At 44.9% G+C, this 119,927-nt stretch overlaps 4 protein-coding genes, 1 long non-coding RNA gene and 1 pseudogene across 6 annotated transcripts; 1 reads left to right on the forward strand and 5 right to left on the reverse strand.

Moving 5' to 3' along the window:
• Positions 1-687: 687 nt before the first annotated feature.
• LOC309335245 (vomeronasal type-2 receptor 26-like) lies at positions 688-23,625 on the reverse strand (the record flags this gene model as incomplete). Its single annotated transcript, XM_081850119.1, has 6 exons — positions 688-1,586; positions 2,111-2,237; positions 3,121-3,351; positions 15,906-16,688; positions 20,394-20,685; positions 23,459-23,625. The coding sequence occupies 6 exons, from the start codon at positions 23,623-23,625 to the stop codon at positions 688-690; spliced, it is 2,499 nt and encodes an 832-aa protein (XP_081706245.1).
• Positions 23,626-58,242: 34,617 nt separating this feature from the next.
• LOC309336358 (vomeronasal type-2 receptor 26-like) lies at positions 58,243-68,217 on the reverse strand (annotated as a pseudogene). The gene is made up of 6 exons: positions 68,009-68,217; positions 66,204-66,495; positions 62,944-63,720; positions 60,490-60,720; positions 59,317-59,443; positions 58,243-59,139 (listed from the first exon to the last, which is right to left on the reverse strand). The product of its transcript is annotated as a vomeronasal type-2 receptor 26-like (transcript).
• Positions 68,218-71,179: 2,962 nt separating this feature from the next.
• LOC309334736 (vomeronasal type-2 receptor 26-like) lies at positions 71,180-73,078 on the reverse strand. Its single transcript, XM_081849349.1, has 2 exons — positions 72,995-73,078; positions 71,180-72,088 (listed from the first exon to the last, which is right to left on the reverse strand). Exon 2 carries the CDS (start codon positions 72,015-72,017, stop codon positions 71,190-71,192), a length of 828 nt encoding a protein of 275 aa, XP_081705475.1. The 5' UTR covers positions 72,018-72,088; positions 72,995-73,078; the 3' UTR covers positions 71,180-71,189.
• A 3,638-nt stretch (positions 73,079-76,716) lies between these two features.
• LOC309334657 (vomeronasal type-2 receptor 26-like) lies at positions 76,717-83,073 on the reverse strand. Its single transcript, XM_081849159.1, has 5 exons — positions 82,662-83,073; positions 81,563-82,378; positions 79,372-79,599; positions 78,532-78,658; positions 76,717-77,625 (listed from the first exon to the last, which is right to left on the reverse strand). The coding sequence occupies exons 1-5, from the start codon at positions 83,004-83,006 to the stop codon at positions 76,727-76,729; spliced, it is 2,415 nt and encodes an 804-aa protein (XP_081705285.1). The 5' UTR covers positions 83,007-83,073; the 3' UTR covers positions 76,717-76,726.
• Positions 83,074-88,025: 4,952 nt separating this feature from the next.
• Positions 88,026-100,139, reverse strand: LOC309335512 (uncharacterized protein). Its single transcript, XM_081850573.1, has 6 exons — positions 100,026-100,139; positions 96,863-97,339; positions 95,860-95,983; positions 93,967-94,052; positions 93,684-93,810; positions 88,026-91,538 (listed from the first exon to the last, which is right to left on the reverse strand). The coding sequence occupies exons 2-6, from the start codon at positions 97,301-97,303 to the stop codon at positions 89,203-89,205; spliced, it is 3,114 nt and encodes a 1,037-aa protein (XP_081706699.1). The 5' UTR covers positions 97,304-97,339; positions 100,026-100,139; the 3' UTR covers positions 88,026-89,202.
• Positions 100,140-113,249: 13,110 nt separating this feature from the next.
• On the forward strand, positions 113,250-119,618 carry LOC309334762. The gene is made up of 2 exons (XR_014153256.1): positions 113,250-113,286; positions 119,031-119,618. It is a non-coding gene; the product is annotated as an uncharacterized lncRNA (long non-coding RNA).
• The last annotated feature ends 309 nt before the right edge of the window (positions 119,619-119,927 follow it).

Below are 119,927 nucleotides of genomic sequence, written 5' to 3' on the forward strand. Positions count from 1 at the left end.
ATGTCCGTTTATTCTTTGGCGTAAGGTTTGGCCTGTTTGTCCAATATAGAGAGCTGTTTGTCCAATATAGAGAGCTGAAGGACACTGTTGGCATTTGATAGCATAATGGCATAATTTGATGGTTTGAACAAAGACATTGGATTCTTATCTCATTATACATGACAAAGCCATTTTTCACCTTCTCACCCCTTGCTTTTTCCTGTTAGACCTATTGCAGTCGTTAAGAGTCGTCAACAGGCTCATCACAGCTATCTGCCAATCACCCATTCCCACCACCCTTCTGAGTAATACCCCTCCCCACCTTCTCACTATATAGAAAGGTCCGGTGACTTCTATTTCAGTGTATCTGAAGAAGTGTGCATGCACACGAAAGCTCATACCTAGAACTAACTCAGTTGGTCTTTAAGGTGCTACTGGAAAGAAAAAATGAAAGTCAGTTAGTCCTTAAACAAGATCCAAATCCAAAATTCTGTTTAGCAGCCTCAGCTTTTTTTGCCAGGACCCCTCTAGGTCAGGTGGGGAAAGGCCTGTAAGGCAGGGAGCAGGTCTTCCAGGACTCAGAGCCATGAGACAGTTGAGGAATAGAAAGGGCAGAGTGACTAAAGTTAGAAGGGAGCAATGTTGAAAGGTAAAATGCTTTTAATACAGATAAAAGGAAAAATGGACAATCTCTCTCACTCTCTCCATTTATTTTTTTGCCGTCAGGTACTCCTTCGTGTTCAGTTCAGGCTTCAGTATAATAATGTAGCACTTGGGTATGAAGATGCAGCCCAGAAGTCCAGCACTGGACGCCAAGATAGAGAAGACCTGCACGGCTACCATGTATTTCCCCTTGGTGCTCAGGTAGGTGGGCACAAAGGACACCCAAACACTGCAGAAGACCAGCATGCTGAAGGTGATCAGCTTGGCTTCATTGAAGGCCCCAGGCAGATTCCTAGCTAGGAAAGCCACCGTGAAGCAGATAGCCGCCAAGAAGCCCATGTAGCCGAGGGCAGCGTAAAACATGGCAACAGACCCTTCGTTGCATTGCAGGATGATCTCTCCAGGTAAGGAGCTCATGTCAGAGTCTGGGAATGGAGGAGAAAGTCCCAGCCAGGTGATGCAGATGACAACTTGGACAGTGGAGCAGGAAATGACAATGGAGTTGGCCAGACTCTTCCCCAGCCATCTCCTCAGCCTGTTCCCTGGCTTGGTGGCCAAGAAGGCCAACACCACAGTGGTGGTTTTTGCCAACACAGAAGAGACAGCAGATGAGAAGATGATGCTGAAGACCATTTGTCGGAGAAGACAGGTGACTTTCCTTGGCCGGCCGATGAAAAGGAAAGAGGACAAAAAGCAGAGCAGGAGGGAGAAGAGGAGGATGTAGGAGAGGTCTCTGTTATTGGCTTTGACTAGGGGAGTTTCATTGTATTTCATGAATATTCCCAAAACAAAGCCTGTGGTTGAGGAGAAGAGTAGGGCAAAGGAAGCCAGGAGGATCCCCAAATAATCTTCATAGGACAAGAAGGTGATTGCTTTGGGGACACATTGATCTCGCTCCTTGTTTGGGTGCTGATCTTCTGGACATTTGGTGCATTCATTGGCATCTGCACAGAGTAAAAGAGACATCATTATCCTAACATTAGTCATACACCTAGAGCAGTCTTATAATTGTGGGGAATGGTTGGCATATGGGAGAGATCAAGAAATTATTATTAATAATAATAATAATAATAATAATAATAATAATAATAATAATAAATTTATTATTTATACCCCACCCATCCGGCTGGGTTCCAACAAAACACTAAAATACAATAACCTATTAAACATTAAAAGCTTCCGTAAACAGGGCTGCCTTCAGATGTCTTCTAAAAGTTTGGTAGTTATTTTTCTCTTTGACATCTGGTGGGAGGGCGTTCCACAGGGTGGGTGCCACTACCGAGAAGGCCCCCTGCCTGGTTCCCTGTAACTTGGCTTCTTGCAGCGAGGGAACCTCCAGAAGGTGCTCGGTGCTGGATCTCAGTGTACGGGCAGAACGATGGAGTTGGAGACGGTCCTTCAGGTATACTGTGTTCTCTAGTAGAGAACCTTCGATGCATAGCTTCTTTCCACTGGCGTTGTGTCATACCTTCCTGAGTGGAGACTGTCCCTTCTGAGCAGGGAGCACAGTCATAGCAGCATGGAGGTTTCCCTTCCTGAATCTTCTTGGCAAATCCAGGGCAACAGCTCTTGGTGCATCTTGCATGAGGCGTGGTCTGGAAATAAACAGAAGAAAGAACATTGAGGAAATGGATTGTTCAGTATTGGAAGGATCCCTGGAATAACACTAACACTAACACTAACACTAACACTAACACTAACACTAACACTAACACTAACACTAACACTAACACTAACACTAACACTAACACTAACACTAAAATAATATCTATACCCTACCCATCTGGCTGGGTTACCCCAGCCACACTGGGCAGCTTCCCACAAAGATAAAAATATAATAAAGCATGAATCATTAAATGCATCTTTACTTCCAATTGCCCAAAGTGAGCCCAGGACCAATTAGGAGTGATTTCTTTTTTGCTTTCTGTAGAGCAGCATGGCTGTGAAATCTCTGTAGTGTTTCTGCTTCTTCCCTTTAACATTGATATACTGCACTTTTCTACACTGAACCAGCCATTCCTACAAAATGGGGCACTAAAACAACTCCTGACACTGTTGCCATCACACCTGCTATGTGTTGGTACGGTTGTGAAATAAGGCTGGACTGACTGATTTCTGCTTTGCTTCAAAGGCTAAATGGTGTTGTTAAGGTTGGCATGAAAGGTGCAGAACTTGACACCTAGTTTTCTTGTGAGGCATATCTGCACTTTCCATTTTCATTTTAGGAAGCTTTCCCAGCTGGGTGAATAAATATTTATTACAGCTGTTCATTTTGTAATTCATTTTGTAAGCCTCTTATTTATTGTCAGATTATATACATGCTTATACAACAGTGAGATCCATTAAGCTCAATGGGATTTAGCTCCAGGGAAGTGTCCATGACTGCAATAAAAGCCTCATATGTAATGTTCAACAAGTTGTTAGAATGTAGCAGATATCATAGATACGTATTAAAAAGGCATGTAACATTTCTCCTACCTTCTTACACAGTGTGGGCCATACTATTGTTTCTGGGCTAATGGTGAACTTTAGATTTGAGGACTTCTGTCTCTCTATGCTTCCAATTTTCACACCAGCATGAGAATTATTAGGGAACAGCACCCAATTCACAATATCAAAGTCAATGACCAGTGCCCCATTCTCATCCAAGTACTGTGCATCAGCCGAAGTATTAGAAGACACTTGGACTTCTTTCAAGAATGAATGAAGCTAGAACAACAGAGAAAACCACGTTGGATGGCATATATTGATTATAAAGACATTTGGAGGTGGAAATCATTGGTTGGATATTCCTTCACTTGTCATATGGGGACATGGCTGCTGTGCACACATGAGAAGAAAATGAGCTGTCCCAGTTTTTCCAAGACACCTGTAGAGTATGTTCCTATTATGATTATTCCAGAGTTGGAAAATAAATGACAATCTTCAAAAGCGAGAGGCCATTTCTGTAACCTACCCCCCACTCTTTAACCCATATCTAATTCTACCCTTCCTTCCCCACCCATCACACTTTATGTCAGCACAACTTAATAGGTTTGATAGAAAACACAAGGTGAGAGACACAGGTCAACTCAGATGGGTTGGCATGGAGTCATCCTATGAAGTAGATAAGCAATATGACTAGCTTAGAAGCAATTACATTAAATGTGAGGGGGTTGGGAAACCCTATCAAAAGAAAACGCATCACCTCGTATGTGAACACCATGAAACCACACATTCCTTTCCTACAGGAAATACACAATCCACCGAAAGGAAGCAAACTCCTGGGTGATCCCTGCTTCAGTCAACAATGGATTGCACCTGGTTCAGGAAAGGTCCTCAGAGTAGCCATAATACTCAGTAGAGACCTGAACTTCAAAGCCACGACAGTGCTAAAAGACAAAAAGACAATTGGCTCCTTATATGCCCCAAACTAAAAACAACTTGAGTTCATCCAGAAAACTCTAAACAAGCTCCTCTCCTTCTCCAAAGGGGAAGCAATCCTGGGAGTGTGACCTCAACCTAAATATGAGAAGCATCTTCCTGAAAGACACCCACCCTACAAAACCATGGACAACCTTCCTCTGAAGGCAGCCCCTTCAGGGACTCTTACAAATTAGGGACTCTTACAAATTGCTAAAAAAACACAGGGGTCTCTATGACATATGGTGTCTATGACATATGGGGCAAAGAACACCTGGGATACACCAGCTACACATTCCATTCCAGGCACCACAGCACAGTCCAGACTTGATAGCATTCTGCTCACACAAGCATCGATCCCCTTGGATGAATCAACAAACAAGTAGAAGTTAGGAGAAGAAATACAAACCACCCCATCATGGTCCTTCAGTCCCATCCCAACCACAAATAAGGTAATTAGACGGAGTCTCACAAAAACTCTCCAAAACTACTTGAAAGAAAATGACATGGACAATATAACAACCCCTCTCCTTTGGGATGCAATGAAAGCAGTCGCAAGAGGAGCCTCCATAAAAGAGAAAGCATCCCTTGAAAAACAAACCTCCTCAAAAATGAGCAAAATAGAACAAGACATCACGGCCCTCTCATCACGCTACAAACAGAAAGGAGCTAGAAAACTCCTTAAACATATAGAACAAAAAAGGAGGGTACTAGATTCACTAGAAATCAACAAGAAAATAATCAACATGTTATACACAAAACAATGCTTCTATGAGTATGGAGGGAAATACTCCAAATTATTAGCAAGCAGGTATAGGAAAAAAATCACTCAAAACAAGAATACACTGCATCACCAAAAAAAGAGGGCAACATAAGGTCTGCTCTGGTCAGACCTCACCTGGAGTACTGTGTCCAGTTCTGGGCACCACAGTTCAAGAAGGACACTGACAAACTGGAACGTGTCCAGAGGAGGGCAACCAAAATGGTCAAAGGCCTGGAAACGATGCCTTATGAAGAACGGCTAAGGGAGCTGGGCATGTTTAGCCTGGAGAAGAGGAGGTTAAGGGGTGATATGATAGCCATGTTCAAATATATAAAAGGATGTCACATAGAGGAGGGAGAAAGGTTGTTTTCTGCTGCTCCAGAGAAGCGGACACGGAGCAATGGATCCAAACTGCAGGAAAGAAGATTCCACCTAAACATTAGGAAGAACTTCCTGACAGTAAGAGCTGTTCGACAGTGGAATTTGCTGACTTCCGGAGGCGGCGCGAACGGCAATGGCTGCCCTTTCCTAGTCGGGAGAGGGAAGCTCCGCTGAAAACGGGTCATCCGCTGCAGCGAAGCGGAGACCCATTTTGGAAAACCACAGGCAGCAGAAGCCTGTGGTCTCGGGACCCGGCGGGCGCCAGGAGCAGCCCCCGAAACGTTGAAGGGACCCCGTAAGGGGCTCCGGATCGCGGAGGGGGTAGCGGCGCTGTGGGTCGTCTCGCAATCAACGGAGCGAAGCCGCATTGCTGCTGCTGGTGAGCGCTGACCTTTCTTCCTGCAACTTTTGATTCGGAAAGCAACAACCCGTGAGTAATAAGGACTTTACAAAATTTTAAGATCTAAAATTATTGAATTTGGCTGAAAGCGGAGTGACGAAAAACAGGAAGTCCGTCTTCCGCTGCTGCTGAACTTCAAAGTAAAGAGCTGGAGGAGTGGAGGCAAAGAGCGAACTTTTAATCTAACTGATCTGAGCACCCACTGAAATTACTTTTAAGCAGATTAAGGATTCTAAGTAATTGATTTTATGACTTCTATTGGGACTGTGATACCTTTCTTCTATTTGGATTACAATTTAAGCAAGAAACCCAGGTGCTGGAATTGCCTGAGCAACTGAGCTGTCAGCTTGCAGGTTTGGATACTTTGAACTTAAACTTTGTAACAATCTGAGGGAATTTGGACTTGCTACTTTAAGCACCCTTTGGAATTCCAGTAAGCACTGCCTGAAACATTGTGGCTTTTTAAATACTAATTCTGCTAAAACCTGCTTTATTGAAGGTTCCTGGACATTGAATTAGACTTTATTAATTTTATTGGAATTGATATCTTCCCTAAAGACATTTTAAGCTCCCCCTAGAGGGTTTGGGACTTACAGCAGTGACATTGTTTTACTTTCCGTTTCCCGGCCTCCTGTTTGACTGTTACCATCTGGGCTGCTGTTTTTCTCATGGGAACAACTCAGCTTGACCTTGACTTTTAGATAACTTTGGAATTAGTGGCGCAAAAAGAAAGGCTCCAAGAGCCAGACAAACAACTCTAACAACAACTTTAACCGCAGCCTCACAGGCACGCAGATCATCTGTGCCTACTTTGCCTTCTGAGGAAGAAGCTGCTTCTCTGCCACGGGCAGGGGAGGGAGAAACTGAGGAATTACAATTGGAAGATATGGCCTCAGGAGCAACTGGCTCTATTTTAGAGAAAATTCTTGAAAAATTGGAATCTTTGGATAAAAAAGTTGATCAGCAAACAGCTAAAATTGACCAGAACACAGAATGTTTAAATAGACTAACTGGACAAGTTGCACAGAATGCACAAGCAATTGGAGAATTGAAGGAGGCTGCAGGTGAAAATCAGAAATTGGCTGAGGATACCAGCCAAAGATTGGGAGAGTTAGAAAAAGAGGTAAGACCACTCAGTAAACAAGTAGGTGAACATCAGACCTATCTTTCCATGATAGAACTGCGGAACAGGGAGACCAACTTAAGGATAAGGTCGGTATCAGAAGTGGAAGAAGGCAACCTAGCTGAGTTTTTGACTAAAGAATTTTCCAAGTTTTGGAATCTAGAGGAAAAAGACTTTAAAATCGTATCAGCTTTCAGGCTGATAAAGAAGGAGAAGCCCAGAGACTGTTTGATAACATTGAGATCAAAGGAGGAAAGGGACAAGATTTTGGGCCTGCATTACGGAAGGTCACTGGACATTTTGGACAAAAGATTTGAAATTTACAAGGACATTCCTAAACAACTGTTGGACCTTAGATCTGACTATTTGGAACTAGTAAGACTGTTGAGGAGCAACTCAATCATCTTTAGGTGGGATTTTCCCCAAGGATTATCTTTCACTTTTAGAGGGAAGAAGATTAAAATTAGAACACCGGAAGATAGAGATAAGTTTCTGACTGCACATGGAGAGGACCTTCACAAAGGACTTGAACTACCCTCGGGGCCTGAACCACCAGGGGTACCTGCACCCTCGGACCCTGAAGACCCGGAGAACAAAGTACCACCCCAAGGAAAATAACCAGATTTATTCAGGATGTCTCTGCAACTTTTGAGCTGGAATATAAATGGCTGTAACATTCCGGAAAAAAGGAGGAAAATTTTTCACATATTAAAAAAGGAACAATTGGACATTATTTGTTTACAAGAAACACATGTGACTAGGCTCCATAGAAAAATATTAATAAATAAAAGGCTTGGCCAGGAATTCATATCTTCGGACAGAGTAAAGAAGAGAGGTGTGGTCATATATGCGAAAGAGCCTTTCACCTAAATTTCTATTTAAAGATGAACATGGAAGAATTTTGGCAATCGAAGTACAACATCAAGGAGAAAAGATTTTGATATTAGGAATTTATGCACCAAATGAAGGGAAATCGGAATTTTACAAGAAGTTGCATGAGATTATGCTGGACTATCTGGACTACAACAACATCATCATGATGGGAGACATGAATGGGGTTGTTTCAACTAACATGGATAAGTCACAAAGTCAAAATGTTACAAAAGACGGCAGACTACCAAAGACCTTTTTTGAATTGACAGACAATATGGATTGGATTGATATTTGGAGAACGAAGAACCCCTTGGGAAAAGAAGGAACATTTTTCTCTGAAGCCCAGCTGACTTGGACAAGAATCGACCAAATATGGATAACTAGAGGTCTGGCACCCAAGGTCAGAAAGGTGGAAATCTGCCCAAAGACCTGCTCCGACCATAATGCACTGAAAATGGACATGACACTATTACCAACCGGTTCCTTTAGATGGAAGATGAATGACAATTTGTTTCGAGATCAGGAGATCATTAAGAAAGCCCAAAAAGCTTTGAAGGATTACTTTGAGATAAACATGAACACTACGGTGGAAAAAAGAACCATTTGGGATGCAAGCAAAGCCGTGATGAGGGGGCTCTTGATACAACAGAATGCTGTAAAGAAAAGGACACAAAACGAGAGGAAAGATAAGATTTTGGAGAAAATTAAAGAATTAGAGAAGAAGTTAAGATTAAACCCGAAGTCACAGCCGATTCTGAAAGAAATCAAACTTTATCAAGCACAATATTCTAAACTGATAAATCAGGAAATAGAGTGGAAGATTAAACTAATGAAACAAAAAACCTTTGAATCGGCAAACAAATGTGGGAAACTGCTAGCGTGGCAGTTGAAGAAGAGACAAAAATTAAATACAGTTACAAATTTGGAAATTGAAGGAAGGAACATTCAGAACCCCGCGGAGATTAGAAAATGTTTTCAGAAATATTTCAAAAAATTATACACTCAAGGGCCGCAGGATGAGGTTGTTGATTAAACAATTTTTGGGAAAAAATGGACTTAAAAAACTATCACAAGAAAATAGATCACTCCTGAACAGTAAAATAACACGACAAGAGATTGAACAAGCCATTCAGAACATGCAACTGGGCAAATCTCCAGGGCCAGACGGGTTGACCTCCAAGTATTATAAGACATTAAAAGACTACTTGATACAACCACTGATGGAGGTCAGCAATGAAATTATAGAGGGGAAGAGGGCGCCGGAATCGTGGAAGGAAGCTTTTATCACATTGATACCCAAATCGGAATCCGAAAAGACACAACTTAAGAACTACCGTCCCATCTCCCTTTTAAATGTGGATTACAAAATATTTGCAGACATTTTGGCAAGTAGATTTAAAAAAGTTTTAAATGAAGTAATTCACAAGGACCAGGCAGGCTTTCTCCCAGGTAGACACATGTTTGCTAATACAAGAAACATTATTGACATCTTGGAACTCTTGCAAACAGATATAAACACAAAAGCAGTGCTAATCTTTATAGATGCGGAGAAGGCCTTTGATAATATCTCTTGGAAATTTATGAAGGGAAATTTAAAAGAAATGGGAGTGGGACGGGGTTTTGAAAATGGGATTGAGGCAATATATTCAGAACAAAAGGCTAAATTGATAGTTAACAATGAGGATACTCATCGCAAAGAACTGGAAAACTCAAGATCTACCCACGCTGGAAGAATGGCAGATGCAGCTGATGGACTATATGCAGCTGGCGGAAATGACTGGCAGAATTCGAGACCTGGGAGAGGAAAGGATTGAAGAAGATTGGAGGAAATTTAAGATTTATTTACAAAATTATTGTAATTTGATGGAATGTTAAGAAGGATGCTTGATTATAAACAATTGGCCATCACTAAATTAGATGAGTATTATTCGACTATATTGTAATGATTGGTTATAAGATTACAAATAAGATGGTAATTTGCTTGAAAAATTTTATGAACAATGTAAGTGCGAGTAGGAGACGCGAGGAAGTCCGAAGATGTTATGGAATTTTGTAAAGACACAAACAATGCTGTTTTTTATCTTTGTATCTTTTTTATTAAAAAAACCTAATAAAAATTTTGGAAAAATAAATAAATAAATTGATAGTTAACAATGTGGTCACAGAAGAGTTCAAAATTGAAAAAGGAACACGACAAGGCTGCCCGATTTCCCCTTTGTTATTTATCTCGGTTCTGGAAGTGCTCTTAAATATGATTAGAGGGGACCGGTTGGTGGAAGGGATTCAGGTCGGAGCGAAACAATATAAACTTAAAGCTTTTGCAGATGACCTAGTGTTGACACTGCAGGAGCCAGAATCTAGTACAAAAAGAGTACTACAATTGATTCAAGATTTTGGTCGGGTGGCGGGATTTAAACTAAATAAACAGAAAACTAAGGTGTTGGGAAAAAATTTGACAGATACAGAGTCAGAACGGTTTCAGAGAGAAACAGAATTAACTGTGGTCAAAAAAGTAAAGTACCTAGGGGTGAATATAACAGCAAAAAATCTGAGTCTATTTAAGGATAACTATGAAAAATGTTGGTCTGAAATTAAGAGGGACTTGGACAGCTGGTCAAAATTGAAGCTTTCTTTGTTAGGCCGAATTGCTGCTATTAAGATGAATGTATTGCCAAAGATGTTGTTTTTGTTTCAAACATTGCAGATTGTGGACAAGACGGAGTGCTTCCGGAAGTGGCAGAGAGATATCTCTAAATTTGTCTGGCAGGGCAAAAAGCCCAGAATTAAGTTTAAGATATTAACTGACACGAAAGAAAGAGGGGGCTTTGCCCTGCCAGACTTAAAGTTGTACTATGAAGCCGCAGCTTTCTGCTGGCTAAAAGACTGGCTACTTCTCGAAGACACTGATGTACTGGACCTGGAAGGTTTTAACAATGCTTTTGGTTGGCATGCATACTTATGGTATGATAAGGTTAAGATCAATAAGGCCTTCAAGAACCATATTGTCAGGAAAGCAGTATTTAATGTCTGGACAAAATACAAAGACTTATTGGAAAACAAAACTCCGAGGTGGCTTTCACCCTTGGAGGCTAAGGCCCGAAAAAGACCCAATATGGAGGCCAAATGGCCAAAATATTGGGAAATATTAGAAAAAGATGGAGACAATTGGAAATTGCAGAGTCTGGAGAAAATGAAGGATAAAGTGCGAGACTGATTACATTATGCTCAGATTAAAGAAGTTTTTAAAAATGATAAAAAGTTAGGGTTCCAGGTGGAGAAATCGAAGTTGGAAACAGAATTGTTAGAACCAAAGACTAAGGTATTATCAAGAATGTATAACTTGCTGTTAAAATGGAATACACAAGACGAAATGGTTAAATCGGCTATGATAAAGTGGGCACAGGACATTGGACATAACATTATGTTTGAGGACTGGGAAAGGTTGTGGACCACTGGGCTGAACTTCACTGCATGTAATGCTCTGAAGGAAAATGTAATGAAAATGATATATAGATGGTACATGACCCCAGTTAAACTTGCTAAAATATACCATTTGTCTGATAATAAATGTTGGAAATGTAAAGAAGGTGAAGGAACATTCTTTCACCTCTGGTGGACCTGCCCTAAAGTGAAGGCCTTCTGGGAAATGATATATAATGAGTTGAAAAAGGTATTTAAGTATACCTTCACTAAGAAACCAGAGGCCTTTCTTCTGGGTATGGTCGGCCAGAAGGTGTTAAAGAAGGACCGAACATTTTTTATGTATGCAACAACGGCAGCAAGAGTACTCATCGCTAAGAACTGGAAAACTCAAGATCTACCCACACTGGAAGAGTGGCAGATGCAGCTGATGGACTACATGCAACTGGCTGAGATGACTGGCAGAATCCGAGACCTGGGAGAAGAGAGGGTTGAAGAAGACTGGAAGAAATTTAAGATTTATCTACAAAAATATTGTAATTTGGTTGAATGTTAAGAAGGATGCTAGATCATAAATAATTGTCCACCACTGAATTAGATCTGAATTTGACGATAAGTGAGATTAAGGAAAATATAAACTTTCTGGAGAACTGTTAGATTTTATTTAAATGAGCGGATATAAGGTTGTAAACAAGATGATAATTTGCTTGAAATTTTTTTTCAATGATGTAAGTGGGAGCGGGAGACGTGAGGGAGTCCAAAGAAGTGAGGAAACTATGTTATGATATAAGTAATGTTGTTTATTATTTATGTATTGTATTCAAAAACTTTAATAAATATTTATTTTTTTTAAAAAAAAAGACAGTGGAATTTGCTGCCAAGGTGTGTGGTGGAGTCTCCTTCTTTGGAGGTCTTTAAGCAGAGGCTTGACAACCATATATGTCAGGAGTGCTCTGATGGTGTTTCCTGCTTGGCAGGGGGTTGGACTCTATGATTCTGTTCTATGATTCTATAACATTCTCCCCCAAAGAAATAACCTAAGAATCTGTGGAATTTTACTCCAACCTATACACCTCCCACAACCCACCCAAGGAGGATATCAGAAGATTCCTAGCAGGACTGAGCATGACAACCTTAACTGATGAGGAACAGGAATTCATTGACAGTCCTATCACCCCGGAGGAAATGGATACGATCCTCAAAAAACTGAAACCACCCAAAGCCCCAGGCCCAGACAGCGTTACAGCAGAATTCTATGAGAAATTAAAAGAACCCTGATGCCCTACATAACCCACCTATTCAACAACATCATAAAAGGGGGCGCCATTCCTAAAACCTTGACCTCCTCCAAGATAGTCTCTATCTCCAAACCACTCAAATACAGCCTCAGCGTAGAATCACACTGCCCAGTCTCATTAATAAACCAAGACTACCAGATATCCACATCAATCTTGGCTAACTGCCTTAAAAAATTCCTACACAAGTTAATAGTCCCAGACCACATTGGCTTTGTCCCTGGTTGCAATATAACAGACCCCATCAGGAAACTACTGAATCTGATTGGACACAGTAAGGCAACTAAACTCCCCCTGATAATTAAGTTCCTAGACATCTTCAAAGCTTTCGATCGCTTAGAATAGAAATACCTACCTGCCGTACTAACTAATATGTAATTTGGTCCCATCTTCTTACAAATCCTCAAACAAATATAGTCCTGAGCCTCAGCAAAATGCAAGACTAACAGTATGGAATCTAATACCATAGCAATCCAAAGAAACACAAAACCAGGATACCCACTATCTCCCTTCCTATTCATTCTGGCTCTGGAACTTCTAGCAATTCGAATCCAAGCAGCCACAGACATCAAGCGAGTGGAAATAAAAGGCAGAACCTATAAATTAGGGCTCTTTGCATACGACCTGATGGTCACAGCACCAGATGCCATAAACACAGCAACCATCTTAACTAGAGAACTCAACACATTTGCAATGGTGTTGGGCCTACAAGTAAATTTTGCAAAATCCAAAGCTGTTTTTCAACACCCACCCACCCCACACTCAGAAAGAATTCATTAACACCACCAAGATAAAACTTTGCTGCACCAGGTTCAGATACCATGGCGTACAAATAACCAGAAACCCCAATAAACTATACCCCCACAATTACAACCCTTTGTGGTGACAAATCAACAAAGACTTGAGGAGATGGAACAACACCAACTTCGTTCTCTCAGACAAAATAGCCATGATCAAAATGATCACCATCCCAAAATTAACCTACCTATTCCAAATCCTCCCAATCTGGATTCCCCCAGCCCAACTTCGCAAATGGCAGAAAAAACTACACTCATTTCTTTTCTTTCACAAAAGACCAAGAATAATCCCCATATACCTGCACCTCCCCTCCTCAGAAGGAGAATGGGAAATCCCCAACATAGAATCATATTACATTGCCAACCAAGTACGCCACATAATTCTGTATATCCTAGAAGACGAGGTGAAACAATGGATACACCTGGAGACATAATCGAAAATATCTCCACCACAGCATACCCATTCCTCCCAAACAAACTACAGTGGAACCTCTACATATGGACGTAATCAGTTCTGGAGGTCCGTCTGTAAGACGATCCGGGTCGCTGGTAGAAGCGCCACTGTGCGCAGGCACATGTGCAGACGGCAGCAGCCGCTTCTGCGCATGCACAAATTGCGGCAAACCAGGTATTTACTTCCGGGTTTGCCGCTGTCGCAACTTGGATCGGGCCCAAGTAGAGGCGGTCGTAAGTAGAGGTTCTACTGTAAGGAAAATCCCCACAACACTAAAGAGGTTCACACAGACCATGCTTAAAGAATGGAAAGAAGAAGCAGGTAAACTGTCCCCAACGCCATCAGCACTAATTCCCCTGGCTCACCACCCACTATTTCACCACGCAGCACAAAACCTCCAGATAAAAACCTGGCAAGCCAAAGGCTTATATATACCACCTAGCAGACTTCTACAAAAATAGCAAACCCATAGCAAGACAAGAAATACAAGGCAAACTAGGGGATACCCAGGTGCCCTGGCTAACACACCCAAAACATGCAAAACACTACCAAACCTTAGGTTATGTTAGGATAACTGAGCATAATTCCCGAATCAGAAATGGAGTTGTCGATGCACCTTTGGAACAACATTTTATACAAGCATTGCATTCCGACAAGGCTCTAACATTTTTTGTCATTTGGGCATATCAGGGACCTATGGAACAAGCCAAAAAAATTCTTTTGCAGAAGGAAACTAGATTTATTTTTCTGCTTAATACTTTACATCCAGTGGCGTAGCGTGGGGGGTGCAGGGGGGGCCGGCCGCACCGGGCGCAACATCTGGGGTTAGGGCAAATCCACGGGTTAGGGGGCGCAAATCCATGGGTTAGGGGGCGCAAATTACTTGCCTTGCCCCGGGTGCTGACAACCCACGCTACGCCACTGTTTACATCCATCAGGCTTGAATACTGAACTAGATTACAGCTGTTACCTATGAGTCATTATGTGTTAATTCTTAAAAGTACATCATTAATTTCTTTAAACATGAAAATATGGTCTCTTTCATTAACATTTACAGAAATTGTAGCCACCTGTGTTAGAATCTATACTGCCTCTCTGTATAAAAAGGAACTTTGGCCAATGATTGGATCAACTGAATTTATTTTTTTCCATGTTTCTGTCATACAAAGCCACTTCTCAGCTAGGGAGGAGGTGGGGTTGCGGGCCAGAAGCATCATAGCCAGACACTGGAGAGACCTGTCAGGAGTAAGCTTGGACCAATGGTATCAAATAGTATGGGAAATAGCTTTCCTAGAAAAACTAACCAATAAACTGAAACTGACACGGGGACAAATAGAAGAGGACACCTTCACCCCGGTATGGTTCCCCTTTATCAGATACACTGCCCAAGAAAAGAAGAACAAGTATCACACACCCCACTCGAGCACAAAACCAAATCTCACGAGAGCCAACCAACCACACCCTAAGCCATGCCCGACTTCTCTCACCACCAAGGTAATACAACAAGCAACTAGTAAGAGAACCCACACAGGTGACACTGACACAAAACCCCACGCATACACTAGGCAGAAGAATAGAAGCATAACCACCTGACCTCACCCCACCCACCATTCCTCCCCCCCCTCTTTTCTTCCTAACCTAACCCTGTATGTAACACTAATGTCTCACACCAAATGATCACGTCGGGGTCACCAGATGTTGGGTTGGAATAAACGACAGACGAGGGGTGGTGTCATCTGGGAGGCATCCTCCTGAGCATGTCTCGGGGAGTCCCTTTTATTGAATATTATAGCATTGCCACACATGTGCTTGTTGCTGATTGGTTAACACATGTACAAAGCAAAGGATACATGCCACATATGTGCTTGGTGCTGATTGGTTAATACAAGTACAAAGCAAAGGATACATATAGGTATTAATCACCAATAGAGTAAAGGCTGGGAAAGGGAACACGGAACTAGACAGGCATGAAAACCTCCCAATTAAATTATAACTGGTGATTAATAGAACAAGACCTAAAACAATTACTTATGATGGATAATGTGAAACTTAAAAGGACATATCAATCAGGTTCCATAAATGTGATCAACTATGCATTAAGAACAGGTCAGAATACCATGTTTGTATGAACTAAGTGTGAACTTGAACATTCTGGGGTGATAAGAAAATGTCTCAACCTAGAACGGTTTGTGCAGAAGCAGAAACTTTCCTACAGAAACAAAACTTTCCTACAGATCTGTACAAGCACAACTTGAAAAAAAGATAATGCATGTATTTTTGTAAACTAAAATATATTACATATATATATATATATATATATATATATATATATATATATATGAGAAGAGGCCATACCTGCCATGGCTGTAGACTTTGAAGTTCCATCTTGTCTCCTCCACCCACCATCAACCTCCGCTTTGATCTGAATGAATAGGCTGCATTCAAGGCCTGAGCCACAACTTGGACACTGTAGTAAGTGATATAACTGTCTTGGGAGTGGATTCCTTCAATCTCCTCCTGGGGCAGCAGCATCTGATTCTCCTTCTCCCTGCATCTTCGCCAACTCCTCACAGATAAGGCATGCTTTAAATATGAACATACAAATGCTTTCCGCCAAGAAGCAGAAGCTATTGGGTCATAGTAGTCCTTTTTTGCCCCCTTTTTGGTCTTCATTACAAAGGACAAAGAACCATGGGCATGCCGGAAGGCTTCTGTCTCATAAAACAAAATGTTGTCCTGAAGACCAGTGGTGATCCAGACTTTCCCCCCAGTTTGTGTCCTTTCAAAGAAATATTGTACCTCTATGATAACATAAAATCCATACTGAGAATCTGTATAGTAAACAAATACATTGACTTGTCTCCACAGGGCAGATGGCTCATGAGGAAACCACAAGGAAGTTTTCTGTTTTACTCTTTCAGTGAAGGCAGCACAAATTTCCCTTTTGCTCATCAGAGGTGTCAAGGTGCTCAAGAACTTTTCTCCATTGTCATTGTCTGAAGCAAAGAGGCCCACCCATGTCCATCTGAAGTGCAGGAGGAGTTCAACTACCCCCTGGCACTGAGCTTCTTCACTTGGGACCATCCAGTTGACAAAAGGGGATTGTTTTTTATCATGAAGAACAAAGCCAGAACTGAGCTGGTGAGAGAAGGGAAAGAGACTGATGCTTTGCTTTTCAGGACAAATATTGGATTACAAATTTAATTATCAACCACAACCTTATTTGAAATAATTTTTATTTTATTTTTGCAATGTATATACCACTTAACTGCTTAGCAATGTATAAACCACTTAAAACCTTAGCAATTACAGCGGACATCATCATCATCATATTTAAACCCCATCATCCCCGGCTAGAGCCGGGCTCAGGGTGGCTACCACCAGTAAAATTACAGTAAAAACATAATGGGGGTGTGTGAACCAATTTAAAATACAGGTTAAAATGCAATTTAAAATGCAGCCTCATTTTAAAAGTGGCCCATAGATCAAAACCATAAGGAGAGGGAAACATAAGGGTCAGACTGAGTCCAGACCAAAGGCCAGGCGGAACAGCTCTCTCTCAGCATCTTCATTAAGCAAAGAAGTTGTTCTATATGATTCAGCTGGTTTAGGTCCATTTGTTAGGAGTAGATATAATTATAGCTTCTGAACTCTAGGTGGTTTGGGGTATGTGTGGAAGATTTGTAGACTGTTGTATTAACTTGTTATTTTATCAGTGGGAAGTTTATAAAGGGGCAAAATCAGCATAAGTCATTGGGTGGATTTCAGTTTTAGTCATCTTTGCTACTGGGCATGAATCAATGAGAGAAAATCTCTATGAAAATATAAATTGTGGACATGAAAATAGAAAGCGAGATCTTTATCAGTAGGATGTTAGAATCTCCAAATATCTATTAAGCTGTTTACTTCCATTATGCTTTAAAGGTCTTGCTTTGTTGTTTAGTCATTTAGTCGTGACCGACTCTTTGTGACCCCATGGACCAGAGCACGCCAGGCACTTCTGTCTTCCACTGCCTCCCGCAGTTTGGTCAGGCTCATGCTGGTAGCTTCGAGAACACTGTCCAACCATCTCGTCCTCTGTCATCCCCTTCTCCTTGTGCCCTCCATCTTTCCCAACATCAGGGTCTTTTCCAGGGAGTCTTCTCTTCTCATGAGATGGCCAAAGTCTTGGAGCCTCAGCTTCAGGATCTGTCCTTCCAGTGAGCACTCAGGGCTGATTTCCTTCAGAATGGAGAGGTTTGATCTTCTTGCAGTCCATGGGACTCTCAAGAGTTTTCTCCAGCACCATAATTCAAAAGCATCAATTCTTCGGCTATCAGCCTTCTTTAGGGGCCAGCTCTCACTTCCATACATCACTACTGGGAAAACCATAGCTTTAACTATACGGAACTTTGTTGGCAAGGTGATGTCTCTGCTTTTTAAGATGCTGTCTAGGTTTGTCATTGCTTTTCTCCCAAAAAGCAGGTGTCTTTTAATTTTGTGACTGCTCCCACCATCTGCAGTAAAAGTAAAATCTCTCACTGCTTCCATTTCTTCCCCTTCTATTTGCCAGGAAGTGATGGGACCAGTGGCCAGGATCTTAGTTTTTTGATGTTGAGCTTCAAACCATATTTTGTGCTCTCCTCTTTCACCCTCATTAAAAGGTTATTTAATTCCTCCTCACTTTCTGCCATCAAAGTTGTGTCATCTGCATATCTGAGGTTGTTGATATTTCTTCTGGCAATCTTAATTCCGGTTTGGGATTTATCCAGCCCAGCCTTTCGCATGATGAATTCTGCATATAAGTTAAATAAGGAGGGAAACCAGTTCTAACTGTAGCTTCTTGTCCCACATAGAGATCTCTCAGGAGACAGATGAGGTGATCAGGCACTCCCATTTCTTGAATAACTTGCCATAGTTTGCTGTGGTCAACACAGTCAAAGGCTTTTGTGTAGTCAATGAAGCAGAAGTAGATGTTTTCCTGGAACTCTCTAGCTTTCTCCATAATCCAGTGCATGTTTGCAATTTGGTCCCTGGTTCCTGTGCCCCTTCGAAATCCAGCTTGCACTTCTGGGAGTTCTCGGTCCATATACTGCTTAAGCCTGCCTTTTAGAATTTTAAGCATAACCTTGCTAGCGTGTGAAATGAGTGCAATTGTACGGTAGTTGGAGCATTCTTTGGCACTGCCCTTCTTTGGGATTGGGATGTAGACTGATCTTCTCCAATCCTCTGGCCGCTGCTGAGTTTTCCAAATTTGCTGACATATTGAGTGTAGCACCTTAACAGCGTCATCTTTTAAAATTTTAAATAGTTCAGCTGGAATATCATCACTTCCACTGGCCTTGTTATTTGCAGTGCTTTCTAAGGCGCATTTGACTTCACTCTCCAGGATATCTGGCTCAAGGTCAGCAACCACACTATCTGGGGTGTACGAGCCATCCATATCTTTCTGGTATAATTCCTCTGTGTATTCCTGCCACCTCTTCTTGATGTCTTCTGCTTCTGTTAGGTCCTTTCCACTTTTGTCCTTTATTATGGAAATCTTAGATTAGATTAGATTAGATTAGATTAGATTAGAGTGGAAGAAGATTGGAAAAAAATTAAAGTATATCTTCAAAAATATTGTAAAATTAAGGAATGTTAGAAAGATGTTGGAAAAAGAAAGTTAGGTGGTTTTGGTAGAAATGATATAAAGGATTAAGTAAAAATGAGTTGATGAAATTGACAAAAGAGAGGACGTTAAAATATAACATATTAAATTAAATTACTTAAATGAAAATTAGGTTGGAAGGATTTGCTGAAACAACGATTTGAACTAGAATACAAAACTGGGAGGTGTGAGGAGGTCAAGGAAAGAAGTAAAGGAAGAAAGTTATATAAAGGTTTAATCTGTTCTTTTTCTTTTTTTAAGAGAATGTATTTTTATTTTTTATTTTTTCTCTGTTGTTGTTGTATTCTTTTTTTGTATTTGGTATTGTTCTTTTTTTCTTTTTGTAACTTTTAAACTTCGAATAAATATTATTTTTTTAAAAAGGAAATCTTTGTACGAAATGTTCCTTTCATATCTCCAATTTTCTTGAACAGATCTCTGATTTTTCCCATTCTATTGTTTTCCTCTATTGCTTTGCATTGCTCGTTTAAGAAGGACCTCTTATCTGTCCTTGCTATTCTTTGGAAATCTGCATTCAATTTCCTGTATCTTTCACTATCTCCTTCACATTTTGCTTGCCTTCTATCCCCCACTATTTGTAAGACCTCATTGGGTAGCCACTTTGCTTTCTTGCATTTCCTTGGCTAGGTCTTTGCTAGATTGCCTTTTTTGAGATATGTCAATCATAGATGAAATCATGAAATCATACCATTGAAGTCACCTCCAAGTATTATTTCACCTTTAGCATGGCTTTTTATTACACTATTTGTAGATTTGACAGGGGAAAAGATTGGTTAATGCACATTGAAGAGTACAGTGGTACCTCAGGTTACATACGCTTCAGGTTACATATGCTTCAGGTTAAAGACTCCGCTAACCCAGAAATAGTGCTTTAGGTTAAGAACTTTGCTTCAGGATGAGAACAGAAATAGTACTACAGAAGTGCGGCGGCAACAGAAGGCCCCATTACCTAAAGTGGTGCTTCAGGTTAAGAACAGTTTCAGGTTAAGTACGGACCTCCGGAACGAATTAAGTACTTAACCCAAGGTACCACTGTATTTATATTAAAGCAGTCGTACATTTAACATTATGTCCTTTACTTCCTATCATTTTGCTCAGTTTATTTATTAAAATGATTATAGTATCCTCAGCATAATTTGTTGTTTCATGAGATGGCAAATGTGGGGTGTGCCTGACTTGAAGCCCATTCTTACTTGTGGGATTTTGTAGATGCCCAACATGCCTGCAATGTGCATGGAGATGTCGGATTCACCCCGTTCAAGAACAGCCAGTAACTTTTTCTGCCTTCCACAGGTATAGTTTGGAATATTGATTTTCCCACCAGCAAGCAGATCTGTCAGGGCATCAGAAGTGATTCTTCCATCAAAATGGGTCTCATAGATGCTGTAGCCCAGGGTGATGTTGGGTAGGAGCCTGGGGTTATGATTGACATCCTGAACAGCCAGCAAGCAGCTAAGAATTTGCCATGCCCTCTTATTCACAGAACTGCAAAAAGAATTATGTCACATAGTGACATTCAGTTCAGTGAAATTGAAAGTATATACTTCTCCTATACTTCTGTAATACTAAACTCTTAAAATACATTTTGACCTGGCCAATATGTCCAACTACCTCCCAGTCTCAAATCTTCCATTATTGGGCAAGATGATTGAGTGGGTGGTTGCTGAACAACTCTAGTCATGACTGGAGAATGCGGACCATTTTGATCCCTTCCAATAGGGATTCAGGCCTCGTCATGGGATGGAAACTGCCTTAGTTGCGCTGATCAATGATCTCCAGTGGGCTGGGGACAAAGGTGAAAGCTGTTTTCTAGTTCTGCAGGATCTCTCTGCAGCCTTTAATACCACCGACCATGACATCCTTTGTGACTGTCTAGAGGAGCTGGGAGCTAGGGGCACTGTTATACAGTGGTTTGCCTCCTTCCTCCTGGGCCGTGTCCAGAAAGTGGTGTTGGGGGAGGTGAGTGTTCATGCCCTGGGCTCAAACTTGTGGGGTGCCTCAGGGTTCCATCCTCTCCCACATGCTTTTTAACATCTATATGAAGCCGCTGGGATAAATCACCGGGGGCTTGGGCTGGGTGTTCATCAGTATGCAAATTATACCCAGCTCTACCTCTCATTTAAATCAGAACCAGTGAAAGTGGTGAATGTCTTGTGTGAGTGTCTGGAGGCAGTTGGAGGATGGATGATGGCTAACAGATTGAGGTTGAAATAAATAAATAAATAAATTTTGTCCTGTAGCACCTTGGAGACCAACTAAGTTTGTTCTGGGTATAAGCTTTCGTGTGCATGAACACAAAAGCTTATACCCAGAACAAACTTAGTTGGTCTCTAAGGCCCTACTGGACAAAAATTATTTATTTTGACTGTGTCAGACCAACACGGCTACCTACCTGAATCTAGATTGAGGTTGGATCCTGACAAGACAGAAGTACTGTTTTGGGGTGGATAGGGGGAGGGCAGGTGTGGTAGATTCCCTGGTCCTAAATGGGGCAACTGTGCCCCTGAAGGACCAGGTGCACCGCCTGGGAGTCATTTTGGACTCACAGCTGTCCATGGAGGCGCAGGTCAATTCTGTGTCCAGTGCAGCTGTCTACCAGCTCCCTCTGGTACACAGGCTGAAACCCTACCTGCCCTCAGACTGCTTCACCAGAGTGGTGCATGCTTTGATTACCTCCCGCTTGGACTACCGCAATGTGCTCTACATGGAGCTTCCTTTGACGGTGGCTCAGAAACTGCAACTAATCCAAAAAGTGACAAAAGAGGCTTCTCAAATATTGATAGATGGGAGTCATTAAACCTTATCCTTTGGGGAAGGGTGAACTCTCTCAAAACGAACATTATCCCAGATTTATTTATATTCTGAGAAGACTTCCAGTTTTTATATCCCGATCATATTTCCAAAAGATAAAGTTCCTGTTTAGGAAATGTCTTTGGAGGTCAAATGTACTGAGAATATCATTGCAGAAAATGCCATCACAAATTAAGGAAGGTGGCTTTGGAATTCCAAACCTGGAATTATACCAGCATGCTTATTTATTGTCAAGTATCAGACACTGGGGGACGTGGGTGGCGCTGTGGGTAAAAGCCTCAGCGCCTAGGGCTTGCCGATCGAAAGGTCGGCGGTTCGAATCCCCGCGGCAGGGTGCGCTCCCGCTGCTCAGTCCCAGCGCCTGCCAACCTAGCAGTTCGAAAGCACCCCCGGGTGCAAGTAGATAAATAGGGACCGCTTTATAGCGGGAAGGTAAACGGCGTTTCCGTGTGCTGCGCTGGTGCTGGCTTGCCAGAGCAGCTTCGTCACGCTGGCCACATGACCCGGAAGTGTCTCCGGACAGCGCTGGCCCCCGGCCTCTTGAGTGAGATGGGCGCACCAACCCCAGAGTCTGTCAAGACTGGCCCGCACAGGCAGGGGTACCTTTACCTTTACCTTTTATCAGACACTGGAGACCTACTGGGGGTCTTAATCTCCCGAGCTGAGCAACTTTAGAGAATACATACATACAGTAAAGCCTTTGGTTAGGTGGACAGTATTAGGATCCATTTCCACATGCTAAACTTACCCTGTGGGGAAATCCTACTTTATATTTTATCCTTTTATAAATAAATTATTCTAATTTTTTTAAAATAAAATCTCTCACACTCAGCGGCCTTGTGGAAGTCCGGCTCCGCTTTGTCCAGTGGTCAGTAGCTGCCACTGTATCTAAGGTCTTTTCCAAGCATTATACATCTCACAAACATTGCTTCCCATAAAATGGCTGGCATGTTTGGAATCAAAGCATGAGAAGAACACCTGACTAAGCATAGTAGAGGGTTACAGTTTTAAGTTGCATAGATTGCTTTGTGCCTGGGGAAGATAATTGTGCATTGAAAATTGTTCTCCCCATTTATCATTCCACCCAGCTATAAAGGACAAGTCTGCCTTTCAACATTCACTTTTCTGAGTGAGAGAAACAATCTCCCATTCATCTCCATCTTCTAATTCATAAACTTTTAGAAAAATTTATTGGGTTGAGAGTGGGAGAACTCCAAAGTTTTCATGCCCAAAAATGCTCCAAGGTTCCATGAGACACAATGAGAGAATGAATTTCATTTTGCTAACTACAGAAAACCTGCAACAGCCACACCCCATACACCTCCAGGACCCCATAGACTTCCAGCAGAGACCCACCCTGGCTTCAGTCACTTTCATCTCAGAGGGGCTGACCCAGGTGCATCAAGAGAACTGGAGTGTAGCAGAAACACATCAACACATTACTCACGTTTCAACATAGTTCAAGGGGGTGCTGGAGAAGATGAAGTGCAAACGATCTCCATTGAATCTTGAAGATACAATTCCACCAATGAGATGGTTTCCTGGCCTGTAATAATTCAAAGCATAATTGATATCCCTGATCAGATTCAGTGAGCATTTCGCCTTCTGCTGCATCCCGCAGGTTACAAGAGGGAGGAACAAGAGCAGGGTTATCATTCTGAATCCACCTGCTACACTTCCCTTCTGTTTCTCTCAATTTCATAACCAGCTTATCAGAAGATGCCTAAACTATTGCAAAGACGTGTCCAGCTCTAGTTTCAGAGACAAAGAGGACATGATATAACAGAGTGCTAGAGCACTTGTTTGCACCCAAAAGTGCCAGGTTCTACCTCTCCTAACTGTTCCTAACTGTTCCAGGTAGGGCTGAGGATGTCCTCTACTTGGAGAGCTGCCACCACTCAGTAGATAGTACTAAGCTAGAAGGCAGCTTCCTATGTTCTGATTAAGCTTCACAAGGACTTATCCCCTACACCCTTTCACCTGACGTATATCTTGACTGCAAGGACTCTGTGGCACACAAGATATTTTATATATCTAACTTCTCAGGCACGGTGGAGTAAATAACCTCCTGCTGCTTTTGATTGTGATGTTTGTGTTATTGTTCCCAAAGGCAGCATTCAAAGGGTGTTCATGGGGGATAAGAATAGATCACTGTAGTTCTGATAATTGTAAGGGGAAGAAAGGTCTCCTCTAGGAGCAGGTGCAGAGCAGGAGAAAAACATGTTGACTCAAGAGACTGACATGGTTCAAGGAGGGAGAGAGTTGAGTTTGGCTGAACATGATTGACATGAAAGTCCAGCATCTTCTTCTCAAAATGGACAGCCAGTTGCCCCTGTGGGAAGGCCACAAGGAAGGGGTCAGTGCAGCAGCCCTTTCCCTACATGTGATGCCCAACAACTGGCACTCAGAGTCTTCCTGCCTCAGACAGGGGAGGGGGGTCATATTCATAAGGGCTAGTAGCTGTTTATAGCCTTATCCACCTCCATGATGTGGCCTAAATCTCTATTTTTATTTTATGCAAAATTCACCTACCACTTTATTGTAGATAGAGGTTTACAAAAAAAAAAACAACAACAACCAAGAAAAGTAATAAATTTCTTGGAAAAAGACAAAGATGAAAACAGATATATTTAGAAATCCAAAATATTGTTAAGTAAAAAGTTAAGCTAAAGAAAGATTAAATAACATGTCAACTTCTACATGTCTGCACAGTCTTTGCTCAATGAAAATTGTTTTCCCAGGCACCCAAAAGAATGCAGCGAAGGTGTCAAAAGGCGGAATGTGGCAAAGTGTAGGTGCTGCCACACGAAGGGATCAACTTCCCCCTTTCCAGAATGAATATTCCTTTCTTTGTGTCCACAAGTGGGTTAAAAACAAACGTTATATCCTGTGTGAATTTTCCATTCCTCCAAGAGCCATATTCAAACAGACAGACACCATTTCAACACTTCCGTACAAAACATTCTTAAAGTTTGCCCGTTGAACTTCGCAGGCCTGTCAGTCTCTCTTCAATCTTCTTAGGGGGTTCTGCCAGGTCAAACTCACAGTCCGATATAATCGTCTCCTCCCCCTCGATCGTAAAACCTTCAGCCAGGCCTGCTTCTTAACAAGTCTCTTTTTATAACTGCGTCATTCCAAAGGCCTTTCATTCCTTTCCAGATATTACACAAGCCATGTCTTTGATTGATAATTCATTTCCACACAGTTCTTAATCATCCCGCTTATAATCAGTAATTGCAATGATTCTTCTTGGGGGGAGGATTGTTAGGTAATCACATAAGATAAAAAAAAGAAAAGCTCCCCCCCCATTTTGTCCCATTCCGACATACTGACCCTTTGATATATCTTCTTGTTATATTATCCTGTTGAATCCAACCCATCGCTCCACTTCACAGAGGTCACTTCCATTAGCAGTCTTAACTCCCGTTCTTCACTCGAAATATGTGCATTTGCTTCTCTCTAATTGTTTATTTTGAGCTCCTGCAACCAGGCCGCACGATCAGAGACAGCGTCAGGGAGAGCCGTCCCACATGAGTGCTGTGCGCCTTGTGCCCTCACCCCCTTCTTTCGAACTCGGGGGTGATTTATGGCAACTGCAGGTGAGGCAGTGTTCCCCATTCCCTTGGGGTAACAAGGGAGGCTGCATATTCCCATATCAGCCTCTTAATTACCTCGTGTGAGCCAGAGAGATGGTATTGTCGGCCATCTTCCAATGCGTCCCTAGCAGCCCCTCCCCCCAAATGTTAAAGCTGTGGTATGAAGTAAAAACTTCATGGTGAGTACCAGCACTCCCCTGCTTTTTTAAAAACAACAACAACACTGGGCACCAGCAATTGTGCCAGTTTTTCAACCTAAAGCAGATGAGTGAACACATATGGAATAAGGCAGTTCCCCCAATCAACTCTTCCCAAGCTGTTAGGAGCTTCCGTACCACCTTGAATTTGGCACAATAACAAAGGAGTCACCACTGAAGATCTCAGAGCAGAGTTGTGATCTGCTGGTGAAGTCCCAATCCAGCCCAATGACAACATATGCATGCCTGTGGTCCTCCAAAACCAGGCCAGGGACACCCCCCCCCCACTGCCGAGTGTTGGCCTAAGAGTGATTTCAGTGGATGGAGTGGAAGTGACTGTGTCTTGTGCCAAAATGAAGCATTGGGACAGACACAAGGTGAGGTCGTGTCAGCCCCTTTCTCATTTTTAAGTAGGGCAGAGTTCTTCTTTTAAATCCTTACTCCTAAACCAAGCTTTTTCATTTCTCCAAATATTTTGAATGTTTACCATCCCAGAACAGGGGGCGCTAGCATGGTGACCTCCAGATTTTGTTTGATTATGGCTCCCAGCAGCCATCTGGAAACCCATTGAATCCACCAGCCTCTGAAGAGGTCCTCTGTTTCTGCCAAGCGGAGAAGCTGCTGATTGCCAAAATCTCAACAGGAAGTAATCTGAACATGGCAATGTCCCCCACTTTCAGATCACCCTCTTCTTGCCCATTTGAGGGGGGAAAGGTCCAGAGTGTGGCCTGTCACATGCCTTGGGATGGTGACATGTTGGGACAGCCCCATGCTCATCGTGGCAGCCATGTGTCAGGGAATTGGCAGAGGAGGAATTGTGGAGACCACCTCCCCAGCCTGACCCTTCCAGAAAAGAGGAAGACAGTTAAGAAGTACAACAGGGGTTGGAGGGAGGTCACAGTTTAGATGCAGATTAGGGGGAAAGTTATGGAATAATTGGATAGGAGGAGGAGGAAGAGGAAGTACCAGGGGGTGACAGCTGATGGACACAGTGTCTTTAGAAAGCATTCCAGACCCTGCCTTTCAGAACCTAGCAAGTTTTGAAAGTAGGGGAGCAAAGGGCTCAAAGGCAGAGGGTGCTTGTCAGCACCATTAGAGATGATGAATGAAGAAGTGGGAGAGACATGGAGGGTGGAGATTCTCTTGAGACAATGCCATTTCCCAAGAGGCTGGGTTCCAAATCCTCTCTCTGTAAATACTGAATAATAAGCCAATGGTAAGAAGCATTTCCTTGTATTTGTATGTTCCTGGCAACCGGCCATGAGAGTTGCTGGTACGCAACTGACACCTGTGGTGCTGTGGGTTAAACCACAGAGCCTAGGACTTGCCAATCAGAAGGTTGGTGGTTCGAATCCCCACGACGGGGTGAGCTCCCATCGCTCGGGCCCTTCTCCTGCCAACCTAGCAGTTCGAAAGCACATCTAAGTGCAAGTAGATAAATAGGTACCGCTCTGGCGGGAAGGTAAACAGCGTTTCCGTGCGCTGCTCTGGTTCGCCAGAAGTGGCTTAGTCATGCTGGCCACATGACCCGGAAGCTGTACGCCGGCTCCCTCGGCCAATAAAACGAGATGATTGCTGCAACCCCAGAGTCAGCCACGACTGGACCTAATGGTCAGGGGTCCCATTACCTTTATCTTAACTGACACCTTGTTTGATTATAGCTCCCAGCAGCCATCTGGAAACCCCTGCCTCTGCTAACAGGAAGTGATCTGAACTTGACAAGGGACTGATGTCAATGTCCCCCACTTTCATATCACCCTCTTCCTGCCCAGTTCAGAAAACAAGGTCCAGAGTGTGGCCTGTCACATGCACTGGGATGATGACATGTTGGGACAGCCCCATGGTCATTGTGGAAGCCATGAAGTCCTGAGCCACCCCAGAAACAGTTGCCTCAACATGGATTATGAAGTCCCCCAAGCCAACATTGTGGGAGTCCTCTACACCACCTCTGAGACCAGCTCTATCAACTGAGGCAGGGAGACTGCTGGGCAGTGAGGCGGGTGGTAAACCAGCACAGTCCCTAATCTGTCCAGAGTGCCCAATGCCAGAAACACACATTTTATTTTCTTAAGAATATATATTTTATTAAAGTTTATATATAAAAAAATTACAAAACTTCACATATTTTCCCATTTTCTAACCAAACCAATACTTTTATATAGATACAATAAAAACCTAGAAAGGTGTTGGGGGGGGGAGAGAGAGAGAGAAGGAAGAAGAAAAACATTTTAAAAAACAGAAAACCGAGAGAAAAATAATATTCAGAAAGATACTGAAGAAGCTGGTCTCTAAGGTGCTACTGGGAGGATTTTTTTTATTTTGTTTCGACTACGGCAGACCAACACGGCTACCTACCTGTAACTAAAATTAAAATCAGTTAACCTTTAAACAAGATCCCAACCAAAATGCTTTTAATACAGACCAAAGGAAAGATGGATAATCTCTTTCACTCTCTCTGTTTATTTTTTTGCTGTCAGGTACTCCTTTGTGTTCAGTTCAGGCTTCAGTATAATAATGTAGCATTTGGGCATGAAGATGCAGCCCAGGAGCCCAGCACTGGAGGCCAAGATGGAGAAGACCTGCACAGCTACCATGTATTTCCCCTTGGTGCTCAGGTAGGTGGGCACAAAGGACACCCAAACACTGCAGAAGACCAGCATGCTGAAGGTGATCAGCTTGGCTTCATTGAAGGCCCCAGGCAGCTGCCTGGCTAGGAAAGCCACCGTGAAGCAGATGGCAGCCAGGAAGCCCATGTAGCCCAGGGCACTGTAAAACATGGCAACAGAGCCTTCATTGCATTGCAGGATTATCACTCCAGGTAAGGAGCTCATGTCAGAGTTTGGGAATGGAGGAGAAAGTCCCAGCCAGGTGATGCAGATGACAACTTGGACAGTGGAACAGGAAATGACAATGGAGTTGGCCAGACTTTTCCTCAGCCATTTCCTCAGCCTGTTCCCTGGCTTGGTGGCCATGAAGGCCAGAACCACAGTGATGGTTTTTGCCAACACTGAAGAGATGGCAGATGAGAAGACAATGCTGAAGACCATTTGTCGGAGAAGACAGGTGACTTTCCTTGGCCGGCCGATGAAGAGGAAAGAGGACAAAAAGCAGAGCAGAAGGGAGAAGAGGAGGATGTAGGAGAGGTCCCGGTTGTTGGCCTTGACTAGGGGAGTTTCATTGTATTTCAAGAATATTCCCAAAATGCAGCCTGTGGTTGAAGATAAGAGTAGGGCAAAGGAAGCCAGGAGTTTCCCCAAATAATCTTCATAGGACAAGAAGTTGGTTGCTTTGGGGACACAATGATCTTGCTCCTTGTTTGGATGCTGATCTTCTGGACATTTAATGCATTCATTGGCATCTGCACAGAGTAAAAGAGACATAATTATCCTAACATTAGTCACACACCTAGAGCAGTCTGAATGCTGTTACAATTGTGGGAATTGGTTGGCCTATGGGAGAGATAAAGAAAGAACACTGTCTTCACAGGTAGAGAAGTTCCATGGCTTCTTTCCTCTGGTGTCGTGTCCTACCTTCCTGAGTGGAGATTGTCCCTTCTGAGCAGGGAGCACAGTCATAGCAACATGGGGGTTTCCCTTCCTGAATCTTCTTGGCAAATCCAGGGCAACAGCTCTTTGTGCATCTTGAATGAGGCGTGGTCTGGAAATAAATAGAAGGAGCAGCATCAAAGTAATGGATTGTTGAGTTTTGGAAGGATTATCATTATTGTTGTTGTTGTTGTTGTTGTTGTTGTTGTTGTTCACACCCCGCCAATCTAGCTGGGTTTCCCCAGGCACTCTGAGCAGTTTCTAGCACATATAAAAATATAATAAAGCGTGAAACTTTATTATATTTTTAAATATAATAAAGCATCTTTACTTCCAATGGCCCAAAGTGAGCTCAGACCCAATTAGGAGTGATTTCTTTTTTGCATTTTGTAGAGCAGCATGGCTGTGAAATCTCTTTAGTGCAGTGTTTCCCAACCTTTTTTGGGCAAAGGCACACTTGTTTCATGAAAAAAATCTCGAGGCACACCACCATTAGAAAATGTTTAAAAAATTAACTCTGTGCCTATATTGACTATATATAAAGTAACTCTCTTTAATAGGAATCAAATAAACACAAAGAAAGTATTTTATAATTACTTTATTATGAAATAGTAAGTACCGTATTTTTCGTCCCATAGGACGCTCCGTCCCATAGGACGCACCTACTTTTTTGAGGGGGGAAATAAAGGAAATTTTTTTTCCCTTTATTTCCCCCCCAAAAAACCAGGTCGGGGAACAGTGGGATGGCAGTGCTGCGCCTCCCCGCTGTCCCCCGAGCTTGTGGGGCTGGCCCATGTCTGCCTGGCACGAGGGGTGCTCTGCTTCAGGGCGCCCCACGCGTCCGGCGGCAGGCTACAGTCCGCAGCATGGGGAACCCTCTGTTTCAGGGCGCCCCACGCGCCCCCCGGGTGCGCAAGGCTTGCCAACACCAGCGCGGAGCACGGGGCGTTCTCCGAAGGGTGCCCCGTGCTCCGCGCTGCCAGCTGCCGCCCACAAGCCTTGCGCTCCCGGGGGGAGATCCCCCGGGTGCGCAAGGCTTGCGGACACCTGCGTGGAGCACGGGGCGTCCTCTGGAGGGCGCCCCGTGCTCCGCGCTGCAGGCTGCTGCCCGCAAGCCTTGCGCTCCTGGGGGGAGATCCCCCGGGTGCGCAAGGCTGGCCGACACCAGCGCGGAGCACGGGGCGTCCTCCGAAGGGCGCCCCGTGCTCCGCGCTGCCAGCTGATGCCCGCAAGCCTTGCGCTCTCGGGGGGAGGTCCCCCGGGTGCGCAGGGCTGGCCTACAACAGCGCGGAGCACGGGGCGATGGGATGTGGGAGGGAGCTCGCTCCCCGCCCCGCGTGTGCTCGCCGCCGCCGCCCCGCCTCTCGCCGCCCGACTCGCCCGCCTCCCTCCCACGGCACACCAGGCAACGTCTCGCGGCACACTAGTGTGCCGCGGAACACCGGTTGGGAAACACTGCTTTAGTGTTTCTGCTTCTTCCCTTTAACACTGATATACTGCAGTTTTCGACACATACAGACAACCCAGGCAACATGTGAATTGAACCAGCAACAATAAAAAAATTCCTACAAATGGGGCACTAAAAGAACTCCTGACACAGTTGTGTTGTGCAGTTGAGAAATAAGACTGGACAGACTGATTTTTGCCTTGCTTGAAAGGCTAAATGGCGTTGTTGAGGTTGGGATGAAGGCTGCACCTAGTGCAAAAATTGGCACCTAGTTTGCTCGTGAGGCATATCTGCACTTCCCATTTTCATTTTAGGAAGCTTTCCAGGCTAGATAAAATATATATATTACAGCTGTTCATTTTGTAATTCATTTTGTAAGTCTCTTATTTATTGTCAAATTTTATACATGCTTATTCAAGAGTGAGATCCAATCAGCGCAATGGGATTTAGCTCCAGGGAAGTGTCCATGATTGCAATAAAAGCCTCATATATACTTTCAACTAGCTATTAGAGTGTAACAGAAATCATAATATTAAAAAAGCACATAACATTTCTCCTACCTTCTTCCACAGCGTGGGCCATACTATTGTTTCTGGGCTAATAGTGAACTTTAGATTTGAGGACTCCTGTCTCTCTATGCTCCCAATCTTAACACTAGCATGAGAATTATTAGGAAACAGCACCCAATTCACAATATCAAAATCAATGGCCAGTGCCCCATTCTTATCCAAGTACTGTCCATCAGTTGAAGTATTAGAAGACAGATGGACTTCTTTCAAGAATGAATGAAGCTAGAAAAACAGAGAAAACCACATTGGATGGCATTCATTAGAAAAGACTGGTTATGATTCTGAGAAATTATGTAAAGAATGGTCATCATGGATTTAGTACATGTGGAACACAAAGTTATAAGAAGGATGGAGTCATCTTTCTACTATAGGATCAACAACATCATAACAGGGCGTCCCCATTGCTAAAACCTAGACCACCTCCAAGACAGTCTCTATCCCAAAACCACTCAAAAACAGCCTCAAAGTAGAATCATACCCATCCAATCTCATTAATAAACCAAGACTACAATATATTCACATCAATCTTGGCTAACTGTCTAAAAAAATTCCTACACAAGTTAATACCGTCAGACCACACTGGCTTTGTCCCAGGTCGCGATATGACAGACCCCATCAGGAAACTACTGAATCTGATTGGACACAGCAAGGTAACTTGACCCTGACTGACAGTTATGTCCCTCTAAGCTTTCGATTGCTTAGAATGGAAATACCTACTAGCCGTACTAACTAATATGAAATTTGGTCCCAACTTGTTACAAACCCTCAAACAAATATGCTCCCGAGCCTCAGCAAAATGCAGGACTAACAGTATGGACTCTAACAATCCAAAGAGGCACAAAACCAGGATGCCCACTATCTCCCTTCCTATTCATCCGGGCTTTGGAACCTCTAGCTATCCAAATCTGAGCAGTCACAGACATCAAGGGAGTGGAAATAAAAGGCAGAACCTTTAAATTAGGGCTCTTTGCATACAACCTGATGGTCACAACACCAGACCCCATAAACACAGCAACCATCCTAATCTGAGAACTCAACATGTTTGCAATGGCATTGGGCCTACAAGTAAACATTGCAAAATCTGAGGCTATGTGTTTCAACACCCACACCCACACCCAAAAACTATACCTCCACAATTACAACCCCTTGTGGTGACAAATCAACAAAGACTTGAGGTAATGGAACAACGCCAACTTTACCTTCTCAGACAAAGATAGCCATGATCAAAATTATCACCCTTTCAACTGATTCCAAACCCTCCCAATCTGGATTCACTCTGGAAACAGCCTTATTAGAAAAACTAACCAATAAACTGAAATTGACATGGGGACAAATAGAAGAAGATGCCTTCACCCCAGTATGGTTCCCCTTTAACATATACGTAGCCCAACAAGAATCTGCCAACAGCATATGAATCAATCTGACTAACCTGATCCAAAAATATCCACCCCACTCACCATTCCTCCTCCCCTCTGCCCCCCCATTTATTCCTAACTCAACTTGTATGCAACACTAATGTCTGACAACAAATGAAACTGACCTGTAGAAAACACAGCTTGAAAAAAGGGACAATGCACGTATTTTGTAAACTAAGAAATCTTATATAGTGTGCATGCGTGCGTGCGTGTGTGCGTGTATAGTGAGAGGCCATACCTGCAATGGCTGTAGACTCTGAAATTCCATCTCGTTTCCTCCACCCACCATCAACCCCAGAATTGGCCCTACTAAACATCTTCCAAGATAATAATGCCCACTCACATTATAAAGAGCTCATAACCCACCTACTCTTAGCAGCCAGAAGCATCATAGCCAAATACTGGAGAGACCTGTCAGGAGTATCGTTCCCCTTTATTATATAAATAGCCCAACAAGACAAGAATCCGCCGACAGCATAAGAATCAATCTGGCTAACTTGATCTAAAAATACACACACACACACACACACACACACACACACACACCTCACTACAGCCAACCAACTACACCCTAAGCCACGCCCAACCTCTCTCACCACCAAGTAAATACAACAAGCAAATAGTAAGAGAGCCTATACAATTTTAGTTCTAAAAAGGTTTGCTGTAGATCTCTTAGGTGAGATCTTTAAATAATCTTCCCAACAATACTATACTAGCTACTATGGATGTGGAATCTCTGTATACCAACATCCCACACAACGATGGTTTACAAGCTATAAGGAACACCATTTCAGATAAAACCACAGCGGACTTTGCCACCAAACTCTGCCAATTTGTCCTTACCCACAACAACTTCAAATTCGGTGATGACCTGTTCCTTCAGATCAGCGGCACAGCAATGGGCACCCGCATGGCCCCACAGTATGCCAACATCTTCATGGCAGATTTAGAACAACGTTTCTTAAACTCCTACCCACTCAAACCTCTCTTGTACCTGCGATACATTGACGATATTTTTATCATCTGGACACATGGTCAACAGACCCTGAACACCTTCCACCAGAAATTCAATGATTTTCACCCCACAATCAACCTAACAATGAATCAATCTATGCAAGAAATACATTTTTTGGACACTACTATAAAAATACAGGATGGGCACATAGACACCACCTTATACCGTAAACCAACTGACCGACAAACATATCTACATGCCTCTAGCTACCATCCCAAACATACCAAACAGTCCATTGTATATAGCCAGGCACTACGTTACAGCCGCATCTGTTCCAATTCTACAGACAGAGACTCTCACCTAAGAGATCTACAGCAAACCTTTTTTAGAACTAAAATACCCAACAGATGAAGTTAGACAACAGATCAACAGAGCCAGACTGATACCCAGATTGAACTTGCTGCAAGACAGACCCAAAAAAGAAAATAACAGAACACCTCTAGTCATCACATACAGCTCCCAAGTTAAAACAGTACAACGCATCATCAGAGATCTGCAACCTCTCCTGGACAATGACAGTTCTCTTTCTCAAGCTCTGGGAGGAAGACCTTTCATTGCCTACAGACAGCCACCCAGTCTTAAACAACTCCTAACCCACAATAATACTACAACCAGACCTAACACGGACACTGGCACCAGAGCCTGCAATAAACCCAGATGCCAACTTTGCTGCCACATACACCCGGACAACACCATTACTCGCCCCAACAACATCACACATACCATCTCGGGACTATTTAATTGCTCATCGTCTAACATTGTGTATGCCATAAAATGCCAACAGTGTCCTTCAGCTCTCTATATTGGACAAACAGGCCAGACCTTACGCCAAAGAATAAACGGACATAAATCGGACATCAGGAATCACAAGACAGAGAAACCAGTAGGAGAACACTTCAATCTCCCAGGACATTCTATACAAGATCTCAAAGTAGCTGTTTTACTACAAAGGAATTTCAGAAATAGACTGGAAAGAGAAGCTGCTGAATTACAACTTATCACCAAACTTAAAACCATGGAGAAACCTGGTCTGAACAAAGACCTTGGATTCTTATCTCATTATACATGACAAAGCCATTTTTCACCTTTTCACCCCTTGCTTTTTCCTGTAAGACCTATTGCAGTCGTTAAGAGTCGTCAACAGGCTCATCACAGCTATCTGCCAATCACCCATTCCCACCACCCTTCTGAGTAATACCCCTCCCCACCTTCTCACTATATAGAAGGGTCTGGAAACTTCTGTTTCAGTGTATCTGAAGAAGTGTGCATGCACACGAAAGCTCATACCAAGAACTGACTTAGTTGGTCTTTAAGGTGCTACTGGAAGGAATTTGTTTTGTTTTGACTAACTCTATATGTAACACACATGTCTCACAACAAATGAAACTGATCTGTAGAAAACACAACTTGAAAAAAGAGACAATGCATGTATTTTTGTAAACTAAGAAATCATGTTTGTGTGTGTGTATCTATATGTGTATATGTGTGCATGTATATGTGTGTGTGTGAGTGTGTGTGTAGAGAGAGAGAGAGAGAGAGAGAGACATGGGTGGCACTGTGGTCTAAATCACTGAGCATTGGAAGGTCGGTGGTTCGAATCCCCACAATGGAGTGAGTTCCTGTGTTTCCATGCGCTCTGGTTTCTGTCACGGTGTTCCATTGTGCCAGAAGCGGTTTAGTCATGCTGGCCACATGACCTGGAAAGCTGTCTGTGGACAAACACTGGCTCCCTTGGCCTGAAAGCGAGATGAGCGCCGCAACCCCATAGTTGCCTTTCACTGGACTTAACCATCTAGGGGTCCTTTACCTTTTACCTTACACAGTAGAACGTCTACTTACAACCGCCTCTACTTGGCCCTGATCCAAATCGCAACTGTGGCAAGCCTGGAAGTAAATTCCGGGTTTGCCACGATTCGTGCACGTGCAGAAGTATATATATATATTGAGTGGCTATACCTGCCATGGCTGTAGCCTTTGAAGTTCCATCTCGTTTCCTCCACCCACCATCAACCTCCGCTTTGATCTGGATGAATAGGCTGCATTCAAGGCTTGAGCCACAACTTGGACACTGTAGTAAGTGATATAACTGTCTTGGGAGTGGATTCCTTCAATCTCCTTCTGGGGCAGCAGCATCTGATTCTTCTTCTCCCTGCATCTTTCCCAACTCCTCACAGATAAGGGATGCTTTGAATATGAACATACAAATGCTTTCCGCCAAGAAGCAGAAGCTATTGGCTCATAGTAGTCCTTTTTTGCCCCCTTTTGGGTCTTCATTACAAAGGACAAAGAACCATGGGCATATCGGAAGGCGTCAGTCTCATAAAACAATATGTTGTCCGGAAAACATGTGGTGATCCAGACTTTCCCCCCAGTTTGTGTCCTTTCAAAGAAAGATTGTACCTCTATGACGACAAAAAATCCATACTGAGAGTCTGTATAGTAAACAAATACAGTGACTTGTCTCCACAGGGCAGATGGCTCATGAGAGAACCATAGGGAGGTTTTCCGTTGTACTCTTTCAGTGAAGGCTGCACAAATTTCCCTTTTGCTCATCAGAGGTGTCAAGGTGCTCAAGAACTTTTCTCCATTGCCATTGTCTGAAGCAAAGAGGCCCACCCATGTCCATCTGAAGTGCAGGAGGAGTTGGACAAGCCCATTGTACTGAGCTTCTTCATTTGGGACCATTGAGTTGACAAAAGGGGACTGTTTTTTATCATGAAGAACAAAGCCAGAACTGAGCTGGTGAGATAAGGGAAAGAGACGGGTACTTTGCTTTTCTGAACAAAGATTAGATAACAACCTCAACCGTATTTGAAATAAAGTGTTTTTATTTTATTGTAGCAATGTATAGACAACTTAACTGCAGTAGTCACTAAGACATTAAGAAAGAGTCAAAAGGAAAAAAACCAAGAAGGTACATCTATTAAACTAAATTAAAATGCCTGGAGTAATAATGATAACAAGTCTTTATGAGGCCTCATAAGGTAAATAGAGAAGGGCCTTGTATGAGCTCAACTGGAAGGGAGTTATATAAAATTGTACCCACAATAATATGCCCAAAGGTCATGTTGGAAACGAACTGTGCATCTGAGCCACTAGGGACCCCAAACCGTGATTCATCCTTAAAGCTCAATGATTGAGGAGGATCATAATGGATCAGGTGGTTCTAGAAGTATTCTGGACCCCAATAGTTAAGCGCCTCTTAAAGAAATACAAGGAACTTGAACCTAGCCCTGTAGCATAAGGGCAGACAGGGCAAATTTAGAGGACTGGTGTTACACGCTGCCAATAGCCTGTTCTTGTCAGTGGTCTAGCTGTAGAATTTTGCTTCCCTTGCTGCCTCTAGACCAGTCCAGGGGTAGCCCCATATAGAGCGCTTTGCACTAATCAGGTCTTGAGGGTCACCATGTACAAACTATCCCAAAGTACCAACCTGTTATTGTGTATGGAGTCCAACCCCATCCAGAACAATTGTATTAAGCGTCAATCCATTCTTTGAAGCTCCTGCTGACATTCAAGGTCAACCCTATGTCAGATAAATGACCTACTAGAACAGCTTTTTAATGTGTATATGATTTTATACTATTCTATTTTGTTCTGAGCTTTTAAATTTTGTAATTGTGCTTTTATTAGTGCTTAAGGTTAATGCTGCCTCATCTCTAACTCTTTCAATTGGCAAGACGTAGTTGTCCAAACATAATATTTTGTCAGATCGAGTTTCTGCAAGTTGTATTTTATCAATATTGGGGCATAATCAGCATAAGTCACTGAGTGGATTTCAGTTCCAGTCATTTTTGCTACTGGGAATGAAGTAATCCCTATGGATATATGAATTGTGGACATGAGAATAGAAAGCGAGGTCTTTATCAGTAGGATGGTAGAATCTCAAAATACCTATTAAGCTATTTTCTGCCATTACTTTTTTAAAGACCTTGGCTAGATTGCATTGTTTGAGATATGTCAATCATAGATGAAATCATATCATTGAAGAAGAAGAAGAAGAAGAAGAAGAAGAGGAGGAGGAGGAGGAGGAGGAGGAGTTTGGATATGATATCCTGCCTTTCACTCCCTTTAAGGAGTCTCAAAGCGGCTAACATTCTCCTTTCCCTTCCTCCCCCACAACAAACACTCTGTGAGGTGAGTGGGGCTGAGAGACTTCAGAGAAGTGTGACTGGCCCAAGGTCACCCAGCAGCTGCATGTGGAGCAGCAGCGAAGCGAACCCGGTTCCCCAGATTACGAGACTACTGCTCTTAACCACTACACCACACTGGCTCTCGAAGTCACCTCCTAGTATTATTTCACCTTTAGCATGGCTTTTTATTACATTATTTGTAGATTTATGGGGGGATTGGTTATTTATTGGTGCTTAAATGCATATTGAATGATATTTATATTGAAGCAGTTGTACATTTAGAATTATGTCCCTTTCTTCCTATCATTTTGCTCATCTTATTTGTTAGAATAGTTATATTAACATCAGCAAAACTTGTTGTTTCATGAGATGGCAAATGTCAGGTGTGCCTGACTTGAAGACCATTCTTACTTGTGGGACTTTGTAGATGCCCAACATGTCTGCAATGTGCATGGAGATGTCGGATTCACCCCGTTCAAGAACAGCCAGTAACCTTTTCTGCCTTCCACAGGTGTAGTTTGGGATATTGATTCTCCCACCAGCAAGCAGATCTGTCAGGGCGTCCGAAGTTGTTCTTTCATCAAAATGGGTCTCATAGATGCTGTAACCCAGGGTGATGTTGGGTAGGATTCTGGGGTTATGATTGACATCCTGAACTGCTAGCAACAAGCTAAGAATTTGCCATCCCCTTTTATTTGCATAACTGCAGAAAGAAAACGCCACATAGTCATGTTCGATTTAGTGAATTTAAAAGTCACATTCTTTTTTGTATAAATCAAAGCAAATGGGAAAGGAGCCCAGTAAGTAGGGTATAGTCCACGGTATCTTTGCAGGATAGAATGGAGAAAAAACCGTTATAATCTATAATACTAAACTGCAAACAAAAATCATGTCTAATTGGGTAAATGTCCTCCCTGCTGCCTTATTTTACTCCTAATTTTGAAGAGGCTTAATTATGAGCAACATAAATACAGTGGCACCTCCAGTTGAGGACGGGATCCGTTCCGGAGCTCTGGTCAGATCCCGAGGTTTCTGCAACTGGAGGGACTGCTTCTGCGAATGCGCACGTGTTGGTAGAGCGCTTCCGTGTGTGCGCGTGTGGCAAAAACCCAGAAATATACTTCCGGGTTTGCCGCTTATGTATCCCGAAGTTTACGTAAGCAAAGGGATACGTAAGTGGAGGCATGACTGTACCAGAACTACTGAGGGAGATGGAGCTCTTCAACTGTGCATGAAATGGCCAATCCAAAAATGAAGGGGGGGGGGAGGCTGGAACTTATTTGAATCCCACAGCCCTAAAATAGCTTATGGAGATTCTTAAACTGATGCAGCAAGATTTGGTTGTGATAAAACACAATACTACACGAGTTTGTTCCCCGCCTCCATTGCATCTGCAGAAAACAGCAGCAGGTGACACTTTTAGGTGGGTTGCAATGTAATGGAACGACCTCCACCACTGGGGCCTTGTGAGGACCTCAAGATCTCCTGCAATGATTTCACAAAGTTTTTTGCAGATTTCATTTTGTTTACAGAAAATGTGCAACAGCCACACCCCCAAAGACCTCCAGGATCCCATAGATCTCCAGCAGAGACCAACCCAAGCTTCAGACACTTTCATCTCAGAGGGGCTGATCCAGGGGCATCCAGGGAACTGAAGTGAAGCAGAAACACATCAATACATTACTCACGCATTAACCCTGTTAAAGGGGGTGCTGTTGAAGGTGAAGGGTAAACAATCTCCAATGAATCTTGAAGATACAATTCCACCAATGAGATGGTTTCCTGGCCTGTAAAAATTCACAGCATAATTGATATCCCTGATCAGATTCAGTGAGCATTTTGCCTTCTGCTGCATCCCGCAGGTTACAAGAGGGAGGAACAAAAGCAGTATTAGCATTCTGAATCCCCCGGCTACACTTCCTTTCTGACAGTTCCTCTCAACTCCACAGCCAGCTAATCAGAAGAAGCCTAAACTCTTGCAAAGACGTGTCCAGCTCTAGTTTCAGAGACAAAGAGGACATGATATAACGGAGTGCTAGAGCACTTGTTTGCACCCAAAAGTGCCAGGTTCAACCTCAGCCAACTGTTCCAGGTAGGGCTGAAGATGTCCTCTACTTGGAGAGCTGCCACCAGCCAGTAGATAGTACTAAGCTAGAAGGCAGCTTCCTATGTTCTGATTAAGCTTCACAAGGACTTATCTCCTGCACCTTTTCACCTGACGTATATCTTGACTGCAAGGACTCTGTGGCACACAAGATATTTTATATATCTAACTTCTCAGGCACAGTGGAGAAAATAACCTCCTGCTGCTTTTGATTTCGATGTTTGTGTTATTGTTCCCAAAGGCAGCATTTGAAGGGTGTTCATGGGGGATAAGAATAGATCACTGTGGTTCTGATAATTGTAAGGGGAAGAAAGGTCTCCTCTGGGAGCAGGTGCAGAGCAGGAGAAAAACATGTTGACTCAAGAGACTGACAAGGTACAAATCGGGAGAAAGTTGAGTTTGGCTGAACATGATTGACATCAGAAAAGCCCTGAAACTGTATCAGGCGAAGGGCCCATAAAGTCCAGCATCCTCTTCTCAAAATGGACAACCAGTTGCCCCAAAGGGAAGGCCACAAGCAGGGGGGTCAGTGCAGCAGCCCTTTCCCTATATGTGATGCCCAACAACTGGCACTCAGAGTCTTCCTGCCTCAGACAGTGGAGGGGGGTCATATTCATAAGGGCTAGTAGCTGTTTATAGCCTTATCCACCCCCATGATGTGGCCTAAATTACTATTTTTTTAAAAAAAACAAAATTCACGTACCACTTTCTTTCTTTCTTTTTAAAATTTTTTTATTAAATTTTGACATAAATATATTTCACAAACGTACAAAAGACAAAATGAAAAAGAAAAAACAGAAAAAGAGAGAAAAAAGAAAAGAAAAGGAGAAAAAAAGAGAAAAACACAAAATACATACAACTTTAAATAACATTGATCGACTTCCCTTTATCTCGATTTCGGAAAATATTGCCTTGTTTATCTATCTGCTGTGTCTATTCCTTAATAAAACTTTTTACGTAGTAAGCGTTATCTCATGCCTACTGTGATTTCTGTAAGTACATATGTGTTTCTGATCAACATTTTGATTTTCCCCTTGTCTCTATTTCCATATATATCCTAAATTTATTCCATTCATTGTTAAATTTTGCACTTCTTTGATTTCTTATTTTCTGTGTCAATTTAGCCAACTCCAAATAATCGGATAGTTTAAGTTGCCACTCCTTTAGTGTTGGGATTTTTGGTGTTTTCCAGTACTGTGCTATGAGGGTTCTGGCGGCCACCGTTGCATATTGAAAAAAGGTTCTATCTTCTTCTTTGATATCCTTACCAATTATCCCCAGCAAGAAGGCTTCGGGTTTTTTAACAAACGTATATTTAAGATTTTTTTTTAATTCATTATAGATGGATTCCCAAAATTTTTTGAGAATCTCGCACGTCCACCACGTATGAATGAAATCGCCCTCCTTGCTCTTACATTTCCAACACAGTTTATCGCCCGTTCTATACATTTTATGTAGTTTTACTGGCGTTATGTACCACCTGTACATCATCTTATACATGTTTTCCTTTAGTGTCGTGCATGCTGAGAAATTCACGTACCACTTTCTTGTACAAAAAACCCCCACAAGAATAATGATAAATTTATTGGGAAAAGATAAGTTAAAAACATCTATTTGGAAATCCAAAATATAATTAAGTAAAAAGTTAAGCCAAAGATAGATTAAATAACATGTCGACTTCTACACATCTAAACAGACTTCCCTCAATAAAAATTGTTTTCCCAGGCACCAAAAAGAATACAGAGTGTGTGTCAATAGGCGGAATGTGGCAAAGTGTAGGTGCTGCCACAGGAAGGGATCAATTTCCCCCTGTCCAGAATGAGTATTGTGTGGAACCAGCAGCGCTTTTTTCTGGGGGTACTCAAGGGTGCAAAGTACTCCCCCCCCCAAAAAAAATGTTAAAGGCATGGTATGAAGTAACAACTTCATGGTGAGTACAAGCACCTTCTTTTCTTTTTTTAAAAAAAGCCCTTGGCACCAACAATTGTGCCAGTTTTTCAAACCAAAGCAGATGAGTGAACATATAGGGAAGAAGACAATTCCTCCAGTCAACCCTTCCCAAGGTGTTAGGAGCGTCCGTAAAACCTTGAGCTTGGCTCAGTAACAAAGGAGCCACCACTCGAGATCTCAGAGCAGAGTTGTAATCAGCTGATGAAGTCCCAATCCAGCCCAATGACCATCTCTGCATAGTTGTGGTCCTCCAACGCTAGGCCAGGGGCACCCCCCCCCAATTGCTGAGTGCTGGCCTAAGAGTGATTTCAGTGGATGGAGTGGAAGTGGCTGTGTCTTGTGTCAAGGTGAAGCATTGGGACAGGCACAAGGTGAGATCATGTCAGCCTGTTTCTCATTTCTACCTAGGGCGCAGTTCTTTTAAATACTTACTCTTAAACCAAGATTTTTCGTTTCTCCAAATATTTTGAATGTTTACCAGGGGGCCCTAACATGGTGTCATCCAGATTTTGTTTGATTATCGCTCCCAGCAGCCATCTGGAAACCTATTGAATCAACCAGCTTCCAAAGACTGACCATCCAAAGAGGTCTCCTGCCTCTGCCAAGTGTAAAAGGTGCCGTTACCCTCAATCTCAACAGGAAGTGATGTGAACTTGACAAGGGACTGATGTCAATGTCCCTAACTTTTAGTTCACCCTCTTCCTGCCCATTTGAGGGGGGAAAGGTCCAGAGTGTGGCCTGTCACATGCATTGGGACGGTGACATGTTGGGACAGCCCCATAGTCATCGTGGAAGCCATGAAGTCCTGAGCCACCCCAGAAACAGTTGCCTCAACATGGATGCTGAAGTCCCCACAAGTAAAGAACTTCCGATTCTTCAGCTGTTTGCTACATAAAAACAATTATCACTTCATCCATTTCACAATAAAACCCCACAAAGCCACTTTCTATAAACAAATTATCTTCAAACCTCAAATCCAGATGTCATTGTTTCATTTTGTTTTTCACACAAAAATTCTATGAGAGGTTTCCGGTCTTCAACAAATCTTAACAATGGCTTTTCTCTTATTGAATGTGTCAATTTTGCCATCTCAGCTAAACCCATTAGCTTTAACAGCCATTATTCCAATGTTGGTAATGATGTGTCCTTGCGTCTTTGCACATATAAAAGTTTTGCAGCTGTGGGCATATAGTGTAACAAAGAGGAGCACACTTTCTAGATACGCCCCCAACTGGAAAGAGAAATGGGACCACTTTAGACCCAGCTACTCTCCCTACCCTACGCTCAAGTCTGCCCTGATGCTGCTGTTGGACTTTGCTGCCTGTCCGGCACATTTCCTCTGTGCAAAACCTCTTCCAGGCAGCTGCAGAGCTGTGCAGCGGTTGCTTTCCGTGTGAGAAGAAGGAAAAAGTCCACACACTGTTCTTTCTAACAGCGCTTTATTTACATCAGCAGGCAAAAGAACGAACGATTCCACCTGAACTTGGACACATGCTGTGTGTCTCTCTTGCTCCCAGCAAAAAGTGAAAATACTTTCACACAGACAAAGAAAACTGCAGCTTCCGTTGGAAGCCCCTCCCCAGATGTAGGACATCCAGGAGGTTTAACCCTATACACTCCACAGCTGCACTGAATACCCAGGTGGGCACAGCTGGCTTACACCAACTCCAGCCAGCTCACTCATCCACTCAGGTCTCTGTGATATAGATACAATCAGCCTCCTCATCCACAATCAAACCATAAAAGCAACAACAAAAACCCACACAAATTAAAATCAGTTAATCCTTAAACAAGATCCCAATCCAAAATTCTGTTTAGCAGCCTCAGTTTTTGTAGCTAGTCAGGACCTGTCCCTCCTCAGGCCATGTGGAAAAAGGCCTCTAAGGCAGGGAGCAGATGGCGGCGCGTGTAGATGCAGTGGCTGGTTGCTCCTCAACTCAGAATTTGGCTTTTTTGTCCTGCCAAAATAGACTTGTTTATAGTCGGCAGGACATGTTATCTATTCGGCTACGGAGTGTGTGCTGCATAAATTGTGAGTGTCTCCGCGTCTGCAAGGAAGATTTTTTGACTTCAAAGAACTGGGGGTTAAAGAGACACAGGAGAGATCGTAAACAGAAGAGAGGCTGCAGAGGAGGAAGGCGATTAAGGCAATTAAGGTTGAAGACACAACATTATAACTTACCGCTTCCCAGCATTTTCTATGCGAATGTGAGATCTTTGGTGAATAAGCTGGAGGAGTGGAGATTGTGGATAGCAACTGAGAAAACTGTGAGTGAATGCTGTCTCCTGCTGCTTACAGAAACTTGGCTGACACCAATTATTCCTGACTCAGCCATAGAACTAACAGGCTATACAGTGTTCCGCCATGATAGAACAGAGGACTCTGGTAAAAGGAGGGGGGGAGGTTTGAGTGCATACGTAAATAATAGCTGGTGCACAAACCACGCTGTGATAGCTAGCCATTGCTCCCCAACTGTGGAATTTATGACGCTTAAATGCAGACCAATATATATCCCCCGAGAATTTACAGTAGTACTGATAACTATAGTATACATTGCACCTGATGCGAACACCAATGAGGCAATGGGTCTTCTGCATGATGTCATTAGCAGACAACAAGGCAAGTATCCCGAGGCTGCATTTCTTGTATGCGGGGATTTTAACCAGGCAGATTTGAAAGTGGCCCTACCCAAATTCTATCAACACATAAAGTGTGCAACCAGGGGAGAAAGGACTCTGGACAGGCTGTATACAAATGTCAAACAGGCCTATAAGGCCGAACCACTGGCACATCTAGGCCAATCTGATCATGTGTCCCTGCTCCTGACTCCTGAATATATTCCATTGAGGAAACGGACTCCAGCTATAAAGAAGGATATTACAATATGGCCAGCTGAAGCATCCCAACAACTACAAGACTGATTTCATGACACCGACTGGGAGGTATTTGCCCAACAGGCTCTAGAGACTCATACTGAGCAAGTGTTGGACTATATCAGGTTCTGCACTGACAATGTAACACAGAGACGCCGGATAAAGATCTACCCAAACAGGAAGCCCTGGATGACAAGGGAGGTCCAGGGGTTGCTAAAGGCAAGAAATACTGCTTTCAGAAGTGGAGATAAGTCGTTGTACAGCTTAGCTAGAGCGGATCTAAAGAGAGGTATCCGTGTAGCAAAGGAGGCGTATAGACAGCGGCTGGAGAATCATCTACAAAGCAACAACACCAGGCAGGTGTGGCAAGGTGTACAAGAATTAACAGGGTATAAATCCAAGGATTCCCTGGCAGACGAGGGAGGGGGATCCCTCGCAGAGGATCTGAATGCCTTTTTTGCCCGTTTTGAAGTAACATCTGCAGCAACACCTGCTGAGGCTTTACCACCACCAGCACCACCACTCCCTGTGAAGGCTTTGCCACCATCACCACCATCGTCATCATCAGTACAAAGGAATGTGGTAGTCTCTGTGGAAAAAGAAGAGATGAGGAAGGTGCTGAAGGGAATCAACCCAAGGAAGGCCACAGGGCCGGATGGGGTAGCTGGAAGTGAAGCCTTATTTACCTAGGGATCCATCAGCCTCGCCATCCCCGGACCTTGGAGGGAACAAAAGTACCAGGAAAGCAAAATCTTCTTTGGAGAAAAAGAGTTTATTGAAATCTGTGCACAGAGACAACCAGCAGAATAGCTTCTGAAAACTGGCTGTAAAATTCCTGTGTCCAGCAAGCATTCTTATACCTAAAAGCACCCACCTACCTCCCCCCAAGCAGCCCAAGCAGCTGGCAAGATTACAACTTAACACCTTATTTGGTACAAGGATATATGGTCAGCTAAGCCCCCTCCCGTCCCCTGCATGATCTAAACCCCCCCTTCCCACTTCTTGCATACGTGTCAGGGATTTCTAAAATAGCTAGCACGAGGCAGGAAGCAGCTCCCAGCCTGCAGAGCTGAAAACAGGAAGCACAAGCACAAGGCAGGAAACGGCCTCCAGCCTGCCTGATCAAATTTAGCAAGCAACTGTGGGTTCTGCTAGCAGCCTAACCACAATTGCACAAGTAAGTCTGGTGCAGAAGCTCACTATGTGCAGATAATATTGAGAGTAAAATTCCTTCTCCCTTCACTCCCTCCTCTTCTTTTGAACAATCTATTACTTAGATTCGTTCTGGGGTAAGGGTCTATATTCTCTCATAAAAGCAATCACACGTGGGCCCATCATGCGAGACATCATTTTTTCCATCATATTCTGCAAGCATTGCATCAAGCAGGGAATACAAAAGCAGAGCAATAATAAAAGCATTAGAGGCCCTATCAGCATCATAACAATATGATCCATCCCCCAGGAAAGATGCCATCCAGCCAGGACATGTCCCACCCACTCTGCACGGGGACATGTGCTACCTTTTCGATACTGGCTGCTAAGACTCTAGTGTCGTGTGGGGTCAGGTAGCTGACAGGACGTTTCTCCTCCCAAAGTATAGCAATGTGTGCTCTGTTCCTAAACTCTGGGAGGATATTTTCTGGGGGGAGAGTCTCTACAACCGGAACGTTGGGGACGCTGCCCGCGGGCGCCCCTCCCATCCAATTCTTCAGCTGTGCGTAGAGATACCAGCCTCCGGTGTGGTACCAGCAGAGCGGTCGTCAGCGGAGGGTCTGGAGATGGTCAGCCGAAGGGGTTGATCAGGATTTAGTTGCACAGTCCAATCTGTAACAGCTCTTTTCACTCTGGTGTGGTGGACCCAAGGGGTAATGCCGGCAACTTTCACGGCGGTGGGTGTGGAGAGCAGGACAGTGTAAGGTCCCTTCCAGCACGGCTGCAGCGGCGTCCGTGCCCAATCTTTTACCCACACTTCATCACCTGGCTCGAACTGATGCAGCCAACACACAGGGGTTGCGAGCCTGGGTCCACCTGTTGAGACAAAAGAAAACTCGGAAGAATGTCTGGACATAATTATTCAATTGCATATCCTGACCAGCATGTGGGGACAACATTCTGACATATGGGACCGGTCTCTCAAACACAATTTCAAAGGGTGACAGATGGGTCTGTCTTAATGGGAGACTGCGGACCCTGAGTAATGCCAGAGGTAACATTGTCACCCAATTAGACCCAATTTCCTGGGTCAGCTTGGATAGCTGATTCTTTAGAGTCCTGTTCATATCCTGAACTCTGGGGTCTGTATGCTGTATGCAACTTTCAATTGATTTGTAGTGCCTTGGCCAACTCCTGCAATACTGAGTGAACAAAGGCTGGTCCATTGTCAGCTTCTGCCCCTTTGCCAGGTTTAGGGCTCTGGTGAGCGCAATTAACTCTGCCAATTGTGCTGATGTTCCTGATGGGAGTGGCTTTGCCTCGATCACCTGGTCTTCCAGGGCTACCACTGCGTAACCTGCCTTCCGCTGTCCAGCCTCAATAAAGCTGCTTCCATCCACAAACCATGATGGCCACTGGGGGTCTGCTTCATCTTTAAGGTCAGGTCTGCTAGAGTACACCTCATCCATTACTTCAATGCAGTCATGCGTGGGCTCCTCACCTTCTCCTACCGGTAATAGGGTAGCTGGGTTGAGGGCTGTGGTGACTTGGAATTTCTAACACGGATGTAGTAGTAGCATCTGACATTTCCTCATTTTAGCCTGGGAGAGGAAATAGGTGCCTTTCGGCAGATGGCACGCTGATTCTTTCCTAAGCGGCCTCGCCCTCCTCTCCGGGCGGTTTCTCCTAACGGTGGACCTCCCGTCCTCAGGGCCATCAACTTCTTTGCCTGATACTTCTCCTTTTTTCTTCTGGGCCTCTTCCTCTCTTTGGTTGTACGTAGTTTGAGCTATTCCTAACATCCATTCCAAGGTGTGGCCCATAAAACCTTCATGTTTTTTAAATGTTCCTGCGGATATCGGGCGCTGCCTGGGCTACAAAGGCCGCTTTAAAAATTGGGGCGTTGGCAGCCTCATCTGGGTCCACGAGGGTATACTGGCGGTAGGCTTCCTTCAGCCTCTCTAAGTAGGCTCCAGGGGCCTCCTCTGTTCCCTTGCATTATCTCCCTGACCTTGGTAAAATTAGTAGGCTTCCTGGCTGCCCTCCTCATGCCATTCAATACATTCTGGCGGTAGGTAGTAAGGGAGTTCTGACCATTGGTAGTTTGGTAATCCCAATCTGGGGTTTCTGCCGGGTATAAAGTGACAATGTTGGCCTCCTGTATTTGTTGCTGTCTCAGATGAGTTCTAGCTTCAGTATGTATCCTCCTTGTTTCTTCTGTTGTTAACAAGGCGTCCATCAAATATTGGACATCATCAAAAGTGGGATTATAAGTTTTAAATATTCCCTCGAACAGCTTAATGATTTTGGCAGGGTTTTCTTCAAATGAAGGGTTTTGGTTCCTCCAATTACAAACATCTGCACTAGAGAAGGGGACATGTTGAACTGTATAAGTTCTATTGGGCACCACCCCGTCAGGTCCCGCGGGGGCCGGAGGGTCATACACTCTGCGGAGAGGCATCACTCTGGCCGCACCCTTCTCCTGTGCTTTATGTGCCCTATGGAGGGTCACTCTTTTCGCTGCCTTCCCCCACTCTCTCTGCCACTTTCTTCGCTGTTGCCCTGTACATCCCGCCACTTTTAACAAATGGGGACTGACGTCCACTTCTTCTGCATAAGGTTCCACATACTTCCTCAAATGTTCTGCCTGTTCCTCTGTCCATGTCTTATTATCATCTGTCAACTTAACTAATCTTTTTACAAATTCCTCATCCTCATCATCCTCTTCTCTTTCCTCCCTTTCTTCATCTTTGTCCAGGTCTAACAATGCATTGTCCATGGGATTGGGGGCTGGGCCATCTGCTCCCTGTGGCGGGGGTGGTGCCGTTGCCGTTGCCGGGGCATAAGGCAGTGGGGGCATCAAAACTTTATCTTCTTCCCTCTCTGGATCCTGGAGGACTGGGGGTTGCCCTCCTGTCTTCCTGACTGAACAGATACGGCTGCCTGAGTGTGATGGCCTGGGATTCCGAGTCTGAGAGTGATCCGGAGGAATCCCAGCCGGCGCAGGAGTCCCCGCCTTCAGGGCCGGCTGAACTGGGGCAAGGCCTAGTTGCTGAGGAAACTCAAGAGCAGGCACCAGGTGAAATCATTCAGGCCCCAGAGGTGCTGGAAGACTCAGTGGCTACAGGTGAGCCTCCCCCGGGGCCCAGTAACCCTTCGGCCTCTCCTGATCTGCAGAGGCTTAGGGCAGAGAGGCGAAGGGAACTGGTGTCTCCCAGGAGGAGTGCTCGCCTTAAGGCCAAGAGAGGCGGGGCTTCTGGGGGCCGGGACCGCCCCCGGCCTTAGAAGAAGATAAAGGTCAGGCAGCCCGGTCCCAGGTTGCGGGAGCAACGTCGTTGTTGGCTTTGGACCTTCCTGTGTTCCTGATCCCTGCTTGGCCTCCTGTTCCTGACCATCCGGTGTTCCTGTTCCCTGCTCGGCCTCCTGTTCCAGCGTTCCTGTTCCCCGCCCGGCTCTCCGCCTCGGACCTCGCCCCTCCTCGTGTGGACTCAGACTACGCTCACGGTACCTTTCCCCCGGGTCCAGCACAGTTTGCTCCCGCCATACCCGCACTCCCCCTTCGTAGGGGTGCGTTCGGGAAGAGCCAGAGGCCATGGCTGACCAGGCGGCTGCACTGGTGGATTTGGCCCAGAGGAACCAGACCTTGACTCACACCGTGCAGCAGCTCAGTGACGCGGTTGTAGCACTTCAGCAACGCTTGGAAGCCCTACCGGCTCCTGGGGCCGACGCCCCGGCTCCTGGCAAGTACCCAGTGGCTTTGCCTGAGAAATTTGATGGAGCCCCGGCCAGCTTTCCCATGTTCCTGGCCCAGGCCAAGCTGTATATTCAGGGGCGAGCCCGGAACTTTCCTGACGACCGCACCAAGGTGCATTTTTGATTAGTTTGTTAAAGGACCAGGCGGCCAAGTGGGCGTTGCCGCTACTCAGGCAAGACTCCCCCTTGCTGGCAGACTATACGGGGTTTTGCAATCATTTGGAGGCCGCGTTCGGCAATCCCCAGAAAGGGAGTCAGGCCAACCGGGCGATTCGGCGTTTGAAACAGGGCAAGTCCACGGTGGCCGCATATACCACGGAGTTTCGGCTGCTGGCACAGGACTTGACCTGGAATGATTCGGCACTGCGGGACCAGTATCTCGAGGGGCTTTCAGACGAGGTACTGGACCAGTTGGCCACAATGGAACGCCCCACCACGCTAGACACTCTCATTCAACGGTGTCTACAAATAGACGATCGGTTGGAGGATCGTCGTCAGGCCCGGGGTCGCCGACACTTCCAGTTCACGGCACCAGCTTTTTCCAGCAGCCCCACGGTCACAACTGATTTAATGGAGGAGCCTATGCAGCTCGGGGCAGTGCGGCCACGCCTTTCCCCTGCAGAGAAGGCGCGGCGTCGGGAGGGAAATCTCTGTCTTTACTGTGGCGGAAGTGGACACTTCGCTCGGTCTTGTCCAGAGAAACGCCAGCCGCAGGGAAAACCGCCAACCCCAGTAGCTGATGGCCCTAGCTACCGGGGGTCCCAAACAGCACAGAATGGGGCCGCACCAATTGAATTACAACACCTTATGGTTCCGGTACATCTATACCCTCCAGGAGGGCCATGGATTCTTACCCATGCTCTGGTGGATTCAGGGGCAACCCGCTCTTATATGGACGCTGCTTTTGCTGCCCAGCATCGGGTGCCACTTCGGAACAAGCCAGAACCGGTACAGGTGGAGGCAATCGACGGACGGCCACTGCGTTCGGGCGCCGTCACTCAAGAGACCCAGCCCCTGGTCCTGTGCCTCCAGCAGCACCGTGAGATGCGAACTCTGGATATTGCCTCCATGCCCCGGTTTCCCCTAGTGCTTGGGATGGACTGGCTAGAGGCTCACAATGTGCAGATTGACTGGGTCAAACGGACTGTACACTTCCCAGACCCCAATTCTCCTGCTGAGACTGAGATGCTAGCAGCTGCGCCCACTGAGGAGGCGGCTGCGACGCTCCCCGCTGAGTACCGGGACTATCACGACGTGTTCGAGGAACGGGGGGCAGACCAGCTGCCGCCGCATCGGTCCTTTGACTGCGGCATAGACCTCCAGCCCGGAGCGCCTCTACCGGTGAGTCGCTTATACTCGTTAACAGAGCCAGAGCGCAAGGCTTTGCAGGACTTCTTGCGCAAGAACCTGGAGCGTGGGTTCATTAGACCCTCTACCTCGCCCACTGCTGCGCCAGTGCTCTTTGTTAAAAAGAAATGTGGGGAGCTCCGCCTTTGCCATGATTACCGGGCCCTGAACAAAATTACCATCCCGGACCGGTACCCCTTGCCCCTTATTTCGGAGTTACTGGAGCGGGTGCAAGGGGTGCAGGTGTTCACCAAGCTAGACCTCCGGGGAGCCTACAATTTGATTCGGATCCGCGCCGGGGATGAGTGGAAGACAGCATTCGGGACCCGGTACGGACAGTTTGAATACCTGGTTATGCCCTTTGGTTTGTGCAACGCGCCTGCTGTGTTCCAACGGTACATCAACCACGTGTTCCAGGACTTGCTAGACAAGTACGTGGTGGTGTACTTGGATGACATTCTGGTTTACTCCCGTGACCCGGCGTGCCACGAGGGCCATGTCCGGACCGTGCTGCAGCGCTTGCGCGAGCATCGTCTGTATGCAAAGCTCAGCAAGTGCGAGTTCCATCAGCAGTCAGTGGACTTCCTGGGTCATCGACTCTCACCAGGTGGGGTGCAAATGGATCCTGGGAAGGTGGCAGCGGTTCGAGAATGGGCGGCACCTCGGAACCGCAAGGACCTACAGCGTTTCCTGGGGTTCGCCAACTATTACCGGACCTTCATTGCGGATTATGCTCACCGCACCACCCCGTTGACCCGGCTTCTGCGCCCCAAGACGCCGTTTTCCTGGGACAAGGAGGCGGAGGAGGCATTTCAAGGGTTGAAGGCCTGTTTCCAGAGAGCGCCAATCTTGCAACATCCGGATCCTTCTCCACCCTTTGTGGTAGAGACTGACGCCTCCAGTACGGCTCTCGGTGCCGTCTTGTCTCAGCAGCACGGACCGGAAGCGCCACTCTTACCCTGCGCCTTCTATTCCCGCCAGCTCCTTCCAGCGGAGCGTAACTATACCGTGTGGGAGCGGGAACTGCTGGCCATCAAGGTGGCCTTTGAGGTTTGGCGCCACCATCTTGAAGGAGCAAGACACCCGGTGGAGGTGAGAACCGACCACCGGAACCTGGAATACCTCCAGACCACCCGCAAGCTGAACCAAAGGCAGATCCGGTGGGCGTTGTTCTTTTCCCGGTTCCAGTTCCGGATCCGCTACATCCCTAGCTCCCAAAACCAGAAGGCGGATGCCCTGTCCCGGAAACCTGAAGACAACGCAGACACGGTTCAGCAAGCAGCACCCACCACGATCCTACCACCAGCTGCGTTCCTGGCCACCCAGGAGGTCGAGCCACTGCAGGCTCGGGTGCGGGAACAGCAGCGGGTTGACGCTTGGGCCCAGGAACGACTCCGGGAACTGGCCGAAGGATCATGCCCTCAGTATCCAGGGCTGGTCTCGCATCAGGGTCTTCTGCTGCACTACGGGCGCCTGTACATCCCACCAGGGCCGCTGCGGGCTGAGGTTCTCCGGATGACCCATGACGCTCCAGCGGCGGGGCACTTTGGGCGGTATCGGACCACCCATCTGGTAAGCCGTGAGTTTTGGTGGCCCCGTTTGAAGGCTGACGTGGCTCGCTACGTCGCTGGTTGTGACGTCTGCAGGCGGGCCAAGGGGCCTACCGGGCGACCCCCCGGCCTCCTTCAGCCGTTGCCGGTTCCACCACGTCCTTGGCACACAGTTTCTCTAGACTTTGTAGTGGAGTTACCCCCGTCTCGTGGCTGCACCTGCCTTCTAGTTTTCTCCGACCACTTCACGAAGATGGTGCACTGTGCCCCCTGCCCATCCATACCCTCAGCTAAGGAAACCGCGCAGCTGTACCTTCAGCATGTCTTCCGCCTGCATGGCCTACCTGAGCGTGTAGTATCCGACCGCGGCGTTCAGTTCACGTCCCGGTTTTGGCGTGCTTTGCACCAGGCCCTCGGAACAGAGGTCTGTCTCTCATCTGCTTACCACCCACAGACTGATGGCCAGACGGAACGGGCGAACGCGGTACTGGAACAGTACCTCCGGTGTTACTGCAGCTACCAGCAGGACGACTGGGTCGACCACCTAGCATTGGCGGAGTTCGCTTATAACAACGCGGTGAATGCGTCCACCCAGCAGACCCCGTTCCAAGCCAGTTATGGCCTTCATCCACGGTTGTTTCCGGATGTGCTGCCGGCATCTACGGTCCCTGCGGTGACAGAGTGGCTTCAGGAGCTCCAGTCCCAGCAACAGCTGTTGATGGAGCAGCTGCACCAGGCCAAGGAGGCGTACAAGGTCCAGGCCGACCGCCACCGCCAGGTGGGGCCGGAACTTCACATCGGTGACTTGGTATGGCTTTCCACTCGCCACCTCCACCCTTCTCGACCTTCGCGGAAGCTGGACGCCCGGTTCACCGGCCCGTTCCCTATCGTGGACCAGGTCTCGCCTGTGGCATTCCGTCTCCGGTTGCCAGCAAACCTGAAGGTTCACCCGGTATTCCACAGGTCCCTTCTGAGTCCGGTGGCCCCACCCGACGAGTTCCACCCGGACCGTCCCCGACCGCAGCCAGTCTTGGTGCAGGGAGAGCCTGAGTACGAGGTAGAACGCATTCTGGACTCCCGATACCGCAGGGGAAGGCTGCAGTATCTCATTGACTGGAAGGGGTATGGGCCAGAGGACCGTTCCTGGGAACCAGCGGTCAACGTCCACGCACCTGCCTGCATCCGGGAGTTTCATGCAGCGTACCCCAGCAAGCCGGGTCCAGGCCCTCAAGTGAGGGGGGGGCCTGGGAGGGGGGATGGTGTGATGGCCTGGGATTCCGAGTCTGAGAGTGATCCGGAGGAATCCCAGCCGGCGCAGGAGTCCCCGCCTTCAGGGCCGGCTGAACTGGGGCAAGGCCTAGTTGCTGAGGAAACTCAAGAGCAGGCACCAGGTGAAATCATTCAGGCCCCAGAGGTGCTGGAAGACTCAGTGGCTACAGGTGAGCCTCCCCCGGGGCCCAGTAACCCTTCGGCCTCTCCTGATCTGCAGAGGCTTAGGGCAGAGAGGCGAAGGGAACTGGTGTCTCCCAGGAGGAGTGCTCGCCTTAAGGCCAAGAGAGGCGGGGCTTCTGGGGGCCGGAACCGCCCCCGGCCTTAGAAGAAGATAAAGGTCAGGCAGCCCGGTCCCAGGTTGCGGGAGCAACGTCGTTGTTGGCTTTGGACCTTCCTGTGTTCCTGATCCCTGCTTGGCCTCCTGTTCCTGACCATCCGGTGTTCCTGTTCCCTGCTCGGCCTCCTGTTCCAGCGTTCCTGTTCCCCGCCCGGCTCTCCGCCTCGGACCTCGCCCCTCCTCGTGTGGACTCAGACTACGCTCACGGTACCTTTCCCCCGGGTCCAGCACACTGAGACTTCTTGGCAGCATGACTTCAGCCAGGGGGGGTTCTTTTCCACATTGGTCTTCCATGTGGAGATGTAGGGGATTTGATCAGGGTGGACATTCAAAATGTTCTTATCTAATGGATTAATGAGTTGCAAATCAAGGGTCCCAGTGGACGGCCAATTTGTTCTTTTGGGGTGGGCCAATCTAATTCACACAATGTCCTCATTCTCCCCCTCATCAGCTTGCATCCCCAAAAGCATTCCAAAGGGGTACTTTTACTTTGGCCAGAACCCATTTCTTTCCAGATACTCCGCTCCTATTCACAATAAAAGTCCTCTCACACTTCTCACGATACAGATTGTGGTTTGGCGAGGTCGCCCTGCCAAAAACCGCACAACCCTGCAATCGCTTGGCCAAGGGGAATGCTAAACCCCGACCTTCACACACCAAGACAAACACTGGAGTATCTGGTACACACACACACCACACAGAACACACCAAAAATCACAATATATATATATCCCTCCCTCTTCTGTTCCAAACTTTTGCTGGTGGCACTCTACTTCACAACCAGTCCCCTATTCCTGGCGGCACTCTACTGCCTGTGACACTCTACTGCCACAACCAGGGGAGGTTGATCAAGCCTCCTGCCCTTTCCGTCGGGCTGCCCTTTCCGTCGGGCTTACCTTTTCCTGCTGCGGACCTGTCCCCTCGGCGCCGTCCTCTTTTTCTCCCTCAACCAGGATGTCTCCACTCCAGGACAGTGTGGCCGGCTTCCCCCACGAATCTGGTGGGGTGCGCGCTGAAGCCTGCAAACGCTGCTGAGCTGTTCACCCTGGTTGAGCCTGGCCCTCTGGTCCGTATTGGGGAGGGGGCTTATCCCGGACGAGCCCCCAAAGAAATGAAGCCTTATTTACCTAGGGATCCATCAGCCTCGCCATCCCCGGACCTTGGAGGGAACAAAAGTACCAGGAAAGCAAAATCTTCTTTGGAGAAAAAGAGTTTATTGAAATCTGTGCACAGAGACAACCAGCAGAATAGCTTCTGAAAACTGGCTGTAAAATTCCTGTGTCCAGCAAGCATTCTTATACCTAAAAGCACCCACCTACCTCCCCCCAAGCAGCCCAAGCAGCTGGCAAGATTACAACTTAACACCTTATTTGGTACAAGGATATATGGTCAGCTAAGCCCCCTCCCGTCCCCTGCATGATCTAACCCCCCCCTTCCCACTTCTTGCATACGTGTCAGGGATTTCTAAAATAGCTAGCACGAGGCAGGAAGCAGCTCCCAGCCTGCAGAGCTGAAAACAGGAAGCACAAGCACAAGGCAGGAAACGGCCTCCAGCCTGCCTGATCAAATTTAGCAAGCAACTGTGGGTTCTGCTAGCAGCCTAACCACAATTGCAGAAGTCTGGTGCAGAAGCTCACTATGTGCAGATAATATTGAGAGTAAAATTCCTTCTCCCTTCAGAAGGGTACTGAGAGACTGTGCAGATCAACTAGCAGGAGTTTTCACTGGTATTTTAAATCGATCCCTAGCCCAGGCTATTGTTCCATCCTGCCTAAAGTCCTCTACTGTCGTTCCAATAGCAAAAAAATCTAACCCGGAAGATCTGAATGACTTTCGTCCAGTAGCACTCACACCTATAATCATGAAGTGCTTTGAAAAGCTGGTACGAAATTATGTCATTGCCTGTTTACCAGAGGGACTAGACACGTTCCAATTTGCTTATAAAATGAAAAGATCGACAGAGGACGCTATGGCGATTGCCCTCCATGCCGTTCTTGCACATTTGGAGCAGCGGGGGGGTTATGCCAGACTGCTTTTTTTAGATTTCAGCTCGGCATTTAATACCATTCTACCACAACGTCTGGTGTCTAAACTGGAAGATCTGGGGCTTCTGTTATCACTTTGTGGGTGGATATCAGCCTTTCTGTCAGACCGCCCCCAGAGGGTTCGGTTGGGCCCTTATACCTCTAATACGCTTAAGACTAACACAGGAACACCACAGGGATGCGTACTCAGTCCGCTCCTTTATATTCTCTACACGTACGATTGTGTCGCTGCTCACCCTAGTAATAGGGTTGTCAAATTTGCAGATGAGACAACCGTGATTGGGCTCATTCCTGAAAGGGAGGGTGAAACGGACTATAGAGATGAGGGGGAGCGGCTGACAGAGTGGTGCAGAGCTAACAACTTGCTGATAAATACAAGGAAGACAAAGGAGCTTGTGGTGGACTTCAGGAGACAGAAGAGCAATGTCCAGCCACTTCTGATTGATGGGGTCTGTGTGGAGAGGGTAACAACGTTCAGGTTTTTGGGTATTGAATTACAAGAGGATCTGTCCTGGAGTGTCAACACAAGGGGGCTTGTGAAGAAGGCGCAGCAGAGACTGTACTTTTTAAGAATCCTAAGGAAAAACCATCTTCCGCAGAAACTGCTGCTTGCCTTCTATCACTGTGCCATTGAGAGCGTGCTCACTTATGGCTTATGTGTGTGGTACGGAAGCTGTACTCCCCAGGACAGGATGGGGTTGTGCAGAGTTGTTAAGGCAGCAGAGAGCATTGTTGGCTGCCCACTCTCCACCTTAGAGCAGATTTATGCCACAAGGTGCCATAGGAAGGCACTGGACATAGTAAAAGATCCATCGCATCCTGGTCACTGTCTCTTCGAGCTCCTGCCGTCGGGACGGAGATACAGGACGATGACGACAAGAACGAGCCGTCTCAAGAACAGCTTCTTCTCCAGAGCGATCTCGGCCCTGAATGGGAAACCTGGACTTTGAAAGTCATCTAATCTTCCTTGCTGTATTATATTATATTGTTTTAATTAGTGTTTTTATAGTTGTCCTGATTTTGAGTGGAGTGCCCTATCTGGGTGGATGGAGCAGCCAAGTAATTTCGTTGTCCCTGAGAGGGGGCAATGACAATAAAGATATTATTATTATTATTATTATTATTATTATTATTATTATTATTATTATTATTATTCTGGGACTCAAAGCTGTGAGATAGTTGAGGAAAAGAAAGGGCAGGAAAAGAAAGGGCATCATTTTTGTGACCATAAGATGTATATAATTTCTCATTTAAAAATTGAATTTATTTGTGATCCCATCAGATTTTGTTATCCTCATTGGTCATTAATTGTTGGACCAAATTATCATATTGGGAAAATAAAATAAAATAAAATAAAATAAAATAAAATAAAATAAAATAAAATAAAATAAAATAAAATAAAATAAAATAAAATAAAATAAAATAAAATAAAATAAAATAAAATAAAATATAAAATAAAATAAAATAAAATAAAATAAAATAAAATAAAATAAAATAAGGCTGCTAAGGCCTGTAAGGCAGGGAGCAGGTCTTCCAAGACTTAGAGCCATGAGACAGTTGAGGAATAGAAAGGGCAGAGTGACTAAAGTGAGAAGGCAGTGATGCTGAAAGGTAAAATATTGATTGAGCTAAGTGAATGAGGTGTCATACTGAGAGGAAAATGGCAGTTTTAAACAACTGAACTCCCTAGAGAAACACAAAAATTCAGCATCACCTGTTGAAAGTGATTAACAATGCTTTTAATGCAGACCAAAGGAAAGATGGTTGGATAGTGTTCTCGAAGCTACCTGCATGAATTTGACCAAACTGCGGGAGGCAGTGGAAGACAGGAGTGCCTGGCGTGCTCTGGTCCAGGGGGTCACGAAGAGTCAGACACGACTAAATGACTAAACAACAACAAGAAAAATGGATTATCTCTCTCACTCTCTGTTTATTTTTTTGCCATCAGGTACTCCTTCGTGTTCAGTTCGGGCTTCAGTATAATAATGTAGCACTTGGGCATGAAGATAAAACCCAGTAGCCCAGCACTGGAAGCCAAGATAGAGAAGACCTGCACAGCCACCATGTATTTTCCCTTGGTGCTCAGGTAGGTGGGCACAAAGGACACCCAAACACTGCAGAAGACCAGCATGCTGAAGGTGATCAGCTTGGCTTCATTGAAGGCCCCAGGAAGCTTCCTGGCTAGGAAAGCCACCGTGAGGCAGATGGCAGCCAGGAAGCCCATGTAGCCGAGGGCAGCGTAAAACATGGCAACAGATCCTTCATTGCATTGCAAGATGATCTCTCCAGGTTGGGAGCTCATGTCAGAGTCTGGGAATGGAGGAGAAAGTCCCAGCCAGATGGTGCAGATGACAACTTGCACACTGGAGCAGGAAATGACAATGGAGTTGGCCAGACTTTTCCCCAGCCATTTCCTCAGCCTGTTCCCTGGCTTGGTGGCCAAGAAGGCCAACACCACAGTGATGGTTTTTGCCAACACAGAAGAGACAGCAGATGAGAAGATGATGCTGAAGACCATTTGTCGGAGAAGACAGGTGACTTTCCTTGGCCGGCTGATGAAGAGGAGAGGACAAAAAGGAGAACAGAAGGGAGAAGAGGAGGATGTAAGTGAGGTCTCTGTTGTTGGCTTTGACTAGGGGAGTTTCATTGTATTTCATGAATAGTCCCAAAACAAAGCCTGTGGTTGAAGATAAGAGGAGGGCAACGGAAGCCAGGAGGACCCCCAAATAATCTTCATAGGACAAGAAGATGATTGCTTTGGGGACACATTGATCGTGGTCCTTGTTTGGATGCTGATCGTCTGGACATCTGATGCATTCATTGGCATCTGCACAGAGTAAAAGAGACTTCAGTATGCTAACATAAGTCATACACCTACAGCAGTCTGGATGCCGTTACAATTGTGCAAAAGTGTTGGCATATGGGAGAGATCAAGAAAGAACACTGTGTTCACAGGTAGAGAAGTTTCAACCCATGGCTTCTTTCCACTGGTGTCGTGTCCTACCTTCCTGAGTGGAGATTGTCCCTTCTGAGCAGGGAGTGCAATCATAGCAGCACGGGGGTTTCCCTTCCTGCACCTTCTTGGCATATCCAGGGCAACAGCTCTTTGTGCATCTTGAATGAGGCGTGGTCTGGAAATCAATAGAAGGAGGAGCTTCGAGGCTTTAGGAAATGGATTGTTGAGTTTTGGGGAGATTATCATTGTTGTTGTTGTTGTTGTTTATACCCCACCCATCTAGCTGGGTTACCCCAGTCACTCTGGGCAGCTTCCCGCACAGATCAAAATATAATAAAGCGTGAAACATTAAAAGCATCTTTACTTCCAATGGCCCAAAGTGAGCTCAGGCCAAATTAGGAGTGATCTCTTTTTTGCCATAGTGTAGAGCTTCAAAGGCTAAATGGTGTTGTTGAGGTTGGCATGGAGGCTGCAGAACTTGACACCTAGTTTTCTCGTGCATATCTGCACTTCAGATTTTCATTTTAGGAAGCTTTCCCAGCTGGATGAATAAATATTTATTACAGCTGTTCATTTTGTAATTCATTTTGTAAGCCTCATTCATTGTCAGATTTTATACATGCTTATTCAACAGTGAGATCCATTAAGCTCATTATCTCCAAGGAAGTTTCCATGACTGCAATAAAAGCCTCATACGTAATGTTCAACAAGCTGTTAGAACGTAGAATATACCATAGATATTAAAGAGGCATGTAACATTTCTCCTACTTTCTTACACAATGTGGGCCATACAGTACTATTGATTCTGGGTTAATGGTGAACTTTCTACTACAGTATCCTTTTTTATAGCACCAGTCTTAAAGGAAACTATATAAAATTGCTATAAGGTAAAAAAAGAAAAAGTTAAAGAAAAGGACCCCTGGATGGTTAAGTCCAATCAAATTCAACTTTGGGGTGTGGCGCTCATCTCTGCTTTCAGGCTGAGGGAGCCGATGTTTGTCCGCAGACAACTTTCCAAGTCATATGGCCAGCATGTCTAAACGACGTCTAGTGCAGGGAGGACTGTGACAAGATCCAGAGTGCACAGAAACACAGTTTACCTTCCCGCCACAGTGATACTTATTTATCTACTGGGAAGCTTTCAAACTGCTAATGTTCAACAAGCTGTTAGAGTGTAGCAGGAATCATAGATATTAAAAAGGCACATAACATTTCTCCTACCTTCTTACTCAGCGTGGGCCATACTATTGCCTCTGGATTAATGGTGAACTTTAGATTTGAGGACTTCTGTCTCTCTATGCTCCCAATTTTCACACTAGCATGAGAATTATTAGGAAACAGCACCCAATTCACAATATCAAAGTCAATGACCAGTGCCCCATTCTCATCCAAGTATTGTCCATCAGTTGAAGTATTAGAAGACAGATGGACTTCTTTCAAGAATGAATGAAGCTAGAACAACAGAGAAAACCACGTTGGATGGCATATATTAGTAAAGACTTATTAATTGGTAATGTATGTAAAGAATGGTCATAATGGATTTAGTAAAGGATGGAACACAAAAGTCTAAGAAGGGTGGAGTCATCTTTCTACTACAGGATCCTGTTTTCTATAGCATAAATCTTAAAGGAAAGTATATAAAGAATGATATAAGGTTTTTTAAAAAGGTAAAAGACCCCTGGAAGGTTAATTCCAATCAAATTTGACTTTGGGGTGTGGCGCTCATCTCCACTTTCAGGCCAAGGGAGCTGACATTGTCCACAGAGAGCAAGATGGCTATACAATGGCATCAGGACCTGGAAGTCACAGATTATAAAGACATTTGGAGGAGAAAATCATTGGTTGGATATTCCTTCACTTGTCATACGGGGACATGGCTGCTGTACACACATGAGAAGAAAATGGGATGTCCCAGTTTTTCCAAAACTCCTGTAGAGTATGTTCCTATTATGATTATTCAAGAGTTGGAAAATAAATCACAATCTTCAAAAGTGAGAGGCCATTTCTGTAATCTACCCCCCACTCTTTAACCCATATCTAATTCTACCCTTCCTTCCCCACCCATCACACTTTGTGTTAGCGCAACTTAATAGGTTTGATAGACCATACAAGGTGAGAGACACAGGTCAACCCAGATGGGTTGGCATGGAATCATCCTATAAAGTAGATAAGCAAGATGGCTAGCTTAAAAGCAATTACATTAAATGTGAGGGGGTTGGGAAACCCTATGAAAAGAAAACACATCACCTCGTATGTGAACACCATGAAACCACACATTCCTTTCCTACAGGAAATACACAATCTACCGAAAAGAAGCAAACTCCTGGGTGATCCCTGCTTCAGTCAACAATGGATTGCACCTGGTTCAGGAAAGGCCCACAGAGTAGCCATAATACTCAGTAGAGACCTGAACCTCAGAGCCACGACAGTGCTAAAAAACAAAAGAGGCAGATTCATTTTTGCTAAAGGGACACTAGATAGCAAAACTAAACTGACAATTGGCTCCATATATGCCCCAAACACAAAACAACTAGAGTTCATCCAAAAAACCTAAACAAATTCCGTTCCTTCTCCAAAGGGGAAGCAATCCTGGGAGGTGACCTCAACCTAAATATGAGAGGCATCTTTCTGAAAAACACCCACCCTACAGCCCCATGGGCAACCTTCCTCTGAAGGCAACCCCAAACATTTAGGGACTCTTGCAAATTGCTACAGATTCCATTCTGGGTGCCACTGCAGTGTGCAGACTAGATAGCCTTCTTCTCACACTAGGTCTGATCCCCTTAGTTGGATCAGTGAACAAAGGCAGCATTAAAATCACAGATCCTGCCCCAGTAGAATTTGCCCTTAATATATGAGAAGAAACATAAAACGCCCCATCATGGCCCTTCAGTCCCATCCTAACCACAAATGAGCTAAGTAGAGGGAGTCTCACAAAAACACTCCAAAACTACTTCAAAGAAAATGATGTAGACAATATAACAACCCCCTTCCTTCGGGATGCAATAAAAGCGGTCACAAGAGGAGCCTGCATAAAAGAGAAAGCATCCCTTAAAAAAACAAACCTCTTCAAATATTAGCAAAATAGAACAAGACATAATGGCCCTCTCATCACGCTACAAACAAACTGGAGCTAAAACCCTGCCCCCTTCCTTAAACTTATACCCCAAACATACACTAGGTAGAAGAATAGAAACATAACCACCCCACCCTACTCACCACTCCTCCTCCCCCTCTTCTCTCCCTTATTTCTTCCTAATCTAACTTATATGCAACACTAATGTCTCACAACAAATGAAATTGATCTGTAGAAAACACAACTTGAAAAAAGGAAAATGCACTTATTTTGTAAACTAAGAAATCTTATACAGTGTGCATATATGAGTGTGTGTGTGTGTGTCTAATCTATATCTATATCTATATCTATATCTATATCTATATCTATATCTATATCTATATCTATATCTATATCTATATCTATATCTATATCTATATCTATCTATCTATCTATCTATCTATCTATCATCTATCTATCTATCTATCATCTCTCTCTATCTCTATCTCTATCTCTATCTCTATCTCTATCTCTATCTCTATCTCTATCTCTATCTCTATCTCTATCTCTATCATCTCTATCTCTATCTCTCTATATCTATATCGCGCTAGAGGCCATACCTGCCATGGCTGTAGCCTTTGAAGCTCCATCTCGTCTCCTCCACCCACCATCAACCTCCGCTTTGATCTGGATGAATAGGCTGCATTCAAGGCTTGAGCCACAACTTGGACACTGTAGTAAGTGATATAACTGTCTTGGGAGTGGATTCCTTCAATCTCCTCCTGGGGAAGCAATGTCTCTTTCTCCCTGCATCTTTCCCAACTCCTCATGGATAAAGCATGCTTTAAATATGAACATTCATATGCGTTCCACCAAGAAGCAGAAGCTCTTGGCTCATAGTAGTCCTTTTTTGCCCCCTTTTTGGTCTTTATTACAAAAGACAAAGAACCATGGGCATATCGGAAGGCTTCCGTCTCATAAAACAAGATGGTGTCTTGAAGGCCTGTGGTGATCCAGACTTTCCCCCCAGTTTGTGTCCTTTCAAAGAAAGACTGTACCTCTATAATGACAAAAAAGCCATACTGAGTATCTGTGTAGTAAACAAATACATTAACTTGTCTCCACATGGCAGATGGTTCATGAGAGAACCACATGGAAGTTTTCCATTGTACTCTTTCAGTGAAGGCAACACAAATTTCGCTTTTGCTCATCAGAGGTGTCAAAGTGCTCAAGAACTTTTCTCCATTGCCATTGTCTGAAGCAAAGAGGCCGACCCATGTCCATCTGAAGTGCAGGAGGAGTTGGAGCACCCCCTGGTACTGAGCGGCTTCATTTGGGGCCATTGAGTTGACAAAAGGGGACTGTTTTTTATCATGAAGAACGAAGCCAGAACTGAGCTGGTGAAAGAAGGGAGAGAGACTGATGCTTTGCTTTTCAGGACAAATTTAATTATCAACCTCAACCTTATTTGAAATATAGTATTTTAATTTTATTTTAGCAATGTATAAACCACTTAAAAGCTTTGTGATTACAGAGGACCATACCACAGCACCTTTGTTTAGCAAAGGAAGTGTTCTATATGATTCAGCTGGTTTAGGTCCATTTGCTAGGAATAGGTACATTTATAGCTTCTAAACTCTAGGAGGTTTTTTGGGGGTGGAAGATTTGTAGATAATTGTTGTATTAACTTGTTATTTTATTAGTGGAAAGTTTATATAGGTTGTTTTCATTTTTCAGTGAATAAATTATGCTTTCTACCTGTTCCTCGGTGACTTATTACTCTAAGAGTAAGACTTTGACGCAGGTGGCGCTGTGGGTTAAACCACAGAGCCTAGGACTTGCCGATCAGAAGGTCGGCAGTTCGAATCCCTGTGGCGGGGTGAGCTCCCGTTGCTCAGTCCCAGCTCCTGCCAACCTAGCAGTTTGAAAGCACGTCAAAGTGCAAGTAGATAAATAGGAACCACTCCGGCGGGAAGGTAAACGGCATTTCCGTGCGCTGCTATGGTTCTCCAGAAGTGTCTTAGTCATGCTGGCCACATGACCCAGAAGCTGTACGCCGGCTCCCTCGGCCAATAAAGCAAGATGAGCGCCGCAACCCCAGAATCTGTTAGGTATTCAAGGAAGATAGAGTCCTTTTGATGTTGCCCAGCCTGGCTGCCACTGCTATAACAGACTCAGCTTACCGGCTGTCCACCATTTCGGTTTTCACCAGCTGCCAAGCTGCCAGGAAACAGCAAGAGCTGTTTACCTCAGATGTCTCACAGCGTGAGAAAGGAAGTGTGAGTCAGTTCTCAGACTGTCTTCAGCGTAACCGGGGTGGAGTTACATTCGTCCCTTTCCGCTTCTGGACTGAAGCAGTATTGAGTCGTAGTACTCACAAGCTGGGCTGTTTGAGACAGCCAGCCATGCGTGTTGTTTTGTATGCAGTTTAATAAAGTAGATGAAATCTACGAGCTGCCTTTTCCTTCTGATGTTTTGTGCAGAAGGGAATTAGTGTGCTTTTCTCATAAGAGCGAAGTTGCTTAATTATCGGTCTCTCTGGACTGAAGGAGGATTCCTGAACGGCAGCCAGAGGATGACCACCGGACTAATCGCCCTGGAGTGCTTTGGGATGCTGGCAGTGGTCCCGGGCGGGTGATAATCCAACAGCAACTTCCACCGGCCGCAGAGCTGCCTGAATGGTGGTGAGTGGTGCAGCAGCAGCCTGGCACCTTCCTGCAGCTGTGCTGCCACAGAATGAGGAGGAAGCGCTTCCACCAGGGCTGGTAGTAGGATGGGCCCACAGCCATGGGGGCAGGAGAAAAGGTGTGCCCTCCTCACACACTTGCTATAGAAGCCAAGACTGGGGGCGGGGCTGAAGTGCAAGTACTGTGTACCAGTGAGTACCACTAGAAAAAAGTTTGCTATTTCTAAGGAAGTAGTTAATTTTTATGTCTTATACATACAATTAAGATTCTTGCTTGCCTATATTATAGTTGATATGAAAGTAATTTAGATGGCTATTTTCAAACCACCATTGTGGTATGCCTGAGTCAATGCATTGTCTTCCATGTTTCAGTTTGAAGTTTTTGGTATACCAATCTTATTTCATTTCTCCATTGACCCCGGATTTGGTCTTTGCTTATTAACTTTTTAAAAAAATGATTTTTTCTGAATTAAATATTTCTCTTTTGGGGAAAACGTTTTCCATTTTTCAGATATTTTTTGTATCAATATTTCACAACTATAGGTTTCTGCTGCATCCCAGTTTACTGGCCAGGTTACCTCTAGAGTAATATTTTGGCTCATTTCTAACTCTTTCAATTGGCAAGACGTAGCTGTCCAAACTTAATAATTTGTCATATCGAGTTTCTGCAAGTTGTATCTTTAGCAATATTGGGGCATAATGAGCATAAGTCATTGGGTGGATTTCAGTTTTAGTCATCTTGCATGAAGCAATGAGAGAAAATCTCTATGGAAATATGAATTGTAGACATGAGAATAGAAAGTGAGATCTTTATCATTAGGATAGTAGATTCTCCAAATATCTATCAAGTTATTTTCTTCCATTATTCTATTAAAGGTATTGGCTAGATTGCCTTGCTTGAGATCTGTCAACCATAGATGAAATCATACCATTGAAGTCACCTCCAAGTATTATTCCACCTTTAGCATGGCTTTTTATTACATTATTTGTAGATGGGGGGAGGGGGGGAGATCGGTTATTTACTGATGCGTTAATGCACATTGAAGAATATCTATATTGAAGCAGTTGTACATTTAGCATTACGTTCCTTTCTTACTATCATTTTGCTCAATTTATTTAATAAAATAGTTATAGTATCCTCAGCATAATTTGTTGTTTTGTGAGATGACAAATGTCAGGTGTGCCCATTCTTACTTGTGGGATTTTGTAGATGCCCAACATGCCTGCAATGTGCATGGAGATGTCGGATTCACCCCGTTCAAGAACAGCCAGTAACATTTTCTGCCTTCCACAGGTGTAGTTTGGGATATTGATTTTCCCACCAGCAAGCAGATCTGTCAGGGCATCAGAAGTGGTTCTTCCATCAAAATGGGTCTCATAGATGCTGTAGCCAAGGGTGATGTTGGGTAGGAGCCTGGGGTTATGATTGACATCCTGAACAGCCAGCAAGAAGCTAAGAATTTGCCATGCCCTCTTATTCACAGAGCTGCAAAAAGAATTATGCCACATAGTCGTGTTCGATTCAGTGAAATTGAAAGTCACATTCTTTTTTCTTTTTCTTTTTTTGTGTAAATCAAACCCAATGGTAAAGGAGCCCAGTAAGCAGAGAACAGTGGGGCGATGCCCATGGTATCTTTGCAGGAGAGGAGAATGGAGTAAAAACCAGGACACCAACCAGCCCCCTGAACCCAGCTCCAGTGGCAGAGGCTCCAACTGTATTTTATTCTCTGAACTGCCCTGAGATTTTAGGATGAATGGCAGCATATAAGTTTAATAAATAAATACAGAAAAACTTACGCCTAAGATTGAGGAGGACGGTTTCACATATGACATCACACGCATGACATCACATGACATCGCATGACGTTTTGGGAGGAGCCAGGGAATGGAGCCAAACACAGTTGCTGATGGCTCTTCATTTCTGAGACTCGACACTTCCGGTCTTAGATGGCTCCATGAGCAGTTACTCTCTTCTCCTCTCCCTGCTAAATATCTTAAGGATTTCTAAAATACTTCTAGTATACTAAACTCTTAAAAATACATCTCTATGAAGCTGCTGGAAGAAACCATCGGGGGTTTGGGCTGGGTGTTCATCAGTATGCAAATTATACTCAGCTCTACTTCTCATTTAAATTGGAACCAATGAAAGTAGTGAATGTCCTGTGTGAGTGTCTGATGGTGGTTGGAGGATGGATGACGGCTAACAGATTGAGGTTGAATCCTGACAAGGCAGAAGAACTGTTTTGGGAGGACAGGGGCTGGGCAGGTGTGGGCCTTGATCCTGAATGGGGTAACTGTGTCCCTGAAGGACCAGGTGTGCAGCCTGGGAGACTCAACAGCCTTCAAGGGCTTAGAATCCTCCACTCCACGGGCTCAGAGAAGATTTGGGAAGCCTGGCTCAACTTTGTCCAGCGGTCAGTAGCTGCCACTGTATCTAAGGTCTTCTCCAGGCATTGTATATCTCACAAACATTGCTTCCCATTAAATGGTTGGCATGTTTGGAATCAAAGCATGAGAAGAGCACCTGCCTAAGCCTAGTAGAGAGTTACACTTTTCAGTTGCATAGATTGCTTTGTGCCTGGGGGAAATAATTGTGCATTGAACATTGTGTTCCCCATCTATCATTGCACCCAGCTATAAAGGACAAGTCTGCCTTTCAACATTCACTTTTCTGAGTGAGAGAAGCAATCTCCCGTTCATCTCCAGGTGAGGGTAGTGGCTCAGTCCTGGGGCCAGAAGATTTTATTGGGTTGAGAGTGGGAGAACTCCTCAGTTTTCATGCCAAGAAATGCTCCAAGGTTCCATGAGACACAATGAAAGAATGAATGTCATTTGCTAAGTACAGAAAACCTGCAAGAGGCATACCCTATAGACCTCCAGGGCCCCAAAGATCCCCAAGAGAGACCCACCCTAACTTCAGTCATTTTCATCTCAGAGGGGCTGACCCACGTGCATCAAGTGTATTGAGTGTAGAAGAAACGCATCAATATATTACTCACGCATCAACAAAGTTAAAAGGGGTTTTGGAGAAGGTGAAGGGCAAACGATTTCCAATGAATTTTGAAGATACGATTCCACTAATGAGATGGTCTCCTGGCCTGTAATAATTCACAGCATAATTGAAATCCCTGATCAGATTCAGTGAGCATTTTGCCTTCTGCTGCATCCCGTAGGTTACAAGAGGGAGCAACAAGAGCAGTGATATCATTCTGAATCCACCAGCTACACCTCCTTACTGATTGTTCCTCTCAACTCCACAGCCAGCTAATCAGAAGAAACCTAAACTCTTGCAAAGACGTGTCCACCTCTGGCCATAGAGACAAAGAGGAAAGGTAGAGCATTGGTTTGCACTCAGTGGTAGAGCATTGGTTTGCACTCAAAAAGTGCCAGGTCCATCTTCTCCCAACTGTTCCAGGTAGGGCTAAAGATGTCCTCTACTTGGAGAGCTGCCACCAGTCAGTAGATAGTACTAAGCTAGAAGGCAGCTTCCTATGTTCTGATTAAGCTTCACAAGGACTTATCTCCTACACCCATTCACCTGACGTATAACTTGACTATAAGGCCTCTGTGGCACACAAGATATTTTATATATCAAACTTTTCAGGCATGGTGGAGTAAATAACCTCCTACTGCTTTTGATTTTGATGTTTGGTTATTGTTCCCAAAGGCAGCATTTGAAGGGTGTTCATGGGGGATAAGAAGAGATCACTGTGGTTCTAATAATTGTAAGGGGAAGAAAGGTCTCCTCTGGGAGCAGGTGCAGGGCAGGAGAAAAACATGTTGACTCAAGAGACTGACAAGGTACAAATAGGGAGAAAGTTGAGTTTGGCTGAACATGATTGACATCAGAAGAGCCCTAAAACTGTATCAGGGGAAGGGCCCATAAAGTCCAGCATCCTCTTCTCAAAATGGACAACCAGTTGCCCCAGTGGGAAGGCCACAAGGAAGGGGTCAGTGCAGCAGCCCTTTCCCTACATAGGATACCCAACAACTGAGTCTTCCTGCCTCAAACAGTGGAGGGAGGACTTATCCATAAGGACTAGTTTCTGTTCATATCCTTAGCCACCTCCATGACTTGACCTAAACCTCTATTTTTATTTGAAATAAAATTCCCATACCACTTCATTGTAGACAGAGGTTTACAAATTTAAATAATTAAATAAAAAAAAGTTAAGCTAAAGATGGATAAATGGCTAGCAAAGGGAAAGCTGGGTTTGGCCTATCCTTTAGCATTTTTAGGAGTCACCAGCATGCTGCCCTACAGATTTTGTTTAGGATTGAAATGTATCTCCTGCGTAGTCCTATATAATCCAATACAGGCTATAAAAAGCCCCATTGTAAATGATCAAAGGCTTTCTCTGCATCAAAAATAATAGTATGCCAGGTGATGATCCTCGCTATCAGCTCCCACCTCCTCCTTAGTCTCTGTGTTGCCCTTGCAGAACTCAGCAAGCGAGGAAGGCAAGAACAAAACTAGAATCGGTTGGTTCTGTCTGTTCCTGGCTCTGGTTCCAGTTATCTGCTCTGGGGCCATAGATCCCTACATAGTCCTATATAATCCAATACAGACTATAAAAAACCCCCATTCTAAACGATCAAAGGCTTTCTCTGCATCAAAAAATAATAATATGCCATATAGTTGTTTCACTTTATTGGTAACATGAATGAAATGTAGGACCTTACATATGTTTCAAGAGAGTTTATGTCCCATAATAAATCCAGTTTGATCTGCTATATATTTATGTATTACTATATTTAATCTATTTGCTAGAATTGTGAAACAAAGCCCTGATTCAGCAATGCTGTAGGACAGTAGGGCTGGACTTTATCTTTTTTAATATGTGATCACTATTCTAGCCATTTGCCATGTTTTAGGAAAAACAGTTCTTAGCATAATTTTATTTAATGTCACTTTGAAAGATTACTCTAATTCATTCAATATTTTTTCATATTACTTGGCTGTGAAACTATCCAGTCTGGGGGCTTCATTGCATTTTAACACATTAACCATTCTGCAGAGTTTAGGGAGCGTTATAAGAGATTGGAGCTTATCACAACCAGATTGGGTTAGACATTGTGTTTTTATTATTTTTTAGATATAAAAAGGCTTTAATAGCATCTTTTTTGTGACAATCAGATGTATATGATTTCTTATTTTAAAAAATTAATTCATTTGTGATCCCATCAGATCTTGTTATCCTCTTTGGTCTTTAATTGTTGAAAGTATATAAGCGTGTGATTGTGTAAAAATGTGCTAACAATTTGCCAGCTTTGTTCCCTTTTTCAAATAAACACTGTCTTACAACCTTAGCTTTTTCTATCTTTCTGAGCAAATATTAAGAGATTACTTTCTAAGTAGCTCTGATTTTCTATAATTATTTTAAGAGCAGCTAGTTTAAGGTTTTTAACAAATTCTAGTTTTTCAATTTCAACCCCATCATTCAGTGCTTTCTCCCTTGGTGTGTGTCCCCCCCCCAAAAAATGAAGCTTTTGAATTATTTGACCTCTCATTATTGCCATTGAAGTCTCCCATATGGTATGTTTATCAGCTCTACAGAATTATTAATATTCTCTTAATATAGATGCCAGGTCCTGTGTGACATTTTCATTTTGTAATATAAAATTATCAATATGCCAGCAATTTTTGTTGTGGTTGTCCATGGCTTGTCCTTTCTATAATAATCAGAGCATGGCATGAAAACTCTGTTGGGATACTGCCAGGGAGACAAAGGCCATCTGCCTCCACGTCGATTCCAGACGATCCATCAATCTCCCGTAGAAATGCAGTATCAGTCAATTAGCGACACAAGCCTCAGAAACAGCTCCCACATTCCAAGGACTGGTGCACGCTCTTTCAGCAGAGTTCTTACAACGAAAGATGCACTGAGGAGAGCATTACTTACAACTTTATTCAGCGTTGGTCAGAACAAAGGAAAAACATGACTCCCTATCTGTGTGTCCAGGCACACAGAGAGAAAAACAACAGCTATATACAAAACAGAAACATCCTGTGAACAGGAAATATGCAGGCTGTGACAGAACAACCTGCTCCCTTTTTAAGGTGGAACGGAAATATCCTAACAAACTCAGCATCACCTACTGAAAAGGATTGTCAATACCTTGAATACATACAAATGGAAGGACAAATGATTTCACACAGAGACTCTATATATATTTAGTTTATTCTTTTGCTATCAGGTGCTCCTTCGTGTTCAGATCAGGTCTTAGTATCATAATGTAGCACTTGGGTATGAAGATGCAGCCCAGAAGCCCAGCACTGGAAGCCAAGATGGAGAAGACCTGCACGGCTACCATATACTTCCCCTTGGTGCTCAGGTAGGTGGGCACAAAGGACACCCAAACACTGCAGAAGACCAGCATGCTGAAGGTGATCAGCTTGGCTTCATTGAAGGCCCCAGGTAGTTTCCTGGCTAGGAAAGCCACCGTGAAGCAGATGGCAGCCAGGAAGCCCATGTAGCCGAGAGCAATGTAAAACATGGCAACATAGCCTTCGTTGCATTGGACAATGATTTCTCCAAGCTGGGAGCTCGTGTCAAATTCTGGGAATGGAGGAGAGATCCCTAGCCAGATGGTACAGATGAGAACTTGGACACTGGAGCAGGAAATGACAATGGAGTTGGCCAAACTCTTCCCCAGCCATCTCCTCACCCTGTTCCCTGGTTTAGTGGCCAGGAATGCTAGCACAACAGTGATGGTTTTTGCCAAGACAGAAGAGACAGCAATTGAGAAGATGATGCTGAAGGTTGTCTGTCGGAGAAGGCAAGTCACTTTCCTTGGCCGTCCAATGAAGAAGAAGGAGGACAAAAAGCAGAGCAGGAGGGAGAAGAGGAGGATGTAGGAGAGGTCCCTGTTGTTGGCTTTGACTATTGGAGTTTCATTGTATTTCATGAATATTCCCAAAATAAAGCCTGTGAATGAGCATAAGAGTAGAGTAAAGGTAGCCAGGATGATCCCCAAATACCCTTCATAGGCCAGGAAGGTGATCATCTTGGGAACGCATTGATCATGGTCCTTGTTTGGATGTTCCTCTTCCAGACATTTGGTGCAGTGTCTTGCATCTGAGGAAGAGAGAATTGAAACTGTCCAGAGGTGCATCTGGAGTCTTCGTTGTACATCTTTCTCTGCATACTGGGGACACTGCTCTTAACCTTGGGCTTTGACAGGTAAAGTATTTCATTTTGTGGGAGGTGATTTTTTAAAAAGGGCAAAGCAAGAATTCTATTCAGCGACCCAGAGTGGCTGGGGCAACCCAGTTAAATGGGAGACATACAGTGGTACCTCGGGTTAAGAACTTAATTCGTTCTGGAGGTCTGTTCTTAACCTGAAACTGTTCTTAACCTGAAGCACCACTTTAGCTAATGGGGCCTCCCGCTGCTGCCGTGCCGCTGGAGCACAATTTATGTTCTTATAATGAAGCAAGGTTATTAACCCGAGGTAAGACTGGAAGAAATTTAAAGTATATCTCAAGAACTGTTGTAAAATTAATGAGTGCTAAAATGTCAAGGGAAAGGAGAAAATATAGAATTACAGCTGTAATTGACTAAGTATGAGAAGAAGCTAAAAAAAGAAAAGAAAATGAGCAATAAGTTAATTGGAGTGAGGGGTTGTTGAAGAAATTTTAAAACAGGGATGCAGAAAAGGGGAGGTAAGGGGAAGTCTGGGAAGTAAGGTCTATGAAAAAGAGGTGTTGAAATTATACATGTTTATATGTTTTGTTTGTCTATGTATTGTGTGTTGTTTTGTTCTTTAATTTGTGTTGCAAAATCAATAAAAATTATTATTATAAAAAAAAGGTTATTAACCCGAGGTAATATTTCTGGGTTAGCGGAGTCTGTAACCTGAAGCGTATGTAACCCAAGGTACCACTGTATAATAAATTAATGGTGGTGATGATGAAATACCTCTCAGTCCCTCCCAGAGTCTGTCTCTGAATGAATCTCTGCCCTTGCTAAGGAGTCACCCACCTTTTCGAGTGGAGATTCTCCCTTCTGCACATGGGGAACAAGCATAGCAGCAAACTGGTTTTCCTTCTTGAACTGCCTTGGCATATCCAGGGTGACAGCTTTCAGTACACCTGGAGTGAGGGACAGCCTAATTGGTAAGACAAGTGTTAGGAGTATACTGTACAGTGGTACTTCTGAATGCGAACGGGATCTGTTCCGGAGCCATGTTCGCATCCTGAAGTGAACACAACCCGCGTCTGTGATTCGCTGCTTCCGCGCATGCATGGGACGTCGTTTTGAGCGCCTGCGCATCTGCGAGCGCCAAAACCTGCAAGTAACACATTCCTCACTGAGCTCCACTGAACCCCAAGGTTCCATGAGACACAATGAAAGAATGAATGTCATTTGCTAAGTACAGAAAACCTGCAAGAGGCATACCCTATAGACCTCCAGGGCCCCAAAGATCCCCAAGAGAGACCCACCCTAACTTCAGTCATTTTCATCTCAGAGGGGCTGACCCACGTGCATCAAGTGTATTGAGTGTAGAAGAAACGCATCAATATATTACTCACGCATCAACAAAGTTAAAAGGGGTTTTGGAGAAGGTGAAGGGCAAACGATTTCCAATGAATTTTGAAGATACGATTCCACTAATGAGATGGTCTCCTGGCCTGTAATAATTCACAGCATAATTGAAATCCCTGATCAGATTCAGTGAGCATTTTGCCTTCTGCTGCATCCCGTAGGTTACAAGAGGGAGCAACAAGAGCAGTGATATCATTCTGAATCCACCAGCTACACCTCCTTACTGATTGTTCCTCTCAACTCCACAGCCAGCTAATCAGAAGAAACCTAAACTCTTGCAAAGACGTGTCCACCTCTGGCCATAGAGACAAAGAGGAAAGGTAGAGCATTGGTTTGCACTCAGTGGTAGAGCATTGGTTTGCACTCAAAAAGTGCCAGGTCCATCTTCTCCCAACTGTTCCAGGTAGGGCTAAAGATGTCCTCTACTTGGAGAGCTGCCACCAGTCAGTAGATAGTACTAAGCTAGAAGGCAGCTTCCTATGTTCTGATTAAGCTTCACAAGGACTTATCTCCTACACCCATTCACCTGACGTATAACTTGACTATAAGGCCTCTGTGGCACACAAGATATTTTATATATCAAACTTTTCAGGCATGGTGGAGTAAATAACCTCCTACTGCTTTTGATTTTGATGTTTGGTTATTGTTCCCAAAGGCAGCATTTGAAGGGTGTTCATGGGGGATAAGAAGAGATCACTGTGGTTCTAATAATTGTAAGGGGAAGAAAGGTCTCCTCTGGGAGCAGGTGCAGGGCAGGAGAAAAACATGTTGACTCAAGAGACTGACAAGGTACAAATAGGGAGAAAGTTGAGTTTGGCTGAACATGATTGACATCAGAAGAGCCCTAAAACTGTATCAGGGGAAGGGCCCATAAAGTCCAGCATCCTCTTCTCAAAATGGACAACCAGTTGCCCCAGTGGGAAGGCCACAAGGAAGGGGTCAGTGCAGCAGCCCTTTCCCTACATAGGATACCCAACAACTGAGTCTTCCTGCCTCAAACAGTGGAGGGAGGACTTATCCATAAGGACTAGTTTCTGTTCATATCCTTAGCCACCTCCATGACTTGACCTAAACCTCTATTTTTATTTGAAATAAAATTCCCATACCACTTCATTGTAGACAGAGGTTTACAAATTTAAATAATTAAATAAAAAAAAGTTAAGCTAAAGATGGATAAATGGCTAGCAAAGGGAAAGCTGGGTTTGGCCTATCCTTTAGCATTTTTAGGAGTCACCAGCATGCTGCCCTACAGATTTTGTTTAGGATTGAAATGTATCTCCTGCGTAGTCCTATATAATCCAATACAGGCTATAAAAAGCCCCATTGTAAATGATCAAAGGCTTTCTCTGCATCAAAAATAATAGTATGCCAGGTGATGATCCTCGCTATCAGCTCCCACCTCCTCCTTAGTCTCTGTGTTGCCCTTGCAGAACTCAGCAAGCGAGGAAGGCAAGAACAAAACTAGAATCGGTTGGTTCTGTCTGTTCCTGGCTCTGGTTCCAGTTATCTGCTCTGGGGCCATAGATCCCTACATAGTCCTATATAATCCAATACAGACTATAAAAAACCCCCATTCTAAACGATCAAAGGCTTTCTCTGCATCAAAAAATAATAATATGCCATATAGTTGTTTCACTTTATTGGTAACATGAATGAAATGTAGGACCTTACATATGTTTCAAGAGAGTTTATGTCCCATAATAAATCCAGTTTGATCTGCTATATATTTATGTATTACTATATTTAATCTATTTGCTAGAATTGTGAAACAAAGCCCTGATTCAGCAATGCTGTAGGACAGTAGGGCTGGACTTTATCTTTTTTAATATGTGATCACTATTCTAGCCATTTGCCATGTTTTAGGAAAAACAGTTCTTAGCATAATTTTATTTAATGTCACTTTGAAAGATTACTCTAATTCATTCAATATTTTTTCATATTACTTGGCTGTGAAACTATCCAGTCTGGGGGCTTCATTGCATTTTAACACATTAACCATTCTGCAGAGTTTAGGGAGCGTTATAAGAGATTGGAGCTTATCACAACCAGATTGGGTTAGACATTGTGTTTTTATTATTTTTTAGATATAAAAAGGCTTTAATAGCATCTTTTTTGTGACAATCAGATGTATATGATTTCTTATTTTAAAAAATTAATTCATTTGTGATCCCATCAGATCTTGTTATCCTCTTTGGTCTTTAATTGTTGAAAGTATATAAGCGTGTGATTGTGTAAAAATGTGCTAACAATTTGCCAGCTTTGTTCCCTTTTTCAAATAAACACTGTCTTACAACCTTAGCTTTTTCTATCTTTCTGAGCAAATATTAAGAGATTACTTTCTAAGTAGCTCTGATTTTCTATAATTATTTTAAGAGCAGCTAGTTTAAGGTTTTTAACAAATTCTAGTTTTTCAATTTCAACCCCATCATTCAGTGCTTTCTCCCTTGGTGTGTGTCCCCCCCCCAAAAAATGAAGCTTTTGAATTATTTGACCTCTCATTATTGCCATTGAAGTCTCCCATATGGTATGTTTATCAGCTCTACAGAATTATTAATATTCTCTTAATATAGATGCCAGGTCCTGTGTGACATTTTCATTTTGTAATATAAAATTATCAATATGCCAGCAATTTTTGTTGTGGTTGTCCATGGCTTGTCCTTTCTATAATAATCAGAGCATGGCATGAAAACTCTGTTGGGATACTGCCAGGGAGACAAAGGCCATCTGCCTCCACGTCGATTCCAGACGATCCATCAATCTCCCGTAGAAATGCAGTATCAGTCAATTAGCGACACAAGCCTCAGAAACAGCTCCCACATTCCAAGGACTGGTGCACGCTCTTTCAGCAGAGTTCTTACAACGAAAGATGCACTGAGGAGAGCATTACTTACAACTTTATTCAGCGTTGGTCAGAACAAAGGAAAAACATGACTCCCTATCTGTGTGTCCAGGCACACAGAGAGAAAAACAACAGCTATATACAAAACAGAAACATCCTGTGAACAGGAAATATGCAGGCTGTGACAGAACAACCTGCTCCCTTTTTAAGGTGGAACGGAAATATCCTAACAAACTCAGCATCACCTACTGAAAAGGATTGTCAATACCTTGAATACATACAAATGGAAGGACAAATGATTTCACACAGAGACTCTATATATATTTAGTTTATTCTTTTGCTATCAGGTGCTCCTTCGTGTTCAGATCAGGTCTTAGTATCATAATGTAGCACTTGGGTATGAAGATGCAGCCCAGAAGCCCAGCACTGGAAGCCAAGATGGAGAAGACCTGCACGGCTACCATATACTTCCCCTTGGTGCTCAGGTAGGTGGGCACAAAGGACACCCAAACACTGCAGAAGACCAGCATGCTGAAGGTGATCAGCTTGGCTTCATTGAAGGCCCCAGGTAGTTTCCTGGCTAGGAAAGCCACCGTGAAGCAGATGGCAGCCAGGAAGCCCATGTAGCCGAGAGCAATGTAAAACATGGCAACATAGCCTTCGTTGCATTGGACAATGATTTCTCCAAGCTGGGAGCTCGTGTCAAATTCTGGGAATGGAGGAGAGATCCCTAGCCAGATGGTACAGATGAGAACTTGGACACTGGAGCAGGAAATGACAATGGAGTTGGCCAAACTCTTCCCCAGCCATCTCCTCACCCTGTTCCCTGGTTTAGTGGCCAGGAATGCTAGCACAACAGTGATGGTTTTTGCCAAGACAGAAGAGACAGCAATTGAGAAGATGATGCTGAAGGTTGTCTGTCGGAGAAGGCAAGTCACTTTCCTTGGCCGTCCAATGAAGAAGAAGGAGGACAAAAAGCAGAGCAGGAGGGAGAAGAGGAGGATGTAGGAGAGGTCCCTGTTGTTGGCTTTGACTATTGGAGTTTCATTGTATTTCATGAATATTCCCAAAATAAAGCCTGTGAATGAGCATAAGAGTAGAGTAAAGGTAGCCAGGATGATCCCCAAATACCCTTCATAGGCCAGGAAGGTGATCATCTTGGGAACGCATTGATCATGGTCCTTGTTTGGATGTTCCTCTTCCAGACATTTGGTGCAGTGTCTTGCATCTGAGGAAGAGAGAATTGAAACTGTCCAGAGGTGCATCTGGAGTCTTCGTTGTACATCTTTCTCTGCATACTGGGGACACTGCTCTTAACCTTGGGCTTTGACAGGTAAAGTATTTCATTTTGTGGGAGGTGATTTTTAAAAAAGGGCAAAGCAAGAACTCTATTCAGCGACCCAGAGTGGCTGGGGCAACCCAGTTAAATGGGAGACATACAGTGGTACCTCGGGTTAAGAACTTAATTCGTTCTGGAGGTCTGTTCTTAACCTGAAACTGTTCTTAACCTGAAGCACCACTTTAGCTAATGGGGCCTCCCGCTGCTGCCGTGCCGCTGGAGCACAATTTATGTTCTTATAATGAAGCAAGGTTATTAACCCGAGGTAAGACTGGAAGAAATTTAAAGTATATCTCAAGAACTGTTGTAAAATTAATGAGTGCTAAAATGTCAAGGGAAAGGAGAAAATATAGAATTACAGCTGTAATTGACTAAGTATGAGAAGAAGCTAAAAAAAGAAAAGAAAATGAGCAATAAGTTAATTGGAGTGAGGGGTTGTTGAAGAAATTTTAAAACAGGGATGCAGAAAAGGGGAGGTAAGGGGAAGTCTGGGAAGTAAGGTCTATGAAAAAGAGGTGTTGAAATTATACATGTTTATATGTTTTGTTTGTCTATGTATTGTGTGTTGTTTTGTTCTTTAATTTGTGTTGCAAAATCAATAAAAATTATTATTATAAAAAAAAGGTTATTAACCCGAGGTAATATTTCTGGGTTAGCGGAGTCTGTAACCTGAAGCGTATGTAACCCAAGGTACCACTGTATAATAAATTAATGGTGGTGATGATGAAATACCTCTCAGTCCCTCCCAGAGTCTGTCTCTGAATGAATCTCTGCCCTTGCTAAGGAGTCACCCACCTTTTCGAGTGGAGATTCTCCCTTCTGCACATGGGGAACAAGCATAGCAGCAAACTGGTTTTCCTTCTTGAACTGCCTTGGCATATCCAGGGTGACAGCTTTCAGTACACCTGGAGTGAGGGACAGCCTAATTGGTAAGACAAGTGTTAGGAGTATACTGTACAGTGGTACTTCTGAATGCGAACGGGATCTGTTCCGGAGCCATGTTCGCATCCTGAAGTGAACACAACCCGCGTCTGTGATTCGCTGCTTCCGCGCATGCATGGGACGTCGTTTTGAGCGCCTGCGCATCTGCGAGCGCCAAAACCTGCAAGTAACACATTCCTCACTGAGCTCCACTGAACCCCAAGGCAATTTTCTTTTGATGCATACTATTTTGGTGTGTTTGTTTGCTTGTTTCTACATTTATTATTCCTCTTTTCTATATCTTAGGGTCTTGCTAGATTCAACGTGTTGCCTTATTGCAGGGCAGATATGTGGGTAAACCATATGCAGAGCGAGTCTGATAGAGGTGGAAACCGTCTCTCATGTCTTGCTACGATGTTCTTTTTATGAGGATATTCACTAGGTCTTTATCACCCCTGTTATACAGAAACTTCCAAGTGGGTCTGAACCTCAATGCTTCTGTCAAGGTCACAACAGATCATTATTCTCATCAATTCTCTCTATCTGCATTCCATAGAAACGGGAGACCCCTTTGATGCTGCTCCCATGTGGCACACTATTCTGTAAGTCTTGCTCCCTGGTAAGTGTTTAAAAGTTTGCAATCAAGTCCCATTTGCAGTCTTCAACAAATTGCTACATCTTAGCAGGTGTCACTTAGAATGGAGTATCCCCTACCTTTTTAAACCGTTGGGGCCACACAATAGCTTCGGGGTTAATCTTGAACTTTATGTCAGCGGATGTCTCTCTCTCTACACTCCCAACTTTCACTCTGGCGCGAGACATGTTGGGAAACATCACCCAGTTCACAATATCATAACTGCCGGGCAGCTCCCCGTTCTCGTTCAAATACAGTTCACCCACTGAGGTATTAGAAAACCGGATTGCTCTCAAGAAACGGTGAAGCTGGAATGAGAAAGAAATTACCAGGATATACAAAGTATAATAGACCTCTCAGCCCTGCTCCCATGAAGTTTGGCAAGTGTAAAACTCAGCTAGTGTATATGCCATAATGAGTATCTGGGTTTTTAGTGTTCTTTGGGACAAGAATGGTGAATGTGGTTTCAGCAGTTGTGTTACTCAATTTTTAGAAAACAATTTAAGAGCAACACACATTTAGCCAAACAAAAGCAAGGCTGATTGCAACAATCAAAGGACGAAACCGAAATTTCCGCCTTCTTACACTCCTTACACTCCCATGGTCAAATAGACATTGATTTAGAAACATTTCCAATAATTTAACAATATCTGTGCTTCCTGGAAAAACATTTTTGTTTCAACAACTTTTCCTCACATGTTGAAAAGCTCTCTGTCTTAGACTGCCTTCATGTATGATGTTTTATTCTATCCTCAGTTGTTTTGCATTGTTTCTAAAACCAACCACTGAGCCTCTTGGTCTTGCCAATTGGAAGGTCGGCGGTTCGAATCCCGGGGACAGGGTGAGCTCCCATTGCTCTGTCCCAGCTCCTGCCAACCTAGCAGTTCAAAAGCACGCCAATGCAAGTAGATAAATAGATACCACTGCAGTGGGAAGGTAAACAGCATTTCCATGCTCTCTGGTTTCCGTCACAGTGTTCTGTTGCACCAGAAGCAGTTTAGTCCTGCTGGCCACATGACCCAGAAAGCTGACTGTGGACAAATGCTGGCTCCCATGGCCTGAAAGTGAGATGAGCGCCGTAACCCCATAGTTGCCTTTGACTGGACTTAACTGTCCAGGGGTCCTTTACCTTTTTTGTTCTAGCTGCTTGCTGAGGCTCAGCAGAGACAAAGCCAAGGCTGAGGAGAGTCCAACTTCAGCTAAAATGGCTGGATCTCTCTCAGAGCACCAAGGAGGAACCACAGGAAGTTGGAAGGTTTTTCTTCTGACATACCCACAGTGGGCAGAAAGATTGGCCTCCACCAGATGCCTCACCAATTGCATTTGCCTTACAAATGGACATTTCCCTCCCCTCACTCCCGAATGTCAGAAAATGTTTTTGATTCATTTTGCAATTTAATGATAAAGAAGAACTGCTACAAACATCTCGACTGCCCTTGCATTGCTGACCTGTTAGAGCATGCAAAGTATCATGAATGAAAGCTAAAATGCGTTGTCACATTGGGCAAACAGCATACATAAAGGCCGCCATGAGGCTGTGTGGGAGTCCTTGTCTATTCTTCCTGTCTCATGAAAGATATAAGCAGTTGTTGTGCAGTGTGGCAAGGAAGAGAGGCATTCCTTTCCCTTGGCTGTGCGGATTTGGCATGTCAGTTTTTCTGCTAGTGCTACTGACCAGACCCTTTGGTAAGGTAAAGGTAAAGGGACCCCTGAACATTAGGTCCAGTCGTGGCCGACTCTGGGGTTGCGGCACTCATCTCACTTTATTGGCTGAGGGAGCCGGCGTACAGCTTCCAGGTCATGTGGCCAGCATGACTAAGCCGCTTCTGGCGAACAAGAGCAGCGCCCGGAAATGCGGTTTACCGTCACAACGGAGCGGTACCTATTTATCTACTTGCACTTTGACATGCTTTCGAACTGCTAGGTTGGCAGGAGCAGGGACCGAGCAACGGTAGCTCACCACGTCGTGGGGATTTGAACCGCCAACCTTCTGATCGGCAAGTCCTAGGCTCTGTAGTTTAACCCACAGCGCCACCCGTGTCCCTGACCCTTTGGTACCATGCTTCAATGTTTAGGCTTTTAGCCATTTGCCAGCATCTGGCAATCTCTAGATGGGCGGCTACTAGCAGAAACAGCAGCATATCTTTATATACAGTAATAAAGTTAGCGCCCTTCATTTATCCCCACGAGGGCCAATGTTGGAGACACTACTAAGTTAAATTCTACGGTTTGGAAAGTGCATTGCAGTTTGCAAAGAGGGAAAGGAAATACCTGCCATGGCTGCAGCCTTTGATGTCCCAACCTGTCTCCCCCATCCCCCATCAGCATCCGTTTTGATCTCGACGAACGTGCAGCATGTAAAGCGTGTGCCACGGCTTGGACATGGAAGTAAGTGCTGTAGCTGTCTTGGGAGAGGGCTCTCTCCAGCTCCTCCTTGGGCAGAGGCTCCAGCTGCTGCTGCTGCTGCTCCTTCTCTGTGCATCTTATCTGACCTTTCACAGACAAGGCGTGCTTTGAATATGAGCAACGATCTGATTCATCCCAAAACTGATAAAGAAGATCGGAATATGGTCCATAGTAGTCGTGTGTGGTCCTTTTGGGGGTCTTAATTATAAAGGAGAAAGAACCATGGATATACCAAAAACCTTCGCCTTGCAATACCACGTTGATGTCCTGAAAACCTGTTGTGATCCAGACCCTTGCTCCAACATGTTCCCAAATCCTTCTTTGTAGTGTGATGATTGTCACCCATCCCATCCGCGTGTTTTCATAGTAAACAAACACACTGACTTGCCTCCATATGGCAAAGGGTACCCCGGATACGAACCCTTCATAGAGAGTGCCTTCTGTTAGTCGTTTTGTGAAGGCAACACAGATTCCACTGTGGATCATCAGAGATGTCAGGGCATTCATGAACCTCTCTCCATTCTCGTTGTCTGGAGCAATGAGGCCAATCCACGTCCATCCAAAATGCAGGAGCAGCTTGACAATCCCCCGGTACTGGGGATCCTTTTTGGGGAGCAACCGGTAGACAAAAGGGAACTGGGACTTGTCATCCAGAGCCTGAGCATTGAAGCCGTAACTGATCTAGTGAGGAAAGGAAGAGATTCGTGCTTTGCTTTGGTCTCAGGATAAGAACCAGACATTTATTAACCTGAAATGATTAATATTGGACAAACTGGTGCTGGTCTGAAACATCAAGGGGTGGGATGCCAGGTGGGCAGAGACTGGGTTTTGGAGCCCTGGATCCAATCTGCAGCGTTTTAACTTAGTTTTGGATGCCCTGCCTTGATTTCCCTGGAGAGAAAGTGGAATTTCATGCCTATGAATTTCTATTCTGTCCCTCCATGCTGCCCCTTCCCCTTCATACCTGTGGTACTTTGTAGATGCTTGAGATGATTGAAATGTGTTTGGAAATCACAGAATTGGCCCCTTCAAGAACAGCCAGCAGGTTATCATTCCCTTTTCCACAGGTGTAGTTTGGGATGTTGCTTTCCCCACCTGAAAGCAGGTTTAGCATGGCATCGGACGTTATCATTGCATTGAATAAGCTCTCATAGAGGTTGTAGCCCAGGGTGAGATTGGGTAAGAGCCTGGGGTCCCTGTTGATCTCCTGGATGGTGAAAAAGAAGGACAAGATGTGCCAGTACAGCCTACCTGAGAAACTGAAATAAATAAATACTTTTTTTAAAAATGTGGAACAACTGTTCATCATTCAGCGACTATACAGTTGTTTTGATTCCCCCACATAATGGCCTGTACATCTGCTGTGAGGACTGAGAAAAGTCATATCCTTCTTCCAATATGAAAAACCCGTTTGCCACTTAACAATAAAAGTAAGGAAACGAACACTCCATCACAGAAGGGAAAGAAACACACAGCTTGCAAAAAACAGGAGTGAATTAAGTTACAGATAGGAGTGAATTAAGACATACATTTTTTAAGGATTCATGAAATAGAGGGACAAGAAAGAGCCACCTTAGTGGCAACCACACCCTAAGCAAGGGGGCTTTTACTTTGGTGGAAATAACTCAGGAATCCCCCAGTTATCCCCTTGTATCTGATCCTACCTAGATTAGGAGTTGCTTCAGGGTTCATGAAGTCCCCAATGGTTCTTCAAAAGGCCAGTAAGGAGAGAGTTTTTCCAAGGATGATCGCAGCAAGCCAGGGGATGAAAATACTGAGGATATCCCTTGTAATTAGGAGCATCTAGAGTAAAGTTACCAGACGTCCCCATTTCCCGGGGGCAGTCCCCGGATTTACACATCAGTCCCCATACAAAATCCATTGAAGTTGAAAAGTGTCCCAGATTCATTGAAAAAAATCTGGTGACCTTAATCTAGAGTGCAGTTGAGGAAGCACCAAAACCATCAATACAACTTTACTTATGAACGAAGTTTAGTGGGTTGAAGTTGTTGTTTTGTGGTTGGTTGTTGTTAAAAAAACTGAATAGTTACTTCTCAAATTTTGGAGATTTGACACTGGTAATGAGGAGGTCCTATGACTTCCTGGCTTGATTTTTTAAAAATAAATTATTATTCATTTTGGCAATTCTGCCAAAAATGTCTCCCAGAGCAGGTTTAAAATGTCACTGTTACAAGGGCACATCGCTGAAAAATACACGACACAAAAGCAAAAGGTCTCAGGAGGCAGGATGGAAACCTAGGTGGGAATTTTGCATGAGTTGCTGGGCCAGGAAGAAACCTATGTGGAGACACACACACACACACACACACAGAGAGAGAGAGAGAGAGAGAGAGAGAGAGAGAAGTTCTGACATCTGTTTGCCTGCAGGAAATTGCATGACTTGGGTGACACCCTTGCCTCAATGCATCATTTTGCTGAACAGATTTACTTGCATCCTTCAACAGGCAACACTGCATCATAGCAGGGATGACAAAGGGGACTAGAAAATGGGACAGGCATCTTGGGAACCTGTGCCCCCACTGCAATTGTTGCTGGTCTCCCATAAGCCCCCAGCCAGCATGCCCAATGGCCCAGGATGACAGCCCAGCAACATCTGGGTGGTCCTCAGCCTTGATCCAGGGACAATTTCTGTTGTAAATTGGAGACGCATAACTTCCATCAGCATATAATGACTTACCGGTCAAAGTTGGTTACCGGGAGCCGAGAAAAGTCGTATAAGTTTTGCTTAAAAGGATATTGTGGAGATATGATCCCGCTAATGAGGAAATCTCCAGGCCGGAAGTAACTCCAAGCTTCTTCTTCTATGCTCAGATTCAAGGGGCATTTTGCCTTCAGCTTCCCACACACTCCGTGGGGTATCAATAGCAAAACCAGCAGAACCAGCAAGGGTACCATCCTGGCTCTGCCTCCTGCACCTGTCTCTCCTCCAGAGCCAGCTAATCAGAAGATGGCGAGAACTCTTGCAAGGCGAAACCCACAGCGGCTTCACCCCTACAGGGGCTTTCAGCTTCAAGCAGACACATCCCTCCCTTTCACCTGCTCTGTGTCTCCTCAGTTTGTGTCTCACACAGGAGATACGTTGTGCACCAACTCCCCCCCCCTCCCCCTGGAAGAACGCAACGGATAACCTCACGATGGCCTTTATTCCAATGTCTAGGCGATCTCCAGAAATCTCTCTCGAGCTTTGGCAAGAATAAATCACTATGATTTTGATGTAATTATAATTAGGAGGGAAGCTCATCTCCACAACATCCTGAAATCATTGTGGCAGCTGCAGCACTGGAGGAAAATATGTTTGTGAGGGATTACAGATGCGGCTCCAAATTTGGCATGGGTTGTGTGTGAGAGAGTGTTTTGCCCAAACTTTGGTGACAAGAGCATTAGAAAAGCAGTGCACCTGGGTCAGTCCAAACAGCCAGTGGAGGGTGGTCCATATGAGCAAGGGGGGGGCACTGCCCAACCAACCTGTCTGCCTCCACCCAGTTTCCTGCCTCCTTTCTTACAAACAGCCCAGGTGATGATCCTCACTATCAGCTCCCACCTCCTCCTTCGTCTCCGTGTTGGAGAAAGGCAAGAACAAAACCAGAATCGGTTGGTTCTGTCTGTTCCTGGCTCTGGTTCCAGTTATCTGCTGTGGCGCCATCTACTGTTGGGCTCCCTGCCTTCTGCCCTACCAGCCACAATGAAGTCAGTGTAGGACCTTGGAGGGAGGGCGAGATGGGAAAGGGATTCTTCTCTTTCCTTCACACGCTGGACCACCTGCCCTTGAGTTGGCTAGGAAGCATGCTGGGTGGTAGAGGAAGGCAGAGACATGTCACGTGGTGAATGGTACACCTGCCTGGTATACCAAAGCCACGTTTCTTGGGGAAGTCGGGAAGATAGTGGCAAAGTAGCCATTTTGCCCTGTGTGGAAGGGTCAAAGCTCAGTACCTACTTTTGCATGTGAAAGGCCCCAGGCTCGATCTCTGGCTTTTGGGAGAGAACCTGGTCTGAAATCCTGGATGGCTTCTCCCATTCAGTAAACTCAATGCTAGACTTGATGGCCTGACTTAGTAGAAGGCAGTTTTATACATGATGGTGCTGCTATTCTGGGCTTTGTAGAAAAATTGAGGTCTAAAAAAAGTGTATTAATCCAAACTTTGTGTTGTGCAGTGGTTAACATGTTGCACTAGGGCTTGGGAAAAGAGGACTAGGGCCAGACACTGTGCCTTAGCCTAACTTACCTCACAGTGATGTTCTTGTTCTGAGGATCAAGTGGGAGGAGGGGAACGATATAGGTCACCTTGAGCTCCTTAGAGGAAAGGGAATATAGGTGCAGGCCAGGAGAGATCCCAGCCACAACTGGCAACTGAAGGTGTAGAACTGCTCAGGACCGCTACTTTAAATGGCTCAGGACCGCAATGCCTCAAGGACCGCCTCTCTCCATATGAACCTACCTGGACCTGGAGATCATCCTCTGAGGTCCTTCTTTGTGTGTCTCCTCCATGAGAGCTCTGGAGGGTGACAACACAAGAAGGGGCCTTCTCTGCAGTGGCTCCCCATCTGTGGAATGCTCTCCCCAGGGAAGTTCGCCTGGCGCTTTCATTATACACCTTTAGGCACCAGGCAAAAGACATTCCTCTTCAAGGTCTTTGGCTGATTGACATCTGATGCCCTTTTAAATGTGTTGTGGGAGAAGGCTTTGCTGGTTTGCTGTGGTTGTTATTTCTACTATGTGTTCTGTGGTTTATTTATTGTAATGTTATGTTGTGAACCCTCCCTGGGTCACAGAAGAATCCAGAGCCCAGAAGGAATCATGGGGAGAAACAGGTTGGCTGTGACTGCAGCATTCAGCACCCCGATTCATGGGGGTCCAGAGCTTTGGGAATGGAGGCACATATTTAGGAATGACAGAAACTGTTGCGGGCAGCATAAAATACACATTACACTGGCGGTGCTCACAAAAGACTACACATACAACACATATTTACATTCGAAACACAAAGAATGAATTCCCAGAACCTTTAACAAACTGCCAGGATTTAGGGAGGTAGAGAAAGACATTTTAAATGTGCATGCAGTCACACACACTACAAATGAGACACAGGTAAACAAACAAGATGAATTTTAACAGGGAGAAATGTAAAGTATTGCACTTGGGCAAAAAAAATGAGAGGCACAAATACAAGATGGGTGACACCTGGCTTGAGAGCAGTACATGTGAAAAGGATCTTGGATTCTTGGTTGACCACAAACTTGACATGAGCCAACAGTGTGACACGGCAGCTAAAAAAGCCAATGCAATTCTGGGCTGCATCAATAGGAGTATAGCATCTAGATCAAGGGAAGTAATAGTGCCACTGTATTCTGCTCTGGTCAGACCTCACCTGGAGTACTGTGTCCAGTTCTGGGCACCACAGTTCAAGAAGGACACTGACAAACTGGAACATGTCCAGAGGAGGGCAACCAAAATGGTCAAAGGCCTGGAAACGATGCCTTATGAGGAATGGCTAAGGGAGCTGGGCATGTTTAGGCTGGAGAAGAGGAGGTTAAGGGGTGATATGATAGCCATGTTCAAATATATAAAAGGATGTCACATAGAGGAGGGAGAAAGGTTGTTTTCTGCTGCTCCAGAGAAGCGGACACGGAGCAATGGATCCAAACTACAAGAAAGAAGATTCCACCTAAACATTAGGAAGAACTTCCTGACAGTAAGAGCTGTTTGACAGTGGAATTTGCTGCCAAGGAGTGTGGTGGAGTCTCCTTCTTTGGAGGTCTTTAAGCAGAGGCTTGACAACCATATGTCAGGAGTGCTCTGATGGTGTTTCCTGCTTGGCAGGGGGTTGGACTCGATGGCCCTTGTGGTCTCTTCCAACTCTATGATTCTATGATACCCTTCCAAAATGGGCAAAATCCCCCAGCCACACAATCGACCCAAACTATCCCCCCCCCCCCGTGGGCTGGGCAAGGGTACTTGGCAGCAACTACAGATGTGTGAGAGGCAGGAGATGTCCCTGGGTTGAAAGCACCACAAGCCCTTCAGCTGGTTGGCCTCTCAGTGTTTTAGCTGGGCCTGGCTCTGGAGTGCATGAGCTACTATTGCATTGCACCCACCACAGATTGTTGTGGGGCCTGAGGAGGCTGCGAAGGTTGCCTTTGGCTGCTGCCTGCCTGTGGCGTCACAAAAGAAAAGGCAAGTGAGTGGATAGAGAGGTGGGCTGGTGAGGGCAGAGGTGGGAGGAGGAAGGAGGGGGCTGCCTGGGCAAGGGAAAAGAGGTAAAGGAAGAGTTTCAGAATTCTATGGTCAATAAAAAGCCCAGCTAGGTGATTTGTCCAGCTTAAAATCAGTGTGGGAATATGATTTAATAACAAATACTGACGATTCCACCAGAAAAGGCCTGTGGTTGGCAAGTATATCTCTGTTGGCAAATATTAGAAAACTCTCACACGAAATGTGGCATAGATGGTATGGGACATATATAGCCCAATTAGCACATTATTACATCAGTAGTAATAAGCCCTATGTGTTGCCTTGGTTGTGATACTAAAGGGACCTACTTTCATCTATGGTGGAAGTGACCACACATTCAAACATTCTCGTCCCTGATTCACACAGAACAATTAGCAATACATAGAAACTTTGCTCCGGAACGTTATTTTTTAACATCGTTTCAAGGTACAAATAAAGATTTAACGTCCAAACAATTTATCACCTTCTCAGTATTTGCAGCTTAGATGAACTTTTGTACAGCACTGGAAGGAACTTGACAACTTGAATATATAAATGTGGTACAAGAATGCATAGAATATTGCAATGGGGGGGGGGATTTACATCAAATTTAAGACTAGTTCAAGGTAAAGCACAGCCACAGGACTTCTTTTCGGTGTGGTGGGGCTTCATGTAATATGCTAATGACAAAAAATCTATGTGATTTAATGCCACAGGTGAACAGAAATGTCTGGTTGTCATAAAAATCCTCTTAGGTTATTGTTTTACTTAGCAAAAGGTTTGGTCCTTTTTCTCTCTTCTCTTTTCTTCTACCTTATTCCTACCCTCATTTTCCTCAACTTGGGTTTTTTAAGTAGTGTATGTTTTATCAGGTTACAGCAAACCTACAGCAAACAATAGGAAACGACATACAATATATTTATCAGCATTGAAAAAATGTGCAGTTGTCTTTTATATTTAGTTGGATATTTTGGAAAAATTATATGAGAAGCTAATTTTAAACCCCCCCTTTTTTTTAAAGCACCCCTTTTGGCCCTACCTGTTTTCCTCCAATGTAGATAAATGGGGTTATATTCAGCTAACTTTTACTCAGAGTAGACCCATTAAAATTAATGGACCTAAGGAAGTTATGGTCATTAGTGTCTATGATTCTTCTTAGAGTAAAAGCTAGTTGAATACAACCAATGGTTTGTGCTAACTAAAACATTTTCTGCAGACAATGATTTGAAGTCCCGTAAGGTTCTCCTTATCCCAATCCTTAGTAAGATGATTGTATTCAAGGCGATGGTGCAAGGCAAGACAAACTCAAGGAAATGGAAGATTGCGAATCAGTTCTGTCTGCAGGTTCAGTTTCCATTTCTTCCGCGTTCACCTTGATGACCACGATCTCTTCCTTGATGGCAACTGCCTTTTCGGGAGGAACGTAACCAGATGTGGAAGGCAGGGCTTCAAGATCAGAAGTGCTGTCTTTTGGTTCCCTGTGAAAAGGATCGTGGCCTGTGGGCTGCTTTGCCTCCCTCTGGTTTTTGTCATGGAGAAACGTGTAGGGCTCCATTAATTCATCGAGCATCAATTTTGTGTTTAGAGCACATTCAAAGTTGTTGTCATATTCCCCCGTCACGGACAGTAAGCCACCTTGCAGCGCCAACATTTGAGTTAGCGTTTTCATGCCAATAACTTTCTGTTCCTTTTCCTTGCCCTCACCCTTTTCCCTCTTCCCGCCAAAGCACTGCTCATCAAGCTGAATCAGCTCCTCGTTTGTAAGGCGTTCCGTGCGAGACACAAGCGCCTCTCGCACGTCCTCCTCATCCACACCCTCAAAGCCAGCCTGTGCTGCCAGGTCCACAATAGTCTTATGTGCAGCGGGCAACTCCTTTGCCAGCGCTCTGTGATCACGAACATACTTGGGGCATAAGCTTTTCCAGGCAGCGTTCAGAGTCTCTTTTGTAACCATCGACCAAGCTGTAGCAATGAAATCCACAGCCTTCCTTATGTTGAATTCTTTCCAAATGTCCACAAGGCTTCTGTTGTTGTCTTCGGCACTCTTCGTGACCACGTGTTTCATGACAAGCTGGAGATAATAAGCCTTGAATTTGCCGGTCACTCCTTGGTCCATAGGCTGCAATGATGAAGTCGTGTTGGCAGGCAGAAACATAACACGGACATTGTCGGAATAATCATGGCTGCTGACAGGGTGGCCCGGGGCGTTGTCCAGCAGGAGAAGCACTTTGTTCTCCAGGTTGTTCTCCCGGCAATAGTCAGTTGCAAAAGGAGAAAAGTAGCTCCTGATATAGTCGCTGAAAACTTCGCGAGTGACCCATGCCTTTTTGTTGGAACGCCACAAAACGGGCAGAGTTGATTTGGGGATCCCCTTCAGCGCCCTGGGGTTCTCCGAGTGGTACACAAGGAGGGGTTTTAGCTTCACATCACCCTCGAGATTACCGCCCAGCAGCAGCGTCAGCCGATCCTTTGAAACCTTGGGCCCCGGCACCTTTGCCTCCTGGATGGAGATGCACGTCCGAGACGGCATGCGCTTCCAAAACAGCCCCGTTTCATCCATGTTGAAGATCTGCTTCGGGTGGTACCCGCCTTCCTCAATGATTTCCTGGAAATGTGTGGGGTAGGTTGATGCGACCGCAGTGTCGGCAGTAGCTACCTCTCCCCTTAGCTTAACGTTGTGAAGGTACGCCCTCCTCTTGAATCTGTCAAACCACCCCTTGCTCGCCTTGAACCCCATGCCTACAGCACTCGCATCCCCCTTCTCGGCCTTCTTCCTCTTCAGGTCCTCAAACAAGGACAGCGCTTTCTCCTGAATGAGGAGGAAGGACAATGGGGCGCCCCGATCGCCGTGGCAGTCCATCCACTGAACCAGCAGCCTCTCCAGAGTTTCGTAAATTTCTGCTCGCCCTGTTGTCACCTTGGTTAACTTTTCGCTCTGCAGATTTTCAGCGCTTGCTTTTATCCTCTCGCGGTTGTTGAATATGGTACGGACTGTAGACTTTGACAAGCCCATGGCTAAAGAAATGTCTTTGTTTCGTTCCCCCCGCTCTGCACGCTCCACCACCTCCAGCTTGACCTTCAGTGTGTGGGCTGTTCTAGCCCTCCTGCTCCTTGCCATGATGGCCAGTTTTTTCTCAGCTTTCTTCCTTTCTTTCGGGGACTTCCCAGTACACCTGAAGCACTTTCCACACCTCGCACATTTATCTGGTTTCTCTTTTGCGTGAGTTCCTAGAGGTTTAGCAAGTGATCTGCTATCACCAAGGCTCTTTCCGCACTCGGCACATACATATGGCTTCCACCCTGAATGTATTCTTTCATTACTAAAATTTCCACTGGTGCAGAAGGTCTTTCCACAAGCTACACATTTATACAGTTTCTCCCCCTTGTGGATTATTTCATGGGCAGCAAGGTCTCCTCCATTGCTGAAGCTCTTTCCACACTCAACACATGTGTACGGTTTCTCCCCGGTCTGGATACTTATATTATTTTGACAATGTTGTTGCTTATTCGGACTGACGATTTCAGGTCCCCTTTGGTTTCCAAATGTCTCTTTCCACATTTCGTACTCTGCGGATGATTGCACGCAATTCTCGCTGGACTGACCACCTTCTGCTTGGGAAACAAAAAGAAAAGGAAATCCTGTTAGGATGACAAGGCAGAAACCAACGACCTCATCAGGGACAAGACCAATTAGCTGCTTCTCTTTTATGTGCATGCAAGGCCCACCCCCCAAACCCCCTTACAGGCGCCAACTCCCCTTCAGATCTTTCTGTATGGGGACAGAAGGTCTCAGTAGGCATTCTGAGCCCTTTTCAAAAGGACACTGTTAGAATCGCGGAAGGAAGAATGCATTCAATGCACAGATCCTGAAAATAGGAAGGTCCCTTAAACTGAGTGAGCTCATTGGTCCACCACCAGCAGCTCTGCAGGGTTTCAGGCAGCAGACCCACCCAGCCTACTTGGAGATGCTGGGGATCAAATCTGGGACGTTCCATCTGGAAAGCAGAAGCTCTATCCTTGAGCTACAGCCCTTCCCCAGATTCTGTTGGTGCTAGCCCTGATGAGCTTCAGGCGCCTTCTGAAGGCACAGGAACACGAAAAGCTGCCTCTGTCTCTTGGTCCACCTAGCTCAGACCAGGATTTCTCCCAGGTCTACCTAGGTCTCCTCCTGGTCAGGAGCTTCTAAAGCTTTCTCCAGCCCGAACATCACAGCGACTGATACCGAAAGGCATTAGCACGCTTAGGGATCCTGCAGAGTGTTAGCAGTTCGCGTAACAGACTCAGTAGCTCAGCATTTTGGCTAATGTACTTTATTTACATATAATACACTCAGAGCATTCTGACTTAGCTCCTCCTTCTTTCTCATCAGACAGCAAACAGAAAAAGAACAAAGGGCAATAGTCCCACTTTACGGAACACAGTAACATCAAAGCATCCTGTTTCCGTCACTTCCCACTCTGTGGAATGAAAACATACACCGTCACGTGATAGAAAACAATCCCATGACTGCAAACACGGAGCAAGAATCCTAACAGGGTCATCTAGTCCAACCCCCTGTGTCAGGGAATGGTCTGAAGACAAGGACTGGGAAATGCGTTCACAGGCAGATCAGCTCCTCTCAGAAGAGGAGGGGGAAGATTGCCCCCCCCTTGCCTCCAACGTTTTCAGAAGCAGAGAGAGATACAGACACGGAACACATTCCCCAGGAGTTGCCTAGCTACGAGATATTGAGAGACGAGCAGGAGCAGCTAGCAGATACGTCATTGGAGAGTGTGGGGGGGGGACCCCCCCTCCCCAAAATCTAGGAGGTCCGATCATATCAGAGAAGGGAGAGAGGGGGAGGAACTTCCGGCTGGCACTCAGGATGTTGCTGGGGAAGTGGAAGGGAGGAGTCAGGCTAGCCTTGCGGAGGGATGTGTGTTTTGTGCTTGAAACATGATGCTGTAATAAAAGGACTGTAAGTCTATCAACTGCTCATTAATTCTTATCTGTGAAGTTGCTGAAGGAAGAGGAGTACTCTCCATGCCTGACACCCTGCAAGTTTGCGTTTGAGTTGGACGTGAAGCAGGACTAGTTCAGGACTGTAGGAGCAGCAGTATAGTAGCCATTCTTGACATTGTAGTCATACCTCGGGTTACAAACGCTTCAGGTTGTGTTTTTTTTCGGGTTACGGACGTGCTGAAACCCGGGAGTACCGGAACGGGTTACTTCCAGGTTTCAGCGGTCGCGCATGCGCAGAACCGCTAAATCACGCTTTGCGCATGTGCAGAAGCACCGAATCGCAACCCGCGTGTGCGCAGATGTGGCGCTGTGGGTTGTGAATGCTGCGGGTTGCGAACATGCCTCCCACGTTCGCAACCTGAGCGTCCACTGTAATAAACAAACAAATAAACGAAGACTGAAGCTATACACTGTAGAGGGGCCCCAAAGGGCATGTTGCAAAACACCTTATTTACAACTAAAAAGCCCCTGAGAGGTGGCCACCCAACCACTGTTTAAAAACCTCCAAAGAATGAGGGTCCACCACCTCACCTCCAAACATTCCTCTATGCTTGGCTATGCTAGGGCTGGAGAATTCCAAAAAATGTTATCTGTGGTGGCTGCAGAAATAAAGGGGGTTAGCGAAACACGCATTGAGAAACCCAGCTCATGGCTTCACAGGTGGTGAAGGGTTTTTTTTTTTGTGTAGTGCCATATCATCTCAGAGTGACATAGGTTTGCCTCAAACACCAGAAGAAAGCAAAGAGTGATCCTTACCCAGAAAGCTCAGGTTCCCACAAATCTCCTCCATGACTTCCTTGTGCAGAGCTCTCTGGCCCAGATCCAACAGTACCCACTCCTCCTCCGTGAAAAACACAGCCACCTCCTCAAAGATCACCGGGCTCTGAAAGAAGAACGTATTTGTCCCCTCTCACACACACAGGTATCAGCATTTTCATGCAAAGGCTTCTTATTGGGCAGGTGTGGAAGGATCAAAAGGGGAACCCAGAGACACCCAGCCTGCCCCTGCCTCCAATCTCTCGAACCGTTCTCCTCTTACCTGATCCAGTGGCTTGGTAAGAACAGCTTCTGCTCCATCCCATAGAGGAAAAGGGCCGGAAGGACGCTCCAGGGTCATTTCGCCGCCTGGGAGGGACACAAAAATGATGGGATGATGGGGCTGCCCTTGAGAAACTCCAGCGGGTGCAGAATGCCGCGGCGAGACTCCTTCCGGGGTCCTCACAGTGGGATCTCATTCACCCGGTGCTATACCAGCTGCACTGGCTCCCGCTGGAGTACAGGGTCAGGTTTAAGGTGCTGGTTTTAACCTTTCAAGCCCTATATGGCCTAGGACCCTCGTACCTACAGGACCACCTCTCCTGGTATGTCCCACGGAGGACCTTACGGTCTTCAAACAAAAACAGCTTGGAGGTCCCGGGCCACAGGGAGGTTAGACTGGCCTCGACTAGAGCCAGGGCTTTTTCGGCTGTGGCCCCAATCTGGTGGAATGCTCTGTCCCAAGAGACCAGGGCCCTGCGGGACTTGACATCTTTCCGCAGGGCCTGCAAGACAGAGATGTTCCACCAGACCGTTGGTCAGGGCACAGTCTGACCCCCTCTCTCCTCCTGTAATCTTCACAGAACTCTAGCTCAATGGTTGCCATTAATTTGATTCTGAATTGATGTAAGAATGTGATGTGGTCCAAACAAAAGCAGAGCAAGACTTTGGGCACCAGCTTGGCTGCAGGAGGTGCTGGAAGGAGGCGGACAAGGTGCCATCCAACCACGCTAGGGGCTCCCCCCAGGAGGATCTGCTCTACAAGAAACCAAAGCCATGGAAGAAATACATTCTCATTCAGACACCTTTGACAGTTCAGCACCTGGTGAGAAAAACTTCAACAACAACCCTCCCTCCTCATATCACAGCTTTGCTTCCTTTCAAAGTGATGGATTGGAACTAAATAAGGTGTGTGTGTTTTTTAAGCTCCAGTCCATCTCCTTGAGTGGAAGCAAAGCTTTTGTAGATGAGCATGTCTTCATAAACCGTGGGAGGAGATGGAGTCAAATGTTTCTGCCCCGCCTATAGTGGTCAACCTTCCTTTTTTTTTGCGGGAAATTCCCTTATTCCAGCACCGTTTCACACTGCTATCCTGGATTGTTAGATATCCCGTAGACTGTCCCCGGGACAGGTGAGGCTGCTGATCCCTTATTTTCGAGGAAGAAGAAGAAGAAGAAGAAGAAGAAGAAGAAGAAGAAGAAGAAGAGTAGTAGTAGTATGGATTTGATATCCCGCCTTTCACTCCCTTTAAGGAGTCTCAAAGCGGCTAACCATCTCCTTTCCCTTCCTCTCCCACAACAAACACTCTGTGAGGCGAGTGGGGCTGAGAGACTTCAGAGAAGTGTGACTGGCCCAAGGTCACCCAGCAGCTGCATGTGGAGGAGCAGAGACGCGAACCCGGTTCACCAGATTACGAGACTACTGCTCTTAACCACTACACCACACTGGCTCTCGAAGTCACCTCCTAGTATTATTTCACCTTTAGCATGGCTTTTTATTACAAGTGTGACTGGCCCAAGGTCACCCAGCAGCTGCATGTGGAGGAGCAGAGACGCGAACCCGGTTCACCAGATTACGAGACTACTGCTCTTAACCACTACACCACACTGGCTCTCGAAGTCACCTCCTAGTATTATTTCACCTTTAGCATGGCTTTTTATTACAAGTGTGACTGGCCCAAGGTCACCCAGCAGCTGCATGTGGAGGAACGGAGACACGAACCCCAGATTACGAGTCCACCGCTCTTAACCACTACACCACACTGGCTCTCTGAGGCTGCTGATCCTTTATTTTCAAATCTGAAAGTTGACAGCTATGGCCCCGCCCCCCAGCTCCAGGGGAACAGGGAGAGCAATTGGCACACCTGAGAGCTTCAAGATCACCCGTGGACCCTCACCTGGCGAGCCAGCTCCTCCGTCACCCTCCAGCACAATCCACCTGAACTGTGGCTTCTGTATGGGACCCAGGGTGTCCTCCTCTGCCTCGAGAGGACCTCTGACCACTTCTCTCCACCCCGCCACCTGAAAAAATAAATAAATAAATAAATAAATAAATAAATAAATTTATACCCTGCCCTCCCCGGCCAGAGCCAGGCTCAGGGCGGCTAACAGCAGTAAAATTACAGTAAAAACATAATAGGCAGAAGAAGAAGAAGAAAACCATTTAAAACACAGGTTAAAATGCAATTTAAAATGCAGCTTCATCAAAACCATAAGGGGAGTGAAACATAAGGGTCAGACTGAGTCCGAACCAAAGGCCTGTCTTGCAGGCCCTGCGGAAAGATGTCAAGTCCCACAGGGCCCTGGTCTCTTGTGACAGAGCGTTCCACCAAGTCGGGGCCAGTGCTGAAAAGGCCCTGGCCCTAGTTGAGCCCATTAGTTGAGAGGCATTAGAAGAGGAAGGACGCAGGGAAAGGGAGGGCAAAAGGTGTGGATATAAGAATCCTATGGATCATGCCACCCACCTGTCAGGGAATGGACTGAAGAGGAGGAGGAATGGGGTGGAGAGCATTGAATTACAGCAGGGTTTCGAGGAAGATCACAGCACAGAGGCAGATGAACAAACGAGCTGGGAGGGGATAGGAGAAGTGGGAGGGGAGGCAGAGCCAGCTGACATGTTGTCACTGGACAACATAGCTGATCCCCCGTCCCCTAGAACTTGGCGTTCATTAAGAGCGCAAGAACAAAGGGCACAGAGACAGTTGACCACTGAAGACACTGAAGAAACAGATGCTGTTGCTAGAAAGCAAGGGGAGGAGCACCATTATTGAGAACTGACTGGATTTCTTTGTCTCTTACCATGATGACTGAATAAACTCCCTTGCTGCCATCGGGGGAGGGAGAGGATTCCTCAAGTCTGACCCCCACCTTTTGGCCCTGCAAGGATTAAACAGCTCTCACCTGCTTCTCCTCTCCCTGCCTCTTCTCTTCCTCCGCCTGGCTCAGGAGGAAGCCTTCTGCCAGGGCCACCGCCTGGGAGCTGGTCTCCGCTCTGCACTCCCTGACCCAGTTCTCCATCTCCGGGGGGAGGACAGCCAGGAACTGCTCCAAGACCACCAGGTCCAGCATCTGGGCCTTGGTGAGCCTTTCCGGCTTCAGCCACCGACGGCAAAGACTGTAGAGTCGGCTGCAAACCTCTCGGGGCCCCTCGGCCTCCTGGTAGCCAAACTCCCTGAAGTGCTGGCGCTGAGCATCTGGGTTGGCATTGTCCTCATCGAGGGTCTTCTGTTGTGCCCTTTTCCAGAAGTCCCCGCTGCTCCCAGGTTGGGTTAAATGGGGTCCTTTTCCTGCCTCAGGTCCAGCTAAGCATCTTTGTTCTCTTCCATCTTTGTTCTCTTCCATCTTTGTTCTCTGCAGTAGCTGAGCTTCCAAGAAGACCTGAAGAACAAGAACATTTGTTCGTTCGTTTTAGATATTTCTTCGATGTCATTTGCCCAAACGCCCCAGCTTAGCACACAATTGAAACATTGGAACCGTATTTGACAAAGGCAGAAAGGCAACACAGGAATGAATCAACAAAGTTGTAAAATTCAACACCTATCCTCTGTGCTATTGAACATCTACGTGAAACCACTGAGAGGGGTCATCCAGAGGTTTGGAGTACACTGTCAGCAGTATGCTGATGACACAGAGGTCTTGCCTTGGTAATGGACTGGAAGAGAGCAAACAAATCAAACTTCATTCCAGAAAAGATTGAGGCATTGTTAGTGGGTGGTTTCTTGAACCGGATGGGTGGGGGGTGACCTGCTCTTGATGGGGTCACCCTTCCTCTGAAGGAGCGGGTTGGTAGCTTGGGGGTCCTCCTGGATCCTAAACGGCCTCGGTCCAGTATACCTGAAGGAGCATCTCCACCTTCCATCGTTCTGCCCAGACACTGAGGTCCAGCACCGAGGACCTTCTGGCGGTTCCCTCACTGTGGGAAGCCAAGTTACAGGGAACCAGGCAAAGGGCCTTCTCGGTAGTGGCACCCGCCCTGTGGAACACCCTCCCACCAGATGTCAAAGAGAAAAACAACTACCAGGCTTCTAGAAGACATCTGAAGGCAGCCCTGTTTAGGGAAGCTTTTAATGTTTAATAGGTTATTGTGTTTTAGTGTTTTGTTGGAAGACACCCAGAGTGGCTGGGGAAACCCAGGCAGATGGGTGGGGTATAAATAAATTATTATTATTATTATTATTATTATTATTATTATTATTATTATTATGCTGTTGCTCGAGGCTCAGGTGGCCTCAGTGGCCCAAAGTGCCTTCCATCATCTTCGGCTGGTGGCCCAGCTACTCCCCTATCTGGACAGGGATAGCCTAACTACTGTAGTCTATGCTCTGGTAACCTCAGGGTTAGATTACTGCAATGTGTTATACATAGGGCTGCCTCTGAAGACTGTTTGGAAACTTCAGCTGGTGCAAAATTCAGCGGTCAGGTTGCTCACCAGAGCAAGACGGTTTGAGTATAGAATCATAGAATCATAGAGTTGGAAGAGACCACAAGGGCCATCTAGTCCAACCCCCTGCCAAGCAGGAAACACCATCAGAGCACTCCTGACATATGGTTGTCAAGCCTCTGCTTAAAGACCTCCAAAGAAGGAGACTCCACCACACTCCTTGGCAGCAAATTCCACTGTCGAACAGCTCTCACTGTCAGGAAGTTCTTCCTAATGTTTAGGTGGAATCTTCTTTCTTGTAGTTTGGAACCATTGCTCCGTGTCCGCTTCTCTGGAGCAGCAGAAAACAACCTTTCTCCCTCCTCTATGTGACTTCCTTTTATATATTTGAACATGGCTATCATATCACCCCTTAACCTCCTCTATAGCCTTACACCGATCCTGGTCCGACTGCACTGGCTACCAATTAGTTTCTGGACACAATTCCAAGTGCAAGTTTTGACTTATAAAGTCTCTCTCCCTGTGAACTGGCCCGGACACTAATATAACCATCTGAGGCCCTTCTTCATGTGCCTCCTCCTTGAGAGGTCCAGAGGGTGGCAACATGAGAAAGGGCCTTTTCTGCAGTGGCTCCTCATTTGTGGAATTCTCTCCTTGGGGAGGTTCAGCTGGTGCCTTCAATATACACATTTAGGTGCCAGGCAAAACTTTTCTCTACAGCCAGGCTTTGGGCTCATTAACACTCTGTTAATGGGCCTGTTTTGTTATTATTACATATTTTGTGGGGGTGTGTGTGTTGTGTTTTATGCCTTGAGATCTTTGGATAAAGGGTGGTATACGATTGTTATTGTTATTGTTAACACCTGCAGACATCAGTAAACAGTTACCTGGAAAATGAAAGAGGCAGATGATTCAGAGCGGCTGGTGTTGTGAAGTATTTGGCTTTTTAAAGCAGAAATAAGGGAAGGCAGAATAGCAGGTTGGGGGGCGTGATTCGGTGGAGAAGACTGCAGGGGCTTCTGAGCACAGCATCGAGAGCGATAGGCAGAATTCTATCAGCAAAACTGACGCCATATAAAACTCTCATCTTGCAGAACATGCACCCATAACTCTCAAGGTGTGGGGGCATAGCTGTCAACTTTTCCCTTTTCTTGCAAGGAGTCCTATTCGGAATAAGGGAATTTCCCTTAAAACTGGGAAAACGTTGACAGCTAGGTGGAGGGAGGGGAGAGGTAACAAAACATATCAATAAGGGAAAGAGAAAATGAGGGGAAAGAAAAATAGGTAAATCTGCTTAACCTTTGCCTTGGGCTCACATTGTTTTGTTTAAGGGAAAGAGCGAGCTCACATAAAAATTGAGATTTATAGTCAGGCCAAAAAAGAGATGAAAACAGATGAAAGGATGAAGCCGGCTTGGTCTTCTTAAACTGGTGTCCTTATGCAGGTCATATTGGAGACTATCGAAAAGACATGCTTTGAGTATCTGTATAAATGCTTTGAATATTTTTATATGCTTTTGACCTCCCTTGCCTTTCTTTCTTTTTGTTAAGCCTCCATTCACTGTTCAGATCTTTGCATCCAAATCCCGCCCCCCCCCTTTGCACACATCCCTCCCTGGCCCCGGGACGCCCCTCGAGCCCAAGTTGTGGGGAAGTGGGATTGGGGGGGGCAGCTGTCACTCACCTCATCCAGGGATGCAACCCGTGGGAAGATCTTTTCTTTCTTTCCCACGTGCAAAGCGGAGAGAGGAGAGGAATCGAATCTTGCAAAGCTCAGCTGCTTCTCTCCTCCTCCCCCCCCCCCAGCTGCCTCTCTAGGCATCCGGCCGCCCCTTTCTCAGTGGCTTTCCCCCCACCCCGCCTTTATTTATTTTTTGCAAAGGAAATACACGCCCCCCCAAGGGTTAAAAGCAATTGCTCGCAGCCCTAGAGAGGGCCCTGGGAATAGTCACTTCCTCCTCCCAAATCTTGGTGGGAAAGGGAGGGGTGTGGGTGGGTGCGATTTGCAGGAAATCCTGCAGTGCTGGTGGGGGGTTTTCAAGGCGGGGGGGGGAGCAAAGGGGGACCATGGAATCAGTTGCATGGGACCCCGAGGGGTCATCTAGCCCAGCCCCCTCTGATGCAGAGATCACAGCTAGATCATACATGACCCAACCTCTGCTTCAAAGTCTCCCGTGAAGGACAGGGCAGCTGTTGTGACGTGGGGTTTGTGATTTCAGCTCTCTAGACATAATATGCTGGAGACAGTTCTCTAGTAACACTTCTTTATTAAAGCAAACAAGACTGAGACTTGAGGAGGGAAGAGCTACATTTATAGGGACAGGGAACAAGCTAGAAAGGATACATTTTGGAGGGAACAATCTCAGGCAATCACAGTCCTGCCTTTTGGAGGAAACCAATAAGACAGAGGATCCAAATACAGCAGCTTAAATGAACCAATAGTAGCTGTACCCTCTGGAACCAAAAGGCAGTTACTTTACCCTAATGCAATACAGACAATAATAATACAGATATAAAATCCTTTGACTCAATACACAACACCAGCCACGTCGGAGGCTGGAGCCTAGGAAGCTGCCTTATGCTGAGTCCTGTTGCCTGCACTGACTGGCAGCGGCAGCAGCTCTCCCAAGATTTCAGATGAGGGGCGCTTAAAGTCCTGAGCAGCCTCTGTCTGCCCAGGACGCAAGTGTAGCAGGTAGAAGGCGGTTCTGCCACCCTAAAATAAGTATACGGTGGTACCTCTGGTTACATACGCTTCAGGTTACATATGCTTCAGGTTACAGACTCCACTAACCCAGAAAAAGAACTTTGCTTCAGGATGAGAACAGAAATCGCGCGGTGGCAGCAGCGGGAGGCCCCATTAGCTAAAGTGGTGCTTCAGGTTAAGAACAGTTTCAGGTTAAGAACGGACCTCCGGAACAAATTAAGTACTTAACCCGAGGTACCACTGTACGGTGTGGACATGACCACAGTTAAAAAATAAAAGACAGGGAGAAAAAGTTCAGCCCTGGCAAGGGAGCAGAGAGGGAGGTGGAAGGAGGGCTCTTGCTTGTGAGTGGTAGAGTTGGAAGGGTCCCGGGGGTCATCTAGTCCAACCCCCTGGAGTGCAGGTGTCACAGTTAAAGAACCCCTGACAGATGGACAGCCAACTCTGCTTTTGGAACAATTTTGCCCTTCTGCCAAGTCACAGGAATCAGGTGCAGCCCACGGTGCGATTTTCATAGAATCAAATATTCAGGGAGTTAGAAGGGGACACAAAGCGGTCATCTAGTCCGAACCCCCGGCAGGGCCGGAATCACAGCTAATTTTGGATCCTGAACTGGACCGGCATTTCTATTCTCCCACCAACCAGCCTCTTCCAAAGCCATTTATTCCATGCTTTGCTCCCTCACTCCTGTTAGGAGTGAATAAAAACAAACTTTTAAGGATTTGCAGACCCCAATTAAGAAAAAGAGTGTGTGCGGCTGAACATTTTAAAAGCTCAAATTGCTATTATCATTATTTACATTTTGAAAGTGGGGGAAATAAGCCTACTGCTGTCGCAGTTTGAGGTCGTGCTTTTACCTCTGTTTTAGGCCAGTTTAACAGTAGATGCTTAAATGCCAGGTTCTGGCACACACAAGCACACATAGCTTACTGCAAATATAGGAACTCTAACCCCTCTTAATTAGTGAGTATGTTTCCCTCAGGCAGAAGTATAAACTTCTGCTAAGATGGAAAAAACAGAATGCAGAAAAACATGCTTATTCTAAAGCAGCAATGCTGCAGCAAGCAAAGGCTCTAACAGCTCAGACAGCTGCTAGTGGCTGTAAAGCCAGACAGGATGTGTGTGACTGCTGCCATGGAAACAAAGGGGCAGTCCATCCTTATTGAGCACAGGATATGAGCTCAGTGTGTGTCATATGACCTGTACAGGATGTACATGGGTGGAGTTTGGAGTTTCTCTCTGTTTGTTGAAGAGAGCAGACATCTTTGACTGTTATGACTGCTATAGACAGGAATAAAGCATGTAGTTACATTTCTGTCTGTGTCTGATTCCCCTCCCTGGGGATATGCAGGGAGGAGGAGAAGGAGGAGTAGCAGTTGGTGTGTTTTTCTCACAGCCTGAGGAAAATCGCCGGAACGGACCTCGCCGGAGGGAGGTCAAAGGAATTCAGCCGGTGCCTGCAGATAGGCACATACCTCTGACCGAGCCTGAATTCTAACAGTGGTAGCAAGAGCCAGATGGTTTCTTCGATCCATGGGAGTCTGCATCAAAGAGTGGCAGAGCTGCTGTTTCCATTGCTCCATGGAAGCCTGAAGTGAGAGGCTATTCCTCTGCAGCCAGAAGCTCACCAGAGGAAGCTGAAAGCCAAGCTACGGAGCCCAGGTATGAGATTTTCGGGCTTAGAAGTGTGAATGCAGATTGATTCATTCTCTGCTTCGAGGGAGCCGCGTTTGGGAAAAACAGCTCCGAGAGAGAAGGACTCTGCATTCCAAACATTCCTGTGGTTTTCCTGTCCAAGGAAAAGAATGCAGTTACTTAGCAACACAGGCCAGTTTCAAGATAAGGGCTGTAAGTCACACAATGCCTCAGAGAGGCAAAAACAGTTCGTGATTAGACTAGGCCCTTAGAAACAAACTCTTGAAAACGACTCTGCAAGCAGCCAGTGTTATAGCTGCCAGGTGCACAGAGTGTAAACAAGCCAGCTATTGGATTTTAGAGGCTTGTGTTTGAGAGTCAATGCAAGGACTCAAAATGGATGTCAAGAAGGGGGGAGCCCTGCCTTCTACACCCCTTTTGACCAGTGACAATTACGCATCTTGGTCTGTTAAGATGAAGGCCTTGCTGCAGAATCAGAGACTGTTTGGGGTGATTGAGAACCCCATCCCTGCAGCACCAACGCGTGCTTGGGAGTCACAGGATGTGAAGGCCAGAACTGCTATAATTCTGTGCGTGTCAGACTCTGAGCTTATCCATATACAAGATTTACAGCACGCGAGAGATGTTTGGGACACGCTGAGAAGGACACATCAGAGAGATGCAGGTTCTTCAGCGTTACTGTATTTTGAGAAGCTGACCAACCTGAGGCTTGCGCCTGATGGAGATGTTCAAGCGCACCTGACGGAAATGAAATTTCTGCGTCAACAGATGGTGGAACGTAATTTCCGTCTGCAGGAGGAAGTGTTTTGCTTCATGGTCATCAACAGTCTGAATCGGACTTACAAAACGGTTGCCAGTCAGCTGGGGTCTCTCCCAGCAGCTGATCTAACGTCGGATAGGGTCTTTGCCGTGGTTCTTTGTGAACATGACAGACTTGCCGCCCTGGAAGTCAAGGACAGGGGGAGACAAGAACGGAGTTCTGACACCCCCACTGCTACAGCTACTGGAGAAAATGCCGTAGCTTTGAACGTTGTCCGATGCTACAATTGTGGACAGACTGGGCATCTTCAGCGGTACTGCAGGAAGCCACGTCAGAACAAGGGAGCCAAGGGAAGCTCCACGAAGTCTGAGGCGTCAGGCAGAAGTCATGCCAAGTCACAGACGAAGCCTGCAAAGGCTTTGATGTCGAAAGGAACCAAGCCAGAAGTGGAGAACGTTTTTATCATAGACACTGGGTGTACATTTCACATGACCCATCGTAGGGATTTGTTTTCGTCGTTTAAGAAGCAAAGCTTCGTTGTACAACAAGCCAACGGTCAAGAGCTGGAAGCCACCGGAATTGGGACTGTGTATCTTAAAAGTCAGAACTTGACTATAAACAATGTTTATTTGGTTCCAGAGTTGAAGTACAATCTGCTCAGCGTATCGCAGATTGCCAAGAAGGGACTAAAACTGTCCTATGATGATCAACACTGCGAGATCTACAAAGATGGAGAGTTGTATCTTTCTGCCAAAGAGAAAGATGGACTGTATTTGTTGACTTTTGATCAAAGTGATTACATGAAATGTGACTCTTGTGATTCTAACATGATTTCTTTTGCAGGTGTATCCAAGAAGAACGCCAAGCAGGTCACCTCGAGGGTCGACAAGGCATTTCAGCGGGTGTATGCTGATGTGATTGGTCCTCTAGCACCTTCTAGAGGCAATGCAAAGTATTATCTAATATGTGTTGATTCTTTCACAGGTTTTGTCTGGATTTATCTTTTGGAGAGACCGAAAGAAGCCTTAGAGAGGTTTAAAGAGTTTTGTGACAAGGTTAAAAATATGCATGATGCTGACATAGATTGTCTTTGCACAGATGAGAAGCCAATTTTTCTTTTACAGGATTTCCAGAGGTTCCTGAAGAAGAAAGGGATAAGACACAAAATTGCAGCTTCAAAAGAAGCTTGGAACAGATGTGTCTGTGTTAGGGTGAACAAAGAATTGCAAAAGGGAATGGAAGCGCAATTGCTTAGTTCACATCTGCCACATGAGTACTGGGCTGAATCGCTAACGTCGTATTGTTATACGTGGTTGAGAAAGTTTTCAAAAGAATTGGGAAGTTCTCCTTTTGAGAAACTGTTCCACAGAAATCCTTCTGTTGCCCATTTCAAGGTTTTTGGGTCTCATGTGAGAACAGAAGCTCCGGGTGGAGTTAAGAATGCCAGAGGCATTTTTGTGGGTTATGAAAAGGGTCTCTACAGAGTAATTTTGTCTGAATCTGATCAGGTGATTCTCACAAAATTTCTAGAGAGTGCTCCTGAACAGGAGAGAGTGATTGTTCACACATTTCCCACAGGTAATGATGATTCTGATGATGATGATGATGATGATGATATTGATTTTGTTGAGTTCAGTAGTACTGATGATGACAGCGATAGCTCAGACAGCTCAGTTGTCACAGTCATTGAGAGGAAATCTCACGTAATGACTAGACCTTCAGAGGAGGAAGACGAACCACTGTTTACAATTGGTACTAGTTCTCCAAAGAGTCCAAAGGCTAAACCAGAAAGCAAAGAAGAGCAGCACTTCTTACGTAGGTCTGAGAGAGCAACAAAGGGTGTACCACCCAAGAGGTATTCAAAGGAGTTTGCTAACCTAGCTGTTGCTATTGTAAACGACCAAGGTCAAATTGAAGCTGTGTCTGAGTCAGAGACAAAGGCACAACAGGGAGTTGTTAACCAAGGTAATGCAGATGCACTCATTCCTTGGAAGTCACACAACCAGAGAGGTACATTGGTAAAACCAGTGGCGGGTAGTTCCAAGGGTGGAACTGAAACAACAGGGGAGTGTTATAAGTATAACAACTGTTTGTTTTCTTCTCTGGATGACGCTTTGCTCGCAGCACGCATTGATACTTTGGGGGGAGTATGTTATTCTAAAGCAGCAATGCTGCAGCAAGCAAAGGCTCTAACAGCTCAGACAGCTGCTAGTGGCTGTAAAGCCAGACAGGATGTGTGTGACTGCTGCCATGGAAACAAAGGGGCAGTCCATCCTTATTGAGCACAGGATATGAGCTCAGTGTGTGTCATATGACCTGTACAGGATGTACATGGGTGGAGTTTGGAGTTTCTCTCTGTTTGTTGAAGAGAGCAGACATCTTTGACTGTTATGACTGCTATAGACAGGAATAAAGCATGTAGTTACATTTCTGTCTGTGTCTGATTCCCCTCCCTGGGGATATGCAGGGAGGAGGAGAAGGAGGAGTAGCAGTTGGTGTGTTTTTCTCACAGCCTGAGGAAAATCGCCGGAACGGACCTCGCCGGAGGGAGGTCAAAGGAATTCAGCCGGTGCCTGCAGATAGGCACATACCTCTGACCGAGCCTGAATTCTAACAGGCATATCTCAATAAAGGCCACAGAAAAAACATTTTACAGCAGGTTTTTATCCTTTTTCCCAACCCCCCCTTTCCCTCTCCCCCTTCACAGATGAGGTGAGTGACAACTGCCCCCCCCCCACTTCCCCACAACTTGGGCTCGAGCGGCGTCCCGGGGCCAGGGAGGGGGGGGTGCACTTCTGGCGTACAATATTAGGCCTGCTGGAGAATGCTTGCAATGTGTGTACTATCGGATTCAATGAATGGATGCAATATTCTCATTCTCTCTAGCATGGGCAGAATAGTGAGGTCAACCAAATAACAGAACCTTTGGGAAACTTTCCAGACTGGCCTCCAGTATCTAAAACCAAGGTCGAGAACCTTATTTCAGTTAAAAAATAATAAAGCACCCAGCATAGGCTATTTGCCCCCAGAAAAGTTGAAATCTAACATCGGCTGGTGGGCCTCCCTGCTGGCGGTAATATTCTCATTTATCGATTCATCCGGGTTATTTCCTGAAGTTTGGGCTGAAGGCTGAACCTTGTCCTGCCAGGGAATTCGTTTGCCCGCGTCCCCAGTGCCGAAGAGAGAGCAAAAAGCACCAGGAAAGTTTCTTCTTTGGAGAAAAGAGTTTATTGCAATCTGCGCAGAGTGACAACCAGCAGGATAGCTCCTGCAAACTGGCTGTGTCCCAAGACACTTCAGCAGACTTTCTTATACTTTTCTGAGCACTCTTCCCCCCTCCCATACCCTTTCCAGATTTGCCCAATCAGCTGGCAAATGTTCAACTTATTCCCTTATATGGCACATCTATATTGCTTGCTAAACACATTTTTAATGCTTGCTAAACATTCCTTATACGTGCCTTTCTGCTAGCTAAGCACTCCCCCCTCCCCTCTTGCTTGTACGTGTCTTTTCTCATTTTTGCATTAATAAGCATAAGGCAGGAAGAAGGGGGCCTCCTTGGCAGGCCTGATTAAATCTGCAAACAGCAGCTAAAATGTTTCTGCAAGCTAAGAAATGGACTTTTGACCTGCCAGACAAATTTAGCAAACAGTCACTGGCGGATGTGCTAACTGTCTGGCCAAAATTTGCAGAAGTAAGATTAGCACAGGATTAGCACAGGAATTTACTGCAGATAGTATTTGAGAGCAACCTTTCTTAGGTACAAAGTACAGAGCTTAGGTGCAGATTTCTTAGGTACGAGGTACAGAGAATATTGAGAGAAACCTTTCTCATCCCCTGCATATATATCTTGCATTTCTAAAACATTTCTAAAGCATTTCTAAAACCGGTAGCACAAAACAGGAAACAGCTCCCAGTCTGCAGAGCTGAAAACAGGAAGCAGCTTCTGGCCTACAGAGCTGACACATTTGCGGTTTCTGCTAGCTGCCTAACCACAACTGCAGCCCTTTAGCTTCTTTTAACCTTTCCTTCTCCCTTCACTCCCTCCTCTTCTTTTGAACAATCTATTATTTAGATTCGTTCTGGGGTATGGGTCTATATTCTCACATAAAAGCAATCACACGAGGTCCCATCATGCGAGACATCATCTTTTCCATCATATTCTGCAAGCATTGCATCAAGCAGGGAATACAAAAGCAGAGAAGCAAAAGGATCATAAGTGACCCTGCTATTAATACCATAATATTCCTGATCCAACCACCATCGGGCAGCCAAGAATATAACCAATTCCATGGATCACCTTCTGTAGTTTTTAGCGGGTTTTCAGCTATCATTGTTTCCATGTGGTCAATTGTGGCCGAAATGCTAACATTGTTATCTGGGATAAACATACAGCAATGAGAATGAACTAACACACAAACTCCTCTCTATGTTGAAGATGTTACCAATGGGAATTCCATGTAGCATCAAACCTGGCCGTTTAGCATAAGGTGGTATGTGCATACACAGCCAACAATTGGAGAGATTTAACATTGTGGTGAACTTGAACATATCCTTGATATAAATATTGTCTTTCCACATCTTATGATAATTTTCTCCTCGTGATATTTTACTCAATAATCTAGTCCCCATCTGACCATGTTCACCAGGTGCAGCACCTTCCTTGTCTCCTGCAACTAGGAGAACGAGGAACACTAGGAGGATCATCAAGGGGATAGAAGGATCGGGCCGTTGTCTCCCGCAGAGCCTATGACACTCATGCCAGCAGAAAAAGAGACACATCCATGTGGCAAGGGCAGTTGAAATAACTCCCATCCACCATCCCCAATCACTCCATGGTTCCTCCCAGCAATATTCAGGGGGTGTGCTCATTGTTGAAGAGCCCACTGATATTTGTGCTCGATTACCTGTTGAGCCTCAAGGATGAGAGCCCACCGATAAGCTGATGCTCCCACTATGTGGGTCAACTTTCCTACTAACCCTGTTGGGTGGATTGAACTCTCGTGCTGCCTTCCTACTGACCAGAGCATATGGAAGCTGAAATCCTGGGGTGGCAACTCTTACTGGCACTTGTTCAGCAATTTCAATGCACACCTGGTTAAGGCTCCCACCCCTGCAACACTTGCATTAAGATAGGTTCCGTCCCATCTAACGCCTGGATTAAGATTAGAACCTGGTCCATCAGATGAGGTTGGTACAATGCTCTACCCCCCGAATGACAGTTGGTTACTCCCCCCAACAGCAAGAGCAGTCCAGAACTTGATAGAATTCGACCGTCTCTGCAACTTCCCGTAGGAGCACTGCCCACGCGTGCTGGACAGTGGTGTGGGAGAAGAGCCACAACGGGGAAGTGGGATGTTTCAATATGGTAACCTCATCAAACCCCTGTTTCCAATAGCCAATGAGCACGCCATCTCTTACCACTGGCAAGACGAACCAGTCATAGCAGAGGCCAGCAGGCCAGTAAGGGCGGTATGGCTCAGTGGGGTCAGGGCTGTGGGGCATAGAGCAGATAACAGAAAAAAAAGGAAAAGTCCTTATGAAAGTATTAAATGTCCTGGTGGACTTCCTGGATCAGTCCCAGCACGGGTTTTCACATTGGGGATGCTGCCCGCGGGCGCCCCTCCCATCCAATTCTTCAGCTGTGCGTAGAGATATCAGCTTCCGGTGTGATATCAGCAGAGCGGTCGTCAGCGGAGGGTCTGGAGATGGTCAGCCGAAGGGGTTAATCGGGATTTAGTTGCACAGTCCAATCTGTAGTGGTCACTCTGGTGTGGTGGACCCAAGGGGTGATGCCGGCGACTTTCACGGCGGTGGGTGTGGAGAGCAGGACGGTATAAGGTCCCTTCCAGCACGATTGTAGCGGCGTCCGTGCCCAATCTTTTACCCACACTTCATCACCTGGCTCGAACTGATTCAGCCAACACACAGGGGTTGCGAGCCTGGGTCCACCTGTGGAAACAGGAGAGAACTTGGGAGAGTGACTGCACATAGTTATTCAATTGCATATCTTGGCTAGCATATGGAGTTAACATTCTAACATATGGGACTGGTCTCCCAAACACCTTAATGGGAGACTTTGGACCCTGAGTAATGCCAGGGGTAACATTGTCACCCAATTAGACCCAGTTTCCTGTGTCAGCTTGGAACGCTGATTCTGGGGTCTGTATGCTGTATGCAACTTTCAATTGATTTGTAGTGCCTTAGCCAATTCCTGCAACATTAAATGAACAAAGGCTGGTTCATTGTCACCAGGTTTAGGGCTCTGGTGAGCGCAGTTGATTCTGCCAGCTGGGCCGATGTTCCAGGTGGGAGTGGCTTTGCCTTGATCACCTGGTCTTCCAGGGCTACCACTGCATAACCTGCCTTCCGATGTCCAGCCTCAATGAAGCTGCTTCCATCCATAAACCATGATGGCCACTGGGGGTCTGCTTCATCTTTAAGGTCAGGCCTGCTAGAGTACACCTCATCCATTACTTCAATGCAGTCATGCGTGGGCTCCTCACCTTCTCCTACCGGTAATGGGGTAGCTGGGTTGGGGGCTGTGGTGACTTGGAATTTCAAACGCGGATGTAGTAGTAGCTCCTGACATTTCCTCTTTTAGCCTGGGAGAGGAAATAGGTGCCTTTTGGCAGATGGCACGCTGATTCTTTCCTAAGCGGCCTCGCCCTCCTCCCCGGGCGGTTTCTCCCAACGGTGGACCTCCCGTCCTCAGGGCCATCACTTCTCCTTTTTCTTCTGGGCCTCTTCCTCCCTCTGATTATAAGTGGTTTGGGCTATTTCTAACATCCATTTCAGGGTGTGGCCCATAAAAATGTTCCTGCGGATATCGGGCGCTGCCTGGGCTACAAAGGCAGTTTTTATGATAGGGACATTGGCAGCCTTATCTGGGTCCACAGGGGTATACCGGCGGTAGGCTTCCTTCAGCCTCTTTAAGTAGGCTCCAAGGGCCTCCTCTGTCCCTTGCACTATTTTTCTGGCCTTCACAAAATTGGTGGGTTTTCTGGCTGCCCTTCTCATGCCATTTAAGACATTCTGGCGATAAATGGTGAGGGTATTTTGCCCTTCAGTGGTCTGATTTGCTGGGTTTTCCTCAAACGAAGGGTTTTGGTTCCTCTAATTACAAACTTCTGCACTAGAGAAGGGGGCATGTTGAACTGTATAAGTTCCATTGGGCACCACCCCATCAGGTCCCGCGGGGGCCGGAGGGTCATACACTCTGTGGAGAGGCATCACTCTGGCCGCGCCCTTTTCCTGTGCTTCATGTGCCCTATGGAGGGTCACTCTCTTCACTGCCTTCCCCACTCTTTCTGCCACTTTCTTCTCTGTTCCCCTATATATCCTGCTGTTTTTAACCAAATGGGGACTGACGTCCACTTCTCCTGCATAAGGTTCCACATACTTTCTTGAACGTTCTGCCTGTTCCTCTGTTCATATCTTTCCATCGCTTGTCAACTTAACCAATCTTCCTACAAATGCCTCATCCTCATCATCCTCTTCTCTTTCTTCCTTTCCTTCATCTTTGCCCAGGTCTAACAATGCATTGTCCACGGGATTGGGGCTGGGGCATCTGCTCCCTGTGGCGGGGTTGGTGCCGGGGCATAAGGTGGTGGGGCATCAAAACTTTATCTTCTTCCCCCTCTGAATCCTGGAGGACTGGGGGTTGTCCTCCTGTCTTCCTGACTGAGCAGATTCAGCTGCCTGAGGCTTCTTGGCAGCATGACTTCAGCCGGGGGGGGGGGGTTCTTTTCCACATCTTTACATTGGTTTTCCAAGTAGAAATATAAGGGATCTGATCTGGGTGGACATTCAATATGTTCTGATATAATGGGCTGATTAGCTGCAAATCAAAGCTCCCTTCCGAAGGCCAATTAACTTCACATAATGTCTTCATTCTCTGCTTTCTTAATTTAATTCCCCAATCGTCATTTTTTGTGGCTGCTTTCCAGTTGTTTAAGAAGCATTCCAGGGGACTACATTGGCTTGCCCCAGACCCCCCCTTTTTTTTTCAGATACTCCGCTCCTAACCGGGTTATAAATTCTTTCACACTACACACACTTCAGGTTGTGACTTGATCGAGCTCTCGCTGCCAAGAAATGCACAACCCTGCACTCGCTCGGCCAAGGGGCACTAATACCCCGGCCCACACTCGACAATTCAATCACCGGAGTATCTGACATGCAACATACTACATACAAATCACATCAATATAATTTCCCCTCCTTCTTCTGTTCCAAATTTTTGCTGGTGGCACTCTCCTGCACAACCAGTCCCCTTATTCCTGGTGGCTGGCACTGCACAACCAATCCCCTTATTCCTGGTGGCTGGCACTGTACTGCACAACCAATCCCCTTATTCCTGGCTGGCACTCTACTGCCTGTGACACCCTGCCACAACCAGGGGAGGTTGATCAAGCCTCCTGCCCTTTTCCGTCGGGCTGCCCTTCCCGTCGGGCTTACCTTTTTCCGCTGCGGACCCCTCCTGGCCAGTTCTCTTTTCTCCCTCGACCTGTGTCTCCACTCCGGAGCGGTGTGGCCGGTTCCCCCCACGAATTGGCAGGGTGCGCACTGGAGCCTGCAAGCGCCGATCCGAGCTGTTCACCGAGGTCGAGCCTGGCCCTCCCCGGCCCTCTGGGGTGGGGCAGAATTCCCGGCCAATGCACCAAGATGAAGGCTGAACCTTGTCCTGCCAGGGAATTCGTTTGCCCGCGTCCCCAGTGCCGAAGAGAGAGCAAAAAGCACCAGGAAAGTTTCTTCTTTGGAGAAAAGAGTTTATTGCAATCTGCGCAGAGTGACAACCAGCAGGATAGCTCCTGCAAACTGGCTGTGTCCCAAGACACTTCAGCAGACTTTCTTATACTTTTCTGAGCACTCTTCCCCCCTCCCATACCCTTTCCAGATTTGCCCAATCAGCTGGCAAATGTTCAACTTATTCCCTTATATGGCACATCTATATTGCTTGCTAAACACATTTTTAATGCTTGCTAAACATTCCTTATACGTGCCTTTCTGCTAGCTAAGCACTCCCCCCTCCCCTCTTGCTTGTACGTGTCTTTTCTCATTTTTGCATTAATAAGCATAAGGCAGGAAGAAGGGGGCCTCCTTGGCAGGCCTGATTAAATCTGCAAACAGCAGCTAAAATGTTTCTGCAAGCTAAGAAATGGACTTTTGACCTGCCAGACAAATTTAGCAAACAGTCACTGGCGGATGTGCTAACTGTCTGGCCAAAATTTGCAGAAGTAAGATTAGCACAGGATTAGCACAGGAATTTACTGCAGATAGTATTTGAGAGCAACCTTTCTTAGGTACAAAGTACAGAGCTTAGGTGCAGATTTCTTAGGTACGAGGTACAGAGAATATTGAGAGAAACCTTTCTCATCCCCTGCATATATATCTTGCATTTCTAAAACATTTCTAAAGCATTTCTAAAACCGGTAGCACAAAACAGGAAACAGCTCCCAGTCTGCAGAGCTGAAAACAGGAAGCAGCTTCTGGCCTACAGAGCTGACACATTTGCGGTTTCTGCTAGCTGCCTAACCACAACTGCAGCCCTTTAGCTTCTTTTAACCTTTCCTTCTCCCTTCAGGGCCACTGCTGTAGTCATCCCTTTATTCAAAAAGGGCCTTCCATCCGATCCGGCTAGTTATAGACCAATTAGTTTTCTGTCTCTGATTAGCAAATTATATGCAAAGCATCTTTACAATAAGCTAGTTGACTGGATAACTGATGGAGCTATTCTTGCCAAAGAGCAAGCAGGAATTAGATAAGGCAGATCCACCACAGACCTAGCCCATTTTATAGATAAGTATGTTAAGAAACCAGGTGGTGTGCCTCTGCATTAGTACTAACAGGAACAGCAGCCAGATAGCAACCAGAAAGATTTTTGAATAAAGTCCCCACCACGTGGAAGTGGACTAGGCCAAACAAGTGGCTGAAGATGGATTAAAGGAAAGAGAAATAAACTGCTACAATTTATTGAAAACTATAACATAACTGGGTCATTGAACATATTTACAGTTCTATAATTAATCTTCACAGTTTTCCACTTAATTTTTCCAAACCTGTCTCCCACCCTCCCTTTCTTTCCCCTCTATTTGCTCCTGTATTCTTCTTTCCCAACCCCCTTGGCCTCTCTCCCCTAAAGGCAAATATCTCTTGAATATCCAAGAGCAACAACTTCTCAAGGTGGGGATAGTACACTTTTATATCGTGTAAGTGGTCAGTAAGTTGTGAGTTTGCCTGCTTAGCGGAATTTAGAGGAGAAATAGAAGAGATTGTAAGAGTTTCAATCTGGTTTAAAGGCAGGCTAGTAAATCATTTGTTGAAATAATTAAGATCATATAAGACTGTGCGCCCTCTAGGGGAGAGCCTCAAGAAGTTAAGTTAAACTTTGTTGATACTTAAAGAAAGGGGGAGATGGCGGGTAGGGATGGGAAGAAGGGAGCGGGAACACCACTAGAGAGGAGAACTTCACGACAGGAAGAAATTAAAGATTTAGATGCACTATGGATGAAAATAAAAGAAGAACTTAAACAGAATGAAATTCACATAGAGAAAAAATTAGGAGAGATGCAGGAATTGATTGATAAAAAAATAGAGGGGGTGGTAGGAGAACTGTCAAACAAGATAAAAGAATTAACAACCCGAACAAAATCCTTAGAGGAATCAAATAAAAAAGTACAAAAAGAAATGAGAGACCAGAGAAAGGAAGTGGAGAAAACAAAGGAGAATTTTGGAGAATTAAGCAAGACCCAGGATCAAGTCCTGGATAACCTAGCATTGATGGAAATGAAACAAAAACAGTTAAACCTAAAATTTAGGGGAGTGGGGGAAGAAATAAACGAAGATATTAAAGGAAAAATGATCAAAGAACTGGCGAAGTGGCTAACCATGAAAGAAGAAGAAGTAGCTCAAGCAATAGAAAATGCCTTCAGAATAAAGATAAGACCCAAACAAAACAAACTGAAAAAGGTCCCAGGAGACTGCTTGGTGATTTTTAAATCAACAGAGATGAGAAACATAATTTTGAGAGAGAACTACAAGAAAAAATTAGTAATCGATGGAAGACCAATCATCATCTTCAAAGAAATACCGATTAGGCTTCTGCGCAAGAGAGAAGGTTACAAACAATTAGCTAACATTCTAAGAAAAAATGGAATATATTATAGATGGGAATTCCCAGAAGGGATTTCCTTTTTTTATAAAGAAAAAAGATTCAAGATTGCAGAAAGTCAGGAAGTCAGTAAATTTCTACGTAGATATGAGAAAGACCTTGGGAAGATGGAGGACAGAGGCGGGGGGAGGGGTGGAGAGAGGGAGGAGATAGGTGATGCAGGATCAGGTGGAGGGGAGACTGGGAGGGGATTGGAAGGAGAGGATGAAGGGGAGGGGGAGGGGGTGAGACAGGGGATGAAGAAGGGGGTGAAGAAGAGGAAGAAACAGAAAGCGAAACCACTCGAATTTAATTCGGCAAAACCCAAATAGGAAAATCACTGACTTTAGTACTAGATAAGAGTAATAATGAATCTTAAAATTTTAACATGGAATGTAAACGGTTTGAATGACAAAACTAAAAGGAATAAAATTGCAAATGCTATGAAAAAGAAAAGATTGGATGTAATCTGTATGCAAGAGACTCATGTAGCCAAAAAGCACAAACATGTCTTGTCAAACAAGAACCTAGGAACAGAATTTATAAGCTCTTCGTCAGAGAAAAAAAAAGGAGTAGTAACATATGTTAATGAAAGATGGGAACCTAAACTGATCTATAAAGATGAAGAAGGAAGGATTTTGGGAGTACAAATTAGCTTCCAGGGGGAAAAAATCAATATAGTAAATATATATGCCCCAAACTCAAATAGACTAGAATTTTTTAAGAAACTGGAACAAGTCTTAATAAAATTAGAAAATAATAGGATGATTTTATTGGGTGACTTTAATGCAGTATCTACACCAGAGATGGATAGACAAACAGAAAGGAAAAAACGAAACCAAGGAAAACTTCCAAAATCATTCCAAGACTTGGAAGAGAATATGGATCTTATAGACATTTGGAGACATAAGCAACCAACAGAAAAGCAGTTTACTTTTTTTTCAGAGGTACATAAAAGTTGGGGTAGAATAGATCAAATATGGACCTCGAGGGAACTCACATTAAGAGCTACTAAATGTGAAATTCAACCGAGAACCCTCTCCGATCACAATCCAATAACACTGGAAATAAAAGGTCCAACACAAGGAGGTTTCAGGTGGAGGTTAAACGAATATTTATTAGACAATGATGAAGTTATTGGAAAAGCCAAAGCCACCCTAAAAGAATATTTTGATTTCAATCTTAATGTGGGAATAAATTCAGAAGTAGTATGGGATGCCAGTAAGGCGGTTCTAAGAGGTTTCTTCATCCAACAAAATAGTTACAAGAAGAAAATAAGACAGCAAAAGGAAGAAATTCTCAAACAGCTCAGAGAATCAGAGAAAAAATTAACAGACAACCCGAAAGATGAACAAAGTATACAAACAATAAAAATATTACAAACACAATATTCGATGCTAATGAACCAAGAAATTGAATGGAAAGTCAAGTTAATGAGGCAGAGATATTTTGAATCGGCAAACAAAACTGGGAAATTACTAGCCTGGCAACTGAGGAAAAGACAAAAACAGAATGTGATAAATAAAATAAAAGTAGGGGAAGAATTGATAGAAGACCCAAAGAAGATACAGGAAATTTTTCTTAAATTTTATGAGAAGTTATATAAAAAAGGAGAAGAAGACTTAACCCAGATAGAAGAGTACCTCAAAAACTGTGAAGGAAAGACTGTAACAGAAGAAGAGAGATCTCAACTAAACAGACCCATAAGAATAGAAGAGATTCAGGTGGCGATTAAAAAAATGAAGTTAGGGAAAGCTCCGGGACCGGATGGTTTATCGGCAAAATACTATAAAGTTTTGGAAAGTCAATTGACACCAGCGCTTTGTAAGACATTGAATAATATCCTGAAAGGAGGAAAAATACCTGAGTCTTGGAGGGAGGCATTTATAACGTTAATTCCAAAACCGGACACAGATAAATTGAACATTAAAAATTACAGGCCAATATCTCTATTAAATAATGACTATAAAATATATGCAGACATCATGGCAAGTAGACTGAAAAAGTGTTTAGCAAATTTAATCCATAAAGACCAGGCGGGTTTCCTCCCGAACAGGTTTTTGAAAGACAATGTAAGACACGTTATAAACATAATTGAATATTTGGAGATCAACAACGAGATACCGGCGGCACTGATTTTCATAGACGCCGAAAAGGCGTTCGATAATGTCTCTTGGGCGTTTTTAATAAAATCTATGGAAAAGGCTGGGATAGAGGGAGAATTTCTAAAAGGAATACAGGCAATATATTCAACACAATTGGCAAAATTGGTAATAAATAATAATCTTACAAATACATTTAAAATAGAGAAGGGAACAAGGCAGGGGTGCCCTCTCTCCCCGCTCTTATTCATCATGGTGCTTGAAGTTCTGGCGAACAAATTAAGATCGATACCAGAAATACAAGGAATTAAAATAGGACTGAAGGAATACAAGTTAAAAGCCTATGCGGACGATCTGATGTTATCCCTGGAAGAGCCGCAAAGAAGCATTGGTAAAGCGCTGGAGTCTTTAGAAGAATACGGTAAATCATCAGGCTTTATATTGAATAAACTAAAGATAAAGATGCTAATAAAGAATTTAGGAAAGGTGGAAAAAGAAAAATTAGAGAGAAAATATGGTATATTGGTAGCAAAAAAAATAAAATATTTAGGAATATGGCTTACATCAAAAAATATAAATTTAATTGAAGACAATTATTCGACAACATGGAAAGAAATCAAAAAAGATATGGATGTCTGGAATAGAGTCAATCTTTCATGGATGGGTAGGATGGAGGCAATAAAGATGAATGTCCTTCCAAAAATGCTGTTTTTATTCCAAAACATCCCTGTAATTAGGGGGTCTAAATTATTCAAAGACTGGCAGAAAACCCTTTCAAGATTCATATGGCAGGGAAGGAGGCCAAGGATCAGATTTAAATTACTCACGGATCGAAAGGAGAGAGGAGGGCTCGCAGTCCCTAACCTAAAATTATATTATGAAGCCGCCTGCCTATGTTGGGTTAAGGATTGGATAACATTGGAAGATTCTGACCTATTGGACTTGGAAGGGGCAGACAATAGGTTTGGCTGGCATGCCTACCTATGGTCAAATAAGGAGAAAGCCCACAAGGGGTTCTCAAATCATATTATCAGGGGTCCATTATATGAAGCCTGGGAAAAAAACAAAAAGCTGTTGGAATGGAGAACACCTTGGTGGCTGTCCCCAACAAACATCCTAATAATTAAAAAAATTAACATGGAGGAGCCAAAACTAACATATGAAGATTTATTGATAAGATCGGAAGACAGTTGGAAACTAAGACCATATGAGGAGCTGAAGGGGAAGTTGACAAGCTGGCTACAGTATCATCAAATCAACGCAATATGGACAGAAGATAAAAAAATTGGAATGAATGACAAGAAATTGAAATTTCAGACAGAAATAATAGAAAGTAAATCTAAGTTATTATCCAAAATGTATAATATATTATTAGATTGGGATACAAAAGACGAAGAAATTAAGGAAGTTATGGTGAAATGGGCGATAGACCTGGGGCACAACATAGAATATGAAAAATGGTCAAAGCTGTGGAATGAGGGAATAAAATTTACGGCGAGTGTTGCAATCAGAGAAAACTTAGAGAAGATGATATACAGATGGTATATAACACCAGAGAAACTAAACAGGATGTACAAGACTGGTAATAAGGCCTGCTGGAAATGCAAAATAAAAGAAGGTAATTTTATACACATGTGGTGGACATGTGGGGAAATAAAAAATTTTTGGGACATGATATATAATGAGTTAAAAAAAATATTTAGATACACGTTCCCTAAAAAGCCAGAGGCCTTTTTATTAGGTATGATTGGGGAGGAAATTAGGAAAGAAGATAAAACTTTATTCCAATATTCAACAGCAGCGGCCAGAATGTTAATCGCTCAAAATTGGAAAAGTACGCATATACCAACCGTAAGGGAGTGGCAAACAAAACTATATGATTTTGTCGAATTGGCAAAAATGACGCAGAGAATCAGAGAACAAAAGAATACAAAGTTGAATAACGATTGGTCTAAATTCATGGCATATATAGAAACTAACTTTAAAAACCTACCAACTATAGCAGGTCTAATATAAAACTTCCGATGTACAAACTAATAATCAATATCAGCGGTAAAAGTGATATTTTAAAAAATTAGAAATCCGAAATCAATAGGGAGGGAAGTCAGATAGTGCGTGATTTGTATTGGTTTAATGTTTATTTTTTATTATTTTTTTTATTATTTTTTCTCTTTTTTGACCTGTCCCCTTTTTTTCTTTTTGTGATGGTGCCCTTTTATCTTTTATTTAATGTTTTGTGTTTTACTTTTTTTGTGAGTATGTGAAGAATGAAACTTAATAAAGAGAATTAAAAAAAAAAAGAAAGAAACCAGGTGGTGTGCTATATGTAGCTTTCATTGGTCTGAAAGCTGCATTTGATTCAGTCTCTCGAGAAAGACAGTGGGATAAGTTGAACTCTTCAAGTATAGATAAAAGAATATTGTTATTGATTAAATGTTTATATAAAAACTGCTGAAAGTGCATTGCTCTACAAATGGGCAGCTCACAGGATCTGCACTGTAGCCTTTCTAGGCCTTTTTAACCATGGGTAGGAAAGCGTTGCACCCGGGCAGGGACGAAAAGAGTCAAACGACACCAAGGGGTTAAATCCAGAGAAAGAGCTTTATTCTGCCATTCCTGGGGGGGGGGGCAGAGGACCTGTGTGATGGATTCACAAAAACAGGCCGCAGAAAAAACATTTTACAGCAGGTTTTTATCCTTTTTCCCAACCCCCCCTTTCCCCTCTCCCCCTTCACAGAATTGCATAGAAAATGTTTCTCTCTTGTTCCCTGGCTCTGCTCCTGGAAGAGTTTGCAACAATCTAAAGGTGCTTGGACAAGGTCAGCTAGCCTGAGAAGCAAAAGACATGGTGCTCTACCGTTGTTACATAGAAAGATGCTGAGCTAAAAGCTTTTAGCCTTGGGGGGGGGGGGACTTTGAGAAGTGCAGTTTGAAAAAGTTTGGGTTTTTTTTCATCTCTCTCTTTGTAACCTTTAAAATCTTAATAAAAATTTATTGGCATGGTCGGCCAATTGGTGCTAAAGAAGGATAGAACATTTTTTATGTATGCAACAACAGCAGCAAGAATACTCATCGCGAAGTATTGGAAGACACAAGATTTACCCATCCGGGAAGAATGGCAGATGAAGGTGATGGACTATATGGAACTGGCGGAAATGACTGGCAGAATCCGAGACCAGGGAGAAGAGTTGGTGGAAGAAGATTGGAAG

Source organism: Podarcis erhardii (genome assembly GCF_964252035.2).
Source record: "Podarcis erhardii genome assembly, chromosome: 2".
Lineage (NCBI taxonomy): Eukaryota > Metazoa > Chordata > Lepidosauria > Squamata > Lacertidae > Podarcis > Podarcis erhardii.

What these genes read in the sequence shown, in the direction of transcription:
- LOC309334736 (XM_081849349.1), bottom strand. Translation starts at nt 72,017, where the DNA reads ATGATCACCTTCCTGGCCTATGAAGGGTATTTGGGGATCATCCTGGCT.
- LOC309334657 (XM_081849159.1), bottom strand. Translation starts at nt 83,006, where the DNA reads ATGATGAACAGTTGTTCCACATTTTTAAAAAAAGTATTTATTTATTTC. An exon ending in AAAGGCTGCAGCCATGGCAG is followed by an intron (nt 79,600 to 81,562) that starts GTATTTCCTTTC and finishes TTCTCATTCCAG; the next exon opens with CTTCACCGTTTCTTGAGAGC. An exon ending in GGCCCCAACGGTTTAAAAAG is followed by an intron (nt 78,659 to 79,371) that starts GTAGGGGATACT and finishes CTTACCAATTAG; the next exon opens with GCTGTCCCTCACTCCAGGTG.
- LOC309335512 (XM_081850573.1), bottom strand. Translation starts at nt 97,303, where the DNA reads ATGGAAGAGAACAAAGATGGAAGAGAACAAAGATGCTTAGCTGGACCT. An exon ending in CGGAGGAGCTGGCTCGCCAG is followed by an intron (nt 94,053 to 95,859) that starts GTGAGGGTCCAC and finishes TGTCCCTCCCAG; the next exon opens with GCGGCGAAATGACCCTGGAG. An exon ending in TTACCAAGCCACTGGATCAG is followed by an intron (nt 93,811 to 93,966) that starts GTAAGAGGAGAA and finishes TTCTTCTTTCAG; the next exon opens with AGCCCGGTGATCTTTGAGGA.